The sequence below is a fragment of the Notamacropus eugenii genome, chromosome 2 (genome assembly GCF_028372415.1).
Source record: "Notamacropus eugenii isolate mMacEug1 chromosome 2, mMacEug1.pri_v2, whole genome shotgun sequence".
Classification (NCBI taxonomy): Eukaryota; Metazoa; Chordata; class Mammalia; order Diprotodontia; family Macropodidae; genus Notamacropus; species Notamacropus eugenii.
In genome coordinates this window covers 514,615,650-514,727,245 of record NC_092873.1, presented here as the reverse complement: position 1 = coordinate 514,727,245, position 111,596 = coordinate 514,615,650, and the positions used below count along the sequence as shown (strand labels likewise).

Sequence of the window (111,596 nt, the reverse complement as noted above, 5' to 3'; positions counted from 1 at the left end):
CTACTGATCAACTTATTTCTTGCCTAGTACCAAATTATTTTGATGACAACATCTTTGTAATGCAGATTTAGATCTAAGGACCTATTTGTACAAAAATACTTATAACTTTTTGTAGTGACAAAAGATTGGAAACTGAGGTGACACTCATCAATTGAGGAATGACTGAATAAATTGTAGTATATGATTGTGATATAATATAGAAGAAATGAAGAGTAGGACAGTTTCCAGAAAAAAGCTGGGAATATTTATATGAGCTGATGCAAAACGAAGTGAGCAGAGCCAGGAGAAAGAACTGTGTGCACAGTAGCTACAATATTGTAATGATGATCAACTGTGAAAAACTTAGCTACTCTTATCAAGACAATTACCTAAGACAATTCCAAGGAACCCATGATGACATACTATCTACCTCCTGAAAGAGAATTCATGAACTCTGGATGTTGATTGAAAAATACTTTTTAAAAAAATTTCTCTACTAGTGTGTGTGTTTGTGTGTATGCATGCTTTCTTTTGCAATATGGCTAATGTGGAAATATGTTTTGTATGACTTCATATGTATGTTTCAAAGTCATATTGCTTGCCTTTTCTATTCCCATTACAGATAACTTTGGCTCTTCTTTTTAAATAGAGACAATCATTTTAGGGGAGGTACCATTATTCTTATGCTTTCTGTCTTTTTTTTAAGCAGGAATACATGTGTCTTGTCAATACCTTTTTCTGCATTTCTTGATGTTATTTTATTTTTATTGCTTTTGTTATTAAGATAGTCAAAGTGGCAGGAGGGAGGGAGGGAATTTGGAACTCAAAAAGAATTTTAATGAATATTTAATGAAGTAAATAAAAATGTATTTTACAGAAGGAAAAGTATAGTTTGAGATGTGGTAACACCAGGTGTCTAGGTGTCTCAGTGGATGAGCTCCGGACCTAGAGTCAAGAAGACTTGAAATTTGACTTCAGATACTCACTATCTATGTGACACTGGGTAAGTCACTTAACCTCTGTTTGCCTAATCCACTGGAGTAGGAATAGCAAAATATCTTTGCCAAGAAAACCCCATACAGAGTCATGAAGAGTAAGGCATGACTGGATGACTGAACAACAATGCTCAGTCACCTTCCCACTTTTTTTCATTAATTTCCTTGATACTCTTGACCTTTTGTTCCTCCAGATCAGTTGTATTCTTTTATAGTTCTAGAACGTAATCTTGACTGACATAGCACTCAATAAGTAAATTAATTTAGGTAGTATTATCACTTTTATGTTGGCTCAGCTGCCCATTAGGTCTGTCTTTATTTGTATAAATAGTATTTGGTAATTATGTTCATATGGTTCCTGTATGTGTCTCAGCAGTAAGCTTCCAAATGTTTTGGTCCATCTGTACTTATTTAAATGTTATTTCTCTTTCTATCTTTTCCTGCTAGATTTTGTTGGTAATTTACAGAAATACTCATGATTTCTGTGGGTTTTATATTCTTCAACTTTGTGGAAGTTGTTAGTTATTTCACACAGTTTTTTAGTTGACCCTCTGGAGTTATCTAAGTAAACTATCATATCATATGAAAGCAATTATGTTGTGTATTCTTTGTCTATGTTTATTCCTGCATTTCTTTGTTTTTGTCTTATTATTTTAACTAGCCCCATACTGAACATTAGTTGATGATGGACATCCTTGCTTTGCCCATGGTCTTATTGGAAATGCTTCTGTCCCTATTACAGATAATGTTGACTTTTGGTTTTAGATACAGACTACTTACCAGTTTAAGGAAAGCATCATTTATTCTTATGCTTTCAGGTGGGAGGGAGGTTGGTTGTAGTTTTTAAGTAGGAAGAAGAGTTGTATCTTGTCGAAAGCCTTTTCTATACCTCTTGATATAATTATACAATTTTTATTGTTTTATTATTAACATAATCAAATGTAGTTATGGTTTTTCCTGATAGAACCAGCTCTGCATTCCTAGTATAGATCCAGCCTGGTCAGAGTGTATGATCTTTGTAATGTGTTATTACAGTCTCTTTGCTAATATAGTATTTAAATTTTTGTATCAATATTCATTAGGGAAGTTAGTCTGTAGTTTTCTTTCCGTTTTGATTCTCCTTGATTTAGGTATCAAGACTATATTTGTGTTCTAAAAAGAATTTGGTAAGATCCATTCTTTACCTATTTTTTTCTATCAGTGTATTTAGTATTTGAATAAATTGTCCTTTAAATATTTGGTAGCATTCACTTGTAAATGCATCTAGTCTTGGTCTTTTTTTCTTTAAGACAATTTATGATTTGTTCAATTTCTTTTTTCTAAGGCAGTGTTATTAAAGTATCCTACTTTTTATTCTGTTAACCTGGGCAACTTATTTGTGTAAATATTCATCCATTTAATGTAGATTAGCAGTTTTATCGACATGTAGTTAGTGAAATTGATCCTAATACTTTATTTCTTTTCCATTGGTTATGAATTCATCTTTTTCTTTTTGGATATTGGCAACTTTGTTTTCTACTTTCTTTGTAAAATCAAGTTAACTTATGACAACTATTTTTATTGTGTTCCCCCCCCCCCCAAAAAAAATCTGAGTTCTGTTTATTAAGGGGGGGGATTACCTTCAATTCTGTTAATTTCTTCTTTGATTTTCAGAATTTCTACTTTGGTGTTTAATTGGGTTTTAACAGTTTTGTTTTCAAGTTTTTTTTAGTTATATCTAATTTGTCTATTGTTCTTCCTTCTTTCCTTTTTAATTGATAGAGGTGTGTGTGTATGTATATACATACATGCATATATGTACATATACATACATATATGTGTTTGTTTACATATGTATAGGTATATGTATGTGCGTGTATGTATATATACATATACTCTATATGTGTATGTGTACGTATTCCCTCTAAGTACTACTTTGCTTGCATTGCAAAAACTTTGGTATGCTTTCTCAATGTTGTCATTATCTTTAATGAAATTATTGTTTCCATACTTTATCCTTTGACCCACTTAATCTTTGGGGGGTGCTTCAGAAGTAGAATTTATTACACTTACATGAGCCTTACCCTTCTTCATTTTAGGAAATTACTCAGGAAAGAAAAGAGATGACTTTTAAAACAATACTAGGGGACCTTTCTTATCTGTAGTCCTTAGTTTTCCTTACTGGGAACTATTAGGGGTCAAGGAATGGAACAAAAGTGTTATATTCCACTCATTCATTTTTGAAGTCTCTGACTCCCAGTTTCTGCGGAATGGCAAAGACACAGTCCTGTGGGGTTTTCCATTCATCAAGGAGACATGGTGGCAAGGAAGAACATTTAATGATGTATTCATATTTCTGAATGTATTGGGACTGAAAAGATGGCAAGAGAAACTAGGGCTGAGAAAAGAGGGAAGCAAATGCTACCATTGTTAGGATCTTAGAATAAACCTGTGGAGACATAGCTATTGCCTATTAGGGAGTTTTCACACTGGGTCTCTATCCCCACTGGCTTCAGCAGCCTTGCCATGGATCCAACTGATTCTTGCGCATCAAGAAGTTAATTTTTCATGCCATTTCCATGTTGTAGATGCGCCAACAAATCTCACACCTCTCCCTCTGTCATCAGCAACATGGTTTCTCATAGTATCTCTGCTGCTTGATGTCATCAATGAGTCCATCCACAGTAAGAATTCTGTTCAAGGTCCTGTATACACCTTTCATATTCCCTTCCTGCACCATCATAGTCCTGGCAATGAACTTCAGGTGATTTGCCATGTTCTTGAGACAAAGGTATCTTTGTAAGGAAAGGAGTTTTCGACTAAAGCAGCTGAAGGGTGGGTGTGTGGGGAGGGGGAAGTGAGGAGACTACTGCCAGATGGAGAAATGGAAATGAAATCCAGTCAGTGTTTATAAGGTCTTTGGGGAGGGCTCTAGCATGCATTGCACCTGGAAGCGGAAACACTGACCTATTTATTCTTTAGGAATGAGTTATTAAACTTGCAATTAGTTTTAAATTTCTTCATGAGTCCTTTATTCAACCTAATTTTATTGCGTTACGGTACAAGATACATTTGGTATTTCTACTTTTCTGCATTTGTTAGTGAGGTTTCTATGCCTTAGTATATGGTCAATTTTTTGTGAAGGTGTCATGAATAGCTGAGAATAGGTTTGCTTCCTATCCAATATTCTCCAGTATTTCCCATTCAGTATTCTTTATTCTCTATATCTAATTTTTGTAAAATTTCATTCAGATGCTTCATTTATCTTTTGCCTATTTTTTGGTTAGATTTATCTAATCACTATTATGGTTTTATTGTCTATTTTCCCCTGTGACTAGATTAATTTTTCCTTTAAGAATTTAGATGCTATGCCTGTAGGTGCATATATATTTAGTATTGCATTATTGCAATTAATTGCAGTCATGGTCTATGGTGCCTCTCAGTAAAATGTAATTTCTCTGTTTATTTCTTGAAATTAGGTCTATTTTTGTTGCTGCTTTGTCTGAGATCATGACTGTAACTCCTGTTTTTTCTAATCTAAAACTGAAGTATAATAGATTCTGTTTTAACCCCCTATTTTTACCTCTGTGTATATTTTTCTGTTTCTAGTATGATAAGATATGTTACTGGATTCTAATTTCTAAGTCATTCTGCTATTCTCTTCCATTTTGTGGGTGAGTTCATACCATTTACATTTATGCTTACTAATTGTGTATTTCCCTCCATCTTATTCTCTTATACTTTTCCTTCTCTTTGTTTCTCCCTCTTTAAAAACTTGTTTTGCTTCTTCCTTAATATACCTTCTCTCTTCTTTCCTCCCTCTTCCCTTAACCCTTTTCCCTCTTGTTTCTCCTTCCTCCTTGTTGTATATAGACATGCATAGACTTTTATATAGACATATATTTGTACATCTCATTCATATGAGATAGTTTCCCCCATTCTTCATCTCCCTTCCCCTGTACCTAGTATATTCCTCTTCGTCTCTCTTTCTATTCTTTTAAGATCATCAAAACATAACAAAATCAATTCCCGATCCTCTAATTAGATCACCTCTGACTCCCAAATGATGACAGACTTCTAAAGAGCTACAGGTATCACCTTCCCATATAAGAATGTAAGCAGTTTAACTTTGTGACTGTTCATTCATGTTTACCTTTTTATGCTTCTCTTTACTCCTGTAAATGAACCCTCTCTATGGGTTGTGTCTATCTGTGTGTTGGACTGGATTGAATTGAATCGAATGTCATTTTACCGGAGCAAGTGGGCTAGGATGGGGTGAGGACTTGAGACCGTCACATCATGTGACTGAAGGCATTGGGGATGTTAAAGCCTTGAGAAGGCTGGGATGGGGGGTAAGGAATAGGTAAAGGGTTGGAACATGACTTCTATTATTTGAAAGGTTGTCATGGAAAAGAGGGATTAGATTTGCTCTACTTGGCCCCGGGGGCAAAACCAGGCACAATGAGGAATGTTGCAGAGAGAACTTAGGAGCAATGTCAGGAAGAACTCCCTAACCATGAAAATGGCCCCAAAAGGGAGAGGGGGGTCTCTCAAGAGATAGTAGGATCCCCCTCCCTGGAGACCTTCCAAAAGAGGTTAGGTAGTCACTCCTCAGAGATGTCATAGAGAGGGTTCTTATTTAGATAAAGGTCAGACAAGATGCCCTCCAAGGTCAGTCAATAAGCATCTAAGCTCCTACATGCCAGGCACTATTTTAAGTGCCAGGGATACAAAGAAAGGTGAGAACATTCACTTCCCTCAAGGAGCTCGCAATATAATGGGGGAAGACAACATGGAAACAGCCAACACAAACAAGATATAGACAGGTTAAGTTGGAGTTGATCTCAAAGGGAAAGCGCTGGTATGAAATTGAGAGAGGCTTCTTGTAGAAGGTGGGACTATAACTGAGGTTCAAACCAGGAGACCAAGATCTCCAGGGGGGAGAATAACAGGCATGGGACACAGCCAGGGAAAATAGCTGGAGTCTGGAGATGGAGGGCCTCATGCAAGAAGCAGCAGCTTTGTCCCTGGGTAGAAGAGGACTATAAAGTACAGGACTGGAAAGGTGGGAAGGGGCCAAGTTAGGAAGGTCTTTCAAAGCCAAACAGAGGGTTTTCTTTTATCCTGGAGGACATCGGAAGCTACTGGAGCTTATTGAATAGGAATATGACATGGCCAGATTGGTGATTTAGGAAGATCACCGTGAGGACTGATCAGGGTAGGGAAAGACGGGACACATCATTGCACTAGTCTGGATCTGAGGTGATATTCTGGGGTCCTATGAGTATACAATTTTATCTAAAAATCACCTGAACTTACACATCCATCACGGACCCAGGCTAGAAGAATAGTCCCTTTTTGACCCCCTCCCCCTGTGCTGAGCCTGGCAGACTTGGGGTGAGGGAGACAGAAGGGCAGAGAGGTACCACCAGTGATGGTGGGTCCCACTGGCTAAACTTAGCATACCACCTGGACAGACAACTTGCCAAGCCCTGGGAGATGAGAAGCTGATGCTCAACATCTAAGACAATAGAAGAGCAAAAGCATTAGGAGCAGCAGGTAAGGGCAGCTCTCAGCCCCAAGTTCATATATAATCTTGGAATCTGTGCATAGACCATCTGGGGATCCATAAAGCGCAAGTGAAGAACCTTCGGTGTAGTGGCAAGTACCACTGGCTCAGGAGGCAGAACCCCTGGGTTCTCTTTCCAGCACGGCCACAAACATGCTGTGTGACCTTGGGCAAGTAGATCTCCTCTTAGGGACTCAGTTTCCCCACATGCAAAATAGAAATAATCCTTCAGCCTCCCTCAGATGGCGGTCATAAGCCATTTATCTTGGGTGAATCCCTTGATCTTCTGAAGCATCAGTCAAAGAAGGGATATGAATTACTCTCCTCTGCCCTGGTCAGACCACATTTGGTGTTCAGTTCTGAGCTCCACCATTTTGGAAGGACTTTGATAAATAGGACAGCGTCCACAGGAAGGCTTTAAGTTGGTGAAGGACCTTGAGTCTGTTAATAATTAGAATTCATACATCACTTTCAGGTTTGCATATTGCTTCACTTTTCTCACCTGATCACACTCTTCTGAATTTCTCCATTCTACTCTGCCATGTGCTGGGTACCTTCTCTTCTCCCATCCCCCTTTTCAACTTCCTTTAACGTGTTATCTTTCCAAATATGATGTAGATTCCTTGAGACCACAGACTATCTCTCCTTTTGCTTGTATGTTTATCCTTAACACCAGGCATATAATAAGAGCTTAATAAATTTTTGTTGGCTGGCTGCCCTTATGTATTATCTGAACCTCATGATAAACATAAGGTAATGCTACCATTAAAAACACAAATTTTATAAATTATATAATTAAATAATTTTATCAATAAGGAAATTAAAGGTAGAAAGATTAGTGTGAGGTCACATTTGAACTCAGGTCTTCTTGACTCTTGGATTAACACTATCTACTGTACAATATTTGCCAACTGAAAGAACTGAGGGTACCTATCCTGAAGTAAGGAAGACACAGGGAGAACATGAGCTCTGTCAAGTATCCAAGTACCTGTCATTTGGAAGAGGCAACTAGGTGGTGCCACAGTTCATAGAGCAACAAACCTGGAGTCTGGAAGACCCATTCTCCTGAGTTCAAATCTGGCCTCAGACATTTACTAGCTGTGTGACCCTGGGTAAGTCACTTACCTGTGTTTGCCTCAGTTTCCTCATATGTAAAATGAGCTGGAGAAGGTAACGGAAAACCCCAAATGGGATCACAGAGAGTTGGACATGAGTGAAATGTCTAAGCAACAAGATTTGGAAGAGGGATTGAGTTTTCTTTGCTTGGCCCCAGAGGACAGAAAAAAGAAGCAAGCGTTGGAGTTACAAAGAAGCATATTTAAGGGATGTCAGTCAGTAAGCATTTATTAAGCTCCTACTACGAACCAGGAGCAATGGGAAGGAGCCAAAGAGAGAAAACATTCACTTTGGCATCAGGAATAAAAAACCTCCAGAGAATCAGAGCTGCCCGGAGATGGAATGAAGGGCCTTGAGATGTGATGGGTCACCCTTCCCTGGAGATCCTCCCATAGAGGCTAGGGATGACTTCTCAGGAGAGTGTGGGAGGGAATTCTCATCCAAAGATGGGTTGGACCAGATGGGCTCTGAAGTCTCTTCCAGTTCAGAGATCCTGGGATGATCTAACCTCCCAGTCTATTCTCATCCCACCTTGGCCTCCACCTCCCCTAGCAGCCTGATCTCAGCAGGTGTGGGCTGGGGAGGAGCACAGGAGGATGGTATGTGAAGAGACAGACCCAAGCCTAGAGAAGAGGTGGCCATTTATTGTGGTTTACAAATTAACAACTGTATTTACATCTTCCCTGGTCTTTATAGTGCAGATCCAGATGACTGATCTAAAGGGAATGGACCACTGATAAGGGATGGCACTGGCAGCTCTTCCCAAGCCACCCTATTGTCTGCTCCCTCCCTCCTCCCTAAGTCATCCCAAGGCATCTTGGCATAGCCCTGCTCTCGGGAACTTCTGGGTAGTGGGACCTGCCCTTTTGTGTTCTCCCTGGAGGCCCATTGAGCAGTCCTGAAACAGACCTGACTATGCTCAGGTCCTGCCTTTGAAGGATCTGGAGCCCCTCTGTCCAGCTTGCTGTTGTCGTTCCTCATGTTGCCAGGGTCTCTGGCCCAACTGTGAGTTTGACAAGGCTGCTACACACCTACCTACTTAGATACCACTGGGGCTGGTGGGAAGTGGATGGGGGAGCTGACCATCTGTTTTCTTCCACGTGGAGAGCAAGTCTGTAGGCTGGGGCCCCAATGCTGCTAGGAGATCCCAAAACTACGCAGTTCCCCACTGGGCACAGCCTTGCTAATGGCCTGAGCCACAGACAAAATCAGAGAGGTCAGAAAAGGGTGAGCCAGGAGAGCCAATCCTGGAGTAATGAGCTACCTCCATGGCCTGGCTCAGGGCACAGCCCAGGAGGAGGTATCATTGGAGGACCAGTCTTCACTAGCCAGGTGGGACCTACCCTCTTCCACTCCACTGAGCCTTGTGCTCCAAGGGGTGGTATGGAGTAGGAGAGGACAGAATGAGCCTGAGGAGTCACTGAACAGCAGTGAGGGTGCTGGGCAGGCCAGAGAGAAGGTGCTAAAGGTTTTGGAGGCTGAGGGCCAGCTCACTCTTGTTGTCCAGGAGAAACTGCTCACAGGCCTTGCAGGTGGTGATGAATTCAGATGACAGCCCTGCCACATTGGTTGTCACATAGTTCAAGAAACTGGTAGTAGCCTGGTTGTAGTAGGATACCTGGAAAGGATGGCAAGGGAGGCAGGGCTGGATCAAGTCAAGTCAACAAGTATTTATTAAGCATCTACGGTATGCCAGGCACCACACTATGGATACAAAAAAAGGCAAAAACAGTCCCTGTTCTCAAGGAGATGACATCCTAAAAGACATGCATGTAAAAAACTACAACCCAATAAAATACATAGGGTGAATTAGCAGAGGGAAGGGGCAGCCAGTAAGAGGCATCAGGAAAGGCCTTTTGCAGAAGGGGGGCCATTAGATAGCACAAGGGGATAACTGGGGGCCCAGGTCTGGGGCCTTCTCAGCTACAGCTGGGAAGGGAGGGACTGAATCCTGGCAAGCTCCTCCATTCTTTACTAACCCCCTGCAGTTGGCAAGACCAAGCAGAGTGGTGCTGTGGAAAGAAAACTCACTTTAGAGTCACAGGACCACATTCACACACCACCTCTGATGCTTAACACCTGTGTGAAACTTGGCAAGTCACTTAACTCAGTGGGCCTCAGTTTCCTCATCTGTAAAATGGAAGTGTCAGACCTTTAAAGCCCCTTCCAGGTCTAAATGCATGGTCTTATGCTCTCTGCTCATCCCTACTACACAAGAGGGCCATCCAATCTGTGCTGAGTGTCTATGAGCTATGGGGACATAGATACATGATGCATGGAGAGTCAGAACTGGGGACCTAAAAGTAAAAACCCCATCTTTGACCACAAATGCTAGTCCCTCACATTATCAGGGAACCCAATGATTTATAATCACTGTTCACAGTCATGGTCTCACCTGATCTTCACAGCAACCTTGGGAGGGAGGAAGAGGAGAGACCATTATCTCAGAAGTTAGAGCTCAGTGGGTTTAGTTTAGCCCATACCTGATGGGGAAGCCCCTCTCCAAATTCCCCACCAAGTGGTAAGTGATTTTACAGAAGAGGAAACTGAGTCTCAGAGAGATCAAGTGATTCACTTAAGGTCATACAGTCAGTTAAGAGGTAAAGTTGGACCCCAAGCCAAGCTGGAAGGCTATGTAGCTGGGGCTCTCCAGTAACTGCCATGGGCCCTCCCATCCAGAGGATTCTTGCTCAAATGAGCCTCTGTGGACACACTGCCCTCACCTGGTGGTTGGTTTTACTGGTTTTCTCTCTCTTTTTTTAAACATGGACTTAGTACTTTAAGGTTTATCTCATTTGTTTCTCCCTGTAAGGTAAATACTATAATTATCCTTATTTTATAGATGAGGAAACTGAGGAACAGAGAAACTAAATGGCACTTTTATTCTTTGTTCTAGAAAATGGTTCTCTAGATGAGGTAAACTGGCAAATAACAGGTGATACAAAAACAAAAGATAACAATAAAATAGGATGAAAAACCTTCCGTATTGAAATCCTAACTTTGCCACTTACTAGCTGTATGGCCTCAGTTTCTCCATCTGTAAAATGGGGTACAGCCTCACTGAGTTATAAAGAGGCTCAGGGGAGATAGCAGGGGTAAACCGCTTGAGGAATGTAGGCTTTTCTCCTCATTCTTCACTCATTTTCCTCCTACACTATTTGCAACGTGGTAGAAATTTGTTTTGTATGACGTCCTATATATATAATGAGTTTTGTATTTCTTGCCTCCTCTCTAGGTGGAAGAAGAGTTAGGAGAAGGAGAGAATTTGGAACTGGAAATAAAATTAAATGAAAAAAAATCTTTTCAGCGTGGGGTGGGGAAGAGAAGGTCTGGGGAGGGGAGGAGCCAGTCGCAAAATACAGGGGCACCTGGTCCTTACCTTGGTCTGTTGATCTCCCTCCCTCCAGAGACAGAAGCCAGAGCAGAGGTTCTCACCCCTAGTGTACTCAGGCATCTCGGGGTACGTGGGCAGGGTGACTGACCTTAGGGCAATGACATAGGGCTCCCTAGAACAGAAGCAGAGGAAGGTGATATGGAGAACAATGCACAGGAAGAGAAAGCTTCCCACTTTCTGTCAGGCTCAGGAGCCCAGGGCAGTCTCACCCCAGGGAAGACACCCCCTATTTGGCATTTCAGTTTTTCCTCCTGGGGCACCTGATTCATGGGACATGGTCTGGAACCTTTTCATTTCATAACCTGAAAAATAGTAAGGAACAACCCTCCTGCCCAAGGTCACACAGCCACTGTGATGCAGTGGGCCACAATGCGAAGGAACCCTGGTATCTGAGAACCTGGGCTCAAGATCCATTTATGAGCCCATGTGACCCTGGTGGGTCACTTCATCTGGGGGGTCTTCATCTCTAAAATGAGGGGAAGTCCAACAAAGTCGCCTTGGAGGGGCCTTGTAGTTCTAAGCCTAGAGCCTTATTCATGCTCTTAAGCAGAGAGCTGGACCCTCCGGCCTCCATCGACACACACCTCCAGTGTCCAGCTGGCGAGACATCCACAGGGGCCACCTGTGCAGACTCCCAGGACCCGCTCTCCCTGGAGATTGGAGAAATGGAGATTGCCCCATTACACTAGGGACAGTTCGACTTGGCAATTCGTTTTCTTAGTCTATTTGCTAATTCACCCCCAAATTAGTTATTAAAATTTCTTTAAAGAAAAAAATTAGTTAATATGAAAATAATAGAATCTAGAGCTAGAAGACACAGTAAGAGGTCATTTAGTTCATCATTAACTCTCACCTGGGGCCCAGTCCCGGCGAGTGACTTGCCCAGAATCACACGACAAAAGAAGCAGAAAAGCCAGGATTTAATGGAAACACAAAGACAAAAAGGAAGAGGATATAACATGTACAAACATAAATATGCGAAGTAAACCAAAGGGATTTTAAGGGGACAGAGTGAACATCTGGGGAAATCTGGAAAGGCCCCTCCCAGGCCTGCCATCTCCTGTTCTCAGGGCCCTCCCGGCCCTGACATCCCCTGTTCTCAGGCCCCTCCCGGCCCTGCCATCCCCTGTCAGACCACAAGGCGTAACTGGACCTCATGCTGGACTTCCAGTCAAGAAGACAAGGCTTCCAGGGTCCCCCTCTCCCCCTCCCCTTACTGGCTCTCGCCTCTGAGTAAGTGATGGAACTTCTCTAACCCTCGTTTCCCCATCAGTAAAGACAACAGGCTTGTTCTAAGGGAAGGGGCCTCCCAGGACGATCTCTTCGTGTGTGGTGCCACTGGCCCTTTGTGTCTCCGGGTCCCGCCCCTTCTCTGATTTTACAATCTGAAGACAAACACCGAGGCCGGAAAGATGCCTTTGCACCTCCTGCCTCGGAGAGAACTCGGGGCTGGGCTCCTCCTTCCAGCCACTCTCGGTCTGGGATGCTGAGGCAGGAGCTGTCCAGCCCCGCGGCTCCCCGCGGCCACCCGACGCTCACCCGCCGTCGCACGGCTTCCTCCTTGATGCCAGGATCACGAAATCCTGGGGTTTGCTTTCGGCTCCTCCGAGCACAGGGCTGATGACATGGTAGATGGCGTCGTCCTCGTCCACCTGCTGCACCAGCTCCACGCGCCTGCCAGGAGAACATGGGCCGTGAGTGGGGGGAGCCACGGGGGAGACATCTGAGCTGCTAGGGAAGGCAGGATCGATTCCCAGCCTCGCCGCTCCGCACCCTGGGCTGGCCTGGGCTGCCTGGCACTGAATATTTCATTTCCCCATCTATTATTCACGAGAAACAACATTCACGAGAGACTATAGCCCCTCACACACACTCTGCAAGCGGGGCGAGCTGGCGAGAGACCTCAAAGAACCATAGACTCACAGAGTATATTCATCAGAGCTGAGAAGGGTCTTGGAACAGGGAAGGTCAAGGTAGGGAGGGGCCTGAGAACAGGGTTATATCAGAGCTGGGAGGGGTCTTAGAGATCACCTCTTCTTTGTACAGATGGGAAAATTGAGTCCCCAGGAGAGCAGTGACCAGCCTGGGGGTACAGTGAGTTCCCTGTACCTCCTTGTCTCTCCTCACAGTGTGGTGGGGTCTCCACTGGATTGGGTCGATTTCTTCTAAGGCCACATTCCCCGGATCCTGGACGCTACCCTCTCCCTTCCAAGGGAAGGGCTGCCTTGGGTTTGCTGGCTCCCCATCTGGGAATTCCTCTTAGCTCCTGTGCCTCCCTCCCCAACCTCACCCCTCCTTTCTCTGTTCTGATTCCTACTTGTCATTCAGCCTTGAGAAACACATCAAGAGCCTGTTCAGAAAAGGAAAAAGGAAACTGAATTTGGAGTAAGAGGACCAGTGTTCAAATTCTGAGCTGGGGATTTTGTTTCTCTATAATCTTAGAAAAATCACTTCTCCTTTCAAGACTTAGTTTGTTCCTCGGAGAACAGGAGATTAGAATTGTTGTGGGGTAGGGTGTGTATGTGAGTGGGGGGGGGGGGTGCAGCAGCTGTGTGATGCAGTGGTTAGTGCACCGGGCTGAGAATCAGGAAGCCTCGTCTTCCTGAGTTCAAATCCAGCCTCAGACACTTACTAGCTGTGTGACCCTGGGCAAGTCACTTCATCCTGTTTGCCTCAGTTTCATCATCTGTAAAATGGGCTGGAGAAGGAACTGGCAAATTGCTCCAGTATCTTTGCCAAGAAAACCCCCCTAAAATGGAGTCACGAAGACTTGGATGTGACTGAAATAATTGAACAACAATAAATAGATTTGATGGTCTCTAAAGTCACTTCCAGTTGTGAGTCTATGATCTAAGCGATTGTTGAAAGACCTTTTAATCTTCACTCTGAATTCCAGTCCCACTGCCTGCTGGGCATCTCCACCTAAATGTCTGACATCCCAACCCCAGTGGCATCCCTAAAATTGAGCTCATTGCCTTCCCAGTGAAACCCACCCCTGCTTCTCTGGATGTCTCTAGCATCTTCCCATGTTGGTAAGCTTGGGAGTCATCCCTGCCTCTTCCCTCTCTCCCTCCCTCCCCCCCACCCCCAGGCCCCACCTAGAGCCCATCAGAAGAAAGGACAGTGGAGTCTAACTCAGTCTATCTTCTTACTCTCCACTCCTCTGCCCTGGTTCAGCCTCCTCATTTTGCCCATAAGGAAACTGAAGCCCAGAGAGGAGCAGGGACTTTTCTAAAGTCCCACAGTAAATAAGACAGAGCCAAGATTCAAACCCAGGATCTCCAGCTCACCACTAAAGTTGACAAGGAACAGTATCTTTCACTATACCCTGTCCACTCTACCCTTGGTCTCAAGAACAGGAAAATTTGAATCTGAAATAATGTCAGCATCTTAAAGTTTGCTTCAGTCAAATAGTATAATCTCTCATTGGATCCTTAGGATCACAATGTCCAGCCTTCAGATAATGCTTTCAAATTCACAAGGTGTTTTATGTATGATAATGGCAACCCTGGCAACCATGATAATGGCTAGGATTAGCTTCTTTTAACGGACTAAGAAACTGAGGATGGGAGAGGTTCAGTAATTTGCCCTAGGTCACACAGCTAGCAAGTGTCTGAGTCAGAAATTGAAGTCAGGTCTTTCTGACTCCAAGTCTAGTGCTCTATACACTGAGTTACTTAGCTGTAGGATTGGCCCTAAGAGCCAGGGGGGAAGCTTAACAAATTTTTGTTGAGTTGAATGGAGAAGCCAAAGTGCAACATAAGGATCTAATCAACATGGTTCCCTGCTCCAATAGCATCTCTCCTCCCTCACCCCACCACCAGTCAGGGCTCACTGGTAGTGCTTGTCCCACTCAGGCCTGCGGCCCAGGTCTGAGAGGAGGAGAAAGGCCTGAGTTGTGTCTGTGTGGACGGTCATCTCCATATGGAAGGACAGGAATTTGTCATCCTCCAATGTGTAGAGTTTGATCTGAGGGAGGGAACAGAGAATGAAGGCAAACCATGGCAACACAACAAAATGGCATCCCGTCTCCAACTCTTGAATCCTGCCCTCTTGGCCCTGAGCCGTTCAATATCCTTTCTATGTCATGGACCCCAGAACTGAACACAGTACTCAGGGAAGCAGACAGAGGAGCTAACATCACCTTAGCCCAGCCCCTAATGCTTTACTTAAAGCAGCCTAAGATTGCGCTAGCATTCTTGGCCACCATGTTGGACTGGTGACTTCTACTGAGCACTAAAGCCCTCAGATCTTTTTCAGAAGAAATGCTCACTAGTCACTTGGACAGGGCCACATTGTATGGGATGTTTCCGTATATTACATTAGTGCATTACACAGCACAGACCAATATACAGCCCACAAATCAGCCTGGGGGAGGGAGGATTAGTTGCCAGATGTCTCTAAGGAGACCTCCACACAAAGGTGCATGTGCATATACCCACATGTACCCACACATCATCACATATGCACAGTATACGCGCGCACACACAGACACACACACACACACACAGACTTCAAGATATAGCTCAGGAAGAGAAGCCAGCTACCTTATTGATTTCTGAGGTAAGGACCCAGGCATCCCTGGCCATGAGCATCTTCAGCGAGGAGACATTGTTGTAGCTCAGATATACCTGGACAGAAGGAAAAATCAGGAATATCAACATGCTAGGATCCAGGTGGGGAGGAAACAGCCACGTGGGCCAAACCCAGACTGAACAGCATTTAGCTGAGCCAACTTACCCTGTCTGTGGGCCAAGGACTGGGGACCCCAGCACCCCTGCTTCTGGCCTCAGAGGGGTGAGAAGAGTCTCCATGGAGTTAAGGGATGGGAGGAAGGGAAGGGGTGAGAGCTCCCTGCCCACCCTCTCGTCCCCCCCACCCTGGCCTGGCTGGAGGTAGGATTATGGGAATCCTCCAAACATGAGGATTAATGTAACAGCTTCCTAGGCAGCCACAGAATAATCATTAACAGAAAGACTGATAAATAAGCAGTTATTAAACTCCTACTGTGTGCCAGGCAATAAAAGCAAAACAAAGCCTTCCCTCAGGAATTTTGCATCCTGTCAATGGAAATGACACACACATAGAGACAGAAACAAAACAGGCACAAAAATATCAAGGCAAGGGGGGCACTAGCAGCTGGGGAGGGGGAGGAAGAAAGCGTCGAAGTCAGCCCTTGAGCCTAGCTTTGAAGGGATTGGGAATTCTGAGAGGCAAAGGTGAGGGAGTGTATGCCAGGCACGAGGGACAGCTGATGCAAAGGTGTGGAGACGGGAAATGTTAAGAACTATAGTTCCACAGGCCAAATCTAACAGGATGTTGGCATTTATGGGCAGTAATGAGTAATAAGGCTGGAATGGGGGTTTGGGGCCAGGTGGTGAAGGAGGAAGGAGAGCAGGAAGAGGGGGTGCTTTGCATCCCAGACTGAGAAGGGACACGCCCCGTGCAGCAGGCCAGTTCTCTGACAGCACCTAAGGGGTCATCTAACCTCTGCTGGAAACCTCCAGTGGCACGGACCTCACCACGTCAGGAGCCAGGCCAGGAGGACCATGGGCAGGTGGACCATGGGTCTCTCTTTCTCCATCCATGCCTTTAGTCCCTCCCCCCACAAGCACCCTGCAGACCTATCAGAGGTCTGGTCTACAGTCTCCCCAAGGGTCTCCTGGGGCTGAACTGGACTTACCTGGTTACTTGGGTCCCAGGGGACAGAGAGTGGGACCTCAGTCTGCTTACAGGACACGATGTACTTTCTGGGAAGAGCAGGGAGGTGTATATTATGAAGTGCCTACTCCCTGTACCCTCAGCCCAGGGCTGAGTCCTTTGGGGAGCAGGAGATGGAGAGGCCCCCCTCCTCTCAGCAAGCCCATGAAACAAGACCAAACATGATCATGTTCTCAAGATGCAGGCTGGAGGGGTGGAGGGTGGGCAGAGCAAGGACCTTGGGGGCCAAGATTTAGAGCTGGGCAGCCTCTTAGGTATCATTGAATTCAGCTCCCTCATTTGGCAGATCAAGAAACTGAGGTCCAAAAAAAGCAAGGGGTTTGTTCAAAGTCACAGTTTAGTAAATGGTAGAATTGAAATTCAAAATCATGCCCTCTGACTCTAACTCCATCACAGTTCGCATTACCCATGGCCCAAGCCCAGAGGCAGCACTCAGGGCTGAAGGTGATCTGTTCCTTCGTTCCTTCGTTCCTTCGTTCCTTCCTGCCTTCCTTCCTTCCTTCCTTCCTTCCTTCCTTCCTGCCTTCCTGCCTTCCTGCCTTCCTGCCTTCCTTTCTTCCTTCCTTCCTTCCTAGAGGTAATCAGGGTTAAGTGACTTGCCCAGGGTCACACAGCTAGTAAGTATCTGAGGCTGCATTTGAAGTCAGGTTCTCCTGATTCCAGAACCTGTGCGCCACCTATCTGCCCCTGAGGCTGCATTTGAAGGAACCCTGGAACAGCCTCTCTTGTACTCAGGAAACTGAGCACATCACCTCCCCCACGAATCCCTTTACAATTCTTCCCTCTCTCACTCTGAATCTGACTATGGCTCCTCATTCCCCTTTCTCATTCATAGCACCCACACTCAGGTCTTCATCACCACCATCTTCCCCCAGAGTCTTGCGTTCTGCTCTTGGGACCACCCTGGTCTCTGAGAGATCAGCTTTGGTCTCATTGAACAGAACCAGGCATGCACAGCGCTTTCTGGACATCTCCAGAGAGAAGCACCTACCTTTGCCCTACCTTCCAGCTGCCACTTTTTAGGCTGTCTTTTCCACTAGGATGGGATGGAAGCTCCTTGAGGGGACTGGCTGATATTTTTATCCTCAGAGTTTAGAACAGTGGCTGGCACCCAGCAGGCACTGCATAAAAGCTTTATCTCTATCTGACCCCATAGGACCCCAGACTCCTCTTCTGCTCTTTAGCCTTTTCTGTCTTGTACCCCAGTGACCTCTGGTAACGTCCTGTCCTCTGAACTGTGAGAGCAGGAAGGAGAAAGGCCCAGCAAGGGCCCCCCAACCCATCCCACCTTCTAATGTCCTCATTCAGAACGTTACAGGATACAATCCACACTCATACCCATTCCCTGGATCTAGTCACTTGCCAACTTCTGTCAATTTTATCTAGGCAACATTTTTCAAAGCTGTCTTCTCTTTCCTCCTGAGGTTGTCCCCCTTGGTTGAGCCCTCATCAACCCCTGCCTAGAGCATCTCAGTCATTCCCTTAGAGGTTTCCTGCTGCCCCTCTCTCCTCTTCCAACCTTCCTCCACTCAGCTGCCTTATTCCTAAAGCACAGACCTCCCTCTAATCTTCTCCTCCTCAAGAGTCTTTAATGGCTCCTAGGTGGTGCAGTGGATAGAGCACCAGTGCAGGAGTCAGGAGGACCTGAGCTCAAATCTCACCTCAGACACTTGACACTCACTAGCTGTGTAACCTTGAGCAAGTCACTTAACCCCAATTGCCTCATCCTGGGTCATCTCCAGTCCTCCTGATGAATATCTGGCCACTGGATTCAGATGGCTCTGGAGGAGAAGTGAGGGTGGTGACCTGTACGGCCTCCCTCACTCAAAACAAAGTCAAGTGCAAGTCATGTCATCATTTCTCTGATCGCATGGTCTTCTTTGGCAACGAAGGATGAACACACACACACAATGGCTCCTTATTACTGCTACAATCAAACAGCAAATCCTCAGTTTGGAGTATAAAACAAGCAGTCCTATACCCACTCATCTTTTAAGGCTCACATCCCATCATCCCCTTGAAAGCACTGTACAGTTCAAGTGAACCATTCCCCAGGTATAGCATGGCATGGCATCTGTCTCCTCGGTCCCATGCCTGGCACACTCCCTTTCCTAACCTGCCTCTTGGAGCCTCCTGGCTTCCTTCAAGGCTCAGCTCAAGGGCCGCCTTCTACATGCAGCTCTCCCTGATTTCACCTCCTTTGGGTGTCAGCATTCTCTTTCTGCCACTTATTTTTTATTGAGTTTGTATTTCTTGATCTCTATCTGTACCCTCCCCAATAAATAACAGAGAAGCTCTTGGAGAGCTGGGATGCCTTCCTTTATGTCTTTGTATCACCAGCACCTTGCACACAGTAGGTGTTTAAAACAGGTGCTTGTTGAACTGAATGAAATCACAATCTACCAAGGGATCAACAAGCTGTGATGAGCATCCGTGAAGGAGGACCTGCTCTTTCAAACCATCATTTTTGTATAGTTTAACATAGCTAAACACAGTTTAACTGACTAATACAGTGGCCTGAAGCAAAGTAAAAGGGAAAAGACCTACTGCCAGGAGAGGGAATTCCAACTGTGCATGGAATGTCATTAACCAGCATTATTGAGTGCCTACTATGTGCCAGGCCCTGTGCTAAACACTGGGGACAGAAAGTCAAAGAATGAAACCATCTGTACCCACTTACATTCTCCAGGGAAGTCCTGACCCAGAAATTTACATTCTAATAAAGAAGATGAGTAGCTAGAGATGAACCCAAGAAAGAACAATGTCAAGCTGTAGCCGTTGCCATTCACATAGTTGCTTTAAGGTTTGCAAAGTGCTTTACAGTCGTTATCTTTTCTGATCTTTGTGACAAGCTGGGTGGTTAATACCAGTGGTGTTATTAGCCCCATTTCACAGATGAGGGAATGGAGGCTCCAAGGGGAGAAGGGACTTTCCCAGGGGATGTGTGTAGGAGCTCTGGGAAATAAGGTAATCAGTGGGATGACGCTGATGAAGTCTCAAAGCCCAAGACTCATCCCCTCAGCACCCAGTGAGCCCACATAGCCAGCTGAATCTGGATCAGGGAGCTACTATGGAAGCAAGAGTATGGGGATGGCAAGAGGGGGTTGTGGCCCCCAACCCCCCAAAAGCAGTGATTTTAAAGCCCTTCTGGGCCTGCCTCATGCCTTCTCTCACCTGTCCAGTCTCATCTTCTTTCTAGCGCTTGCCTCCCTATACCGACGCTCACCTTCCTGAGGGAGGGAGAAAAACAGAGATAAGTCTTGATGGACAATCAGCTAGGCTCCCAAGTACCCAGAGAGAATGGCAAGGGCACCGTCAGGACAGATTGGATGGGCCATGTTCAGTTAGGGCTAGTTAGGTTATCCCCTCACCCTGAAAGGGCCACAGCTTCCACACAAGCTTCCTGGCCCCCAAATAATAAAAGTCAGTCTCCCTTCTGAAATACCTTGGGGTGGGAGATGAAGAGCAAATCTCCCTTTCATTCTTACTGTCCCCTACCTTGTCTCACACTGTTTCTCCCTCCCAAGTCAGACCACAGACAGTAAAGAACTTTGCAGACTACAAATGGTCCAGTCCACCCCATCCAAGGAGTACACAGCAAGCTATTACTCCCAGCAGAAGGGATGGAGCCTCAGCAAGCCCTCCACTCCTCCATCAAGCCATCCTCTCCTCAACCAAACCATCCTCTTCCCCACAAAACCATCCCCTCCATCACTAAGCCATTCACTCCCTTATCTTGTCCCCCTTGGTGGAGTCCTATATGGAAAAGCTGACCAGAGGTTCCTAAGGTAGCCACAGGATGGAGGAGCCTTAACTGTCCCATGAGGGATTGACCCACATTCTTGGTCTCATTATCAGCATACAGTCACCCATGGCAAAACTTAGTTCAAGTGACAGTATCTAGTACACTGCTGCCAAGAGGATGCAAGATCCCCCTGGGGAGGGACAATTTGCTTTTTTGGTCTTTGTTCTCCCAGTGCCTAGCCTAGTACAAGGCACATAGGGAAAGCTTAGTAAATGATTCTCAGATTGAAGGGAATGGCTCACCTTGCCTTGTGGCTGAATCCAGGGCAGGGTTATAGGCTGGTCATCTCCATCCAACACCACAAAGGTCATGAAGGCACTGTTGAGGTGCCGTGGGCTAGACTCCATCTCTGGACGGTAAGCTTCCACGCACACCCCCACCTCCATGCTGCAGAGACATGCCAGGTAGAAAGATAAAGCCCTGCCCTCCTTCTTAGGCAGGCCCTAAGACATCCCTCAGCTGCCTGGCTTTTGTTACTAGAATTCCACTGGGAAACCTTCACATGCTGCATGAATGCTGGCTTTATTATCACTGTCACTATCTCTAAAATTATGACATTGGGGTAGATAATCTCTAGAGTTTCTTACACCTGTTCTAAGGTCCCTCCCAGCTCTGACATCCCCTGTTTTCATTCCCTCCCTCACTCTTAGAGGCTAAGTTGTCACAGTCTATGAATTTCTGTGGAGTCAGCTTTTACAGTTTTTCATTTTCGTTTCATGGTTCATTTCCGCTCTCCCCTCCCCAACACATATACATCCATCCCATTGTACTCCTATCCCTTGAAGGGTCCAGTCTCACCTGTTCTTGAAGGCATTGTTGACAATGGCCTTGAGTACCAGCCTGTCCCCAACCTTGGATGGGCCTCGAAACTGGAACATCTCGATTGTCTTCAGGGTGGGATGGGCTGGGCACAGGCGGCTGAGGTACTCGGGGGAAGACATAATATCAAAACCTGGCCAGACCTGACCCAGTTGCCCATCACCCACCAGGCCCTCTGGGTATGTCCCAGCTGAGTGGTTGACTATGTCCTCCCAGAGCAGAGTGGGAGTTGGGGGTGGGGAATGGGGAAGAGAAGGGTAGCAAAGGCTTAGGTAGACACAGCAGGGAAGAGGAGGGAGCAGTTAGGGTGAGGATTGTCTGTTGGGGACCTTGGCTCCCAGTCCCCCTGCCCCAGCTCAATCTTATTCCCACCTTTATTCCTGAGGTTAGGCTGTTTCTTCTGCCTAGAATATCAAGTTCCATTGCAATCCTAACCATCCTTCAAATCTCAGCTCATGGGGATACAATATGGCACAGTGGAAAGAACACTGCACTTGGAGTTGGGAAGACCTGTGTTCAAATCCCACCTCGGACACTTACTAAAGGGTAAATCACTTAACCTCTCTGTGCCTCAGCTTCCTCTTCTGAAAAAAAGGGGGTTGTACTCAGTAGACACCAATATCTCTTCTAGCTCTACATCTAAATCTCTTATGATCATTCCAGCTTTCTGCTAGGAAGCTTTACCCCTTCTCTCCCTCCACAGTCAATTCAGCAAGCATCTATTAGGCACCTGTGGAGTACAAGGCACTGGGTTAGGAGCACAAACATAAAGAATTGGACAGTCCCTGCCCTTAAGGAACTTATGTTCTCCAGGGAAGAACATGATGCAGGGAAGAGGTATAGATCTGACATCTAAGGATCTGGCTTTGACACTTAAGATGCTGGTGTGATCCTGAACAAATCACTTTGTATTTCTGGGATTCAGTTTAATGATCGGTTAAAATAAGGGGGTTGGACTCATTTCCCTCAACTCACTCATCAAGATGAGTTGGAATACTCCTTGTTCCCATGGCCACTTTCACACTCTTACTCTGTACCTGTCACTCAGTAACCTCTTCTCCTTTGAGTTTCACATAATTCTCATCTACAGTCCAATCACAATCCTGGAGCTGTTCACTACAGACCCCCAAGAAACTGCCCTTCCTTCCTCAATGAGCTCAGTGCCAGGCTCACAATCTTTCTATCCTCTCCAATCCCTTCTCTCATCGAGGGGGCTTCAATATACATAGTGATGCTTCTTCAAACACCCTAAACTTTTAGTTCCTCAACTTATTCACTTCTCATGACCTGCTCCTCCACTCTACCTCAACCATGCACAAAGATGGTCATATGCTCGATCGCCCATAGAAGCACCATCCCCATGTTCAAGAATTCCAAAATCCCCTGATCTGGCCAGAATCTATTGGCTTTCCACCTCTCCCTCTGCCTTCCCTTACCAAGACCTCTTCATCCTCACCATGACCTCCAGTCCTCAATCCCACAGTTCTCTTTCAGACCATCGCTGCTTACCTAGTGGCTCTACCCTCTTTTCCCCATCTTGACCCCATCCCCTCCTCTCGAGTTCTTGACTACTTTCCCATATCACTAATTGTGCCCTGCCAAGCCTCAGCCTTGGATCACACCCACCATCTTCCACCTTTGCTCCTAGTTACATGTTGTAAAAAAAATTGAAGAAAAATCACAAAATCATGCTGACTAATTTAGGTACCATAACCTCAAATGGGCCCTCACTGCTACTAGGCAATGCTTTCATACCTCCTTAATTAGCTTGTCATCCCACCCATCATGGCTCTTTTAAACCTCTTCATTTGTCCTCAAGCTTCCCATAGTCCTCTTCTCCCACCTTTTCAGGGGAGAACTTTGCCTCGTATTTCACATACAAAAAAATTGAAGCCATTTGGAAGGAGCTCCCTCTTTTCTCATCCCCCAGATGCCGTCTGCCACAGTGTCCTCCTTTATCTGTCTCAGATGAAGAGCTGGCTCTTCTCCTTGCCAAAGCAAACCACTATACCTGTATAGGTAATCTCATTCCAGCCTGTCTCCTCCAGCGGAGTGCCCCCTTTATCATTCCTATTCTACAATCTCTTATCTGCAATCTCTTCATGTCTACTGGCTTCTTCCCTACTGTCTACAAATATGCTATGTCTCCCCTTATCCTCAAAAACCCCACCCTTTATCTTTCCATCCCTGCTTCCTATCTCCCTCCTCCATTTTGTGGCTAAATTTCAGAAATATCATCACAACAGATGCCTCCACTTTCTTTCCTCTCTTCTTAGCTCTCTGCAGTCTGGTTTGCTACATCATCCTTCAACCAAAACTACTCTCTTCAAAGACACTAGTGAGCTCTTAATTGTCAAATTCAGTGGAGGGGAAGATCATACTTCATATCAAGGTTCAACTATACAAGTTCTGTCCTATAATCCAACGTTGGGGCAAAGGCCATGGGGCAGTGAAGCCCACTCAATGGTCATGGCACCAAGGAAATATGGGGGAAGGGACAGATAGGGAAGGTCATGTAGCTAGGCCTCACCTGGCAGCAATGGTGGCCACATTCTCCATCCATGCCATGATTTGACCACCAAAGGTGTTGCCCTGGTGGTTGGCATGGGGGGGCAGGACCAACTCCACACTCTCCACTCGGGTCTTCTCAGCAGGCACCATCCTGCTGCAGTCTCTGCTCTCCAGATCTAACAAGGGAAAAGGGCTGGAACTAAGAGTTTGCTGGTAACCAGGCGGCTGCCCTTCAGCATTCTGGCTGGCTCAGTGGAGGTGAACATGAATACATAGCTATTTGTTTTCTGTCTTTTTATCCCCAGCAACTAGCACAAGTACTGGCATAGAGTAGGCACTTAATTAATGCTTGTTGAGTTGCATTGACTCAGTCAGACCATATCTGGAACGACCAGAACTGGGCACCACATTTTGGGAAAGACATTTATGAAGAGTGTCCAGAGGAAGATAATCTGGAGTGGAGGACTTGAGCCTTTGGAGTCACTTGAGGATTACTCACAAGAACTAGGAGTGTTCAGGCTGGAAAAGAGAATTCTCAGGGAACAGGATGGATGTGTTTGAATATTTGAAGAACTGACACATGCAAGAGAGATCTTGCCTATTCTGTTCACCCTACACGGCAAAACCAGGAGCAAAGCATAGAAATGACAAAGAGGCCAACCGAGGCTCGATGTTGGGAGAAGTTTTCCAATCAGGACAGTTGCCCCAAAGTGGGATGAGCTGTCTGGAGAGGAAGTGGGTTCTCCCTCACTGGAGGTCTTGAAACAAAGACAGGGGGATTCTTTTTCAAGGATGAGTCAGAATAGCTTGGCCATTTTGACTCCTAGGTCTGTGATTCTGTGACCTTCTACCCATCAGTCAATAAGCATTTATTAAGTTCCTACTATGTGCTGGTCATCGTGTTAAACCCTGAGCATACAAAGACAAAATCCATCCTCCATGGCCCAACACAAATACATTTTCCTCACCTGGTCATGAATGACCTTTCTCCCTCAGACCCCAGAGGGCAGTCTATCCACATCTGTCTAATGCACACATCTTAGCTTAGTGTCTATTTTATCTTCCTCCTATAAGCTCCATGGGAAGAAGAACTGAGCTTTATCTGCACTCAAAACCTCCCCCAGGGCCCCAGATGTTTGCTGAATTGAACTTGCTGACATCATGGTCAGTCCCAGGGGCCAGCCCATCTCCCATTCTATTGGACAAGAGGACGATGCCTTTCTTCCTTCGAGTCAACTTTGGATCATTAGGGAGTCACTTAGGCCTGTGTAAAGTGCTTGGAAACCTTAGTGCACTATATAAATGTTGGCTATGGTTACAATGATTCTATCTGGAAAAAGGTTAGACTCAGTGATAATGGTAATTAATAGTATTATTAATTAATAAATATTATCATAATAATAGATCATATTTCTATAGCATTTCCCTCTCAACAACCCCTATAAATTAGGTAATGCCCTATTGTACAGATGGGGAAACTGAGGCTCAAAGAGTGGAATAAAGTTGCCTGGGGCTACATAGCTGTAAGTAATGGAGTCAAGATTTGAACTCAGGCTCTCCATCTCCAAACCCAGGATTCTTCCACTGCCCCAAACACGACTGACCATTAAGGGCCCTTGCTCTATAATCCCATCAGGCTCTGAGATTCTACTTGTTTACAGGAATTTGGCATGTATGAGCCTCAAAGATATCTCCAGTTTCCCTTAAAAACCCGGAGTGGGGGCAGCTCATAGTGGGGGCACAGTGGATAGAGCATTGTCCCTGGAGTTAGGAGGACCTAAGTGCAAATCTGGCTTCAGACACTTACTAGCTATGTGACCATGGGCAAATCACCCAACACTATTTGCCTCAGTTTCTCATCTGTAAAATGAGCTGGAGAAGGAAATGGCAGAGTACTCCAGTATCTTTACCAAGAAAGCCCCTAATGAGGTCACCGAGTCAGACAGGACTGAAAAGACTGCACAACAACATTTCCTGACTCCAGACCTGGTGCATTTCACCATCTAGATGGTATCCTGGGTTTTGGAGAACAGGCTATACAACACTTTCCCTGGGTCCCTCATACTTTTTATAGACTAATCCCATCCCCTCTTACCTTCTGAGTTTCCTTGTGGTTGTTCTTAAATCTATCTGTATTTAGTGGCTAGCACATACCCAAGGCAAGAGGTAACCAAAGGCGTTGGATATGAATAAATTTTCCCCAGGGCATGGGAGTATAATGGTACCCATAATGTGCCAACAACCCACAAGTAGAGAAGTACAAGGGAAAGAGCACAGGGTCTGGAATCGAGGAGCTGGCTTCAAATCCAGCTTCTGATCATCACCACCTATGTGACCTTGGTCAAGTCACTTGGACAATTCCCTGAACCTCATCTAGAAAATAAGAGGGTTAGATTACATGACCTCTGTAGTTCCCTCCGGCTTCAGATCTGGGATCCTAGGATCAGATGACCCAGGTTCAAATCTTACCTTTGATGTTTACCACCTGTGTGACTGTAGAGAAGTCATTTCTCTGATCCTCAGATCAGAGGTTCTTGACTATAAAATGAAGGTCTTAGATGATTTCCAAAGTTTCCTCCATTTGAAGGAGGTCCCTCAGAAGGACCTCCAATTTTATGGGTCTAGAATGCTTAGAAAATGTGGAGTTGACAGAGACTGATATAGATACACAAATGACTTATTGAACAATTTAAATTTTAAAAGTAAATGTACAAAAGATGGAAGTGAGGTCATGTAACAGAGAACAGATATAACAGCCTAGCACAGTCCAGTAAAAATAGTGTCAGTAATGCTAAAGTTTAGAGTGAACTGAGACTGGTAAGGGAATCTAAGATCAACAAAAGTGGGTTTTAAAACTACAACTGGAGGAAAGAATAAGGTCATGGAAGGGATCGGACCTTGGCTTGGGGTGGACAAGATGATTAAAAGTGACCACAAAATGCCCATGCTCAATCTCTATCTTGCTTCTATATACATTACTGAAGAGGATGACCTTTGGATTGGAAAGGGCACAACAAAAGTTGGCCAACAAGGAGGTGATGCTCAAGATAAGCAAAGAGATAGCAAGAACTCCTCATTGCCCCAAATGCAACCAAGTCATGAGGCCCAAGTGAACTCCATACATTCCTAGGCACTGACTGAATGGGCCTAGGTGATTGCTGAACCTGTCCTTAATCTTTGGGAGATAAGCAAGAAAAGGAATGAGGCTACTGGACTGGAGAAGGGCAGATATTATCCTGATTTTCTACAATAAGGGCAGAGGGCAGAAGCTGTAAACTATAGTTTACGGTGAGTCTGGTTTCTACTCTAGACACAATTCTAGAACATATAATTTAAAAGATGGTGAGAACATCTAGAATAGGAAGCAATGGTCACCAAGAACCGGGACAGCTTCATCAAGACCAGGTATGCCAGACTAGCCCATTTTTTGCCAGGGTTAGTGACACTAGATACAGTTCATTGAGATTTCAGCAAAGTATCTGACCAAGTCTCTCATGGACAATATAGAGACAATCTGAATATATAACGAACATAAAGACAATAAAAAGAGCATAAACATTCCAGAGGACCAATGATGAAGCATGCTACCCACTTCCTAACAGGCAATGGACTCAAGATGCAGAACGAGACATATTTTTGGGCACAGCCAATGTAAGAATTTGTTTAGCTTAGCTATCCATATTTGTTACAGAGGTTTGGTTTTTAAATTTTTTTCTTAATTAAAAAAAATGGAAACACCCAAGTACCAGATAGTTATTAAGTCCCTACAGCATGAAAACTGAAAGAGAACTCAGAGATCACATAGTATAACCCTTCATTTTACAGAAGAGTAAACTAAGGCCCAGAGTGGGGCAGATTTGCTCCAATTCTTAGGAAGGCTTTCAATGTATAGAGCAACCAAGGAGTGGTCAGCAAGGCCAGAGGGAAGTGACCCACTCTTTGCATCTTGTATCCATTGTTCTACCCAGTAGGACCAAGTGGAGGAAGTCTAACCTCTTTTCCACACAGACCTTCAAATTCTTAGCAATGGACTTTATGTGCCCCCTGAGGCTTCTCTCCTCTGGAGTATCTCCCCTTTTACTTGGCATGGTTTTCAGTCTTCTTACCCCCCTAGTCACTGGACTTCAATCCCAGGCCATTTCTCTCCACCCACCCCATGATCTGCTCCCACACTGGGTCCTCCAGGAGCACCTCACCATCCTGAATGATGCTCTTGGTCAGTAGGTCCCGGATGGTTTCTGTGTATACCAGCCTCATCCTTCGACGCTCTGCTGCCACACTGTACTCCACCTTTTCCTCCTCTGTCAGCGGCAAGATCTGTTTTAGCTTTACCTGCCACACAGAATGGGAGAGAAGGAGCAAAGGCAAGAAGAGACTGAAATCAACAAAAAGTGTATCTTTTTATATCATGGAATGATCTATGCATTGACAGGAGATGCGACCCAATGAAGAAGAAGGCGCCTCCTTGGGATACAACCTTGGATAATTCCACATCATCTTTCTTCCCAAAGATCTCTCCACCACCAGCCTTTAAGATCCTACATCCTTCCCCCTATTCCTCCCTGACCTCTCCGACCAAACACCCTACAGTAGACTTAAGAGAAAAAGACAAGTTTCACTAATTCTCCTCCTCCTCTCCCTGGAATGTGCATTATGGAATTCTCTGTTTGGGACTTCCCATGCTAGGGGAGAAAGGAACTACATACTCCCTGCACCCCTTTCTGCACATTCAGCAACAGGTTTACACATAATAGCTAAAGCATGTCCCTATTGGCCTCCTCATTTTTGTATTTCTTTCCCAAATATAGGTGATCAAATAGTGATCTTGAGATAGATGTTTCTAGCCTTCAAGGTGGTTTCATGAGTCAGGAGCCCCTGAGTCCCTCACTCAGGTACTCCTATAAGCACTTTCTGGAGAAAATGGACAGGAGGAGAAACTCAAGCCCCATCCTGGTCTTCCAGAAGACATTGATCTTAAGGGAGTTGTTAGAACACTATAGAGTTAAAGCAAAGGTGAAATGCCATTTCAACAATCCCATTAAACTTCTCACATTTTAATGTTTTAAGTATCAACCTCCTGGGAGAGTCCCATAGGAAGTATTTGTTACTAGATCAAGTTCTGAGTCTGTCAGTACATACTTATTAGTCTTTAGTGTTCTAAGCATTTCTTTCTCAGTGAAGGAAATAAATAACTGTCCTATATCTGCTTGACGTTGAGTACTTTCTATGCTCTTTTGGGGAAATCCTAGAGATGAGTCAAATCTAAGCTTTCGGTGATTTTCCACAAGGCTCTGAGGAGGGGGCATAAAGAACCAAAGAGCATGAAAAAGAAACCGACCTACCGCTCTCTTTTAAGTGTCAGGCTCTCTCAGAACTGAACTAGGCTATCCATAAGCTCAGAGCGAGGGGCCTCTTGGCAGGAGAAGGCAAGTGGTCCCTGGGCCCGACAGTGCTACCTGTTATTGCATATGCAAGTATACGATTCCTGCATCGTGACCCTCATAGTATGTCAGCTCTTTGAGGGCATTTTTGCAATTGTAATCCCGGTGCCTGGCGATTAATAGGTACTTGATGAACATTTGTTGATTGATTGATTTTGGCTCTAAATCCTGTGGTCCCAACAGGTCCCTGCATGTACCGGACACACAATAAACGTTGGCAGGACTTTGTTGCTTGGAGGCCAAAGCATCTTCTTGCTCTCAGGTCACTACCACTGCTACATATGTCGAGAATATATTACAGACTATAACATTATAATATAGGACATATTAGCATTTATACCATATAGATACTTCTCTAAAATATATATTGATTCTTATATATTGATACATAATTTTGATTCAGGATATTGATGTATATTGATTCTTCCCTAAGGTAAGACCTAGATCCTTCCCCTAGTCTCAACCAGTTTACCAGGGACTCAGCTGAGATCAAGCAATAAACATGTATTGAACACACACTACAGTGGTGGTGCAGTGGACAGAACACTGGACTGGGAACCAGGAAGACTCCTCTTTCTGAGTTCAAATCTGGCCTCAGACACTTCCTATCTGTGATACCCTGGGCCAATCACTTAACCTTGTTTGCCTCAGTTTCCTCACCTGTAAAATGAGCTGGAGAAGGTTAATGGCAAATCATTCCTCTATCTTTGCCAAGAAAACCCCAAATGGAGTCAGAAAGAGTTGGACATGATTGAAAATAATAGAACAACGACAACATTACATGTCAAGTACTGTGCTAAATACTGGGGTTACAAAGATTAAAAAAGAAAGAAAGATGTTCTACTGTCAGGCAGCCCCCATTCTCTGAGAGGAGAGAGAGTGCAGCTACCTAAGTAAAGAAGGGCAGTTGGTCTTGGACCAATCGGTTCACTGGTGTCCAGTGAGGCAGTTGTGTCTCCGCAAAGGGCTGTCACAGAGGTAATAAAGTGGTAATATGTTTAAGAGGTGTTAAACTAATTACAAAGCTGTTTTAGCCCCCAGGGTTCCCTTACAAAGTGTGGCAAAGTTTCTCTGATTGAATTGGAAGAGGAACTGGGGGTTTGCTGGTTGAAGATTGACTCCTCCCTTTGAGGTATTTAAATAGCTAAGGTGGCCATCCCCTAGAGTCAGTGATGCAACTTGAGAGTCTCAGGCTCAGGCCAAAAGTAGGTATTTTGAGGTGCTCCCTGTGATGGTAACAGGGTGTAGCAGGAGCCAGGAAGGGGTTTTCTTGCCTCTTAGCCTTCATTAGCTGTCGTATCTAGTAACAGATGCTCAACCCGTCCTCAGACAACTATTAAGCACCTGCTGGGTGTCAGGCATTGTGCCAAGTACTACGGATGCAAAGAAAGGCAAAAAATGCATCCCCACTCTCAAAGTCTAATGAGGGAGAGAATCTACACAGAAGCCTTCACCAAAAAGCTGTAGACAGGATAATTGGAGATAATAAACAGAAGAAAGTCTCTAGCATTAAGGGGAATTAGCAAAGGGGGGAAGTCTGAATCAGGAAAATTTGCTAGGATTTGAAAGAAGCCAAGGAAGTCGGGAAGTAGAGATGAGGAGAGAGATAACTCCAGGCACAGGGGACAGCAGGACATGAGATGTCAAAGTATAGCACAGAGGCCAGGGTCATTGGATTGCCCATTAGTGTATGTGGAGGGGCAGCCAGTAAGGTTAATGAAGACTGGAAAGTTAGGAAGGTGCCAAGTTAAGAAGAGCTTGGAAAATCAAGCAGAAAATTGTATATTTGATCTAGGATGTGTTAGGGAGCCAACTGGGTTTACTGAATTGGAAGAGGGATGGAATGTGGTCAGACCTATCAGTCAGCAAACATTTATTAAGCACCTACCATGTGCCAGGCATTGTGCTAAGCTATGGGGGTACAAAAAAAGGTAAAAGACAATGTCCATTCTCAGAGAGCTCATGGTGAGATGGGAGAGACAACATGCAAATAACTCTGTACAAACAGACTATGTACAAGGATAAATTAGAGACATTCCCCAGAGGGGAGGCACTGGAATTAAGGAGGACCAGGAAAGACTTCCTATAGAAGAGAGGATTTTAGCTGGGTCTGCAGGGAAGCTAGAAAGCAAAGATGAAGAGTGAGAGAATTCCAGACATGAGGGATACACCGTGAAAATCCTCAAAGCCTAGAGGAGCATCTTTCTCAAGGTGCATCAAAGAGGTCGCTATCTCTGGATCACAGGATCCAAGAGGTGGTAAGGTGTAAAAAAGACTAGAAGGGTGGGTCAAGGGTATGGAACCAGGTTAGGAAGGGCTTTGAACGCCAAACAGATGATTTTATATTTGATATTGGAAGTGATAGGGAACCAGTGGAGTTGATTGAATTCTGTGTGGGGAGAGGTGTTGACATAAACAGACTTGTGCTTTAGGGCAATCAGTTTGATGTGTTGAATGGACTGGAGCTGGGGGAGCCTTATGATAAACATACAGCTAGCAAGCTATTGCAAGAATCCAGATATGAGGGACTAAGAACCTGCACCAAGGTGGTAGCAGGTCCAGAGGAGAGAGGGGGCATATAGGAGAAGTTGTACATGTAGAAATGACAGGATTTGACCAGTGAACGGATACAGGGGTGGGTGAGAGTGATGAATTGAAGATGACACCGAGGTTGGGAGCCTGGGTATCTGAGAGAATGGCGATCCCCTTGACAGTAAAAGAATAGTAAAGGAACATTGGGTTAGGGAGAGTCCAGTTTTGAACACATTGAGTTTAAGGTGTTTGTGGTACAAGATATCTAAAAGTAATTAGAAATGTGAGATGAGAGGTTGGGAGAAAGGTGAGGACAGGACAGGTGGATCTAAGAGCCATCTGCAAAGAGATCATTGAAACCATGAGAACTAATGAGATCATCAAGTGAAGGAAGAGACGAGAAAAATGTGCAGGACAGAGCTCTGGGGACCTCCACTGTTAGCTGCTCTGACCTGGAGGAGGATCCAGCAAAGGAGACTGAGAAGGAGCAGCCAGAGAGGTAGGAGAAGAACGAGGAGAGAGTGGCATCCCGAAAACTGGAGCTGGAGTGAACAGGAAGTTTGTTAGAATATGAGGCACTCTTCCTAAAGAAAAACCAGCAATCTCGAACCTCCCTCTGTCTCCTCCAGTCTGCCAGGGGCTCTGCTGGGATCAGCAAGTATTTATTAAGTACATTCCTGGCATGGTACTGTCTGGAGGAGTTCAAAGACCAAAATGAAATAATCCCTACCCTCGAGGAGCTAATATTATATAAAGGGAGACAATTCTGTGCAAGTCACTTGGCCTCCCTGTGCCTCTATCTCCTCATCTGTAAAATGGAGACAATGTCACCTGCCTCACAGGGTTGTTGCAAGGATCCAATGAAATAACATATGTGAAGCGTTTTGTAACCCTAAATGCCAGCTCTTATTGTTATCAGCAGCACGATGATGGCGGTGATTATTGTAATGGTGTAGGCTCTGGCATTGTGCTTCAAACCGGATGCTTCCCCCAGGAATGATTAACTGAGCCAGAGATTATAGTTTAATTACCTAGGCAAGTGTGTTCCTTCCCTATGCTGCGTTATTTCCCCCTACTCATCTGCTTAGCCCCAGCCAGCCCAGGGTCCAGGCCATCCCTGAACTCAAGTACATTTTGCCCCTCTTCCATCTTTTTTTCTCCTAAAGCCCGTGCCTAAAATGCTTTCTATCAACTCCCCACCAAAAGAAATCATGCGAGGTGCAGCTCAAGTATCACCTCTGCCAGGTTGCCCTCCATGACTGCTGACCACCCCCTCCTGCCTGGTCCCTCAAGCTTACAGAACCATGAGTCACACAACTGGACAGGACTGCAAATAATAACGACACAAAGATTTGCGAAGCACTTTGCAAATGTTACCTCATTTTATCTTCACAGCTACCCTGGGATGTAGGTGTTACTATTATCCTCAATCTGTAGATGAGGAAATGGAGGCAGACAAAGATTAAGTAACTTGTCCTGGGCCACTCATCTAGGTGGAGTCAGGGGCAGGATTAGAACTCTGGTCTTCCTGACTCCAGGCCCAATGCTCTTTGCATCACCCAGCTGCCTCAATGTCCATTAGAGGATTTAGTCACTGTGACATATTGGGGAAATCAATTCCCAAACTCTGCTTTCTCTGTAAAATGAGGAGAATTGGACTAGATGATCCCTTTGGGAGGAAGGAGAGTTTCATTCATTGTGTCTGTACCTCAGCACCCAGGACAGTGCCTGGTACATGGAAGGGGCTGAATAAAAGATTGATTGATTGATTGAGGGCAAGGGCTTCAGGGGTCACCTGGCTGAACCTATAACTGAAAATCAGACCCTACTCAAATATACTAGACAAGAGATCATCCTGCCTTTGCTTGAGGGACCTCCAGGGATAAGGGTATACACTAACTAGGGAAGCAGCCCGTCCTATCCTGGGACAACTGTAACTGTTAGGAATGTCTCCCTGATATCGAGTCTCTGTGCCTTTCTTTGTTCTGTTTTCTGCTCCTGGTTCAGCTCTTTGAAACCACAGAGGATAAATCTAATCCCACTTGCACTTACTAGCACCTCAAATAAATAATGGAAGAGAGCTATCAGCTCTCCTGTCCCTCTCCCCTCCCTACTCACCCCAGTCTTCTCTTTTCTAGCTTCTTCCTCCAGTCCTCTTACAGTAGGAGTTTAAGTATGGTGGAAAGCATTCCAGTTTCTGGAAGCACAAGATCTGAGCTCAAATTCCACCTCTGACATTTTTCAGCTGTCTTTACCTAGGGAAAATTGTTTAATCCTCCCTGGACAGTAGTTTCCTCCTCTAAAAAACAAGGGCTTAGACCAGAGAGTCTCTGATCCCCCTCCTGTTCCCACCCCAGTCCCACATCTAGGATTCTATGATCCCTGAACACACCCTGTACAGGTCCTATGAATCCTACAATTATGCCAGCCTGCCTGGTTTGGCCCTATACCACTTCATGGACATTTGCTGGACTCGGCTGGGACCACAGGCTCTTGGCTGCCCTCCCTGCCCCAGGGAAGCTGAGCCTCGCTGCTGGTCCAGGCCCCTCAGCCTATAAAAGTGACCCACAGCTACAGAGAAATTCTGGACCACTAGAGCTGGTCATTAACTGAATTGAAATGGTGATGGCAGCCCTTTCCCTACCTTAGAAGAGTCTCGCTGGGCCACAAATGTGGCCAGAGCTTTGCACACACTCCACTGCGTCTCAGTGCACAGGTCCTCTGAGGTAACCTGGATGCCCACCTAGCAGGGTAAAGACATCTGGGTTTGAGGAAACTCAGCAGTAGGTTCTTGGGGCTCCCCTCAGCCTCCCTGGGGGCTCACAGAGCCTTAGTTTTTCATGTGTAGGCCATGTATGAATCCACTTGTCCAGTCCAGGGCTGAGAGGAAGTCCAGTCCAGATTCTGAATATGTCAGATACTGGGGCCTGGGGCCTCAGAGAAAGCCATGGCTGCAAAGAGGAGGTCTGAGAAAGCAGTGGGGGATCAGTCCAGGAGGCAATGGGGTCTCCCCAATATCCTGAAAGATGGCTGGAACTTGGAACCCGGAAAATGGCCCAACCTGCTTGGTCCAACTCAGTAGAACAGGAGATTCCATGCGGACATGGCAGGGTCAGAACGCTGGTGATGAATTTGGGGGGGATTTGTGATTTAGAAGAATTCCCAGTGAAGAAACTCCCTCTACCAATGCAAATCACCACCTGCCTCTACTACTTGTAACCATATAGAGTTGTCTGGGACCAGAGAAACATGAATCTGCCTCCATTTCTGATTTCCTTGGAATAACAAAAAGTACAAACCTTCCTGTCCTTAGAAAATGAACTTCAATAGTTGCTATGGTCAAAGGAAAATGTTTCTGTCTACCCACTGCTGACCAACCTCCTAGAGATGAGAATGAGTACCCAGGGGAGGCTGGTGCCCAAAGCCCACTGGAACTGTGCCCAGGATGCCCTGGAGTGGGCCATGAGGGGGTTTGTCCAAGGTCACCAAGGCTGGCTAAGAGGCATAAAGAAATTGGAACCCAGGACTCATGACCCCCATCCAGTACCCTGCTTACTACACCACACTACCTAAGGCAAAGAACCGGGACTTGGGGTTTTGATTCTGACCCCGAGCTCAGGGATCTTGGGTAATCCATTTCCCTTCTCTGGGTGTTAGTTTCCTCATCAGCCAAGTAGGATAAAGAGTCCTTACATTACTTTCCCATGGGATAGCTATGAAGACAGGCTTTGTAGACCCCCAGACGCTATAGAAATGTGAGCTGTCATTAATGTTGGACAAGAACAACCAGAGGAAAGAAGTCAAAAACCAAGCGTGATCAGAGGGAAGGAGACACCCTAGTGGGAAGGGAGGGGATACACTGGAACTTGGGGTGCTGGAGTTAGGGCAGTGAGCCAAAAAACCCACCCAGCTCCCAGATGGTACCTCAGGGCCCCAACCCCCCCATACACACCTGCTCCCTAGCCTCCAACCCCTCCTCCCATACATACCTGCCCCCCAACCACCAACCCCTCCCCCATATATACCTGCCTCCAGCCTCCAACCCTTCCCCCTTACATACCTTTCCCCTTCCCCCTACACACCTCCATGCTGGAGTTGAAGGCCCTGTTCACCTTGGCTTTTATGTTGACCACTTGTCCGGTTCTGGGGAGAGAACAGTAAGTGTAACTCTGACCCAAGAGGCCCTGGGTTCCAATTCTGGCTGGGCTGCTTCCTCCCTGCTTGACCTTAGGTGACCAGTCAGCAGTTTCCTGATCTATAGAACCAGGGGGGTGATACGAATGATTTCCAAGCACCTTCCAGCTCTTCCTGTGACACTAAGTTATCCAGTAGGAGGAAAGGAGAGGAGGAGAAGGGAAGAAAGGAGGAACCCTGAGGCCCCCAGGCAGAGGGGTTCACTCTGGGACAGCTCTCCCTGCCAGGCTGGGGTTTAGGCCAAGCCCTCCTCTACCCTCCCATCACTCCCAAGCCTGGTTCCACCCCCAGGGCCTAATGTCCCTTCCTTCTGATAATCTGTCCATCAAGTACTTCAAGATCAGGCAGGAGCCTATGTCCAAGCCTAGGATCACCAATGCTTTCAGAGGGTCCTTGGTGCTACCTTTCTGGAGGTCTAGGGGTCCAGCGCTTGTGGATGGGCCCTCCACTCATTCTAACTGACCATCACTGAGAGAACATCAGAGCCAGAGGATTAATTCCCACATAGTCAGTGGGAAAAAGGGGGCTAGGGAAGGCCTAGAGAAAAGAGGGTGATGAAAAGAAAGTGATGGTATAGAGACTAGGCACCTTGGCTTTAGAGCCTGCCTTGTTTAAGGCCCCATCAACCCTGAGGGGCAGCAGGTAAAGTAAGGGATCGTGCAGGGTGTGGAGGCACTTACTGACTGTGGGCAAGCTGAGCCTCAGTCTGCTTCTCTGTAAAGTAAGGGGGTGGGGCTACATGGCCTTCCAACTCTAGACCTATGACCCCATTATCATTGAACACTCCTTACTTTCCTATATCTCCACACACTATTTCCCCACTGTAATGCTCCCCTCCTCTGTCCTATTTGGATTCAGATAATTTAGTCAGTCCTTACAAGCCTAACTCAGGTCCTCCCACCTCCAGGAAGCCCCCCCTATTTACCCCACAGCAGGTAGTGAGATATCCCTCATCTCACTCCTTCAGCCGTAACTGCCTCTGTGCCTTCCCTTACCATCCCTGCCCCGCTTTAGAAAAGGATCGATGCTTAACAAAGCATTTTTCTCAGACACTGGTCATATCCAGGACCCCAGGCTCTCCCCAGCACATGCCTCTTCTCGTGGGTCATTCCCCATCCCACCTTCCACCCTTTCAACCCCCAACTTCCTTCAACTACATTCTATCTCTTGTTCTTGCTTTGGGAACAAGTGTCAACAAGTGTCACGGAATCCACCCAGTCATTGCTACTGGACAGGGCATGTCAACGGACCTTCTGGTGGCTCTGCTGTCTCTCAGACTCCCTTCCCTGGCTCCCTCACTCTCCTCTCTGTGTTGTTCCCCCTGAAAGCTCCTCAAGGGCAGGCATGTTTCCTTTTGTGTCTTTATATTTCAGGCATCTAGGATGGTATGCATACCGAAGGTGCTTAATAAATGCATGTTAATTGATTGATTGCTCTGTGGTATTACAATTTGATTTTCAATGTCTTGTGAGATCCTTGAGGATGGACCATTTATTTATTTATTCATTCAGTAAACATTTATTAACTTCTTATTATGACTGGATACTGTGTGTGGCACTAGGAATACCAAAATGAAAAACACCAGCCCTCAAGGAGCTGATCAGTGGGGTGGGAGGACACAATTAAGCATGAAATCTGGTAAAGAGACAGAGACATCCTGGTCCAGTGGAGTCAGATGACCCAAGTTCAAATCCCAGTGCAGTCATTTACTATGTGTGTAATTCTGGGCAAGTCATTTAACATCCTCAGACCTCAATTGACTCATCTGTGAGAGGTGAGGGTTGCACAAGACTTCCTCTGAGGTTCCCTCCAACTCTAAAGCTCTAAATCTTGTGATTAGGGTACAGGCCAGGTAAGAGTAATGCACATTACTAGTACAAAGAGAGCGCTGACCCTAGATTCAAGAGAGGTCTGGGCTCAAATCCAACCCCTTTCACCTTCTTAGATGAGTGCCCAAAGGCAAGTCACTAAATCTCTCTCAGCCTCAGTTTCTCTATCTGGAAAATGGGACTAAGAATCCCTCTAGGACCTACCACCCAGCATTGCTGTGGAGATCAAATAAGATACTGTATGCATAAAGTGCTTTGCAAACCTTAAGGTGCATCATAAACTATCAGCTGTTATTATGATCAGAGAAGAAGGAAGGAAAGAAGGGAAGGGAAGTGGGGAAGGAAAAAGGAATGAAGGAAGAAGGGAGGGAGGGAAAAAGGAGGGAAGGAAGAGAGGGAAGGAGAAAGGGAGGAAGGGAGGAAGGAAGGGAGGGAGGGAGAAAGGGAAGGAAGGAGGGAGGAAGGGAGGAAGGGAGAAAGGGAAGGAAGGAGGGAGGAGAGGAAGGGAGGAAGGAAGGAAGGAAGGAAGAGAAGAAGGAAGGAAGGAAGGAGGGAAGGAAGGAAGGAAGAGAAGAAGGAAGGAAGGAAGGAGGGAAGGAAGGAAGGAGGGAAGGAAGGAAGGAGGGAAGGAAGGAAGGAAGGAGGAAGGAAGGAAGGAAGGAAGGAAGGAAGGAAGGAAGGAAGGAAGGAAGGAAGGAGGGAAGGAAGGAGGGAAGGAAGGAAGGGAGGAGGGAAGAAAGGAAGGGAGGGAGGAAGGAAGGAAGGAGGGAAGGAAGGAAGGAAGAGAAGAAGGAAGGAAGGAAGGAGGGAAGGAAGGAAGGAGGGAAGGAGGGAAGGAAGGAAGGAAGGAGGGAAGGAAGGAAGAGAAGAAGGAAGGAAGGAAGGAGGGAAGGAAGGAAGGAAGAGAAGAAGGAAGGAAGGAAGGAGGGAAGGAAGGAAGGAGGGAAGGAAGGAAGGAGGGAAGGAAGGAAGGAGGGAAGGAAGGAAGGAAGGAGGAAGGAAGGAAGGAAGGAGGGAAGGAAGGAGGGAAGGAAGGAAGGGAGGAGGGAAGAAAGGAAGGGAGGGAGGAAGGAAGGAAGGAGGGAAGGAAGGAAGGAAGAGAAGAAGGAAGGAAGGAAGGAGGGAAGGAAGGAAGGAGGGAAGGAAGGAGGGAGGGAAGGAAGGAAGGAAGGAAGGAAGGAGGGAAGGAAGGAAGGAAGGAGGGAAGGAAGGAAGAGAAGAAGGAAGGAAGGAAGGAAGGAGGGAAGGAAGGAAGGAAGGAGGGAAGGAAGGAAGGAGGGAGGGAGGGAAGGAAGGAAAGAAGGAAGGAAAGAAGGAAAGAAGGAAGGAAGGAAGGAAGGAAGGAAGGAAGGAAGGAAGGAGAGAGGGAAGGGCTCAAAGGCTGTTCGAAGACCATCATGAGCTCTAATATTCTCAGGCCCCTCCTTGCTATGATATCACATGGGCCATTGTATTATATTTGAATGAGCCCTTGATTTGGGTGCAAATCCAAGCAAGTCCCTTACCACTGGTCACTCCCTCCAGAGGCCTTAGTTTCTTCCTCAATGACAGGAGCTGAGCAAACCTCCAGTGGGCCACCCTCAGGCCATAGGGAAGCTGGGTGGGCCCCATGTGGCTGTTGGGTTGTAGGGTTAGACCCTTGGGCTAGGAGATCTAGGAAGCTTCCTCCTCTATCCGCTAAATCCTATGATGTTATGGTACCTACAATGTGTGGGGATGATGATGTTTTTTGCAGCTATCCTGTTAACTGTGTGGAGCAAATTACTTAGCCTTTCTACATCTCAGTCTTTTGGGGAAAAAAGATCTTGGAGACCCAATGCTAATTATTTCCTTGGAGAATTTAAATGATGGTGAAATACTCTGAAAAAAACCAAGTCCACACCTAGTCCAAAACTTCCCAAGACATGTGACTCAGGAGGGCAGGAGGGACACCTCAATCTGAGGCCCAGTAGGTCTGTAAATGTGAAGTCCTACTATATGCCCAACACTGTGCTAAGCTCTGGGGATACAAAAAGAGACAGAAGATAGCCTCTGCCTTCAAGGACATCACAATCTACTGGGGGAGACAAAATGCCAACAAATATGGACAAACAAGCGACAGACAAGGCAAATGGGAAATAATGAACAGAGGGAAGGCCCTGGAATGAAAAGGGCTTGGGGAAGGCTTCCTGGGATTTGAGCTGGGACTTAAAGAAAGTCAGGGAAGGCAGTAGGCAGAGATGAAGAGGGAGGGCCTTCCAGGCATGAGGCACAGCCAGAGAAAAGGCCTGGAGCCTAGAGACAGAGTTTTTTGTTTGTAGAACAGCCAGGAGGTGGGTGTCACCACAGTGAAGAGTACCAGCCAGGGAGTAAGGCATCAGAAGACTGGAAAGGGAGGGGGGTGGGTTGTGAAGGGCTTTGAATGCCAAACAGAGCACTTTGCATTTGATCGTGGAGGTGACTAGAAGCCAATGTCATTTACCCAAAATGCCCAGCTTGTGTAAAGCTGAGGCAGGGCCCTGAGACAGGTCTCCCTTCATTTCTCCCAGAAGCCTGATCTTCCCTCTCTGCAGCACGGGGTTTCCCTCACTCCTCTCCCTGGCTCCTCTAGCCAGAGTTTCCCACAATCCCCCACCCATCACCCTTGGGGAACTCAGGGATCTCCTGTCTTCCCCCACCCCAATTACAAGAATACCCAAGACTCTGTGTGTGAGGGCAGACAGGTGTGCCTGTGGATGTGGCCTCCCTGGCTAAGGATCTACAGAAAGGCCCTACTCAGTTCTGAGGTCCTATTCAGTTCTAAGGTAATAGGACTCCCATGTGGTCTGCCTGGAAAAGAAACATTTAACTCTGAGATGAAAGCAGAGTTCAAGGTCAGTTCTGCAGCTGACTGCCTGATGAAAAGAGGGTTGGCCTGGGTGCTCCCCAAGGTCACCCCTTTACCTCTCTGACATCCCAGTTTCTAATCCTCCGGGCCTCCCCAATTTTCCCCAGCTGCAGCCCTTCCTTGCCTTGGTTCCCCACCCAAACCAGGTCACGGCCTCAGTCCCAGCAAGGGCTTATAGCTGCAGTCCAGGCCCATCTCAATGGCACCTCTCCCTGGGCACTAGCCAGCCAGGATGCCTGGGAAGGTTCTGCCCTACTCTTGACCTTGTCGACTCATCCATCCATTGCCCCACACTCCTTCCCTAGAGCAACAGACCTGGAAGGAGTAGCCACTCTCATTCCTGATATGCCTGTGTTACAACCCACTGGGCATAAACAAGCCTTCCTTCCTTCTTCTCTCTCTGTCTCTCTCTCTGTGTCTCTCTCTTTTTCTCTCTCTCTCCCTCCCTCTCTCTCTCTCTCCCTTCCTGTTCTCTCTCTCTCTGTCTCTTTCTCTTTCTCTTTCTCTCTCTCTCTCTCTCTCTCTCTCTCTCTCTCTCTCTCTCTCTCTCTCTCTCTCTCTCTCTCACACACACACACACACACACACACACACACACACACACACTCACAGCCCTGGGCATGGGGCCAGCAAACTCCTTGCCCGGATGCGTCAGAAGTCCTCGGCACAGCAAGGCGTGGGCGCCCGCCAGCATCCTGCAGAGGTGCCATCCAATGGAGACAAGAGGGAACAAGTCTCCCTTGGCAGGGAGACTCCTCAGGAGAGCCAGGCTCTCCCGCCCTCACTAGCAAAACAGCCTCCTTCAATGTGGCTGCTGCAACATCCAACCCACACCAAATCAGCCACGTCCCTTTTCCAGAGGGCCACATGGGGATAGAGCTTACCTGCCACCCAGCCCCTCAGTGCCCTCCCAAGACAAGGAGCCCAGCCCCTACCCACAGACTCCTCTATGGCATCCCAGGCTACTGACCACTCACACCCCTCCAGAGACTCAGTAGCGCCTTGAGAGCAGAGACTGTCTTGCTTATTTATATGTGTAAGCTCAGGCCATAACACAGAGAAAGAGCTTAATAAATGTGTCATCCCTCTACCCATCCAAGCCTAGCCAAAGAGGCCACCCACTGTGGCCCAACTGTGACCGTCAGGCAGTTTATACTGAGCTGAAACTATCACCCCTAGACCTGCCATCCACGATGCCTGGTTCTGCCTTCTGGGGGCCAAGCAGAATAAAGGCAAACTCAGCCCTTCAAATATTTGAAGGCAATTATCATTTCCTTCCTAAGGGGCAGCTGGGTAGTGCAGTGGGTAGAATACTGGGCCTGGAGTCCGAAAGACTCATCTTTCTGAGTTCAGATCTGACTTCAGACACTTTCTAGCTGTGTGACCCTGGGCAAGTCACTAAATCCTGTTTGCCTCAGTTTCCTCATCTGTAAAATGAGCTGGAGAAATGGCCAACCCCTCCAGTATCTCTGCCAAGACAGCCCCAAATGGGGTCACAGAGAGTGGGACATGACTGAAAAATGACTGAACGGCACCAGACTTCTCTGCTCCAGGCTCAACACCCCCAGTTCCTTCCACCCATCCATAGAGGACATTCCTTCCAGCCCTCCACAGAGGATGCTCAGATTTATCTCTAAACCTTCAAGCTAAACCTTGCTTTCTCTTTGATAAAACTGGAGAGAAGTCATTTGCCCAAGGTCACACATCTGCTAAGGTAAAACAGAGGCCTCTTCTGGTCTCTGGACTAATCCTGTGTGACTACGCATAGGTCACTTCCATTCTCTGCCTCAGTTTCCTCATCTGGCCCATAGGAATAACAATCTTTGTGCTCCCTCACTTTAGACACTTTAAATCTCTACCAGTTGAGTGATTATGTTCCTCAAAAAGTCTTCCCTTCCCTCACCCCCTTCTTAGTCAACCAGGCCAGCTCAGGGCAGTTGAAGAGCCACAGAATCTCAGCACCAGGAGGGCCTGGAAGGCATCCAGTCTGACCTTAGTGGTCATCCTCCCTTCCCTTAGTGATTACAGGAAGCTCACCCTCTTGTACAACCCTCTTTGTCTGAAAAGATATCCATAGCTGGGAGGGATCCTGGAAGCCATTTTGTTCAATATTCTCACTTTACAGATGAGGAAACTGAGACCCAAAGACAGAAGAAATAGGTAGTAGGCATCAGAGTAGAATTAGAACCCAGGTCCTCTGGCTTCTTTCCCCCATATTCAACTGCCTCCCCAAAATGACTCTTGTCCTAGCTCACCCTCTGAGGCAAGCCCCCTTGTCCCTGGTGGCCTTCAGACACTTAAACAGGTCATGTTCACACGCCAAGCCTTCTCTTCTCTAGGGTTAAATGCCCCTAACTCCCACCTAGCCTTGTATGACATGATTTGGAGGTTGGGCAATGGCTGGGGTCACTGAGGAATCAGTGGTAGGTTGGGATAGGGGAGGGGGCTCAGGCCCAAATGGGGCAGTCGGTCACTCACCTAATAGTGTGCTCAAAATAGATGTCATCCACTGAGGCCGTTACACACGAGCAGCCTGCATGTCTCTCAGCTACACACAAGGAAAGAGAAAGGGGCACATGCCCCCAAAGTCACCTGATGCCCCCCCAGAATCAAAGGCGTCTAGTGCTAGACAGGACCTCTGAGATCACTGAGTCCACCCCTAATCTGGACCTCATGACCGAGTGCCACATAGGTGGCCACCCAGACTTAGGGTAAGGACCCCATGACTCCTGAGGCGTGCCACCCCACACTGGGACAGTTCTGAACATATGGAGCCTAGGACTGTTGCTCAGAGCCTTCTGCCCGGTGGTCTTGGCTCCCATCTACAAAGTCCAGACAGCTCTCCTGTTCTCTCTCTGCCCCTCCCCCTGGTTTCATGATCTTCAGTGCCCTCATCATCCTCCTCTGGGCACTCACCAGCTTGTCAATGTCACCCTGCCCATGTGGTGTGCCCTTAGTCTCTGCTGCCTCTCAGTTTCTCTGTGTAAAGACTTCAGAGGACGGAGAATGACCCCTCCCATTCCACTTTAGGATAGCCCTAATGATGAGGAAATTTGTCCTGCCATCCAACCTAAGTCTGTTACCCACCCCACACCATGGCTCCTGGTTCTGCTCTGAGGCCAAGCCAGTCCCTCTCCCTCAGGATGGCTACTAGGACCAGACTGAGGTTTTGCCTTTAAAAAAACAAAATAAAACAAAAGCCTCACCATATTTTTTGAGCCAACCAAGACTTAAAAAACCAGGGTAGCAACATCTAATTGCAAAATTTAATTAGCTCCTTAATGCTATTGTGTATGCACCCTAAGCTGCATTGATTATCTTTCCCCTAAAAGAAACCACTGGGGAGACTTTATAAATTAAAAAAAAAATGAATTTAATACATTGGCTCCCTGTGGTGTGTTAGGGAAGGCAGGCTCAGTGACTCCACCCTGGAGGTCTACACTCCTTCCCATTTCTCTCTTCCTCCCTCCCCCACCCCCACCCCCACCCATGAGGCAGCTCCCCTGGCTCAAGTCCCTGGGCTTGTAGGTGGGAGGGAAGGAAGGGAAGAGAGAACTGCTTGGCAGAGCTTGTCCCAACCATTCCCACTCTGGGTCCCTGCCAGGAACATGCGCTCAGGCACACCAAGGGCCCAGAAAGAGCTAGCACCCTGCCCAAGGTCACTCAGCTGCCCAATGCCCAAGATCAGACATTTAGAGCTGTAAGGGCCCTGAGAGTCATCTAGTCCACCCTTCCCATTCTACGGATTTGGAAACTGAGGACCAGGAAAGGAGAAATTACTCGCTACACAGGTAGAGGGGACCCTGACTGTCTGATCTCCACATACAATATACGTTCCACTGCATCAGTCCATCAACAAACCTTTATTAAGCATCTACTCTGTGTCCAGCCCTGTGCCAATCTCTGGGGGTATCCAAACAAAGAATGAAATAGGGCCTGCTTGCAAAGAGCTTATATTTTGTCTGAATCACCTGGGAGTAGGACTGCCAGTCCTGGGCGCTGTCCAATGTACCTCCCTGACTCTGGGTCACCCACCAGCGCCTTTCTTCCTGGTCCAAATCTGCACTGATCAGCAATGGCACCGGCAGGACTGCAGGCTTAGCCCAGCCTCTTTCAGTGCAGGGCTTTTAACCCGGGATCTATAACTTGCTTTTTTAAAATATTGAGATAACTGACCTCTAGGAGAATTAGTTTCCTTAGTATTCCTCTGTATTTTAACCTAAGCATCTACAAACATGATTCTGGCAGCCAGGAGACTCCCTGGTGTGCAGAATGCTGGCCCTGGAGTCAGGAAGACACAAATTCAAATTCAACCTCAGGTACTTGCTAGCTGTATGACTCTGGACAAGTCACTTAAGTCCTATTTGCCTCAGTTCCTCATCTGTCAAATGGGGACACACTGGAGAAGGGAATTGCAAACTACTCCAGCATCTTTGCCAAGAAAACCTCATGGACATAGTCCATGAGGTCAGAAAGAGTTAGACATGACTGAATGACAACACAATAGGGTATTGGTGAGTTTTAGTCCTTTCCTGCATCAATCATCTAGGTTCTAATACACCATGTTCTTAGCTTCCTGACCTAATGTTCTAGATTCTAAAATTCCACCTTCTGAGATCTCTTCCTGTTTTAATGTTCTAGATTCTAATGGCAAATTACTGTGGTCCCTACCAATTCTAACCATTTATGTTCTAGGTTCCAGTATTCTACCTTCTGAGATCTCTTCCTGTTCTAACATTATAGGTTCTATGTTCAATGCTCTAGGATTCAATATTTTATTCTAGGTCCTATGTTCTATAAACAATGTTTTATTTTCCAAGACCCCTTCCTACTCCAATATTCTACATTCTAACAACACAAAATTCTAACCACTTGTGTTCTAGGTTCTAACGTTCTGTGGTCTGATATCTTTTCTTGCTAAAACACTGTGTGCTCCTCTTCTTCCTCCTCTTCTTTTTCTCTTTTAAAGATAAGATAAGAGAGATGGCTCTCGAGGAGAGGAGAGGGAGAAGGATACTGGGAAAATCTAGGCAACTGCAAAAACAGAATGCTAATAAAAAATCTACTTTTAAGGCATTGTACGTTTTGTGTTCTATGTTCACTGTTCTAATAATTCTATACTTAGAGATTTTTCCCCACTCTGATACTATGGGTTCTATATTCTCACACTCTAGGTTCTCGCATTCTGGATTCTAGATCCTTATGTTCTAGGTTCCAGGTTTTCACATTCTAGGCTTCAGGTTCTCACATTCTAGGCTCTGTCTTCTTACATTCTAGGTTCTGTGTTCTCACATTCTAGGTTCTCATATTCTGGGTTCTATCTTCTTGCATTCTATTCCTATCTCTACACCCTGTGCTCTAAGCTGGTCCCTTCCTGCTCTGACATTCAGCATGCTGTCATGTTGTACATCCAAGGTTCTGAGGTCCCTCTGGCTCTATCATCCCTCTGGTCTATTCTGTGATATCTCCATCCCCCAACCAGGTCTGGGAGCTGCTCCCCCCAAGAGCCATCTGCTCAATCATTTGATTGAGTGTCCCCAGTAGGGGACTTTACATTCTACCACCCCGACTCCATCTGGAGTCTCAGCCAGGTAGGCGAGACCCAGACTGGGACCAGCTTGAGAACAGGGCCCCAGTTCTCACTTCCAGACACTTGTCTCCAGTCCCACCTTCCAGACCAAGCCCAAGGAACAATGGATGACTTGTGAGGCAGTGGGCCTCACTGGGCCTGAAGCTCTCTCTCTCCAAGCTCTTTCTGCCCTTGCTCATTAGGGGTCACTGTCTCCTTTACCAAATCTCCCTGGCTCTCAGAATCAACCCCAGAGCATGGCACACAGTAGGCACCTACTCCATGCTTATTGCACTGAATTGGGTCCATCCTAGCTGTGCTCTGATGGCTACTGACTTTGTTCTCCATTCCCTTACACTTGTGAGTGGGGGATGGAAAGGTAGAGAAATGGAGGGATTTGTTTCTTTCTATAAACAAGGCAGAGGGCAGACACACCTTCTTGGAACAGAAAGGACCTTCAGAAGGTACCGCCCTCCCCCCACCCCCACACCTCTCCAATTCTTGCTCCATAAACCACCATTTGGTTGGCTGCTCTTACAAGGGGCCCCGGGGAAATCTTGTTCTCTTTAAAAAGTCCCAAGTGGTTCTCTTTGGGAGCCAAGTTTTCAAACCCCAACAGCCACATCCAAAGGACCACAGATCTAGGGCTGGAAGGGATGTTGGGGTTCATCTAGTCCAATTCCTTCATTTTACACATGAGGAAACTGAGACCTCAGGGGACAAAGTGACTCGCCCAGTTAGGAAATAGGAAAACCAGAATCTTCCCCAGCTCCTCCAAATTCCAACAACTCCATGCTGCCAGGAAAGCCAGAACAAGGGAATGGGTGATGATTGGGCTCAGGAGATAGAGCCAGAATGAAGAAACTGATTCAAAATAAAATATGTCTATCTTTGTAGCCCTTTAAGATGTAAAAAACACTGTCCTCATGATGCCTCTGGGAACTGGGTTAGTTCAAGTATTATGATGCCCATTTTACAGATGGAAAACTGAAGCTCAGATGGAAGGTCACATGGGTCATAAGTGACAAAGCTAGGATTCAAATATTGTTTCTAAATGAAGCACTGGGAAGGAGCCAAGGAGGGAGAAAGAAAAGAATTTAGAGTCAGAAGGGGGCCTTAGATGGCATTTAGTCCAAGCTTCATCATTTTATAGAGAAAGAACTGAGGCTTAGACAAGGGATGTGACTTGTCTAACGTCATCCTACACCTTGTGTTTGGAGAGAGGAGGAGGCTCCTCCCAGATCTCCAATAAGATCATTCAATGAGAGTACTCCAGGAATTCCCCTCATCATTTCCCACCTGGCCTCTCCCCTGGATCTCATGATTTCCAGAACCATCTTTCTGCAAAATGAAATCAACTCTGTGACACCCACCTCCTCAGGTCATTTCTTATCTGGGCAGGATTCCATCACCCCTTGTGCTGGGTACCCACAGCCACCACCAGTCCTCTGCTTTTTACCTAACATTGCCTCCCCCATTAGACTGGAGCTCTGTGAGGGCAGGGATTGTCTGATGGTTTTCTTTGTATCCTGGTAGATGCTTGATAAATGTTTAATGACTCTGACTCATGCAAATGATACATACGAGTGAAAGGAATTCACATAGGTCTTTGGATGCTAAGTTGGTTGTAAGCACCATGAAAGTAGAAACCATATCCTACTTATATTTATAAGTTCCTGGGGCAGCTAAGGTGGTACAGTGGATAGAGCCCCAGCCCTGGAGTCAGGAGGACCTGAGTTCAAATCCAGCCTCAGACACTTGACACGCAATTCATTTAACCCTGATTGCCTGGAAGAAATAAAAAAATTTTTAAATCCTCCTGTCTCTCAGTTTCCTCCTCTAAAATTAGGGGGCCGCAGTATGGGACCTCTGAGGTCCCACCACCCTATGATTATTGCCCAGCACAATGGTTATGGAATTTGGAGTGGTGAAAATGACATATATAATGTCCTTGAAAGGATGTCTGAGTTGGATTCAAATCTCAGCTCTTCTGCTTAATCATTGCATGACTCCCTGCAAGTCACTTAACTCTTCTGGGTCTCAGTTACCCCATCTCCAAAATGAGGTAGACTAGATAAGTTTGGGAGCCCCTTCTACTTCTGCAGCCTAGAGAGGGCACATTGCTTGGAGTCCAAGGCTTAGGCTGAGTCTCTGCTGTAGCAGCTATGATCCAGGTGACCTTGGCCAAGACTTAGATCACAAGACTTGGAGTCAGGAAAAAGTTTAGAGCTCAATTAATCCCATCTGTTCATTTGATAGGGGAGAAAACCAAGGCAGGAGAAGGGGAGGAACACAAAGAGAAAATGTCAGAGGTAAGAGTCGAACCCAGATTTTCCAACTCCAGTCCAGGGCTGCTTTTGTTACATCATGCCTTAAGTCCCAATTTCCTCACCAGTAAAATGGGGGGAAAGGCACATGCACTATCTTAGTTCTGTTAGGCAGTGAAATATCACAGGGGAGTCAGGTCTGAGTTCAAATCCAGCCTTGGATACCTACTAGCTGTGTGACTCAAGACAAGTCACTTAACTTCCATCTGCCTATTTCCTCATCTATAAAATGGGAATAAGAAAAACACCACCTACCTCCCAGAGTGGTTACAAGGATAAAATGAGATAAACATGAACTTTGCCCTCTTTAGGGTTCGATAGAAATGCTGAGTATTAACAGTTAACATTATGGCACAGTGCCTGCTCCTAGAAGACTATGTTGGGTTCTGGGCACCAGGCTTTAGGAAGGACGTGGACAAGCTAAAGATAGCCCAGGAAGATGAGGTGCTTCTGTATGGGTCGTGAGAGGACGAGTTGAAGGGCATGAAGGTGTTTAGACTAGAGAAGGGAAGGTGAGGGTGGAGAGGGAGCAGGGTAGCCTTCGCCAAGTATTTGAAAAGCTGTTCAGGGAGCACAGATTAAACTTTCTGCTTGGTCCCAGAAGGTGGAACAAGGAGCCAGGAAAGTCACCCAGCTGTCAGTATGAACTCCCTAACAATGAGCCATCCACGACGGGAGTGGGCTGTCCCCGGATGGAGGGAGGGAGGGAGAGGAAAGGAGGGAGGGAGCTTTTGGGCTTTACCTGAGAGACAGGCAGTTATGTCTATCCACTTCAGCAGCTGACCCACGCTCAGCTCCCCTCGGTGGTTTGTGTGGCATAGCAGCACCAGCTGGCTCATCTGTACCTCAGTTGGGTTCCTATAGGTCTCCATGGTGCCAGCTGGGTCCTGGGCTCGGCCAGCCTGTTTCCGGGACGCCCGACTTGAGAATATGGAGGTGAGACCCTGGGGCAGATGGAAATGCAGCCCCAGAGAGCAAAACAGGGAGGGGAAAGAGGAAGAGCAAGGAGAGAGTGAAAAAGGGGAGAGCAGAAGGAGAACAGACCAGAGAGAAGAGCAAAGGGAAGAATACAGACCATAAAAGACAAAGAGAGGAAGGGGTGGAGGGGAGAAACAGAGAGAAGCAAAGGATGAGAGAGAAGATCCAGATTAATCACCAACCAATGCTCATTCTCATCCATCCACCTGGACTCAGCTCCCTGATGCCCCAAGCTCCTAGGCTTCTCCAGCCTCCCAACACTAACCAAAAAAATCCACACCAGCCCTGGACTGGGCACCACCTCCATGCCCCAGGAGGCAGAGGGACAGTGTGACTTCCCCCATGCCCCAGCTGCTCCCCTGATCTCAGACTAGGAGGCCACCTCCTGCTCAGACACATGAAACCAGAGCTCTGTCCCAAGCCCAAATCCAGGAGCCACTTGCCCCAGACCCTGTAACTCAGATGCAGGATCTCCTCACAAACCAGGTTTTTGTGTCCTCCATCAGCACCTTGCTAGCCTGTCCCTTCTCTGCTCCATCCTGTAGCAGTCACCCCACCTCTGAGACATACTAGGTGGCAGCCCACCCTGGTCATGCCTGGTCTCTGATGGCCAAGTATCACCTCTCCATTGTCTGTACCAATCCAATCAATTAACAATTCAATTAATTAATTAATTAAAGAACCATTTATAAAGACTTACAAACAGAAAAGTCAAGTATTCCCTGCCCCCAAGAAGCTTCCACTGGGGAAGAGAGAGGGTCCTGGTCTAACAAGTATTTATCACCAAGGCCCTAACTGCATACAGCCCTGCCCTCAAGGAGGTTAGGAGGATGCAAACTTGGGTGAGAAAAAGAATTATACCTTTATTTTCACTAAATGAAATTTAGCATTGCCTTCAATTAATGAATTTTTTAGAAAACCATGATTCTAAAATTGGGAAAGAATTTTTGCAACTAGTGTCTGTGATAAAGGCCTCATTTCTAAAATAGAGAACTGAGTCAAATGTACAAGAATACAAGTCATCTTCCAACTGATAAATGGTCAAAGGATATGAACAGGCAGTTTTCAGAGGAAGAAATTAAAGTTATCTATAATCACATGAAAAAATGTTCTAAATCACTGTTGATTAGAGAAATACAAATAAAAACAACTCTGAGGTACCACATCACACCTATCAGATTGGCTAACATGACAAAACAGGAAGATGATAAATGGTGGAGAAGATGTGGGAGAGTTGGAACACTAATTCATTGTTGCTGGAGCTGTGAGCTGATTCAACCATTCTGGAGAGCAGTGTGGAACTATGCCCAAAGGGCTACAGAAATGTGCATACCCTTTGACCCAGTAATATAGCTTCTAGGACTGTATCCCAAAGAGATCATAAAAATGGGAAAAGGTCCCACATGCACAAAAATATTGATAGAAGTTCTCTTTGTGGTGGTCAAAAACTGGAAATCAAGGGGATGCGCAGCCATTGGGGAATGACTGAACAAGTTGTGGTATATGAATGTAATGAAATACTATTGTGCTGTAAGAAATGATGAACAGGAAGACTTCAGAGAGGTCTGGAAGGACTTATAGGAACTGATGCTGAGTGAAAGGAGCAGAACCAGGAGAACTTTGTACACAGTAACAACCACAGTGTGCAAAGACTGTTTCTGATACACTTAGTCCTTCACAACAATGCAAGGACCTACAACATTTCCAAAGGACTCTTGAGGCAAAATGCCATCCACATTCAGAGAAAGAATTATGGAACTGGAATGCTGAATGAAGCAGAATATTATCTCTTTTTTATGTTTTGTTTTGTTTTGGTTTTTCTCATGCTTTCTCCCATTCATTTTAATTCTTCCATGCAACATGACTAATGTGAAAATGTGGTTAATAAGAATGTATGTATAGGGCCCATATAAGAGTACATGCCATCTCGGAAAGGGAGGGAGAAGGGAAGGGGAGAAAATCTAAGACTTATGGAAGTGATTGTTGAAAACTGAAAACAAACAAATTAATTCAATTTAAAAAAAGAAAACCTTGATTCTGAGAAGGCCTCCGTAGGTTTCCCCAGATTGTCCAAGAGGGCCATGGTCCTACCCAAGAAGTATTTCTAATGTGCCCTTTTTGGGCCAGGAAAGATAGGTGGAACAATGGTTAGACCACTGGGTCTGGAGTTAGGAAGACCTCATTTCAAATCCAGGCTCAGACACTAGCCATGAGTCCTTGAGCAAGTCACTTACCCACTTTCTCTCTCAGTTTTCCCACTTGTAAAATGGGAATAATTAATAGCAGCTGCCTCACGGGATTGTTCCGAGGATTGAATGAGATAATATTTATTTAAAAAGCTCTTAGCCCAGGGCCTGGCACACAATAGGCACTTAACAAACATTTCCTTCCTTCAAGATGTCTAAATGTACTTAGTGTTGACTTGTTCTGTAGGACGTTTTGGATAGCAGATGTGGAGGCCATTCTAGAGAAACACCCACAACTAACATTTTCTTGATTTAGAGCCTCAGTCAGGTTAGTCTGGTTAGACTAGGTTAGACAGGTTAGACAGGGTTGCTCCGTGAAGCAGAGAGATCAGGAAACAGGGCTTCTAGTCCTGACTTGAGCACTGTGTGACCCTGGGCCCATCACTGTCCTTCTCCAGAACTCATTTTCCTTACCAGTTAAATGAGGAAGCAAAACAAGGTGTGCTAAGAGGTCCTTCCCAGCCCCAACATTCCCTGTTCTCAGGCCCCTCCAGCCCCGACATCCCCTGTTCTCAGGCCCCTCCAGCCCTGACATTCCCTGTCCTAAGGCCCCTCCCAGCTCTGATTTTCTCTGTTCTAAGATTCTGATCTCTGATTTCCATTGATGGACAAGGATGGAATAGAAAGTTCACCCTGACACTGATCACTGGCCTGGGATCTTTCTCATAAAAATGGTTCTTTAACCCCCTGTCCAACCCTCATGGAGTTCATTGTTTTGAATCCCCACATAAGACTTTACATTTGTTTTTTATTAATTCCTACCTTCTCAGAGTCCCTGGATCTGAGGCCTGTCCTTTCCCCAAGCTCCATCTGGTGTAGTCCTGACCCCCTCCCCTGCCTGGCTTTGCCACCCCCCCAAGTGTGACAAGCATGCTCTACACAGACCCCCAAGGACTTCTCCCACTTGTGACCTGACAGACTCCTGGGAGCAAAGCCAGACCCAGCTAGTGGAAAGATCCTCATATACTCAAGGGTAGGAAGACCTAAAGGGATTGTTCAGTCTGATCCTTTCTTTTACAAGAAAGAAAACTGAGGCTGAGAAGATAAAGGTCTTCCCCAAGGCCACTTGGTGGGTTGGTGGTAGAGAGGAGCCAAACCCAGCAGTCCTTATTCCCAGCATCCCTAGCTTCTCAATGCCTGGGCTTTAGACCTTGCCCCACCATTCTGTTCCTCAATTCCTTCCTCATTCTCTCCCACCTTTGCAAGGGACCACTTGGTGGAGACAGCCTCCCCTTCACTCCCCCCTGAGCCAGCCTTCCTGGGGCCTACATTCCAAGTGAGTGAGCTAGCCCACCACCATCCTGTTACCATGGTGACAAGTGCCAGGCCTAACCGGGCTGTCACGCACCTTCAGTTAGCAAACGAGAGAGAGAGAGAGAGAGAGAGAGAGAGAGAGAGAGAGAGAGAGAGAGAGAGAGGCATAACATCATGCAAGGGAGCCAGTGTTAAAATTGGAAACACACACACACACACACACACACACACACACACACACACACACACACACACACACACACACACACACACCCTTTGGCAAAGGGAAAAACCTTCTACCAGGAAAGAAAAAATTGATGCAAAGAGTGAAAGATATTGAGCAGCTCCTGACTGGGGTTGGGGGGATGGGGAAGAGAGAAGCCCAGTCAGGGGTATGTATCTACAACGCTAGTCTGTCTGTCTGTCTGTCTAGCTGTGGAGACAGTGTTAATGTCTATAAAAAGCAGACATCCAAGGGGTCCACATAGGTCTATCCCACAATCTCTTGGTTGGACAGAATTTTGAAGGTATGAGTCCAACCCATACATGGACAGAATCCCCTCCATACCATGAAGACCAGTTATAGGGAAGTCACTACTTGCCCTTGAAGTCCATTCCACTCCTGGACAAACTTCCTATAGTAGAAAAAATCTCTCTCTCTTTCTCTCTCTCTCTCTCTCTCTCTCTCTCTCTCTCTCTCTCTCTCTCTCTCTCTCCTTCCTTCCTCTCCCCCATCTCTCTCTGTTTCTGTCTCTCCATCTCTGTCTCTCTCTTTTTCTTTCTGTCTCTCTATCTCTCTTTACCTCTCTCTTCTCCCTGTCTCTAGCTCTCTTCTGTCTCTCTTTGTTTCTCCCTGTCCCTTTCCCTCTCCTGTCTCTTCATCTTTCTGTCTCTGTTGGATCTGTACCACTCTCCTCTCTGTCTCTGTCAGTTTCCATCTATCTCTGTCTCACTTTGTCTTTTTGTCTCTCTCTCTTCTGTCTTTATGTCTCTTCTCTTTCCCTGTCTCTGTCTCTCTTTCTCTCTGTCTTGGCCTTGCCTCTCTGTCCCTCAGACTCCCCCTCATCTTCAGCTCCTGGCTCCGCCCTCTGGAGCCCAGCAGAACAAATCCATCCCCTCCTCCAGGTCACAGTCCTTCAGATCCTTTAAGACAGCCTCCCACCACCCAGCCCCATCCTTTCAGCTACTTACTACCTGTATGACCCTAAACAAGTCCCTTCAGCCTGGCTGTGCCTCAGTTTTCTCTCCTGTAAAATGAGAGAACCAGACTCTAGTCCTCTGAGGTCCTTTTCAGCTCTTGCATGGCCTGGGTACCAGTCTGCATGATCTTGAGCAAGTCACAGCTCAAGTGTCTGGGCCTCAGTGGCTTCATGTGTAAAATGAGGGCTTGGACTCAGTGGGAGCTAAGGTCTCCTCTGGCTCTGGATCTAAGATCCCATGAATAAGGTTTACAAAATGCTTCTCCTGTAAAGCAGATTAATCTCCTTTTGAACAAACTGAGACCCATCAAGGGGGCAGTGCTTTGCCTATTGCCACCAAGATGGTAAACAGGAGAGCCCACAATCTAGGTGTCTAGAGTCCCTGACCCAGCCCCCAGCCCATTAGAACCACCACACTGCTTGTCCTAGCCTTTTTACTGCCTCTGAGTAGGGCTGACGCTCCACTGCCAGGGGCTGGGACCTATTTTTAGCTCCCCCCACCTCACTCAAAGTGAGCAGTCACACCACAGCCGAAAGGGGAAGGGGAGCATCTACAAAGCGGGGATAAGAGCATGGCCTGGCTCCCCGCTCCTTATATGGGGAACTCCTGGCCCAGCCAAGGAGAGGCAGCTGGTTCCCAGCTGGGATGAAGAGGTTGCCCTCCCTTCTTCTGGGAGAACCAGCTGGGGGACAGTGGGAGGCCAGAGGAGGCATTGGCTGAGCCCAGAGGCAGGACCCCAGCCAAGGGCCAATGGTGCTGGGAGAGCCAGGCCACTACCCACCCCCACGCCCAACAAGACCAGTCACGGGGACTGCTTTGGGTGAGAAGATGCCCTGAGATCATGTCAGGGCACTCGGTGGTGAAGCCAAGTGGAAATGATGGTCCCAGGCTCTGAGGCTTCTCACACTGAGAATCACAGCCCGGCCTCAACAGATGTGGGGGAGAGAGGTTACCTTAGAGGAACAAGACATGACCCCCTTCGGAGAACACAGGCCAAAACAATTGCACATGGCTTGGCCCATCACCCTGTGTTGCTCCTTACTCCAAGGTGATGCCTTGGATATTTCACTTTCTCTTTGGGCCTCAGTTTCCTTTTCTGTAAAATGAAGTAAAAATATTATAGGATTATAGATTTAGAGCTGGGAGGGACTTCCAATCCTTTCATTTCCCGGTAGGATCACGAAGTGTGAAAGAATCATCTGAGGCACAATTCAAACCCAAGTCTTCCCAAATCTAAGTACAGTACCCTAGTGCTATGCTGTCTTGTGACAAGCCCCCTCCTCCTCTCTTCGGATCTCTAGTCCCTGCCCACTGTCTCTTCCTTTCCTTACCTGCCAAGGTAAATCCTGCTCTGCCTGCTCCCTTGATACCACTCTCTCCTGCAGCTTTAGGACCTTACTTGTGGAAAAGGTATTGGTTTGGATTCTGATCATGCCTGATGCTTGGTGACTCTGGGTAAGTCACTTCTCCCTGGGCCTCACTTTCTATAGCTGTAAAAGGAAGGCATTGAATCGATGGCTTCTGAGACCTCTTTCTGGCCTAAACTGAGGATCCTCTGACTGCCCTCCCTCCTCTCACTTCTGCTTGTCAAGACCCTTGGCTTCCTGCAGGGATCAGCTGCAGGACCACCTCTTACACAATAAATGGCTGTGGACCTCATCTAGACTTCCCCTATCCTCAGGCATCTTCTATCAAAATTACCCTCCCACCAGCTTCTTTTCATCTGTCAACAAATAGACCCAGGTCCCCCAATCCTAACAAGTCTTCTTTTGAGTATCCAGCTACTGCCCTATCTCTCCTCCCCTTTCATAGAGTTTTAGAGTTGTACTGTCCTTTGGGGAGGGGTGGGGCATCTAGGCCACCTCAGGCTCCGGATATAATGTACTGGACATGAACTCCAGGCTTCTATTTGAGGGACCTCCGAAGAGGAAGAGCCCACTCTCTACCAAGGCAGCCCCCAACCCATTTTAGGACCCCATCCATGGTTGAGAACTTCATCCTGATATCAAACAAAAAAAAGTGGGGGGGCACAAACAAAACATGTCTAATTCCTCTTCCCAGGGCTTGAAGAGTTATCGGCTAAACACCCCCACTTCCTGATGCTCACATGAGAGTCACCGTCAGCATTGCCCTCCTCTGAGCTCTCTCACATCGGAACAATGTTCCTTCTCGAACTGCAGAGCCTATCTGATGCCTCTACTGCTCAGATGTCCATCCAGGCCAACTGCCTCTTTATTCCTGGGAGCTCTGCCTCTCCCAGGGCTGCCGGAGAATCCCCTATCACACGGTTGACTCGTACAGAGCTCAAGGGCTTCTAACTCCCTGCTCTTCTTCAGAGAGACTATTACCTAACCATGCTCCTGTCACCTTCTACTTGGGAAACTGATTTCTTGAACCTGTGTCAGACCCGACATTTATGTCTGTGGAATATCATCTAGTTGATCCAACCCAGTCCTCCCGCCTGGGCAGACCTTGTTGAATACTGGCTCTCTCAGCCAAGGCACTAGTCAGTACCTCTCCTCCTAGCTCTAGGTCAGCTGGAAGACCTGTGCTTTAGGCCTCCTTTCCTTATGGTCTGCTCTCTGACTCCGCCCTCACCACCTTGGGTCAACAAGGGTCTAAGCACCACATTCCACGGTTGTTGCTCTAACCTCTACCTCAACAGAGGCACACCCCCCACACCCCCCAGTAGCTTTGACATTGTTGATAATCTCTTCTCCCTGGACCTCAGAGCCCCCACACCCTCCTGGCTCACCTCCAGCCATCCAATTGCCCCGCTATCCTCTTTCTGACCCCTCAGTGTGGGCTATTCTAGCTCTATAACTTCTCTTGAGTCTGACCCCTCCTCTCTTCATAGTATAGGACCTCATTTGAGGCACCTAGGTGGTGCAGTAGATAGAGCAGGAGTCAGGAGGACCTGAGTTCAAATCTCACCTCAGACATTTGACACTCACCAACTGTGTGACCTTGGGCAAGTTGCTTAACCCCAACTGCCTCCTCCTGGGTCATCTCTAGTCATCCTGATGAATATCTGATCACTAGATCCAGATGGCTCTGGAGGAGGTGAGGCTGGTGACCTGCACAGCCCTCCCTCACTCAAAACAAAGTCAAATTCAAGTCATGTCACCATTTCTCTGATGGTGTGGTCTTCTTTGTCAACCAAGAACAAACACACTAAGGACCTCATCACCATCTAAGGGAATGTCTCTAAGACCCACCTAGGAAGTCTTCCTCTCTTTTCTCCTCATCGCTAACTTTTGTTGTTCTGACATCCCCTGTTCTCAGGCCCCTCCCAGCCCTGACATCCCCTGTTCTAAGCTCCCTCCCAGTCTTCTCTGCTGCTGTAGCAGACCATCTGCTGCTTTTTGTCACCCCACAGGAGGGGGCTCCAAAGTTTTATCACTGTCCCTCACACATGGCTGGTCACACAGACGCGTTTTCCCACCTCCCAACTCTGCAACACTCGCAGAAGGTACTGGTCCCTCTCTGGGCCAGAAAAACTCACAGCTGTTCCCCTTCAATGGTCTCATTGTCCAGAGGGGCCCAGGCTCCTGGGACACAAAGGACTGAGCAGAAGGGACTGCCCTGAACAGAAACCAGCCAACCCTTCCCCCACACACACTCAAGAGCCAGAAAGGCCCCTGGAGAGCCTCAGCATCCCCCATCCCCATTACTAGAACTGCAGCCAAAGGGTCAGCCAGTCCCTCTCTCTGTCCAGCCTCCTAGGCTCCTGGCCCTGCCTGAGTAGCATTGTTTCCCAGCCTGTCAAGGTCCTACCTGAAGGCAATGGGATGGCTCATAACTCCAGGACTTTTAGAGTGTTTCTCCAGCACTTTAGAGTGTTTTCTTCCACTCTTCTTCCACTTTACAGATAGAGAAACTGAGGCTCATAGAGGAAAAGGGACTTTCACAAAGTCTCTCATTGGACCTGAGCCCAGGGCATTCTAGTCCACCTTCAATGTTTTTCCCCCTGACCCCTGCTGGCTTCCATTCAGGGCAGCCTTCTCCATCCTGGACATGAAATGCTTCTCAAGGCCCCTTGTAAGGGGCCTCATTTCACCACAGGATTCTGAACCAGGCACAAGCAGTAAGCCACTCATGTCATTAGTGCAATTTGACTCCAATCTTCTCCCTCTCCCCATTTCCATTTACGTTTCCATTTCTAAAACCCTGATGTTTACAAAGCACTTCCCTCACAGCCCACTGTATTATTATCCCAGGGATATTAGAGAGGTTACAGGGCTTGCCCACCTTCATACAGCTAGCAAGTTTTCTGGCTACAAGTCCAGGCAATCTAGAGCTGAAAAGGACCTCAGAAGCCATCAAGTTCAATTCCCTTATTTTACAGAGGAGGAAATTCAGGTTAAGTGACTTGCATAAGGTCACATGGGCAGCAAGTAGGAGAGGGGTCTGACTCCAAAGCCAATGGCCTTCCCACTTGGATCATTTATGTCTTATTCTCCTACTCCATTGGATCAGATCTTCTTGGTCCCTAACAAAGGGTCCTCCACCTAGTAAACGTCCAATAAATATTAGCTGAGTGGATGAGCTCAGCACTGTGCTAGCTACACTGGGTGAGATGGAAAAACTGGTTTCCAGAGTTTTTGTCTGGTTCCAAAGACAATATTTACATACCAGATAGCAGACACTGGCCTCTCTGCTATTCCTCAAACACAGCTCTGTCTCCCAGCTCCATTGATTTGCTCTGCCTCTCCCCATGCCTGGAATGCTCTACCTCCTCATCTCTGCCTTTCCCAGCTTCTTACAAGTCCCAGCTAAAGGCTTACCTTCTACAGGAAGCCTTTCTCCATCCTCCTTAATTCCAGTGCCTTCCCTGTGTGGGTTATCTCTAAACTTAGCTGGTCTATATCATGCTTTTATAAAGCTGTTTGCATTAGAGGTATGGTCCTTGAGGTCAGGGGCTATTCACTGGTTTGTTTTGTGGTTTATTTGGTTTTGGGGGGATTCCTTCTGAATTCCCAGAGCTCAGCACAATGCCTGGCTAACAATACATACTTAATAAATATCTATTGACTGATGACTCATTGGGACAACTCTAAGACTTCGTGAGATGTCAGTCGTAAGAAACTAGAGACAAAAACTGGGTTCAAATCTTGCCCCAGGGCTTGACTAGTGGTGTAATCCACTCTCAACCTTAATTTCTTAGGGGCTCAGATTAAATGGTCTCTAAGGCCCCTCCTTGCTCTGATGCTCCCTAAGCTCTTTCCCAACTGGGTCATTCTATGTATGTCTCTCTACAGCCCTGTACTTGGTATGGAAGGGGTTTCGGTTTCATCCCAGAGCCCATCAAATTCCAAGACAAGGTCAATAAAAGATCCTCCTCAAAGATAGGATGAGGAGTAAGCTCCACACTACCTCCAAGGAATGGACCAGAGAACACAGGTATTGCTGAGGAGGCGAGTGCCAGACATTGATGCCCCAAGGGGATTCTGATTGGAGTGCCTCCCCAAATTCACCTAGAAGACTCAGATGTCAATAATATCAACTAAGCAGTATTCTCTAACAGAGAACACTGTCATGGGGAGGAGGGGGCAAGGGGAAATTGGACAGTGAATCTGGAGAGCAGAGAGCCACCCACTGAAGCCAAGGGTGCCCTGTAGCTACAGAGCAGGAAGCAGTGGACTTAAGGCAGAGGATTCCCATTCCAGCCTGGCCTTGTCTCAGTCCTTCTTCTCTTTGACCTTTCTGTAGCTTCTGATACTGGTGATCACTCTTTCCTCCTTGATACTTTCTTCTCTCTAGGTTTTCAGCCCTCTCCCCTTCCTCGTTCTCCTCTTGCCTCTCTGACTGCTCCTCAGTCTCCTTATCCAGTTGATGCCCTCCAGTGTCTTCCAGGATTCTGACCTAGACCCCCCCCTTTTGACTTCTCCCTCTACACTATTTCAGTTGGTGATCTCATCAGCTTCCACAGATTTAATTATCATCTCTATGCTGAGAATTCTCAGATCTACCTAACCTGCCCTAACCTCTCTGCTGATAAGTCTGCTTGCCTCCAAACCATCCTTCATTCAGCCACCAAAGTGATTTTCCTAAATCTCAGGTCTAACCATCTCAGGACAGCTAGGCAGAGTGATAGAACACTGGGCCTGAGATCAGGAAGACTCCTCTTTCTGAGTTCAGATCTGGCCTCAGACCTGTGTGACCTTGGGCAAGTCACTTCACTCTGTCTCGGTTTCCTCATCTGTAAAATGAGCTAGAAAAGGAAATGGTAAACCACTCCAGTTTCACTCCCACGAAAACCCCAAATGGGGTCACAGAGTCGGACATGACTGCAACAACCAAACTACCACCATCACCACAACATGTCACCTCCCTACTCAGTAAACTCCAATACTTCCTATCACCTCCAGGAGCAAATACAAAAGCCTCCATAAGGCATTCGAGATCCTTCATGTCCTCCTACATTTCCAGTCTTCTTACACCCTGCTCTCCACCAGGTGGCCTTCCATCCAGTGATACCGGCCTCCTGGCTGGTCTAGCACACACCAGACACTCCATCTCTCAGCTCCAGGTACTCTGATCCTCTTCCTCTCCACCTACTGGTTTCCCAGCTTCTTTTAAGTCCCAACTAAAATCCCACATCTACTGGAAGCCTTTCCAACAACCTCTTAATTCCAGTGCCTCCCCTCTCTTATTTATTTCCTATTTATCCTCCATATAGCTTGTTTGCATATTGTCTTCTCAATCAGATTATAAGCTCCTTGAGGGCAGGGACTGTCTTTTGTGACTTTCTTTTTTAATTCCCAGTGCTCAGCATTGTGCCTGGCCCATAGTAGGTACTTAATAAATGTTTATTAACTGACTATGTGACCTTGAACAAAAAGCTGAGCCTCTCTGGGTTTTAGTTCATCTATAAAAAGCCTCTTATGTCCCTTGAGATCATTTCCAACTCAAACCCTATGACCCACGGCAGTCACACGAAGGGAATTGTCTCTAGAAGGGAGAAGAGAAATTCATCCACAAAGTCTGAGAAACATCTGCTTCTCTTGGCTCCCATTCCAAGCTGTCCCTGGTCCCTGACCTGACGTGACCCCAAGCAACACAAAGGACCAAGCTCCACCTGGCTTTCGGGCCAAACGTGGCCTTCATCAGGAGTTAACCTATGGGCTCTTCTCTCAGCCAAGGCATGATGGCAGTGAGTGGCAGTGGTGCCCATGGACCCCAGGCACTTGACTGTTGGCCCAGTAGCTACATCCAGCAACCAAGCTTATCCTCCTAAAGCACAGGTTGGACCATGGCTGTCATTCCCCTACTCAAGCAGCTCAGTGGCTCCCCATGCCCTCCAGGAGGCTCTTTCTCACCAACATCGTGTACTAGGTAACTGGAAGCATGAGAGGGATCCCCCAATACTCTTTCCAAAGACTAGAGTCAGCATTCATTCTGCCCTCCAACTTGGAGCTCTCCAAACAGGCTTAGCTACAGCCACTGCCTCTCCCTCTCTTCCTCCCTCCCTCCCTCTCTTCCTCTCTCTCTCTCTCTCTCTCTCTCTCTCTCTCTCTCTCTCTCTCTCTCTCTCTCTCTCTCTCCCCCTTTCTCTTTGTCTCACTCCCTCTTTGTCTCTGTCTCTCTCTCTCTCTGACTTGCTTTCTCTCTGGAAGTCATTTTGATTTCCAACTGTGCCCCACCCTGGGACTTTGAACTTCATTCATATCAGACCAGATATGCTCCTTGATTGAGCCACCAGTGAATGTGAAAGAAAGGTCTGGAGAGGGCTGGACATTGTTGGCTAAGCCAGGTTCTGGCTGGGCTCAGGACCATTGAGTCCCAGAAAAGAGAGAGAGACAGACAAGAGAGACAAAGAGAGAGAGAGACAGAGACAGAGAGAGAGACAGAGAGACAAAAGAACAAGACTTTCCCCAGAGCCCCACCTGGGAATTCTTGTAATTGAGGCAAATTTTGTCGGGGAAGAGGGCAAAAGCAGGCAGAGAGAACAGTTAGCAGATACACAGAGTTAGGGGGGAAAGAGCATCCTAGTAAAGAGCCCCAAAGACCAAATCAAGTCTGAGAATCATTCCCCCTCCCATGTCCACACCCGAGAGCAAAGTCCTATTTGCTCCAAACTAGACACAAACCCCAGTGCTGACATACAGGGTAGAATAGAAAGAGAAGCAAATTTGAGGTTAGACAATGTAGGATAACAGCCAGTTAGCACTTATAGAGTGCCTACTGTGGGCCAGGCCTTGTGCTGAGTACTTGACAAATACTAACTCTTTGGATACTCCCTAGCTGAGAGGTAGGGCTATTATTAATGCCCATTTTACAGCTGAGGAAACAGAAGCAGACAGTGATTAAGTGACTTGCCCAGGGTCACCCAGCTAGTCAGTTTCTGAGACTGGATTTGAACTCAGGCCTTCCTGATTCCAGGCTCAGTGCTTTATTCTCCTAGCTACCTAGGGATGGGAGCCTGGCTCTGACAATTACTAGCTGGGCAGATCCTTATATCTCTCTGTGTCTGTTTCATAGCCTTTGAAATGGAATCAAAGGCAGAAAGCAATTTGGAATACCCAGAAAGTTACTAAACTGTGCATATCTTTTAACCCATAACACAACAGCAACTACTTCTACTACTACTGCCACCACCACTACTACCACTATTGCTGCTGTTGCTACCACTACTGCCACCATTACTAATACTACTACAGAGATACCACTACATAGTCCAAAGACATAGAAGAAACAGGAAAAGGACTCATATGTACAAAAATATTTAAAGCAACTCTTTTGAAAGTAGCCAAAAATTGGAAACTGAGAGACTGTCCTCCTACTGGGAAATAGCTGAGCAAATTAAGGTATGTGAATAAGGTGGAATACTCTTGTTCCACAAGAAATGATGAAATGGACAATTTCAGAGGAAACTAGGAAGACCTCCATGAACTGATGCAGAGTGAAGGGAGCAGAACTGGAAAAGCTAAGTACACCATGATAACCTCTGGGCAGCTAGGTGGCACCATAGTGCAGAGGGCTGGGACTGGAGTCAGGAATATTCCTCTTCCTGAGTTCAAATCTGGCCTCAGATACTTCCTAGCTCTCTGACCCTAGGCAAGTCATTTTGCCCTGTTTGCCTCAGTTTCCTCATCTATAAAATGAGCTAGAGAAGGAAAGCACAAACTACTGCAGTGTTTTTGCCAAGAAAACTCCAAATGAGGTCACAAAGAGTTAAACATGACAGAAATGACTAAACAACAACATTTTAGAGAAAAACAACTTAGACTTCAGATCTCTGATCAATGAAATGAGAAACCGCAAGCATGCACAGTAGAATGAAAATGGAACATGGCTCTCACCTCCTGACAGAGGCAATGAACCTGAGATGCAGAAAGAGACGTGTTTTTGGACATGGCTGATATGGGAATTTGTACACAGTTACGTATGGAGGGATTTGATTTGGGGATTTTCTAATTAAATTTCATTTGCTTAAGGAAGGAGGTGGGAGGTGGAGATTAAGTTTTAAAATACTTGATACTTGAAAAATATAAAAACATTAAAAAAAAAAGACAAGGACACAATCTGCGCTGCCCTGCCCTGCCTGATTCAATTCAATTCACTGTATTAATAGCAGTGATATCAATAATGATGATTTATAAAGCCTCTTTGTAAACCCTAAAGTGTTTTACATACCAGATTTCATTTGATCCAATGAGATAATGGATATTAAGTGCTTTGTAAACCTTAAGGTGGTATGTCAATGTCAGCTATGATTATTGCCACACTAGAAAGTCGTGGGGGGTGGGGGGGTGAGATGGGGCAGGGTGAAGGTGGGGGAAGAGGAGGAAGGTGCTCTCAGCCCTCCCTCCCTCCTTCTCTTCCACCTACCCCCTACCCACTCTGCTCTCTAAAGGGGAAGAAACTGTGTTATCTTAACTTTATTTTGGCATAGTAAGTGGAGCATTGGTCCCAAAGTCAGTCGATAAACCTCTGCTTGGCACCTACTATGTTCCAGGCACTGGGCTAAGAGCTGTGGATCCAGGCAAAAGCCAGTCCCTCCATCCTCAAGGATGTCACCCTCTAACAGAGAAGACAACATGCAAATAACCCTGGACAAAGGAAGGATAGGATAATCAACAGGGGGAAGGCTCTAGAAGTAAGAGAGACTAGGGAAGGCTTCCTGTAGAAGTGAGTTTAATTAGGACTTGAAGAAAGCCAGGGATGCCTGGAGAGAGAGAGAAAGAGGGACAGTCAAGGCAAATGCCCAGAGCTGGAAGGGGAAGGGACATGCCAGGAAGAGTGAGGAGGTGAGTGATGAACGGAAAGGTAAGTGGAGGCAGCCAGAAGTATGTAAACTCAAGTAGAGGATTCTACTTTTAATAGGGAGACACTGGGGGTTACTGAGCAGGGGCGTTGCAGGGTCAGACCTGCAGTTTAGGAAGATCGCTTTGACAGGTAAGTAAAGGATACACGGGGGTGGGGGTGGGAGTGGGGGAGATTTGTGGCGGGAAGACCCAGATTCAGATCCCACTTGTGACTGTGAGACCCTGACCAAGTCCTAGCTTCTCATGGGCTCTAGGGACCTCTTTAAAACAAATCTGCAGAAAAGGCATCGTCCTCCATTCGCTAGAGGAAGGGTCCTCATCAGGAAGCTTCGGACGTCAATGAAGTCACAGACGTAGCCCCCAATTAGTGCCCTGCTTCTGACATCACCTTCTGATTATTCTGTGACTATATCTTATAAGTAGTTGCATGCTTATTTACTTATAAAGTATGTATTATTCATGTTATATATAGTAGATCATATAATATATCATTATTATTAATTTATATTCTAATATAGTATGTTATTACTTATAGTAATTAGTAGTAGTTGTATCTTATCACTCAAGTTATCTCTTGCCTGCACTGGCTTGTTGGAATTTTGTCTCCCGAATTAGACAGTTCGCTCATTGAGGGCAGGAATTCTGGGCGCTTTTTCCTTTTTCTTCCTTTGCATCCTTAGCGCTTAGCATTGTGCCTGGTGCCCGGTAGGACTTACTAAATGCCTGTGGAATGTTTCGCTCTTTATTCTTAGATAGGAACTTGTTGTCTCTCGCCATAAAATGTGAGCTCCTTGAGGGCAGGGATGAATTCCTTTGTATTTTTGTATCCCCTGACACTAGCATAGCCCATCAGCAGAGGGAGGGCTTCCCTCACAGAGACATACATGGGGTTCTCGACTTCCCTCTTCTAAATTCCTTACTCTCTCCTTCCTTTTCTATCCCCTTCTCACTCTGTTCTTCTCCCCTCTCCCTTTTCTCTTCTTCCCCTCTCTCTTTTCACTTTCTTCTCAAACTCACCCCTCCCACGAAAGAACCATCCTCACTGACAAGTCAGTGGAGCATCCATTAAATGGCTGTGGTGAGCCAGGCACCTTGGGAGGCATGGGAGATACACAACAAAGTACAACCTCCTGCCCTCCCCAAGCTTACAGTCTGGGGGGGTGGGAAGGGCTCCTCCCTGTAGAAGTATATCCAAAGACATAATTAAGCAAAACAGATTAACTCATTGGCCAAGCCTAAGGACATTTCTCTACCAGGATGAAAGAGAAGTAGAAGAGGGGATGGAAAAAGGAGAGGTGGACTTGGATTTGGAGATGGAAAGGAACCTTAGGTGGGGCTGAGCTTCCAGGGTCCCCTTAGAATTAGAATGAGCTCTCCTCGTTCACTTTTCCTCTTTACTACAGACTCAAGCCAAGTCATTCTCCCTGTCTGGCCTCAGTTTCCTCACCTATAATACAAGGGGACTGGTTCCCCTCTTCCTTCTTTTCTTTCCCTTCCACTCGTTCCCTCCTCCCCTCTCCTTTTCTTTTTCTCCCCTCTTCTCTCCTTCTCTCCCTGCCTCTCCCCTCCTTTTCTCTCCTTTCCTCTCTTTCCACCTCTCCCCTGACTCCTTTCTTTCTCTCTTCCCTCACCCTCTCCAAGAAAGGCAGGCCTGGCTCAGTGGGAGGGGGGCAGGAGAGCTGGCTGGTGACAGGCACGTGCCACAGGGCTAAGCCTGGTGCCCCCGTTGTGCGCCAGCCCACCCACCGGCAGCACCACCCTCTCAGACAAAGCCTCTCAGGTGTCAAAACCCCCAAGGGCCGTGCCTCAGTTATCCACATTAATTTACACCCTGGAGACCCTGGAAATATTAACAAGATGGATGGAGTATTTTTAGAATATTAGGGGACTGAAAGGAACTGAGTGTCTGGCCTCATTAAAAATCTTCAGTCTCACTCAGCTGTCAAATTTTTAAGGCTGTTGACGGATGCTGCCTCTGGGTCCCCATGGCAACCAGATGCATTACCTCGAGATGGCGGCCCGCTCACCATCACCCCACAAGTGACCCACTTCTGGGCCAGGGGAGCAGAGACTGGGGGAGGGGCTTTTTTAAAAAGCACCTTAAAAGTCAAATATATCGTTTGTCATCATCACAGACTCTGTTCTGGGGCTAATAACCCACAAGGTGGGAAGGAGAACCTGCCAGGAAGATGAGAAGGTTCACAGGAGAGGAAAATGGGGGAAAAGGACAGAGGGAGAGAGAGAGAGACAGAGACAGAGACAGAGACAGAGACAGAGACAGAGAGACAGAGAGAGAGAGGGAGAGAGAGAGAGAGAGAGACAGAGACAGAGACAGAGACAGAGAGAGACAGAGAGACAGAGAGAGAGAGAGAGAGAGAGAGAGAGAGAGAGAGAGAGAATGAGAGGGTGGAGAGACATACATGGGGAGAAAAGAAAGGAAGGAAAGTACCACCAGAGAAAAAACAGAAGGGGAAAGGGAAATGGGAGTAAGAGAGGGCAAGACAGAGGAGGAAGACAGAGAAAGAGAATGCAAAGACAAGGGAGTGGAGGCAGAAAAGGAAAGAGGGACAAGAGAGAGAGGAGGTGAGAGAAACAAGGAAAAGAGAGGGAAGAGATGGAGAGAGGAGAGAGAGAGAGCAAGGGAAAGAAGGAAGAAAGCAAAAGAAGACAGAGGGGAAAAGAAAGAAAGGGAAGGCCATGCCCATTCCACTTTGCGCACTCCTGACTCCCTGGTACATTTCCACAGCCCCAGAGCAGGGCAGCCCATCAGCCTTCTGAGATCACAAGCTGTTAGCAAAGGAAAGAAAGCTGGCTCTCTGACTATCTGTCCAGGCAAAGAAAAGGGGCAGGTAGGGGCAAAGGAGAGCTTCAGGGGCTGGGCACAAGGAGCCTTCTGCCTCCCCAGCCAGGTCCTTGGCTTCCCAGCATCTGCCACAGATTCCTGCCACCTGGGAAATCTCCAATCAGAATATTATCCATGCCATCTAGCCTGGAAACCTCCCTGGGCTGCACTCCAGGCTCCACCTCTTTCCTCTTTGTAAGAAACCACTGCACCTGGTCGGGGCATGCTTCTTTTGGAAGTCTAAACTCATCACTAAAGCAGGGTCCTGGATCCTAGCCCCAGTTCTTTGGCCCCGTAGGGAAGACCCTTCCCCTATCTGGGCCCACACATCCTCCTCTCTAAGATGAGAGGGTTGGACTCATGATCATAGGACCATAGATTCAAAGCAAGGTTGGGATCTTAGAGCCATCTAGGAAACAGGCCCAGAGAGGTCAAGGTCACATAGAGAGGAGAGGGAGGTAACTAAATTCCTACTATGTGTCAAGTACTATATTACGCACCTTTCAAATATCATCTCATTTAAGCCCCATAACAACCCTGAGAGGCGGGTGCTCCCCATTTTCAGCTGAAGAAACTGAGGCAGAGAACAGCTAAGTGACTCATCCAAAGTCACAAAATTAGCAAGTGTCTGAGGCTGGATTTGAACCCAGTTTTCCAGACTCCACACCCAGTATTCTGTCCACTGTGACACCTAGCTGCCTTACCCAGGCAGTAAGTGACAGGGTCAGGAGGTGAAGCTACATCTGACTCCAAAGACAACCCTTCTCAGGGTCACATCCCTTCTGTCTCTAACATTCTGTGTGCATTTTCTATGTTCTAGCATTCTTCCAGTTCTGGTAGATTACATCCCAAACTCCCTTTCAGAATATCATGTTGTAAGGTACCTTCTGTGGCTGACCCTGGGAAAGAGAACAAAGGATGTGAGGGACATCTGAGGACCTGTTGGGACCCCCACCCTACCCACCCCCCCCAGATTCTAAGCCTGACAGGGTGGCATCTCACCCAAAGCTGAAGACAGGGTCTTCCCCTAGAGGACTTTACAATCCAGCCAGGGAGACCAAGTCAGCACACATAGAAAGAGCCCTGAGTTACGATACCAAATGCAGAATTAATTAGCAGTTTGGGCCATCCTGACTAGCTCTCAGTGTACAAAGAAGGTGATTGAAATGGAGCCAGAGGGAGGAAGCTGAGGCACAGAAAGGTCAATCAACTCACCCAGGGTCACACTGCTGGCAAGATTTGAACTCCAAGTCCAGGGCCCTGTCATCTAAAGAAGCAAGCAAGGAAGACTTCCTGGAGGATACAGGGGGTCCAAGCAAGTGGATCCTAAGACAGATCCTGAGAAGATCCCTTGGTCTGTTTGTGCAATAACTAGCAGCCTCCATCCCCACTCATCACTGGTCTGAATGGTCAGGGGCAGAAGCCAAGGATTGGAACTAGTGGGGCGGGGGGGGGGGGGGGGGGTGGGGGGGGGTGGGGGGGGGTGGGGGGGTGGGGGTGGCGGCTGGAGGCCTGACTTCCAGGCCATAAGTATGTCCCTGGTGAAAAGATCCTCTGAACCAGCTCCTGGGCTCTGAGGACAAGCTATATGAGGCTAGGCTAAGCTTCTCAACAAGTGTGCATGCACACACACACACACACACACACACACACACACACACACACACACACACACACACACACACACACACTGCTGTAGGATTAGGGCTGGAAAGGCCCTTAGAGACGACCAAAGCCAGCCCATTTTCCACATGAGGAAACCGAGGCTCTGAGAGTTCAGGTCATTTTGTGCAAGGTTACCCCAGCCATAAGCAGCAAAGTTAAAACTTAAACCCATGTCCCCTGGCTCCCAGCCTAGGCCTCTTTCCACTGACATGGGGCTAGTCAGAAACGCCCTAGACAGCCTGCAAGAACCAGAGGGAGCTCTGAGCACAGGTGTGAAGAGAAATTCACCTTCTAACTCACCTGGTGCCACCGCTCCTGAGCTCACCAATCCGAGGATGACAAGGACCCTGGCCTGGGCCCCCACTCCAGAGCCAGACCACACAGCAAAGTCACAGACCAAGAACCACAACGGTGTTCTGGCTTTGGGAGGGGCCTCAGCTGGCCCGACTCCTCTCCACCCCCCTGATCAAAGGCTCATCCAGATATACAGATCACCCATGACAGCCTAACCCCTCCCTCTGAGGAAGTTCTAGCCTGCCTTCCTGCTGGCCTGATCCTCTCCCAGGAAGAAGGTGGGAGGGGAGTGTTCTAACATCCCCGGCATCAGGGTTGAAATGAGAGCCCTAGAATCTGAGTCAGAACTGTTGCTTGGAGACCATACTCCAAAACTTGCTAGTCGGGTGACAGGGGGCAACTCACTTCACTGCTATGGGACTCAGTTTCCTAATCTATAAAGTGGTGTAATAACACTTGCACACTCTACCTAGAAAGGCTGTTGTGAGGAAAGCACTAGAGAAATGGGGACTAGATAAGGATGAGGAGGATGTCACCCAGGCCAGAGATCATTTTATCTTTAGCCATTTTTAACCATTTTCACAAGCTTGGCCCCAAACAAGAACTATGAGAAGACACCTTCTCTTGCTTCTTTGCAGAGGTGGGGGATTATGGGTCTGGAACATGGCAAACAACTCAGATTATTTCAATATGTGGGTTAGGTTGGCTGAACTGTTTTCTTCCCTTCTTTTTCAGTCTTTGTTTTAAGATCAAATAATAAAACACTTTATAAACCTTAAAGTCTTATTATTATAAGGGACAGCTCCCTGGGAGAGGAAAGAAAAATACAGTGAAAAGTGTCAGTGATAGAAAAACAAACAATGGCTCCAAATTTTCTTGTAAAGCTGAATGAAGTTTTAGCATGATGGCTCTTTCAGACTAGAGGTGAGGGACTTGGAGGGCCCTCCTGCTTTAATGCTCACCCCAGTGAGTTCAGTTCAGGGGCTGGTTGGATCGCTGACCTGGGACACAGAAGCCCTGATCCAAATATGGCACACGCGTCCTTTGGGCTCCCCTCCCACCTCAGTTTCATCCTCTGTAAAATGGGGATAATAACAAGGTCATTATGAACTCTGATGAAATAAAGTATGCAAAGCTCTTTGTCAGAAACTGAAAGCCACTGTTATTATTCACTGAATCACAAAATATCTAGTTGGAGGGACGCCAGTGGCCATGTATAACAGTTATTATTATTAATTAGAACTAAAACCCAGATCTCCCAACTCAAGCCCTTCCCTTCTCCCAGGGCGGGGGTTTTTCTACTCTGTACCATCTCATCTGTCCCAGTGCTGACAGGCAGGAAAGAGGCCTTTGGAGGTTGGAGGGAAGGGAGAGAAGGGGATGCAGGAGGCTGCTGGCCCAGGACCCTGGCCAGGAACCAGCCTGGCAGGACGTACTGTTCCCTAGAGTTCTATGAGCCAATAAGATCCAGAGAAGAGGGAGGTCACTGTTCCCCAGCAATTGCCCTGGGGTCAGCCTAGGCCAAGGAGAGAGGAGCAGGCAGCCATGGGAGACCAGGGCCTGATGCCTGATGAAGAAAGAAGCTACCCATCTCTCCTCAAGTCTGGGCTCACTGAATTCTTCCAGTCATCTTGCATGTGTCCAGTCAGGGGCCAGGGCCAGGCAGAACTGCAAAATGGGCAAGCTGGAAGGGGCATCCTGGGTCAGCTAAGTCATCAAGTCATTTTGGGTGAGGCAAGGGGAGGGTGTTTCCTCCAAGTCACAGAGAGAGCAAACAGCACAGCTGGAGACCACCACCGTGCCGGCTGGGGTACCCTCCCAAGCAGTCATCCATCAAAAATGTAGTCAATGCCTTGCCTGTGCTGGGCACCTGGCTACGGGAAGGTAAAAGCCCTTGAGGACTTATATTCTGTTTGGGCAAATCATCACATACTCATGTAAATCTGTACCAAACACATAGAAAACACTGGATGTTGTCTCCTCCTTCAGACTGCGGCTTCCTGGGGGGTTGGGAGGGTGTCTTGGTCTTTCTTTGTAACCCCAGAACTTAGTACAGCTAAGGGCACATAATCAATGTTTGCTGACTGACTCATTGTGAAGGGATCTCAGAGCTCATCCAATCCAACCATCTTCCCTTAAGAGGTGGCCCAAGGGTCCACGGCAGGCCTGAGTTCTGAACCACCATGTTTTTAAGGAATTCAGGACTTGAGGAAGAGGAGAAGAGCAGGTCTTGGACCCCTGGAAAGAGAGAGAATGAGCAGGGGCCAGGACACTGCAGCCACTGAGAGCTGAGCCAAGAAGAAAAGGAGCCCAGGTCTGATGGCGTCAGTGAGCACCAACAGCCCCTGCGACCTCTGGGAGAGTTGGAAACCCTGCTTGGCATCTGGAACTCCCCCTCGTAACTCGGCTCTCCCTCCCTCTCCAGTCTTCTTACATCTTACACACACTCACACACACACACACGTACACCCATATATATGCACACACACATTCATCCACCCACCCATCCCTCTATGTACCTATTATCCATCTAACTCTCTTCCCATATATACATATATATATACACATTCCTATAAACACACATTATCCATCTACCAATCTCTCCATCCTCCATATGTTTATTTCTCTCCCCCTCCCTCTCTCCTTTCTCTCCCACCTCTCTCCCATTTCTTTCTCCCTCCCCCGCTCTCTCTCTTCTCATTCCCCTCTTCTTCTCCTCCCCATCTCCCCGGCCTCTTTGCTCTTTCTCCCCCAGATGTTTCATCTCCAGACTCCATGCACTGTCCCTGGCTGCTCCCCCTCCTCTTGCTGGCTTCCTTCAGGTCTCAGCTCAAACACACCCCCCCATGAAGCCTTTCCCAATTCTTTTCAATTCTAGCGCCTTTCTTCTAATAATTATTTCCGATTTCTCACATGTATATATCTTGTTTATATATAGCCATTTGTACACTGTCTTCCTCATTAGATTGTGAGCTTCTCAAGAGCAGAGGCTGTTTTCACCTTTCTTTATATCCCCTGCCCTTGGCACAGTTCCTGGCACATAGTAGGTGCTTAATTAACATTTAGTGCCTGACTTGACTGAGTGAAATTAGGAAAGGGAGGTGTACAAGGAGCATGGGGGAGTATGGAATATTCTGACTGCTCCTCCCATGCCAGGGAGGCGGGAGGGCGTGAAGGTGGAGCCGTCAGTGAAGAGGAGGGTCGTTGGCGGTTGTGAGGAGCCACGCCAAGCCTTAGCAGAGGCCAGGGAAGGAGGTACAGGATAAAGGTGAGCTTGGTCATCATGGCCCCCAGTTCCAGAAGGCACGTTGGGATGGGCAGACATGGCCAGTGAGAGAAATCAGCAAAGCAGGACTGAGGAAGAGGAGGAGACATCAAGAGGAAGGGTTTGGATACAATTTTCTCCTATGTGACAGGAAAGTGATTAGTACAGGAGAAAATTTGGAGCTTTCTGAAGATTGCAAACAGATTTACATGAAAGGAATGACTGCTTTGCCCCTCTGGAGAGCCCAGAAAAATCACTGACATTGAGACACAAGCAGGCCTTGCCCGGAGCCTCCTGGAGGCAGCTAGGCTCATCCAGACTGGGTTCAGCTTTGAGGGCCTGACTCTCAACAGGGCTCACTGACTCCACCCCAGAGTTTTATTCTTGGGAAAGCTCAATAAAATAAAATAAAACTTCGGATATGGCTTCTGTCTCAGTTTCTCTAGACAGGGATTATTATTCTACTTTACAGAAACCAAACTGAGGCCCAGAGCGGTCCCCAAGGGACTTGCTCAAATTAGCTAACATATCCAATGCAGCACATTTCAAAGCCCCACAAAAGGGTCAGGGATTTCCCTTTCTCACCTCCCACTCATTCCTCAACACCTGGTAATCTGGCTTCTGTTCCCATCACTCAATGAAACCTTCTGCAGGGTCCCCAGTGACCCCTTTGTGGCTACAGTGGTCTTTTCTCGGGCCTCATCCCTCTGAACCTCTTCATAGCATTTGGCTGTTGACCATCTTCTCCTCCAGGAAATCCTCTTCTCTCTGGGTTTTCAGGACACTGTTCTCTCCTGATTCTCACCCTACCTACCTGACCACTCCATCTTGGTCTCCTTTTCAGGTCCATAATCCCCGACATTTTTTGGTGATGGTAATCAAGGCCATATTTTGTCTCAGTTCTTACTTAACCCTTAGTCATTGAATGGATGTTGTCTTAGACAAACTGAAGGCTAGGAAAGATCTTAATTTAGAAAGGCCACGGTCCCGCACTGCATCCCAGGCCATCACTAGTCATCTTGACTTATGTCTTGCCACTTGAGGAGAGAGTGAAGCTGACAGGCCGCTCTAGTTCACTTAACTCCAACTAATGGGCAAGCCAAGACATCACCCTCAAAGAACAACAATGATCCCTGTCCTGACCTACCATGTGCAGGGTATGCCCCAGGGCTAAGCCTTGGAGCCTTGTTTTCTCCATGACCCTATTAGCCTCCAGAGATTCAGCCATCTTCTTTACAAAGATGATTTAAAATCACCTTTGCCCCCTCAGCCTTCTCTGTTCCACAACTCCAACTATCTAGTGTATGCTTCCCTCTGGATGTCCCATCTCAACTTTGGCATGTTCAAAATGGAGCTCATCACCTTTCCCAATGAACCCACTCCTTCTCCAAACTCCCCTGTTTCTGCTGAGGGCACCATCCTCTTGTGAATAATGAAGGTTTGCCATCTGGGGGTCTCTCCCAATTCTTTTCTCTCTTACACCGCCATATCCAATCAGCAATCAAGTCTTGTTCTTTTTTCTTAACATCTCTCTCATTCATCCTCTTTTTTCTATTCACACTATAACAACCTACTTTGGACCTTTATCATCTCTTCTCTGGCCCACAGCCACCACCTTCTAATGGGTCTCCTTACTTCAAGTTTCTGTAATCCATCCTCCACACAAGTGGAAAAATGATATTAAAGAATGAGCCACATCCTATCACTCCTCTGCTTAAGAAGTGACACCCTGGGGCAGCTGGTGGCACTATAGTGGATAGAGCACTGGCCCTGGAGTCAGGAAGACCTGAGTTCAAATCCAACCTCAGACACTTACAAGTGGTGTGTCATTTAACCTCTGTCTTCCTCAGTTTTCTCACCTGTAAAATGGGAATAATAATAGAACATACTTCCTAGGCTTATTGTGAGGATCAGATGGGATGATATTTGTAAAGCACTCTGTGACCCTTGAAGCATTATATACGTGCCATCATTACTATAACACCTTTTGGATCTTGTCACATTCTATGGTTAATTGAGACAAAATGGTTTATATTGGGAGTACTGGTGCCCATGTCTCATCTCCCTTACTAGATTGTGGATCTATTAAAAAGGAGACTTGGGTTTTCACCCTTATTGGCTATGGGACCATCTAAGCCACTGCATTAGACTGTGAGATCCCTGAGGGCAGGGACCATCACTGTTTTGGACATTCTTTGCATCCTCAGCATTTAGCCCAGTGCCCAGCACGTAGGAAGTGTTTGTTGATTGACTGATTTTACCCAAGAGCAAACTGAAGTCCAGAAAGTGACTCATCCAAAATCACAAAGAAAGCATTAGAGGTCTTTTTACTTGAACCCAGATCTTACATAGGAACCCAGATTCAGAACCAGATGAGATCTTAGAGGGTCATCATTTTACAGACAAGTAAACCAATACCCAGACAAGTTAAGTGACTTGGTCCAGGTTTCCCAGTTGGTAAGAATCTGAGGTAGAATTCAAACCTAGGTCCACTTGCCTCCAAGTCCAGAATCTTACTCATTGTTCCTCTCTCTTAATGATCCCTACTGGTCTGGCAGCACTAGACCTGTACTCTCCTCCTTAACCTTTTGACTTTGGATGTCATTCCCTGCTCTGAATCTTAGTTTCCTCTTCTGTAAAATGGGGATGATCCACCTCAGGATCATTTCTAGGAAAGAATTTCGTAAGCTCTAAAGTGCTGGATTAACATCAACTAGAAGCTCTGAGTGTGAAGGGTGCTAAGTGTTGGGTGCTGGAAAGGGTTTGGGGGAAGGATGAGGAAGGGGAAGGGGAATAGGGTAGGGTTCTCCCATGGGGTCTGTGGTCCCTGGTGATTCATTCATTCATATAGCCAGTTCTAACCACAACTGACATTCTGCCCACAGCCCTACAAAGCTCCTCAGAGAAAGCAGAATAAACAGCCCAACTTCCGGTTGGAACAAAGGGGCCCCAAGTTCCCATCTGGAGGTCTCCCAGCCAGGTCAAAACTGAAGTCCAGAAAGGTACACAGAGTTCCCAGCCCACAAAGACAACATCCCACTCCATGGTCCACACCTGCCCCTATCCTCAGATTACTAAGCTATCCCAGAGAACCCAGGGGTCAAGTCAGTGTTGACTTGGCTTTGGGTTGGGAAGGAGAGGAAAGAAGAGGAGAGGGGCATAGAGAAGAAATCCCCCTGTGACCTCCCCAAGCCCCCATTGAAGGCCTAGTGCTCAACCTCTAGGTCAGGGACATATTAAGTCTGTTGGATTCATCAGTTTACATGAATTATGGTATTTGAAGACAGTAGGAAACCCTAGCTGGGAAATCAGAGGCCCTGTATGTTCATTTCCCCTCTGGGCCTCAATGAAATGAGAGGGGGATGGAGCTAGATGGCCTCTGGGGTCCCTTCTCACCTCAACCTCCAATTCACAGGGGATCACCTCTATAGCATTCCTGCTAAGGGTTATCCTGGCTTTTCCAGGAGACTTCCAGGAAGTGGAATCCCAACAAGTCTTGAGGTGGCCCCCTTCCACTCATTGTTAGGAAATGTTTGCTGACTCAGTGTCTGGCATAGAATAACAGTTTAATAAATGTCTCTTCTTTCTTTACCTATCGAACATCAAGTTTTCTTGGTTTCTCAGTAAGTCCCATTCATTTCTCCTAGCTCTATCCTATGGGGCCCAACAAAACAAGAAGGACCTGCGACATCAGTCTAGGGAACTCCATGTTCCAACCAGTGAGTATTACATGACCATCTGTGTGACTTATGAATATATGACTCCCAGGGCAATGGTTCCCATTCACTGGTTCGGTTTATGATGGTGGAACAAGAGGTTCACACTGAAAAATATTTTCATGGCACCTTAAGCAGTGAATAATTGCAGAATTTTATGAGTAGCATATTAAATTACCCTGAGGGTTCGCAACACGTTTTTGTTGTTGTTGAAAGGGGATTGGAGGACAAAAACCATTGGGAACCACTCTCCATGGGAGCTCTTTGAGGCTATCGGAAGTTAAATCATTTTTCCCTGCATCAGATAGCCCCTACGTGTGCTAGAGCAGATTTGAACCCAGCCCCAAGCTCAGGACTATCCAATACCCCTGGCTGCCTCTAATATGTAGTCTTATTCCATTCAACTTAACCACAGCTTTTTCAATGTCTACCATGTACTTGGTGAGCATTTAGATAAAGCATTCCCTATTCCATACCTCAATGAGTCTACACAACAGTGTGAAGGAGGAGTAATGTAGAAACTGAGGCCCAGAGAGGTTCATAGATTTAGAACTGGAAAGGTCCATAAGGCCATCAATTCCCTCTTTTTTACAGATAAGGAAACTGAGGCCCAGAGATGGAAAGATCTTGTCCAGTCTATTGAATCTGCTATGGCTGAGGGAGCTGATGAGGAGGATAGCCTTAGGTGGCCTTCCTGGTCAGCCCAAACACCCCATTCATTGTTATTTTTTACTTCCTCATCTTCTCATGACAAAGCAGAAGGAGGGAACAGTTATGAGATTGTGTAACCAACCTCTACTATAATCATTCATATGTGGAAAACCCTTTACAGGGCATTTGTTCCCTACTCATCAGTTTCCCCAACAGCTAAATCTTCACTCATTTCTGTTCTTTTCTATTTGAGCACAAGTCCTGGTTCCTATCTTTTTCCTGAGCTCAGTTGGGTGTGGGAGGAAAAAAAATTACATTTAATTGTTTCCAGAGGAACTAGCTCAGTTCTATCTGCTGATGGATAGAGACAGGTACCTTTAAAAGAGTCCCTGGCCCCCACTGAGCTGCAGCTGTTTGAAGATGCTGTACTAACAATGTAAGGACCAGCTCTTGCTTGAATCCATAGCTGGCTCTCTTCTCTGCTGCCAGGAGTCACTCTACTCAGGGCTGACAATGCTGACTTGGTGCTCTTCCTAGGTGTAATATCTCCTAGCTATACTGGTGGGGGTAGGGAGAGCAAGGAGAGAGAGAGCTCTCCTCTGGAAGAGAAAGTGAAAGAACAATTTCCCTCTCAAGAGCTGGGTTCTTCTTCCACAAGAGACTTCTCTTCAGATTGTCAAGAGTCAGGCTACTCAGAGCCTTGATACTTGCTGGAACGTCCAAAGCTGGCACATTGGATTTTTAAAGGGTATCCCCTGTGCCCACAATTCTTGGCTAACCAATGGCAAACCCCTCTTCTACTTCCATCAAAAAGAAGATCATGACTCTTAAAGGGGCCACAAAGTGAAAATCCTTTGCATTTCCTTTAAGACATGAACACAAAGATATGTCTGTCACATACCCTTTCTATGATTCTTTGACCAAAGAAGCATAGGGAAGTGGGGGCAGGAGGGAGGGGATAGGAGAAATCAATTGAACAGGAGTGTCCTGACCAGATCTCTCCAACCTCCAACACAAACACACACACACACACAAACCATCTCTCATTCTCTGTCTCTCTTTTCTTCCTATCCCTCTCTGTCTCTGATTCTTTCTCACTGTCCTGCTGTGTCTGTCTCTCTGTCTGTCTGTCTCTCAATCTTGTGGGATCTAATAGAGAGAGTCCTGAACTGGAATCAGAAGGCTCCATTTGGATTTGTTGCTTTTCCTCAGTTTCCTCATCTGTCAAACAAGGTTATTAATACATAACCACCTCACAATGTTGTTCTTGGTACAGTGGATGAAGCCCTGGATAGAGTCCAGGGACACCTGGGTTCTAATTCCGACTCTGACACTCCTGTCCATGTGAACTTGGGGAAGTTACTTGGGCAGACAATGCTGTTTTGTATTCTACCCAAGTTTTAGCTCACCGGCCAGAACAGAGTAGAAGACAGCATACCAAGAAGCACTTCACACATTGCCCTCTGGACAAAGACTTGGTCCCAGGGATGGGACATCCTGTGCCCTTACTTTTCTGCAAAGAACATCTCAGGGCCCCTGAAATGTGCATACCCCTGCGCTGGGGAAGCAATACTCTTGGACTCTATGGGAACAAGATGTCTTGCTAGTCATGCCTGACTCCCCAAAGAACAGTCAGTCCTGGAAAAGGTCCCTCACCAAGGCCCCTCTGATCCCTGGCTTCCCCAGTCCTGACACTCACTATGGGCTCATGTTGAGTGAGTCCCTTCCCCCACTCTGGGCTTTCATTTCCTCCATGGAAAATGAAGGAGTTAGACCAGACTGTCTCCCTGGACCACCCTTTCTGACCACAGCCCAGGGTGGCAGATAACCTTAATAGCACAGTCATCAACAGCAGTGCTGGGATTTGGTGCGAGCCAACACCAAGTGCAGAGCTCCCTAGGCAGCAATGGGCTGTTCCACCAGGGGAAACTGACTCAGCCTAGCTTGACCGTTTTGTTGGGCTGGGGTGAAGTCTCAGGAGAAGCTCAGCCTTGGACCCTCTGGTTAAAGATAACAATTGCCCTACCACTACAGCAATGCCATCTTTTACTTCTCTGACTCTCAATTGGAAATTGAGCAAGGAAGTCACTCCTGGCTTTGACATCCTCAGTTCAAAGGCTCACCAGTCTACCTGGGCTAAAAGACCCTTGTGAATTCCCCCAGCTGCTACAGCCTCCTCTCACATCTCTTTTGTGCATACCTAGGTATGCCACCCCAAACTGTAAGCAACCTGAAGGCAGACTCTTCTGTCTTTGGATCCCCAAGACATAGCATTGTTCCTGACACTCACAAGGTGCTTAATAAATGCTCATTGACTAATTGCAGATCATCTAATCTGTTCCACTTATTTTACACAGGCGGAAACTCAGAGCAATGCTCCCATTTATTCTGTCTCTATCTTGTTTATACCTAGCTCACAAGTCATCTTTCCTCTCTGTCTGTGAGGCCCCAGAGGGAAGAGTCCATTGTTTTTATTTTTCTTGGTATCTCAGGAGGTGATGAATGAATTCTAGCTGACTTGACCTGAGAAGGGAAGCAATAGGACTTGAGTCCTGAGGTAAACTGGGACTTCAATTCAATAGGATAAACTTTGGATTACAAGCAACCTCATGCCAGGCAACCTTCATTCAGCAAAAAGTGATAGAGCTCCTGCCCAGTGCCTGACAAATGTAAGTTGCCTTTATTACTAATTGCTAGAGTAGGCAGGACATAATGAGGGCAAAGGAGAGGACCAAAGGCCCTTTTAAGTTGAATGAGATGCTTTTTGTACCTGCCTCCAAAGGACTTTATCCCCTTTCCTTTGCCCTCATCAAGCCTCACCTTCTGTAATAACACTGATAACTGACATTTCTATCATGCCTTTAGGTTTTCAAAACATGTTGTAATATCTGAGTCTCTCGCCATCCCTTAAGGGGCAGAGTTTATCACTTTTCAGACAAATAAAGTCAAATCTAAAAACCTGAAAAATATCAATCACTCATGGGTAGGCTGAGCCAAAGTAATAAAAATGACAATTCTACCTAAGTTAATTTACTTATTCAGTTCCATACCAATCAAAGTACCATAGAATTATTTTATAGACCTAAAAAAAATAGTAACAAAATTCATCTGGAAGAACAAAACATCGAGAATATAAAAGGAATTAAATTTTAAAAAGTGAATGAAGGTGGCCTCACCATACCAGATCTCAAACCGTGTTACAAAGCAGTAATCATCAAAACAATCTGGTACCAGCTGGGAAAATAGACTAGTGGGCTAGATTAGGTGCACACTACACAGCAGTAAATGGTCATAGTCATCTAGTGTTTGATAAACCCAAAGATCCAAGCTTTTGGGACAAGAACTCACTATCTGACAAAAACTGCTGAGAAAACTAAAAAGCAGTTTGTCAGAAACTAGATATAGACCAACATTTTACACCACATATCAAGATAAGGTAAAAATAGATACCTAATTTATATATAAAGTGTGATACCATGGGGCAAATTAGAGAGGAATAGTTTAGATCCATAGATAAGGGAAGAATGTATGGCCATACAACAGATAGAGGGGGGTGGAGATGGTGGAATGGAAAGACAGATCTGTAGAAGCTCCCCCACATAGCCCATAAAACACCTGTAAAAAATGACTCTAAACAAATTCTAGAGCAGCAGAAGCCACAAAATGATAGAATGGAAGAGATTTCCAGCCCAAGACAGCCTGGAAGGCTAACAGGAAAGGTCTATTGCACCAGGCTTGGAGTGCAGCCCGGCATGGGCCATGCAGTGTGGCAGGGACAGAACAGGCTTCAGGGAGCCACCAGCAGCAGCAGTTCCCAGATTGTTCAACCCACAAACGCCAACGACAGCTTCAAAGGTCAGTGAGAAAGCTCTTTCACCCAGGAGAAGAGAATGTAGTCTAGACTGCCAGCAGCAGCCACTGCAGCAGTAGCATACATTTTTGGAGACCTGCACCTGAAGCCCCTGAGGGAATTGAGCCTCTGATCTGAAGCTCAACCGTGAATGCGGCCCTGGGGTGAGGAGGAGCACTGGCATGGTGGAGCTGGAGGCAGTTGTGGAGAAGGAATTCTACTCGCAGATTCTGGGCAGAAGAGTTTTTGGTTGCTCCCCGACCAGTGTGCAGGCCAGGAGAGGAGTAAACTCCTCTCCCTTGATTGTGTCAAGGAACTGAGAACTTACAGATCCCCAGAGTATACCCTCCTATTCACAAAGGACTCAAAAGTCAAGTAACTGAGTTGGAAAATGCCCAAAAAAGGGGAAAAAAAGAGACAATAGAAGGTTACTTTCTTGGTGAACCTTGGAAGAAAGGTTCCTTTCTTCCATCCTTTCAGATGAGGAAGAACAATGCAATGCAGAGGAAGTCAAGGCTTCTGCATCCAAAACCTCCAAAATAAATATGCAATGCTCTCAGGCCATGGGAGAGCTCAAAAAGGATTTTGAAAATCAAGTAAGAGAGGTGGAGGAAAAATTGGGAATAGAAATGAGAGCGATGCAAGAAAATCATGAAAAGCAAGTCAACAGTTTGCTAAAGGAGACCCAAAAAAATGCTGAAGAAAATAACACCTTTAGGGGGAGGAGCCAAGATGGCGGAGTAGAAAGACACACATATGCTAGCTCCAAACCCACAGCCCATAAAATATCTGTAAAGAAGAACTCCCAACAAATTCTGGAGCAGCAGAAGACACAGAACAATGGAGCGGACGAGATTTCTGTTCCAGAGGGACCTGAAAACCTGACGCGAAAGGTCCATCACACACCCAACCTGGAGCAGAGCCCATCCCTGCCTTGGCCACGTGGCACTGAGAGGAGCAGATCCCAGCAGGCTTCAGAGACAGAATCTCCAGCAGGCCCCGCAGGTCCCTCCACCCACAGGTGACAAGGGTCAGTGAGAGGGTCTCTTTGGCTGGTCGAGAGGGGAGTGGGGTGTCCCCATAGCTCAGGCCCCATCGGGAGGCAGCAGCGGGGGCAGCAGTGGACAGGGGCTCCTCAAGCAGGCAGGAGCTCTGATCCATTGTTGAAGGTCTCCACATAAACCCCCTGAGGGAACTGAGCCCTGAGTGGCGGCCCTACCCTCACCTGAGCACCTGAACTTAATCTCACACTGAATAGCAGCCCTGCCCCCGCCCAAAGCCCTGAGGCTGGGAAGCAGCATTTGAATCTCAGACACCAAGCACTAGCTGGGCAGATCTGGAGGTGAGGTGGGTGTGGAGAGGAAACTCAGAAGTCAAGTCACCGGCTGGGAAAATGCCCAGAAAAGGGGAAAAAAGTAAGACCATAGAAGGTTACTTTCTTGGTGAACAGATATCTCCTCCCATCCTTTTCAATGAGGAAGAACAATGCTTACCATCAGGGAAAGACACAGAAGTCAAGGCTTCTGTATCCCAAACATCCAGAATAAATATTCCATGGGCTCAGGCCATGGAAGAGCTCAAAAAGAATTTTGAAAATTAAGTAAGAGAGGTGGAGGAAAAACTGGGAAGAGAAATGAGAGACATGCAGTCAAAGCATGAACAGCAGGTCAGCACCCTGCTAAAGGAGACCCCAAAAAATGCTGAAGAAAATAACACCTTGAAAAATAGGCTAACTCAATTGGCAAAAGAGGTTCAAAAAGCCAATGAGGAGAAGAACGCTTTCAAAAGCAGAATTAACCAAATGGAAAAGGAGGTTCAAATGCTCACTGAAGAAAATAGTTCTTTCAAAATTAGAATGGAACATTAGAATGGAGGCTAATGACTTCATGAGAAACCAAGAAATCACAAAATAAAACCAAAAGAATGAAAAAATGGAAGATAATGTGAAATATCTCATTGGAAAAACAACTGACCTGGAAAACAGATCCAGGAGAGATAATTTAAAAATTATGGGACTACCTGAAAGCCATGATCAAAAAAGGAGCCTAGACATCATCTTTCATGAAATTATCAAGGAAAACTGCCCTGAGATTCTAGAACCAGAGGAAAAAATAAATATTGAAAGAATCCACACTTCCCCTCCTGAAAGAGATCCAAAAAGAGAAACTCCTAGGAACATTGTGGCCAAATTCCAGAGTTTCCTGGTCAAGGAGAAAATATTGCGAGCAGCTAGAAAGAAACAAATCAAGTATTGTGGAAATACAATCAGGACAACACAAGATCTAGCAGCTTCTACATTAAGGGATCGAAGGGCATGGAATAGGATATTCCAGAAGTCAAAGGAACTAGGACTAAAACCAAGAATCACCTACCCAGCAAAACTGAGTATAATACTTCAGGGGAAAAATTGGTCTTTCAATGAAATTGGGGACTTTCAAGCATTCTTGATGAAAAGACCAGAGCTGAAAAGAAAATTTGACTTTCAAACACAAGAATGAAGAGAAGCATGAAAATGTAAACAGCAAAGTGAAGTCATAAGGGACTTACTAAAGTTGAACTGTTTACATTCCTACATGGAAAGAAAATATTTGTAACTCTTGAAACTTTTCAGTATCTAGGTAGTAGGTGGGCTTACACACACACACACACACACACACACACACACACACAGAGCACAGAGTGAATTGAATAGGATGGGATCATACCTTAAAAAAATGAATTTAAGTGGTGAGAGAGAAATATATTGGGAGGAGAAAGGGAGAAATGGAATGGGGCCAATTCTCTCTCATAAAAGAGGCAAGCAAAAGACTTTTTAGTGGAGGGAAAAAGAAGGGAGGTGAGAGAAAAACATGAAGTTTACTCTCATCACATTCCACTAAAGGAAGGAATAAAATGCACACTCATTTTGGTATGAAAACCTATCTTACAATACAGGAAAGTGGGGTAGAAGGGGATAAGCAGGGTGGGGGGGAGGAGGGAAGAAAGGGCAATGGGAGGAGGGAGCAATTTGAAGTCAGCACTCTTGAGGAGGGACAGGATCAAAAGAGAGAATAGAAGCAATGGGGGGCAGGATGGGATGGAGGGAAATATAGTTAGTCTTACACAACATGACTATTATGGAAGTCATTTGCAAAACTACATAGATATGGCCTATATTGAATTGCTTGCCTTCCAAAGGGAATGGATGGGGAGGGAGGGATGAAGAGAAGTTGGAACTCAAAGTTTTAGAAACAACTGTCGAGTACTGTTCTTGCTACTAGGAAATAAGAAATACAGGTAAAAGGATATAGAAAGTTATCTGGCCCTACAGGACAAAAGAGAAGATGGGGACAAGGGAAGGGAGGGATGATAGAAGAGAGGGCAGATTCGTGATAGGGGCAATTAGAATGCTCGGTGTTTTGGGGTGGGGGGAGGGGACAAATGGGGAGAAAATTTGGAACCCAAAATTTTGTGAAAATGAATGTTAAAAGTTAAATAAATTAATTTTTAAAAAAAGAAAGAAAATAACACCTTTAAATATAGGCTACCTCAATTGGCAAACGAGGTCCAAAAAGCCAATGAGGAGAAGAATGCTTTAAAAAGCAGAATTAACCAAATGGAAAAGGAGGTTCAAAAGCCCACTGAAGAAAATAGTTCTTTAAAAATTAGAATGAAGCAAATGGAAACTAATGACTTCATGAGAAACCAAAAAATTACAAAACAAAACCAAAAGAATGAAGAAATAGAAGATAATGTGAAATATTTCATTGGAAAAACAACTGACCTGGAAAATAGATCCAGGAGAGATAATTTAAAAATTATGGGACTACCTGAAAGCCTTGATCAAAAAGAGACAGAGAGAATTACAAGTCATAAAATGGATAGCTTTGATTATTTTAAATTAAAAAGATTTTTCACAAACAAAAACAATGCAACCAAGGTTAGAAGGAAAGTAAAAAGCTGTAGCATTTTTAGAGTAAGTATCTCTGATAAAGACCTCATTTCTCAAACATATAGAGAACTTGTATTCATAAGAAGACAAGTCATTCCCCAAATGATAAATGGTCAAAGGATATGAACAGGCAGTTTTCAGATGAAGTAATTAAAGCTAACTAAAGTCATATAGGAAAATGTTCTAAATCTCTATTGATTAGAGAAATGCAAATTAAAACAACTCAGGTATATCTATCATATCTATCAAATTGATTAATATGACAAAGAAAGAAAAATGATAAATGTTGGAAAGGATGTGTGTGCTCGTCCTTCATTGCCAAAGACCATGCCATCAGAGAAATAATGATATGACTTGCACTTAACTTTGTTTTGAGTGAGGGAGGGCTGTGCAGGTTACTAGCCTCACTTCTCCTCCAGAGTCATCTGAATCCAGTGACCAGATATTCATCAAGATGACTGGAGATAACCCAGGATGAGGCAATTGGGGTTAAGTGACTCACCCAAGGTCACACAGCTAGTGAGTGTCAAGTGTCTGAGGTGAGATTTGAGCTCAGGTCCTCCTGACTCCTTCATTGGTGCGCTATCCACTGCACCACCTAGCTGCCCTGGAAGGGATGAGGGGAAATTAGGATACTAAAGTATTGTTGATATAGTTTTGAACTGATTCAACCATTCTAGAGATCAATTTGGAGCTATATTCACAGGGCTATGGAACCATGCATACTCTTTGACTCATTAATAGGTCTATATCCCAGGAAGATCAAAGAAAGGAGGAAAAGGGACATTTGTACAAAAATATTTATAGCAGCTCTTTTGGTAGTTGTAAAAACTTAAAAACTGAGGGGATATCCATCAACTGAAGAATGACTGAAGCAGTTGTGGTACATGATTGCAATAGAATACTATTGTGCTAAAGAAATGATGAGCAGGCTGGTTTTAGAAAAACCTGGAAAGACTTACATGAACTGACGCAAAGTAAAGAGAGCAGAACCAGGAGAACATTGTACACAATAATAGCAACATTGTATCAGTAACAGCAACATTGTATGCTAATTTACTGTGAATAGCTTAACCTATTCTCAGAAATACAATGATCCAAGACAATTCCAAAGAACTCATGATGAAAAATGCCATCCATCTCCAAAGGTAAAAAACTGATGGAGTCTGAATACATACTATTTTTCGGGTTTTTTCATGATTTTTTGTTCTGTTTTTTCTTTCACAATATGACTAATATGGAAAAATGTTTTGCATGATTGCACATGTATGACCTATATACAATTGCTTCCTGTCTCAAGAAGGAGAGAGAAAGAGGAAGGGAGAAAATTTGGAGCTGAAATTTTAATAAATGAATTATTTTTACATGTAAGTGGGAAAAAATAAAATACTCATTTTTAAACAGAGGAAGAGTTTTTCATCCCATCTTTCAGATTAAAAAAATGAGACTCAGAGAACTGAAGTGGAGACGAACTGGGAAGCCACAGCAAGTCACAGAATCACAGAACATCAGAACTTGGAAAGAATCTTTGAAATCATACAGTCCCACCTCTCTCTCTCTCTCTCTCTCTCTCTCTCTCTCTCTCTCTCTCTCTCTCTCTCTCTCTCTCTCTCTCTCTCTCCTCTCTCTCTCTCTCTCTCTCTCTCTCTCTCTCTCTCTCTCTCTCTCTCTCTCTCTCTCTCTCTCTCTCTCTCCCTCTCTCTCTCCAGGTGAGCAAAGGAACTAAGGTTCAGTAATACAAATTAAATTGCCAAACTTCACACTTTAATAAATATTGAAGGAACCAATCATATAAGGAGTAAAATAATAGAATGGGCTAGAAGCCATAAGAAAGATATAAAGAACATGCTATGATGGGGTGTTGGCAAATTCAGAGAGAGCCTCCAGGCAGGAGGGAATTAGAGAAGGCTTCATGGAAGAGATGACCCCTCAGTAAGGCCTCAGGACATGTACAATTTCAATAGGACCTCCCAGGAGTTCTCTAGGAGAAGGAAAGGAGCTTGAATCTCATTCCTGGGAGCCAGCATACCCATTGGTTCCTTCCAGCTCAAACATTCTGGTTCCATGACTTGCTGATATGCCCCACTTCCTCTCCACACCAGCTGCCTCCAAATCTCACTCTTCTCATCTGCAAAGTGGAAATAATAAGCTCTTATTTGGTGCAGATCTGCAATTTCACCTGTGTGGGGATCTCCTGGTGTGGACACTCCCTCTATCCCTGCTCTGCTATTTATAGCTGCCTGAGGGCACTGAGGTAATTTGTCCAGGGTCACCGTGTCAATCAAGCATTTATTAAGCACTTACTGTTTACCTACCACTGTGCTAAGAGCTGAAGAGATGAAAAAAGTTATATGTCAAAGATAGGTCTTGGGCCCAGGTCTGCCTGACTCCAAGGTTGGGTCTCTACACCACTTTCCCTCACTGACTCTCTTTGCTTTAGGAAGATTATTTTGGATTGGAAGCATTTGAGTTCAAATAGGGGACTATTAGAATAGTCCATCAAACCCAGGTGTGACAGCTTCCAGGGAGAGACTGTGCACAAGGGCAAGAGCAGGGCCCCAATCCCTACAGGGAAACCCAAAACCCATGCCAGGTCTCTGTCCACTGGCATCTTGCTCATCCACTCTCCAATTCAGGGTCACAGATCCAGGGAGGAGTGAGAAGAGGACCTTGTGGGGCATGTGAGTTCCAAGATAAGGAGTCTCTAGACAGGTATTGTGGAAAAGGAAAGTATTCAGAAGCCAGCAGCAGCTTCAGCTTGGCACATATTCTAGATTCTAGGGTCTCATTTCCAGCATGTAGAGCAGCCTGTAGAGGAATAAGCAGGACAAGAGTCCCAGACCCAAGAGGAACCTGCAGCTCTGCCACTCAGAACCAAAAGAGCTTTCTAGCTGGTTAACATGGCTGAGCCCAGCAACATCCTCATGCCCAGACCTAAACCCAGGTCTCAGGGCTCAGACCAGGGGGGCTGCAGTCATGCTTTGCCCTGGATCAGACCATTTGGGGAAAGCTTACAGATTTCCAACCTATCCTTGAGATTCTGGTATACTGCAATGTTCAGTAACCCAAGAAAGCAGCAAGAGGACCAGCCCTAACATCGAATCCAAAGTCAGGAAGCAGGCTAGAAGAATGAACAACCAAAAAAAAAAATACCACCATAATGAGCTATCATACTGGCACAGATGCTCAAGACACAAACACAGACGAAGAAAAACTCCCAAACATCTACAAGCAAAGCCTCAGAGAAAAACACAGCTTGGGCAACTCAACTAGAATTCCTGAAAGTCAGGAAGCAAGAGGGTTTTTTTTAAGTTTTAAAATTTTTTTAATAAATGGAATGAGAATCCTTGAGGAAAAAATTAGAAAAGAAATGAGAACCATTGAAGAACTGAAAAGGGAATTAGCAACTTGGCACAAAAGGCAAAAAACTTTGTCCAAGCAACAAATTTCCTGAAAATTAGAATGGACCAAATAGAATCCAAATTCATGATGCAACTAGAAATATTAGAAAAAAACTAGAAAATGTAAGATATCTCATAGTAAAAACAACTGACATGTATAACAGATCAAGGAGAAAAAAATTTAAGAATCACTGGACTATCTGATAAAAAATGATAAAAAAAAAAAAACCAATCCTAGACATCACAGTTCATGAAATATTAAAAGAAACTTTTAAACGTCCTGAAAGAAACCCCAAAATGAAAATTTCCAGGATCATTACAGTCAAAACCAGAGTTTCCAGGTTAAAGAAAAAATACTGAAAGTAGTCAGCAAGAAAGTATTCAAACATCAAGGAGCCACAGTCAGGATCACACAAAATTTAGCAGCTACCTCTATAAAGGAACAGAGAACTTGGAATATGATGTTCCATAAGGCAAAAGATATGGACTTACAGTCAAGAATAACTTACCCAACAAAACTGAATATGGGGGTGGATGTGGAGAGGGAAATAGACCTTTAATGAAATATTCCTGATGAGCAGGTGACAGCTTTGGAGAAACTTTGAAGTACAAACCCAGAAGTGAAGAATGAATGGAAAATGATAAAACAACAAAACAAGGGTAAACTGCTTACATTTGAAAATGAGATGGGGATACATGTATCCCCTCTGAATACTATCAGGGTTCCTAAAGGGCCTCCAATCAGAAAAAGTGTAGAGGTGATTCTTCTATGTCTTGATAATCTTAATAAAAAATGGAAAGAAAGGGGAAGGAGAATACATGAAGATAGGTAGGGGAGAAGGGAGAGAAAGTTTAGAGAAAATTATTCACATGAACAGGGTACACAAACAGACATCTATGTAAAGAGTAGAGGATGATAAGAAGTGGCTGAAGTTGAGCCTCCCTCTTGGATGAACTGGTCAAAATAAAGAAAAATACACACTTGCAGAGTTGGGTGCAGAAATATATTTCACTCAATAGGGAAATAGGAGGGAGAGGACGGAGAAGGAATTAGAGGGAGGGATTCATCCTAAGCAAAACAAACTCTAGGATTGTCCAAATATATTTATAACTCTTTGGGGTGACAAAGAATGGAAATCTGTGGGGGTACCTATGCATTGGAGGAATGACTGAATCAGTTGTGGTATGTAAATGTAACTGAGTACAGTTGTGATGAACTTTTGTCAGAACGATGATCAATGAGGACTCCACAGGACTAACAAAGAAATGTTACTCACTTTCTGATACAAAGGTAAAGGACTCAGAATCCAGGATGAGACAAATGCTTTTGTTGCTGTTAGTGGGTCATTTTCAGTCATGTTCAACTCTTTATGACCCCTTTTGGGGTTTCAGTTTTGGTATTTGGGTTTGGTTGGTTTTGAGGGTTTTTTGGCAAAAGTACTGGAGTGGTTTGCCATTTCCTTCTCCAGTTTATTTTATAAATGAGGAAACTGAGGCAAATAGGGTTAAGTGACTTTCCCAAGGTCACACAGCTGGTAAGTTTCTGAAGCTGAATTTGAATTCAGGAAGATGAATCTTCCTGACCCAGGCATGGTGCTCTGTGCACTATGGCACCACCTAACTGCCCTGGTGTTTCCTTTGGAAATGACCAATGTGAAAATAAATGTGTTTTGATTAACTATATATGTATATAATGGCTTTTATTTTTCTTATGTTCTCAGTTGGGTGGGGGGTTGAGGGTGAGAATAGTTGATTAAAACAAATGGTTTTGTTTTTTTTTTAAGAGAGAAAAGAGTAGATGGAAGGTAACCTTCTATTACCTGATTAGTGTAGTTGAAGGGTACAAGTAGTCTTTGAGGTCTTAAGGTTTTTACCAAAGAGGAAGGAGAGTGGAGGCATCAGGGTAGGCTTTCTGGATGTAGCATTTGGACTTCTGAGGAACAGGTAGGGATTCAGCAAGCAGAGATGACAAGAGAGGGCATTCCAGGCACAGGGCAAAGACAAGTGGATGGAGGAGCAAGGCAAGTGAACAAGCAGAGGGTGCAGTTTGGTCCATTTGGTACCGATGGCACCAAAGAGAATCATGAGACAAGATTAGCATAGTATGTGAAACAGCCTGACCTGGTGACTGCCCCCCTTGCAACCTACTCCCTCAGCTGGCAGGTGAGGAAATAGGCCTAGAGAGAAGATTTTGTCCAATTTGTCACTCATAATATTGCAACTTATAGCTGTACTCTGGCCCTTCTGCAATACCTCTTCAGATGTGGTAGTGAGTCCTTGCTCTCAAAAGCTAGCAAAAGAGCACCATCTGGCCAGAAACCTCAAGTCTTCCATCTCAAAGGGCTTTCAGCATGGTCCTGGCAATGAGATAGTCTCCCAAGGATCTGCTGAGCTGAGTTTGGAGATACAAAGCCCGCAAGTTTGGGTGCCAGATGATGAATTGTTTTTAGCCACAGCAATTTGTGAAATCAACCACTGTGGTGGGGAAGGACTGTAGTCACCGTCACTGAAAAGAACCTGAACACTGATTAAATAGTGGACATTCTTAAGCATGGAAAGAATCTAGCATTGTGGACTAGAAGGGGACAGAAGGACCTTATGGGGCAAAGGAATGGTAAAAACCTTTCCAAACTTAGGAGAAGCGTTTGGGCATTCTCCAAAGACAAGGTGGCATAGGATAAACATCAGATTGCAAGTCCACTGGCCTTTCTCCTGAATCCCTTCCAATGTTTTAGGCAACTAGAAGGCCTGAAATTACCAAGGAATTGTCATCCTGTATCAGCAGAAGATATCTCATGATGCCATCTCAGGTCTCAACCAAAGGCTCGAATGGAAGCTAAAGTAGGCATGCCAAGTTTGGATGTTGGAGAAAATGCTTTGTAAACCTTGAGGTCTTATAAAATATATTCAAATTATTACTGAAGGGACTTCAAAAACTATTCCTGTTCAGAAGCAACCCTTAGGTGAATAGGAATCTAGCCTTCAAGCATCCCTAACCATTCATCCTCCAATTGCAGGCTTCCACTGACCACAAACTCACCCCTTCCCGGAATTGTAAAATTTCTTGAGTTGGAAGAGAATCTAACAGCTATATAGCCCACTCCCTCCCAGAAAAAGCATTCTTTCTGTGGCAGTACAAGGAGTGGACATGCAGTCTCTGTCTGAAGACGAAGGAAAAGGAACCCACCACCTTCAGAAGGCATTGAATGCCACTTTAGGAAGACTCCAATCATTAGGAAGTTCTTCCTTAAAATCAAGCCTGAATTTGCCCCTACTTCCTGAGCTTCTGCTATGGGGAGCTAGGTCCCTTAGGAAATTTTCCTCAGATGCAGCCACAGGACCTGCCTCTTTACAGGTTCCCCTGGATCAGGTTCAGTCCTCCAGTATCTAATCTTGGCTTGGAATTCTTGGCCCCAGGGTTTCTCTCAGAAGAGGTCACCTTGGTAGTTTTTTTTTCCCAATAATCATTAGTCCCAAGTTTATAGGATCAGAGATCAAAAACCAGAAGAGACCTTAGTGGTCATCTAGTCCAACCTGCCATTTTACAGGTGAGGAAACTGAGGTCTAGAGAGACTAAATGACTTGCCCAAGGTCAGAGTATTATTATTATTAAACTCATAGATTTAGAGATGGAAGGAATCTTAAAGACCATCTAGTGAGGGGGAGGGGGAACCTGAGGCCTCGAGGCCACATGTGGTCTTGTAGGTCCTCAAGTGTGACCCTTTGACTGAATCCAAACAATATGAGGATTTGTTCTGTGAAGTTTGGGTTCAATCCAAGGACTCCTCTTGAGGACCTAGAGGGCCACATGTGGTTCCAAGGTCTAAGGTTCCCCACCCCAATCTGGTCCAACACTCCCATTTTACAAAGGAGGAAACCAAGGAACAGAAAGGGAAAGGGATTTATTTGCTCAAGGTCATACAAGTGGGAAGCAGTAAGCAGTGGCAGGATTCTAACCCAGGTCCTCTGTCTTCAAGTCTAGCGCTCCTTCAGTCTGTCCATCAGTGAGCATTTACTAAGCCCTTGATAGAGGGATCTGTTTATCCCGCCAGCCCCCAGCCGCACCCCCACCCCCTATGGTCCCTGCCCCCAAACACAGAAAAGTTGTCCTCCACTGCTGAGAGGACATCTCGATCGCACGCAGGCACCAAGCATCCCAAGAATTAACTCCACAGAGCTACGAAGTGAAATTGAGAATGGACCCCGCAGAATTCTGGGAGCGGAATCCAGACACCCTCGGAATTCCAACCGCAATGAAACAAAGTTACCCGGACATTTCCACCCCTTCCCCCACCCCCCACCTCTGACAACTCCCAAACAGCGGGGAAGGGAGACTCGAGGCAAGGGAGAGATGTGCAAAGTTTTGGTTTGCGGGGGAGGGGTTTAAGCCAAACACTTTGGTTCTGTGCTTGCCCCCTCCCCCAACATCGACCAGGGAAAAGGAGAGGGGCTGAGCTCAAGGGACAGGAGACTTGCTAAACCTGCTAGCTGGACGTGACCTTATAGAGGCCATCCAGCGCAGTCCCCTCAACTGACAAAGGAGGTAACTGAGACCGGAGAGGCTACGTCAGGTCCCTGCCGGTGCCCCAGCTGCAGCCACAAGCCCCCGTCCCCGCCCCTCAGGACTCCTCACACCCCGACATAGTCCCTACCCTCCGGATCTGAGTCCCGATGTTCTGCATTGTATCTGCTGGGCTGCCCGGTGCTCGCAGACCGTAGGAAGGATCGTTAGTTAGACTGGGAGCTCGTGTAACTGAACCTTCTCAGTGATATGCCCGTCATCTGAGTGGCATTCCCGGCTCAGCCCTTGAAATGAAGCCGTCCTCTCCACTCCACCCCCCCGATCCTTCCTCCTTCACCCTCTCTCAACCCCTTCCCTCCCAGTGCCATCCTCCCCCACCCCGGGCCCCAACGAAACTGGACTGCCCTGGGTGCCCTCTCTGGCCTGGATATAGCCCCTTCCCCACCCCCGCAGCTCCCTCTTCTGGCCTCGTTCCAGTAGGGTCTCCCAGACCCACCGAACCAGGGGAGAGCCAAGCCTCTGCCCGGTCTGGGGCGGAGCCACGTGGCAGCGCCCCCAGTTGGGCACAGTGGCTGGGCACTGGGCACGTCTAGCCAAGGGCAGCCCTCGTGGGAGCATTCCCCCCGCCAGGGGTCGGGCCGCGGCCAAGAGAGGGAGGCAGTCGGCGGGGGAGGGAGGGACAGAGGAACGGCCGCCGGACCCACCTGTCAGTCTCCTTCACCAGAGAGGGTTCTAGCTGTCCCTCCCTCGGGGGCCCCCAGGCAGCCTCCAGCCAACTGGCTCCCAGACTGGAGCCAACCCTCTCACTTCCTGAGAAGAGAAAACTCAACTTTTCTTAAGGTGGCGCCTTGCAAATCCAGCCAGCAGCACTGTATTAGACAGTCATTGGCTCCGGGCACTACCCCTGCCTTTCTGCTTCCTTCTCAGCCCCAACCTCAACTCTTCTGAAGGGAAGGCAGGGGAATTGAGGGGCTGCTTGAGGGATGTGGGTAACAGAAGATTGCAGAGAGGAGGGCAGGACTTGGTAGCTGTCTTAAAATGTCTGAAGAGGTCTTCAGGTTCAACGACTTCCCTAGGTTGCAGGGAGCAGGGCGGAGAGTAAAGGGATGAGCAGTGGGGGCACCCCTGATGCAAAAAAGTCTTTCCTAACGAAGAGAGCTGTGCCAGAGTGGGGCGGGCTGCCCCTCCACATCCAGGAGATTTCCAAGCAAAAGCCGGGGGACGGTTTGGGGTGAGGGAGACGGTTAGGAGAGGATGCTTTTGTAGGTTTATGGTAGACAAGCTAGTCTCTGAGGACCCTATAGAAGATATCTTGGAGATTCTCTGAATAGTTCATCCTTCACCCAGCTGACAACTGGGTGGCCAGACTCGGGCTGGAAGACAGATAGGAGACCACACAAACTTTAAGAGAGTGGGACGGGGAGGGGGAGGAGTTATCTGTCCTGTAGAACTTCGGGGATTCTCTTTGGAAATCAGAGGAGGGAAGGTCTAGTTCACTCAACAGGGCTTGATTTAGCCTCTGTGAAAAGCCCCGGCCCCTTGGCTCAGAGCCAGCCTAGGGCAGTAGAGAGAACACTGAACTTCATATCAATCAACTGCTGAGTTCTTAGCCCAGCTCTGTCACTCCCTGTGTGTGACCTTAGTGGAGAGAGAGGGGAGAGGGATTTCTGAAAATGTTCCAAGGCAGGACCTGTTCCATTTTGTCTTTGTAGTGCTGAACACAGTGCCTGGCACACAGGTGGTGCTTAATAAATGCTTGGTGATGAACGAATATCACCCTGCAGCGAGAAAGTTGATGGAAGATAAAGACAAAACAAGAATCTCTGCCCTCAAAGAACTTACATTTTGAGGAAGGGGGCAAAAACATGCAACATGTCCACACACACACACAAACAACCAGCTCATAAAATAATTTCAAAGTAATTTTCCGTGGTAGAATCCTAGCACCTGGGTTTGATCTAGTCAAGCTTCCTGTGAAAGATGGCCCTTGAACTGAGCTTTGAAGAAAGCTAGAGGTGAGAAGAGAGGGCATATCAGGCACTGGGGGTGGGGAGCAACTGTACAAAGGTATGGAGTTGGGAAATATGTATGAGAAAAGTAATTTGAGCGGTTTGGCTTGAATATAGAGTTCATGAATGGTTGTAATGAGTGGTAAGCCTGGAAAGGCATGTTTGGACAAAGTCAGATCAACTGTCCTCAAGAGACAAACAATTTCCCATTTTATAATGAAGGCAATAGGGACCAGTGGCACTCCCAAATTTATAGGAGCCAGAGTACACCCAACTGCCTCAACTAAGCTGTCCTAGCTGATCTCTCTAAAAATATTTGTTTAGCAGAAAAGTCATTTGAAATTATGGGAAGAAACTGATAGCTCAGAGGAGGTCAATGACCAAATGACCAAGGAGAAAGGTCCCATACACAGAAAAATATTTACAACAGCCCTTTTAGTAGTAGGAAAAACATTAAAACAATGTAGATGCCCATCACCTAGGGAATGGCTGGAAAACCTGTTGTATATGAATGTAACTGGATATATTGTTCTATAAGAAACAATGACTATGAGAGTACAGAGAAGCATGAGAAGAGTTGTCTGAACTGATGCATCATGAAGTGAGCAGAACAAGGAAGAAATATACACAATGAAAATGAAAAGAACAACAAAACTGAATGTTGTGAAATTGTCCCCAAAGAAGAAAAGATTCTGGGGAGGGAGGGGGTTGGATAGGACAGAATGGGGACTACTATGATGGTGGATGTAATATGAGACTTTTCCAATCTGTTGGCTGGTTGTGTGTTTTCATCTTTTTAAAAATTCTTCATTCTGGGGGATGGCTCTCTCTGGAAAGCATTGAGGAATGTAAATAATGTAAAAAACAAAGGAAATCCATTCATTTTATTTTTTAAACATATATTTGTTTATCGTTTGAGTGGATTTCTACCCTGACCATGCTTCCAGCGGTTCCTCAGTTTTCTATAAGCCCATTTCTTGGCATCACTGGATCTCCAGTCATTCTGATCTATATCTGGTCACTGGACCAAAATGGTTCTGGAGGAGAAAGTGAGGCTGGTGACTTTACACAGTCCTCCTTCACTTAAATCCAATTCACTTGCATTTTGTATTTGATCCTGTAGGCAATAGGGAGCCATTGGAGTTTACTGAGAAGGGAAGAAAACTGCACTTTAGGAAAATCACTTTGATAGCTAAATGGAGAATGAATTGGAACGGGGAGAGATTGGAGGCAGGCAGACCCCCCCCATCCAGTGGCTATTTCAGGAGTCCAGGTGGGAGGTGATGGGGGCCTGTACCAGGAAGATGGCAGCCCCAGAGGAGACAAGGGGCCGTATATGAGAAATGTAGAGGTGAAAGGCCCTGGCAAAGCTTGGATATGGGGATGGGGTGAGAGAGAGGCAGGAAGTCTAGAATGACCCCTATGTTGTGAGCCTGGGGGACTTGGGGGAGTTGATGTCCAAGATGAAAAATGAATGCACTCAGAAGGCAACTTAAACTGGTCTCATTGCATTTTGAGGACATTCCAAACATAATAATCCACCTCCATGATCCAGCCTCTAGCTGTCCTCCATGCTTGCAATATATTTCCTTCTTAGCCTTGCATTGCATTCCCAAGGGTTCCTTCAAGAATGTATTCAAGAGCCACTTTTTCCATCAGGTCTTTCCTGACCCACCCCCACCCCACCCCCACCCCTCCATGATCACTTTCCCCCTACTGATAAAAAATTACCTCAGTGTCTATTTTGTTTATGCCTCTCTATGCACATGCTTGTCTACCCCGAAAGAATGTAAGCTTCTTGAAGGCAGGAACTACTTCATCTTGATCTTTGTTTTCCTAACAACTAGCACATCTAACATGGCACATAACAGGCATTTTATAAATACCTGCAGAATTATTGATTAACAAAGGAGACACAAACTATCAATGGCCATGTAAAAAAATGCTCCAAATCACGAATGATTAAATAAATAAAATACAGCACCTCTGAGGTTCTACTTCACATTCATCAGATTGGCAAAAATAACAAGAAGAAAAAAGAAAACAATAATTGTGAGCAGGGCTGTGGTAGAACACATATCAATGCACTCTTAGTGGAGTTTGAATTCATCCAGTCATTCTGGAAAGCAATCTGAAACCATCTAAAGTTACAAAACTGTGAACTGAGCAACACCCCCAGTGAGCCTATACACTCAAAGAGATCACAGAAAAAGAAATAGAATCCATCCATACAAAAACATTTAGATCAACTCTTTTTGTGGTAGAAAGAACTGTGAATGGAGGGGGTGTACATCAATTGGGGATTTTCTGAACAAACTGTATTGTGTGAATGTGATAAAGTATTATTGCGTTATAAATCAAGAAAGTGATGAAGGCTTCAGAGAAACCATCTATATGAACTGATGCAAAGTTAAGTGAGAAGAACCAGGAGAACGATTGTTCTAATGGCAATAACATTGTAAAGACAACTTTGAAACACTCACGTAAGAATTCTGATCAACACAACGACCAACCACAATTCACAAGTACCAATGATAAAGCATACCGAGGGGTGAGAGACTCAAGTTGCAGAATAAGACATACATTTTTGTGCATGGAAAATTTGGGGATTTGGTTTGCTTAACTGTGTAATTTTCTCATAAGGAGTTTGTTTTTTCTTTTCTTTTCAATGAGAAGGAAGAAATGGGAGGGTGAGGAGGGCTAAGGATAGGGTTCCCATTCTCCTTCCCCCCCCCCCACTGCACCCCCCCAAAAAAGAACAGAAGGAATCGTAAACAAGCAAGACAGCTTTTAAAATTATATGTTGAATTTATAATATACCTCAAAAGAAAAGCAAGCTATAAATACTAGTTATTTGTAGATCCCTATATAATCCTCTCCTTTTGTCCAGTGTATATGAAAATGTTCATTTGATTTGGTGTTTGTTAAGTTTAGAATCTTTTAAAATGGGGGGAAAGGTTTCTTTTAAGCGTCACTCTCCGCTAGAGATAATGGAGCATAGTAACTACTTTGGATGGAAGGATTGTTTACTACCCAGCTTAGCTCCTTGTTATTTACTATACTGCCCTGTTTTAATGAAATGTCTTATAATTTTTTAATTCATGTCATTTAGTATGATCCAGGAGGAGAGATCCATTGGTTGAGACTCAATCCAAGCTTTTAAATAGATGCTCACCCAAATAGTCTAGGAAGTAACCATTGGTATCAGAAATGTGTGGGAACCTGGAAGGGAACAAGGGAAGGAGGGAAAGGAGGAAGGGAAGGGAAGGGAAGGGAAGGGAAGGGAAGGGAAGGGAAGGGAAGGGAAGGGAAGGGAAGGGAAGGGAAGGAAGGGAAGGGAAGGGAAGGGAAGGGAAGGAAAGGAAAGGAAAGGAAAGGAAAGGAAAGGAAAGGAAAGGAAAGGAAAGGAAAGGAAAGGAAAGGAAAGGAAAGGAAAGGAAAGGAAAGGAAAGGAAAGGAAAGGAAAGGAAAGGAAAGGAAAGGAGGGAGGAAAAAAGGAAGGAAGAGATAGGAAGAGTAAAGACAGGGAGAAATAAGAAATAAGAAGAGGGAGAGAAATCAGGAAATAAAAGAGAGATTGTGTTTGTCCTTCATTGTCAAAGAAGACCATGCCATCAGAGAAATGATGACGACTTGCACTTGACTTTGTTTTGAGTGAGGGAGGGCTATTTTCTTCCCACTCCTTTCATTCCCTTCCCTTCCTTCCCTTCCTTTCCCTTCCCTTGCCTTCCCTTCCCCTTCCTTCCTGTCCCTTCCCCTTCCTTCCCCTCCCTTAACTTCCCTTCCCTTCCTTTCTCTTCTTTTCCCTTCCCTTCCCTTCCTTTCCCTTCCCTTTCCTTCCCATTCTCCTGTTCTGTCCTGTTCTGTCCCCTCCCAAAAGAGAGAAAGCAGGGCAGAGAAAAGGAATTGGAAAACTAAAGGAAGGGTGGAGGGCAGGGAAGGGAGTGTGGGAAAGGAAGAAAGAATTAAACAAACTGACCTCCAGGATCAGGCTCTGCCATCCCTCTTCCTTATTAGCTAGGAAGACTCAAAGTGACGGCATCCGTAAAGGGCTTTTTAAACCTTAAAAGCAGTAGATAAATGCCAGCTATTCCTTATTGATCCTAATGATCTTCCAGTATTTTAACATCCCTCCCCTAGAAATTTTAGGCATCCCAAGGAGAATAGCTGCTTGTAACCATTTACTAATTACAAGTATGAATGTCAATTAATTCATTTAGCTAATTATCCACACTCTGAGCACCATGCACCAAAGAACTGTAAAAGACACAGGCATATGGTGATGGATGAGCACCAGGAAGGGAGCTGTGTGTCGGTGCAGGAGGCAGCGTGCCCGGCTGTGCTCAGTGAGCCAGCACTGGCTGCCATACCCCCGGATCAGCAAAGGGAGTCAGTCAGTTTGAGAGCCGGGAAATCCACCCTCTGGGAGCCCACCATTGAAGCTCTGTGCTAATGGGGCTTGAAGTCACAAGCATTAGTCCCTAAGCAAAGCCCAAGGGGGAGAGCCAACATCCAGACACTCACCCCACCAAAAAATAAAATCCTGCCTTTCCCCCATCTCCCTAGAGGCTGTACCCTGAGTGGGTCAAGTCCCCAAAGTGCTTCCTGTAGAGGGATTGAGGATGGGCCAGGTGGGGGCCTTAAGAAGCAATCTGCTCCCCAAGCATTTCTAGGGAGCCTCTTTCAAGTAATCACAGCTGGTGTTTCTCTAGTTTTACAGCTCACAGAGAGTCCTTCACACACATTATCTCATTTGAGCCTCACAACGGCTTTATGAAGTAGACAGTACAAGCATTATCATCCCCCTTTTATGAATAAGGAAATGTAGATTCAGAAAAGGAGAGTGACATCCCACATCACACCAAAGCTTGAAATCCCAGAGATGGGATTCCCCCAGACCCAGACCTCCCTGCTGCCTCTGTCCCTCATCTCTCAATGCCAAGTACCCTCATTGGTTCTAACATGATGATCACAGAACTGCAGTGAGGAGAGTCCTTTGAGGCAAATCCCCATTTTGGAGATGGGAAAACTGCTTCCCACATTTCAAAGGGATTTGTTCAAGGTCACACAGGGCAAGCAGATAGCAAAACTGGAATTAGAACCAAGGGTTTCTTCATCTGGATTCCAGCATCCTTTCTACTGTACTAGGAGTGACTGAAGGCTAATTCTTTGAGGATAGGAAGGAAAAAACAAAAAATACTTGGGCTTAGGTCCTATCCCTCTCTTAGACGGCTACGAAATGAAAAGCAAAGATGGCAGTAGAGGTAGATTCAACTCAAATTGGCAAGCTACAATTCTGTAACATGGTGAGTTTGTTGTTTTGTTTGTTTTAAATCAATAACAATGAGAAAGGATAGGTCTCTTCACGCGTGGTCAGAGTAGGTGACAGGAACCTATAACCTCACCCTCCCTTCTCCCATTTGGAGTGCTCTGACAACCAGCCCAGGCTAATTTGGATAACCAGGGAAGAAGCAGCTAGTCAGAGAATTAAGAGGTACTCAAAGTGCAAGGAGGGGACTCTCTCACAAGGGCTGCAGATCAGATGGCTAAGTTAGGGTTTTAGAAGATAGATGACAAGCTGGAGTGGCTAGTCAAATGAAGATGAAAAGTCATGGAGATCAAGGTCAAGTCTTTCACTTGGTTTCATAAAATCAATTGAACACGTACAAGATGGGAAAGCAAACCTGAGAAAGAATTCTCACATCTGTTAGGTGTTTACTACATCCAAAGCCCTGTGCACTGATGTGACACTCAGTCAATCAACAAACATTGTTAAATCCTTGCTATGAGTGCAGACGCTGTGTTAGGTGCTGCCAACACAAAGGCAAAACTGATATTATCCCTGCTTTCTAGGAGCTAAAATTCTATCAACATTGCAAAGAGTTTACACTCTAACAGGATTAGCATCAGGGTTTGGCAAAGTGACAACTGACTTGTCAAACACAAAGGCAGCCTGGGAACTGGCTTTCAGGAGCAGGTCTCCTGACAGGAGGTAGCTTCCTACAGAGCAAAGGGTACTTTTTCTGAATTCAGAAGACCTGGGTTCAAGTCCTTCATCTGATAATACTGGTATGACTTTGAGCAAGTCTGTTTTCTCTCTAAATGAGAGGATTGGACTAGATGACTTTTTGTGGTAGGAATAGTCTTTCTTTTCCATAGGCTAGGGTGGTTTCCTTTTAAGGAGGAAGTCCTAGGGACTTGGTTGGACAGTAAAAGAAATGATATAAAAAGCCCAGCCTCAGGGAGTTTTGGCAGGGTTTCTATTGCCTGGGGATCAGGTTGCTGCCTTGGCAAACATGGGTGTGGAGGAGGGCTGCACGTGTTTTTAGTAAAGTGTATCTTTTTTTTTTACAACAAGCAAGGTGATTTTTATTGCATTTTATGGTCCACCAGTGTTTCATGGCATTCCAGTCCTGACCTGAATCACTGGACTGGCCTGAACCAGCCCAGAATATGGCTGCAGTCTCATTCAATCACTGAACTCCAGTCCTATAATACAATATGTTCCAAGGCCTTGGAAGTCCACAGCATGTGTAAACCTAGCTCCAAACTGGCTCCTCTTCCTCAGCCTCTCTCTCCATGTCTCCCCATGTCCTGTAACCACTGGACCAAGAAGAGGAGCTGGCAGTCCACCTTGCTCCCCAAGGCCATTGCCAGACCCTACCCATCACTCTCATTGTCACCACTGAGGAACATTTCCTCCTGGAAGGTTTACTCCATCCATTTACATGACCTAACTCTGATCCTGGTTCCAGGGAGCTGTCAGCTCTTGGGTCATTTTCCTTCCTACCTCAAGGAATTCAGGACCAGGCTCCAAGTCTTCCTCCCCATCCTAGCCCCTGGCTTTCTACTTGGGGACTTCAAAACACCCATTGACATACCTTCAAATGCCCTGGTCTCCTTTAATAAATTCTCAACCTCCTTAAAACTCAAAATGTCAATCTTCACGCTACCCATGGTATGGCAAGGAATCCCTAGACCTCCCTATCACCTAAGGCTTTTGAAAGGCATATGGACCAATGAGCTTGTGACCAGCAGAGATCTGGGTTCAAGTCCTACCTTCAGTGTTTCTAGAGTTGTGACCAAGGGCTCACAATTAAATTGGTTCAATCTTAGTTTGCTCATCTTGTAGCTCCTATCCCCACAAGTGTATTGTGCAAGTCAAAGGAGATCTATTCGAAGTGCTTTGCAAACCCTAAAGTATATGTATAACGGGCTTCTCTGTATTTCTCTTATTTTCCGTTTGCACAATCATGAGCTCCAAAATTCCCTCTTTTGTCCTCATCACTTAGGATTATAGATCCAGAAGGGTCTTGGGGCTCCAGACAAAAGCTGGAAGGGGCCTCAGAGGTCATCTGCTCTGACCTTTCCTTCCAGCTCTCCCTCTGGTTCATTTCTCCTAAATCTATTCTCCTGGTCCCTCCATCCCTCCCTGTTCTCCCAGTCCATGGCCCCTGCTCTTGCCTCACTTTCCTCTCTTCTTTATTTTGACTTTGCCATTGACCAGTTCAGCCTTACTCTGCCCTCTTCCCTTGAACCATCTGTTGCCTTATCTAGATGCCACTCTTCCCCAGCCAATGCTCAGCCCTGGGTCAATCCTACCATGCGTCTTCTCCGCTCCTACTCATTTGCTCCTGAACACTGCTTCAGGAAGGCTTACAACTGTGCACACTGGGTCTAGGAGAAATACATACTCTCTAATCTCATCTGGGCCCTTGCTATTGCATGGCAATTCCTTCTCCATTCTTCCATAGTTTGCTTTTTCAAAAATAATTTTATTGACATCTTCTGTTTTTATATTACCTATATTTCCCAAGGTTTCCTTTCCTCTCTCACTTTGAGAGCACCATCCCCTATAACGAAGACAAAATAATTTTGCAAAAGTAATCAACACATTCAAAAAATCTGACATTTTACACAATGTTCCACATCCATGATCCCTGACTTTTGCAACTAAGTTGAGGAAGGACCATCTCATCTCTCTTCTTTGGGACCAAGCTTGACCATGGTAATTCGGCAGCATTCTGTGGGGTTGACTTTCCATTTACATTGTTACAGGTGCTGTGTTTACTTGGTTCTGCTTACTTTACTTTGCATCAGGTCCTATAAGTCTTCCTACACTTTTCTGTATTCACTTGGTTGACTCTCAGCAACAACTGTTCCAAACCATCTCCCCTGGCTTCTACTGCCATACTCTGATGACCTCACCTACTGCTTCAATGACAAGAACAAGACCTTCCACAGTGAATGCCCCCATTTTTTTCTCTTATGCCTCTCAAAGGCACCCTACACCATTTCCCATTCTTGTCTCTTTTGTCCCAAGGTCATTCTCCTTGTCCTTCCTTCTTCCTTCTCCCAGAGTTTGCCCTATTGATCAACTCTGTTTTCTCACTATCAACAACTCTTGATTCCTTCCCCATTAGCTTACAAACCCTTACAGGTATGACTATAAGTTCAAGCACTCATTGGACCCCACTACTCTCTCAAGCTCCCCCATGACTTTTCCCCTTTAGCATCCCATTATTTCTCAACCCTTTATGATCTGGTTTCCAATTCCACCACTTGAAACCAATGATTTTGTTGGTTGTTTTTTTAAAAATTCATTATTTATTTTAAACATTCTTTTTAAATTTTGAGTTCTAAATTCTCTCCCTTCCCCCCTCCTATTCCTCCACCACCCACTGAGAAGGTAAGCAGCATGATATCAGTTCTACATGTGAAATCATGCAAAACATATTTCCATATTAGCCATATTGAAAAAAAGCAAGAAAAATAAAGAAAATAAAAAACTTGTACTTCCATCTGCACTCAGAGCTCTTCATTTCTCTGGAGGTGGAGAGCATTCTTTCATCACACCAATGAGCTTTTAACTGCTAAATACGAAAGCCTTTTCTCAGTCCTCATCTTTGTTTGGAGGCTGCTAACAACCGTCTAGTCTGGGCCACTCTTCTCTTGACTTCCACAATGTCGTTCTCTCCTGGTTCTCTAGTTACTGGTCTGACGGCTCCTTCTCAGTCTCCTTTGCTGGATCATTATCCATTTCTTTTCTCCTCAGATTGGGTGTGCCTCAAGGCTCCCTCCTGGGTCCACTGCTTCTTCTCGTTATACAATCACATACTCTCCCTTAGTAATTTCATCAGGATCCCATGGGTTCAATTATCTTTATGCAGCCAAGTCCCAGATCCATATATCCAGCTCCAATCTCTCTCCTGCACTACAAATTACTGTTGGAAATCACCACGTGGGTGTCCCACATGTATCCCAGAATCAACACATTCTAAAGTGAATTTATCATCTTCCCAGAAACCCTTCCCTCCTTCAAATTTCTCTATTGTGTTGAGAATATGATCATTTCACCAGCCCCCCTCCCCACCCCCAAATTCATAACCTCAAAGTGATCCTTAACTCTCCTCTCCTTTACATTTAACCTATGATCAACCCTGTAGATGTGAGGCCACATCTCACGTCTTTTTCCTTCTCTGCCCTCGCTAGGCTTGGCTCAGGCTCTCATCCTACTGACCTTGAGTATTGCAATAATCCTCAGATTAGCTTTTCTGCCTCATCTCTACTTTCTTCAAGTCACCTGACACACAGTGGCCAAAATTTTCCTATTGCACAGGGTTGATTGTGTTACTCCTCTGCTCAAAAGCCTTCACTAGCTCCCTATTACTGCCAGAATAAAATACAGGCTTTCTACTCTGATAGATGGAGCCCTGCACAATCAGCCCCCACCTCCCTTTCTAGCCTTAGGTCATGTTACTCCCTCTTGCTCCTCCCATGTTCCAGCATAGGTTTGTGATGAGTCTTTCACTAAACTACTGCTGACATGCATTCCCATGAGCCCACTCTCTTGCAAGGCATTTACTCCCTCTTCATTTCCTTCTTCATTTCTCAGAGGCAGCATGGAGTAGTGCCTAGGCACTGGACATGGAGTCAAGACCTGGGTTCAGATCCTGACTCAGATACTAGCTGTGTGGCCTTGGTCAAGTCCCTTAACCTCTCCATGCCTCATTTCCTCATCTATAAAACTAAGAAGTTGGACTTGGGGGTCTCTTATGTCCCTTCCAGCTCTCGACCTATGAACCTATGAAAAAGTGGCAGCTCTGAAGTCAAAGAATCTGGTTCAAATTTCACTTCTGATAATTGCTACCCTATGATCTTGGGCAAGTCACAACCTCCCTGAGTCTCAGTTTCCTTTTTCTGTAAAATGAGAGGGTTGGACTCATGTCCTCTGAAGACTCTTCGTTGTTGTTTAGTCATGTCCAACTCTTCATGACCCCTTTTGGGATTTTCTTGGCAAAGACACCAGAGTGGTTTGCCATTTCCCTCTCCAGCTCAGTGTTCAAATGAGGAAACTGATGCAAGCAGGATTAAGTGACTTGCCCAGGGTCACACAGGTAGTAAGTGTACAAAGCTGCATTTGAACTCAGATCTTCCTGACTCCTGGTTCATACTCTAGCCACTGTGCCACCTAATTGCCCATGAGAATCCTTATGGTCCTATTCTCCTAGGCTCCTACCATATGATTTTCCCTCAGACTCAGCTAAGGTGTTGCTTATGGCACCAATAGTACTAACGATAGTAGATGACATTTATAGAAGACTTTAAGGTTTGCAGAGCAGTCACATACATCATCTCATTGGGCAACAAGACAATTCCAGGAGGGAGGCAGTCAGCTTCTCAGTCGATGAGCATTTATTAAGCGCCTACTAGGGATTCGAGGACCAATAAGGAACAGTCCCGACTCGAGGATCTTAGATTCTATTGTAGATATCATAGCTCCAGGTCCACAGTCAGTGCTTAATAATTGTTTGATGGGTAATATTACTTCCACTTTACAGATGAGGAAACTGAGGCCCAGAGAGGTAATAGCTTACCCACACTCTCTCCCTTCTCCATTTTTGTTGTTGGGACCTCCAGTTTCACTGCTTACTGGAGGTCCTGATAAGTAGACAGACACCTCAGTAGTGCACAACAGCATCTGCTCTGCAATATAGGGCCATAGAGAGTTGTCTAGGGGGCTAGGAGATGAAGGGACTCCCCAGGGTCCCACAGGCAGCCCAGGAGTTCTGGACGATGGTGCTGGCTCTCTAACCACTGAGCAACACTGCTTGTCCTATACTGCACTACTAGCATGTTGGATGTCCCAGGGAGAAGGTAAGTGCTGGGAGGACCACGGTCCTTTCATTTTCACCTTGTTCTCTCTAGTTCCTTCTACCACACAGCAGATGTCTCCTCACTGACCATGCAATTGAAGTCAATCCCTCCCTCATTCTTCTGTTCTATTTCCGCCCTCTGGTCGCAGGCCAAGCTGTTTTCTTTAGCCATCTTCCTGCTCTCCTGAACAAGCTGCTTCTTTCTGGGTCTAAGTTCTGAACTCTTGGGTTGTTGGGTGAAGACACCACCTCCCTCATCCATGTGGCAGCCACCTCCCTGGCCTTGGAGGCTGAGCATCCTCTTCCCTCTCTCAGATCCTCCCTCTTAGGCCCCATTCATCAGCTGTCCCCTTATGACCTTGGCCCCTGGTCAGTGGAATCTGTCCTCCTCCAGCCCTGGTTTCCCCGGCTCCTGCTAGTTTTCTGAGAAGCCTTGTTGGCTCTTCACAAAACAAACCCTGTGCACCAGTGACCCCTTTGAAGGCAATGGTTCCTCTTCAGTCCTCTTCACCACACCATTCTGAGTCAAAGACCCTGCCTTGAGAGGCCTCCATTGTCCCCCATTAAAAATGTAATGCCCTTAAGACCCAGGGTTACATTTTATTTATTTTTCAAATCTATTTTACTTACACCTCTAGGCTTTACATTAGAGTCATTTCTGAAGAAAGACCATTTCTTTCCCCCATCCTCCATATTGAACCCTGCTCATCACAATGAAACATAGCTGTGTCCTGGGAAGCCCTGGCCAATGAGGGCCCAATCCTTGGCTGGTGCTTAGCTTTGCCCTCCCTGGTGGTTAGAAAGAACATGCACGGATATCCCCTGGTGATTACAGTCCAAAATGGGGAACTTTGAGAAGCTGGTTTTCTGCCACGAGTGATTGAGGGATTGGTACAGTGTGCTAGCAAAAGCCTTCTCATTGGCTACAAAGCTGATTTTGGAAGGTGTTAACCTGGAACTAAGTTCTCCTTAAAAGGGTCTGCCCCCCTCACTTTCCTTCTTTCCAGAAAGTGAGGTCACCCCCTTTGCTAGCACCCCAGAGGCTAAGCCAAAAGGTCCATCATCTGGCTATCAGTTTCTCAGACAGAATGGTTTTCCCTACCCAGCCTAGGCAATATGGGTATCCACAAAGGGGTATCCAGAGGACAGTGCTTAACTGTCTATTCACCCCCTCCACCCAGACCTGGGCCTTGGGACTGCAGCCAACGCCTCTGAATCTGTCATCCTTCATACCGGGGGAGCCAAGACCTAGGACTGGGCCTGGAGCCATGGGATACTGTTCTCTGAAGGTTGACAAATGGCCATGATTTCCCAAAAGTGCCATCTCCAACAATCCACTACCCCGATCTATCAGCAGGCATGGGGGCCCAGGGGCCATTGCAGCCTAATGATGTCATGGCAGGGGTGATTAAGGCTGTTAATTATGTTCCTGCACAGACTCTTGGCCATCAGCAGTTTCCAAGGCCTCTTGGGTACACGGCTGCTACTCACACACTGAAGCCCTCACTTCACTCCCCTATTAAGGGGACTCAGAAGCCTGGAACAGAGAGCCCCAGGCAGCCTCTGTGGGGGTAGATTGTACACTTTGCAAGATTCTGACAAGGCAAAGACCTCGTCTTGACTTTGTATCTCCCTCCAGAGTCCAGCCAAGGGCCTTGAATGGGGCTTGATGTCTTGATAAGTGTTTGCTGAAGTTTTAATTATAGTTCCCATTTCTTTTGTGCTCTGAGGCTTACACAGCATTTTCCTGACCTGACTCCCATTTCTCTGCAGAGGTGGAGGACTATGGGTGAGCAACACTACATATAATGTTGGAGTTTTTCAATATATTGGTGAGATTTTCTGAATGGAGACTTTCCCTGATTTTTTAAAAATTCTTTGTTATAGGGGATGGTTCTCCTAGAGGATGAAAGGGGACACATTGGGAAATGTAGATAGTATAAAAAAAGATAACACTAACAATTTGTTTAAAAAAGAAAACAAAATCATTGTTCTCACCACAATAGGGTAAGGCAGAATGAATGGATGGATGGATAGATGGATGGGTGGATGGATGGATGGATGGGTGGGTGGATGGATGGATGGATGGGTGTATTCTCATTGTATACACGGGGTGTGGAATATGCGCAAGAAGTAACTCTCAAGACCCAGTTCATTGACACCTGACCACTCCACAAAAGACCTAAGAGAATTCTGTGGACCTTAAAGAAGTTGTGAGTTAATGGCATCCTCACAAGGTCCAGTAGTCCAAAGTCATCGCACACCATGGCTTGCCAAAGAGTAATGGAAAGATCCATGCATATGCAGTCTGTTGGGCTTTGAACAAGAAGAAATCAAAGTGAACTGATCCATCATGACAACATTCCAAAGAGTCTTGAATTATCTATTAGTTAGCTGGTGGTTTTCCTTATTGGACTAGCACATTGGCCACTACCAGAATCATATGGTAAAGAGAGGGCAGCTAGGTGGGGCCAGAGTGCATAGAGTGCCAGACCTGGAGTCAGGAAGACTCATATTTGTGTGTTCCAATGAGTGACCCTGGGCAAGTCACTTGATCCTGTTTACCTCAGTTTTCTCATCTGTAAAATGAACTAGAAAAAGAAATGGTGAACCACTCCAGTATCTTTGCAAAGAAAACCCTAAATGGGGTCATTAAGTGTTGGACACAACTGAAACAATGACTAAACAACAATGATGAAGAGAAGTATTGTCCATGGACCCTATAGAGGCACTGACTCTCAGGACTCCCTCGTGCCTGCAGTTGGCACAGGGACCTCTTTCTACTCAACCTGCTATCTCAGAGACTGTCTCCTTTCCTTCGCTCTATAGAGTAATACCCATTAAGCCTAGAATAGCTCCCATTTCTTTTGTGCTTTGAGATTTACACAGCATTTTCCTAGCCTGGCTCCCATTTCTCTGCAGAAGTGGAGGACTATGGGTGAGCAGCACTGTGTATAATATCAGACTTTGGTGAGTTTTCCTGAACTGTTTTTTTCTCTTCTTTTTTGGTTCTTTGTTATAGGCAAGTTCCATCCAAGGCATTTGTTATAGGCAGACAACCCTTCTACATACAAATCCAACCCTACACATCCAAACTAACTTCACCTGAGCACCCAAGGGAGTCACCCCTCGGATGATTCAACCTGCCAATGTGAGTGAGAATTAGGGAAGGAGCTCAGAGGGAGATTACACCTACTCAGATGATTTGGGGAAGGGGCTTCCACCTCACAAAGACTCATGGGAAAGGATCTCCCTCTGGGATACTCATTCTTGGATAGCCTAGTTTTAGGGATGGATCCATTAGGGGAAAATGAACTTTCTTTTCTCTTTGATTTTAGACTATAATTGAACTTTTTTCCTGTGTATTTTCTTACAAGTTGGACCAGTTTCTTTAAGATAACCTTTGTTTGTTTGAATCCTTAAATGTTAATATGTATTGTATTATGGTCATTGTATTATGGTATTATGTATTATGGTAAATACAATTTATTGTACTATGGCAATATTATGTATTTGTTTGAGATCACCCAACCATTTAATTTAGTTGCACATAGCACATAAATGTCCTTCCCCCCCCTTTTTTTTGTTTTGAAGCAAACCTAGACTGCTCTCCTTATTGTAATATGGGTACATAAGGTCCTTATAGACAGTAGGGTAAGGTATGCCTACCGACTCACTAACCCAGAGTAATCAGCCCCAAGTGCTATATGTGTTTTAGGTCTGCTAATAAATGTTTAACAACTGGCTCTCTAAAATACATACATACATACATACATACATACATACATACATACATATATATATATATGTATATATATATACTGGACACAATCTGAAGTTTAATAATATTATTAACATTTTCTCCACCACCAAGCAGAGGTTGGCAAACCATTGTTCATGGGCCAGATTTGGCCCTTGTACAACCCTTAGGAAAAGTAGACCTCTATTTTCCTTTTTGTTTTTTATCTCTTTGGGATAAAGGCCTAATAGTGGTATTACTTGGGGACAAAGGTGACCTACTTTTCCTAAGAGCTGTACAAGGGCTAAATTTGTTTTTGCATGTAATTGAAAAAAAAAACATTTTAAAATATTAAATTAAAACACAAAAAAGAAAAATGAGGCCCAGAGTCTCAAAAGTATCAAGAAGAAAATGTAAAAACTATTCTTAGCTTGAGAGCTGTACAAAAAGAAACAGAATTTGGATTTAACCTTTAGCCAGTCTGCCTTCTCTGCTCTAGACAATTAACAAAACAGTAAAGGAAGCTCCAGTACGTAGTTTGCCAATTTCTGAAATACAAATGTTCACAATAAAATTTTAACTATCAGCTCTCTTACAAACAGCCTCCAATACACCATGGCCCACACACTCTTTGAGACTTTTCTGTGTATGTTTTCTTTTTAAGCTGGCTTACTTGTCCTCGTGAGGGATGAGTTTGGACCTCTCGTTGGATTCCTGAAGAAATGTTAGGTGTCCTGTGTTGCTAGGACACAAAGTAATTTTTTGTGATTGAACTCAGTCTGTGAATGTGGGTTCAGAGAAGTGGAGGGCACCTTAGCTTAAGAGAGAGAGTGCCCCCGTTCCCCCTAGACCTAATGCTGGTTTATTGTAGTGCTTGATACTCAGTGGAGACTCTGTGGATTAGGGCTCCTACATAAATCTCAATCCAGATTGGTTTGGTTTCTCACCTGAAGAGTTAGAGAGTGCCTTCCAGTTGACTCCAGCTCCTTAATCTCCACAAAAAGAACCCTAACTGTTCTGGGAGCTCTGTAGGGACCTTTGTTTCGAGGGAGGAGGGTAGATTATCTTTTACTTTTGCTTTTTTTGTTTTGTTTTGTTTTGTTTTGTTTTTGTTTTTGATGGGGGAAAGCTTTTGGAAGCACCCATGCAGGTATGAGAATTTGGTAAAATTATGTCTGACTGTTAAATTTTGTTATCCTATAATTTGGAAATATGAAATAAGGTGAATTTCCCAATTGTTTGTGTACTATTCCATATGGATTTTTATGAGACTATAGTAGAAGGCCCTGGAAAAGAATCTCATGCTTAAATCTCTAAGTCATGAGAGAGTTACTTAGGATTTGGAACTATAGACTTTACCAAACACACTCCAGCTGATTTTCTGGGGATGGCAAATGTTTATAAGGAAGGGGATTACAGACCCTTACTTCAATCAATCAATATATAGAACCAGGTTTTTAAAATGTATAAACAATATTGTTTAAACCCTGTGAACCCTTTATAAAATGTGAACTCCTCTTTACTTGGGTCAAGAAGGGATCAGGGTAATTGGTTAACCCAATAAATTAACCATATCTTAAAGGCTTTAAATATTGAGAGAAATTTCAGTAGTTATTCAGTGGTAAAGGGGTCCAGGTTCAGCCCCCTGACAAGGTATAGGAAAGGGGTGGAAGATAGTTTCTATCTCCCTCGCCTTCCCTCCACCTCCAATGACTGTGTCACTGGAAAGAAAGGTCAAGAAGGAGAGAAGACTTTCAGCTCTCAAGCTGAGAGATATACTTAGGACAAACAACTGAGAAAGAAATGGCAATACCTAGAAGCAGAGACACAGAGACAACATATATGAAAATAGACACAACCAATCTATAAGAAGAGACAACAAAGGAAGTGAGTTGCTTCAAGGAGTGTGACCAGAGAAGTGACAGATGTGTCTCAAGAAAGGACTTGCAATCCTTAAAGC

The 111,596-nt window shown here is 45.9% G+C and overlaps 1 protein-coding gene and 1 pseudogene across 12 annotated transcripts; both read right to left on the bottom strand.

Annotated features, from left to right (window-relative positions):
* Positions 1 to 1,099: 1,099 nt before the first annotated feature.
* Positions 1,100 to 8,154, bottom strand: LOC140530187 (small ribosomal subunit protein bS21m-like; annotated as a pseudogene).
* Positions 8,155 to 8,262: 108 nt separating this feature from the next.
* ACOT11 (acyl-CoA thioesterase 11) lies at positions 8,263 to 93,543 on the bottom strand. 12 transcript variants are annotated; one of them, XM_072649559.1, is made up of 19 exons: positions 93,437 to 93,543; positions 86,839 to 86,937; positions 49,389 to 49,590; positions 43,229 to 43,298; positions 35,944 to 36,004; positions 34,506 to 34,604; positions 28,085 to 28,220; positions 23,908 to 24,064; positions 21,357 to 21,476; positions 20,801 to 20,945; positions 19,928 to 19,983; positions 16,716 to 16,782; positions 15,580 to 15,663; positions 14,868 to 15,001; positions 12,572 to 12,706; positions 11,886 to 11,909; positions 11,617 to 11,682; positions 11,018 to 11,144; positions 8,263 to 9,256 (listed from the first exon to the last, which is right to left on the bottom strand). In XM_072649559.1, exons 3-19 carry the CDS (start codon positions 49,516 to 49,518, stop codon positions 9,101 to 9,103), a joined length of 1,767 nt encoding a protein of 588 aa, XP_072505660.1. In that variant the 5' UTR covers positions 49,519 to 49,590; positions 86,839 to 86,937; positions 93,437 to 93,543; the 3' UTR covers positions 8,263 to 9,100. The 12 variants fall into 12 exon arrangements, 9 of the variants coding, with proteins under 9 accessions (XP_072505660.1, XP_072505659.1, XP_072505661.1 ...); XM_072649558.1 differs by lacking the exon at positions 93,437 to 93,543 and adding an exon at positions 92,863 to 93,039; XM_072649560.1 differs by lacking the exon at positions 86,839 to 86,937 and having other exon boundaries at positions 93,437 to 93,542.
* Between the last annotated feature and the right edge of the window lie 18,053 nt (positions 93,544 to 111,596).

Coding starts and splice junctions, on each gene's coding strand:
- ACOT11 (XM_072649555.1), bottom strand. CDS start 92,892: ATGCAGAACATCGGGACTCAGATCCGGAGG. Junction 19,984..20,800: donor GGATTCAGCCACAAGGCAAG/GTGAGCCATTCC, acceptor TCCCTCCCTCAG/GAAGGTGAGCGTCGGTATAG. Junction 16,783..19,927: donor AAGAAGATGAGACTGGACAG/GTGAGAGAAGGC, acceptor TGCTCTTCCCAG/AAAGTACATCGTGTCCTGTA.